Genomic DNA, 144,179 nt, shown 5'->3' on the forward strand with positions numbered 1-144,179 from the left:
TTCTATGATTCTATGATTCTATCTCTTGCAAATACATGTGAGAGCAGTAGTCACTGGGTAGAATTACCATTATGATCTGTTAGAAAGAGCCTCCAGATTATTCATACAAATGGTGCTTGTCAAGGCCAGCCTTGTAAGGCTAGGTCTCTGGTTGACCAAATGATATTGTGTTAATGGAAACAGTTGTCTTTGAAGAAATTGCATCTTTTTGCCTTTTAGTGAAGCTCTCACACTGGCTAGCTTTCTTGGTGACTTTGTCTCCTTAACTTATTCTCTTGTTTTTGGTAGATTCCCAGCATTTTCCTAAAATGCCCTTCTTAATATAGTATGTCACTGCTTTCCTTCACGTGAATCCATACTCTCAGGTCTAATGTGCCACATGTCAAAGCCCTCTTACCTCTCTGTGTTTGTTGCAGTTGAAGCTGAGCAATGTGTTTGCCATAGGCTTTAATCCTCTTGCTCTTATAGGGCAGAAATTTTATCTGGCATAGACCACCTCACATTAAGGAGCTATTTCCAGTGATGGCCTACATAGAGAATCTCACACAGAGTTTGAAAAAGCACATGACAGGGCAAAGTGGGAATGTTTCATGCTCTTTTGTACAACATGTTGGACTATAGGTCTTTTTTCTATATATCTTCAGGTATTTGCATTGAGAAGCAGTCCAAAAAATTACTTCTCTCTTAAAAAAAATTCACTTTGAATTTGAAAAACCATTTAAAATCCCATTTTTTCCTTGCTTTTTTCCTGCTCACTCCTCTTTATACATACATATATATATATGTATATGAAAATGAGAAATGGAAAAATAAGCCTGAACCTTTTTTTTCAATTTGAAGGAATAATGCCTATTTGAAAGGATCTCTATTAAAACAGGAACTGGTAAGTAAAGGGAGTATTTCACTTTATTAGTTCAAGTTTTGCTCATAAAAACATGAAAGGAAATATTTTTACTCTGAAAATTTTTGCGAAACCTTGTTTTTACTCATTCTAAAGAACTGGGTAGCGCTAATTTGGCAATATTTCTGGGAAATTGAACAGTTGAAGGGACAAAAATGGGTTTAGGTTATCTTTGGGTTTTTACTGTTACTTTGCTTAGAGATTAACACATAAAATTCAGTTACCTTCAAAAGGCCCCACAATCACTATAAATTGCTCAACTATTGTTATATTAACTATTTATTTTGGAAAAAGTTATTTATTATCGAGTATCTTATCTAAATAATACCTGGTCATATTAGAAAACAAAGCAAAACAGAGATCCAAAACTTAAAGTCTGGGCTTCTTAGGAACTGAAATATAAATTCACAGAATCACAGAATTTTTCAGAGTTGGAAGGGACCTCTAGAGATCATCTAGTCCAACTCCCCTGCTAAAGCAGGATTGCCCAGAGCACATTACTCAGGACTGCATCCAGGCGGGTCTTGAAAGTCTCCAGAGAAGGGGACTGCACAACCTCCCTGGGCAGCCTGTTCCAGTGCTCTCTCACCCTCAATGTAAAGAAGTTTTTTCTCATATTTGATCGGAACTTCCTATGTTCCAGCTTGTGCCCGTTACCCCTCGTCCCGTTACTGGGAACCACTGAAAAGAGTCTGTCTCCATCCTCCTTAAACCCACCCTTTAGATACTTGTAAACATTAATAAGGTCTCTCCTCAGCCTTCTCTTCTCCAGGCTAGAGATTCCCAGCTCTCTCAGCCTTTCCTCATAAGGGAAATTCTCCAATCCCTCAATCATCTTTGTTGCCCTACGCTGGACTCTCTCCAGTAGTTCCCTGTCTCTCTTGAGCTGGGGAGCCCAGAACTGGACACAGTATTCCAGTTGTGGCCTCACCAGTGCAGAGTAGAGGGGGAGAATGACCTGCCTTGATCTCCTGGCCACACTCGTCCCTGTGCAGCCCAGAATTCCGTTGGCCTTCTTGGAGACAAGGGCATGTTGCTTGCTCATGGATAATTTACTGTCTACCAAGACCCCCAGATCCTTTTCCTCAGAGCTGCTTTCCAGCAGGTCCACCCCTAACCTATACTGGTGCCTGACATTCTTCCTCCCCAGGTGCAGGACCCTACACTTGTCCTTACTGAACCTCAGTAGGTTCTTCTCTGCCCAGCTCTCTAGCCTGTCTAGGTCACGCTGGATGGCAGCACAGCCCTCTGGGGTGTCAGCCACCCCACCCAGTTTGGTATCATCAGCAAACTTGCTGAGCGTACACTCTGTCCTCTCGTCCAGGTCGTTGATGAATACGTTAAACTATACTGGTCCAAGTGTTGACCCCTGGGGGACACCACTGGTTACAGGCCCCCAACTCAACCCTCCATGGGGGTCTGCTCCATTAATCACAACCCTCTGAGTCCTGTCACACAGCTAGCTCTCAATCCACCTCACTGTCCCCTCGTCTAGTCCACGCTTCCTCAGTTTCCAAAGGAGGATGTTATGAGAGACAGTGTCAAAAGCCTTGCTGAAGTCAAGGTAGATGAAATCTGCTGCTCTGCTCTCATCTAGCCAACAAGTTATAACATCATAGAAGGCTATGAGAGCAGTCAAGCATGATTTACCCTTGGTAAATCCACGTTGACCACTTCCAATAACTTCCTGCTCTTGAACGTGCTTGGATATGACATCCAGAATGAGTTGCTCCATTACCTTCCCAGGGACAGAGGTGAGACTAACCGGTCTGTAGTTCCCTGGGTCCTCCTTCCTGCCCTTTTTGAAGACTGGAGTGATATTGGCCTTCCTCCAGTCCTCAGGCACCTCTCCTGTTCTCCATGACCTTTCAAAGATGATGGAGAGTGGCCAAGCAATAACATCTGCCAGCTCTCTCAGCACTTGCGGGTGCATCTTGTCAGGGCCCATGGACTTACGGGTGTCCAGTTTGGCCAAGTGGTCTCTAACCTGATCTTCCTCTACTGGGGAAAACTCTTCCTCTCTCCAGACCTTCCCCCTTGCCTCCAGGGCCTGGTATTCACGAGGGACAGCTTTAACAGTGAAGACTGAAGCAAAGAAGGCATTCAGTAGCTCTGCCTTCTCTGTGTCTTCCACCACTAGGGCGCCCATCTCATTCGTTAGTGGGCCTACATTTTCCCTAGTCTTCCTTTTTCTATTGATATCCTGAAAGAACCTCTTCTTGTTATCTTTAACCGTGGTGGCCAAGATGAGTTCTGCTTGAGCTTTGGCCCTTCTAATTTTCACCCTGCATAGCTTCACTACATCTTGGTATTTTTCATAAGTAGCCAACCCCCTTTTCCAAAGATCATAAACTTTCTTTTTTTTCCTGAGGTCCAGCCAAAGCTCTCTATTTAGCCAGGCTGGTCATCTTCCCTGTCTGCTCATTTTTTGGGACTTGGGGATGGCCTTCTCCTGAGCTTTTAAGAGTTCTTCCTTGAAGTAAGATCAGCAATTCCACAGAGAATTCTTAAAAAAAAAAAAAAAGATAGATATTGTGTATTTCTTGGGAAAGCAAAAATTACTTGGTTGCCAAGTAAGGGATATGAAAGTATTTGGATATGACAGTGCGAAACACATCCTTTGTTTTTTTTTTCAGTGGTTTTATTCCTTCTGTATGCATTTACTTTTAAAGTATAGCAAGATATCAATAACATGAGATATGTATGGCAATGGAATGTCCTAAATTAAGCTCTTTAAAATCAAAACTGTGTACTCATTTCCCCAGTGCACTTTTTTTCAGGATGAGGGGCTTCAGAAACAGCCTGGTTTGGGACTTGATCTCACCGGCATCAGGGGTGGAAAAAGTGTCTTCCGCAGGCTAATGACATCTGGGAAAAATCTGTGGCTTGTAGCAGAGCGGCGAGCAGATAGCCACAGCCCTGGAGATCAGGAAGGAATTTATGACCTACACATGGACTCATAATATGGTATTTAAAATGACATGTTCATCTTGAAGTAAAAGAGAGACATTTCAGTAGTGTGCTAAAGAAATACTCCCACTTTTCCTGCTGTAGAGTAGCTGTAAATCAGCTCTTTCTTATTTCTATGTGTCTTTTGAAATGTCTCTGTTCAGAACATCCTGCAGTTGGAAAATCACAGGCGTGCCTGCAACCCTCCAGAGGAGACAGGGTGATTCAAAAGCCCTTCTTAGACTGTGATGGGAAACAGAGAACCAGACTTCAGGTGCAAACTGGAGAGGACTTTGCTGCCAGCAAGACATCCTTTGAGGTAGTTGCAGCTCAAAAGATTGCTGAAATGAGCAGAGCCAGAGTTTGACTAGAAGCCAAGAAAAAGAGTAGCTCGGGTCAGTTAATCTACCACGTTGCATGTGGGGGATCTATGATACGACACTGTCTCTGCCTGCTCTAAAGTCGTGTAATTGAAGGGATTCAGTCTTCAAATGTATCCTTGCCTGAACGGTAGCTGTTAGGCCTCGCTAGACACCACTGATGTAGGACTCAGGAAACTACTCCAGAAAATCTATAGAACCGGTGGGAGAAATACTCATGTAGCAGCTTGTAGAGCTCACTGGAGGAGTCTCTGGGGCGGGATGGGAAAAGTATGGAGATGGAGACCAAAGCTGTTCAAAGGTATGAAACAACTTCCGTACAAGCAGCAGCTGAATAGAGTTGGACTCTTCATCCAGTGATGGAGTGCCATGACAGAGACTGATAACATCGTGAGTCTGAGCTGCTTGGTGACTTGGAGGTGACTTCTGATTTTGTTATTATTCTTTGTCGACTCTTGACATGTCTCAGACACAGCTGAGGATACTTATTTTGCAGAGACCTGTAAAATCATGTTAGGAGAGGATGCAGGAAGCAGAAATATTAAAAACTAAGTAGATGATGGAGCTTGGAATAAGAAACATTCTAAGGGGTGAACTAAAATCATGGGCAACACATTCACCATCACCTCTCCGTTCTGAAGACAATTTCACTGCCAAAGTGGTAATATTTCAGTACTCCATTGATATGACTAAAACAAGCACAGAGAACTGTAATTATTGGAAGAAGAAATATTACGTGAGTTGAAAAAAAAAACCCACAACATCTCTTGCTTTCTTGGAAATGATCTCCTTTGTCTTTTCCCCCCTTTCATCACACAAGCACACTCACACCTACCCAAATTCTAAAAGGCAAAGCCGTCAACGGGTGATGAAGAAATTAAGAAGTCTTAGCCCAGCTGCACATGAGGATATTAGCTGATGTCAAAATTCTTGTTTGGCATCCCAGAGAGGGTACAGGGTTGATGTATTTCTGGAAGATACCTCTGTGTTTTTCCTTTAACCTCCTTTGACTTCTGAGAACTCTTGCGTAATTGCTCATTTCACAAATCTCTAGCTGTACCACAAAAATTTGTTGCCCTGAGGTCAAGATTCAGTTGTGTTGTGTCATCATTGAAGCGTGTTTTCTTTTCTGGTTCTGGCAGGCTGGCTACCCGGCTTCAATGAAGGTGATCTACGTGAACTCCAGTGCAGACCTGAAGACATCAGCAGAAGATTCACAATGGTGAAACTGGATCGTTTGAATGCAAATCTGAACATCATAAATACGTGCTTGAAGTTTCTTCCCCAGATTTTGAAAATGCGATAGAAATTTCCACTGAAAATTTCAGCTGATTCATAATCGTTACTGCTGTGGCTAACGAGGTTTGGAGTGGGTCTGCTGACTGGATTTGTTGATCCCTTGAGCAATAAGCCTTACAGTAGAAACATGCAGAAAGCAGAAGGATTCTAATGGAATTTTCACCTAGAAAATTTCATTTGAGCATAACCCAGGGAGACATGCACAGCTATGGAGAGCCTGATCTCACAAACAGCCTACTCCCTGATTTCTTCCATTGTATTTGATGGCACACAACACTTTGTGTGATTAGGTAGTCATGGATTTTCCCGTGTCAGTAAGAGACAGCACCAGCCAAAATTTTCCTCTAGAAGCAGTCATGTAGCTCAGAGGCCAAAATTAATCCTTTAATAGCTGATGATCCAAATGAAGTAACTCTTTCAGTACTCCTGTTACTGGCCCCATGTTGGTGAAACAAGCATTTGCTGTGAACAAAATAACTCAGCTCCTTCCAGACAAAAAATATGGAAGCTGATCTCTGCCTAGCCCTGACATGCTAGGGTTGTCATGCTGTCTCAAAGGACCCAGGGAGAAGGCAGAGAGAACTCCTAAATAATTTGGCAGTAAGGAAACTGTCCTCTTATCATAAAGTTTTCCTTAGCCCTCTAGAACAAGCTTCATTTGTCTGACAAATTGTCAACTTCTAGTTTAAGAGTTAAAGGCAGGTTCATATTTATTTTATTAAACTTATTTTAAATACAAAGCAATTTATATTTCCAGTGCAGAGACAGCTGGAGAAGGTGTGTTGCTTATGAGACATATTTGTCCCAAGTCCCACCCTTGGGGCATGTTAACCACATGTGGATTGACTTCACATGGACTTTTCTCTTCTGGGAGTACTGGACCACATCATGCTGAAATGATAACAGCTGGAATTATATTTGATTTTCATCAAGTATGTTTGAATGATCTTTCTTACCTTGGCAATAGTATCAATGCTCCTTGTCAATCCTTCCAAAAGCAGTTTCTCCTATTGTGGTTTCATGGCTCTTTTAGTTGCAAATTCGGCTAGGCCAAATTCTTACTCAGCTTTCATTTGGGGAAAAGTGCCACAGAAATGTGTTTGAGAACTTGTATAAGTGAGGGCTTAGAAAAAAATATCAGGCAAAATATTTGGTCTACTTTAAGAGCTATAGAAAACTGCATCTCTCGATTGTCCCATTCCTGTGCTATCACTGGTTTCCCCAAATTGCTAGTGTTGAGCTTTATTTTGCTGTTTAAATTCTGCCACCTTCCCTGAATTCCTTTGTAGGCTGAGTATCAGGCTGATGCTTCTCCCATTCAATACTCTCTACTACTACACTGCTACTGATATTACTGACCCTGTGTCTCACTAAATACCCTGTGTTGGGCAGCACTTCCATCCTCTTCTTGGGTGCTGTATTTGTAGATCTTTTCTGGGCATTACAGTCCTGTTGAAGGGCTGTGTGAGAAGTTGCTGAAGACTGCCTCTTCATGACCTTGTGTCCCTGAAGTCCTCTGTTTTTTTACCTTGATGGCTACAATTAAGGTACGTGACAGCTCCTTTTTTCATGTGTGCAGCAAGGCATTGTGGAATAGGTGGCACCCGTTGGGATAGAAAAGTGTCTGGCCCTCTTTAGGTGCTCCATTCAGGGTGCCTTGAGCTCCTGAGGTACCCTGAGCACCATCACATGGGCATTTCTCAGGAGGGGTCCGAAAGAGAAGCCAAGCTGTGGCCACTGTGAGTTAGTCACCAGCCATGCATTCATACGTGGTCTGTATGGAAAGAGTATCGATGGTGGAGTACTTTTGTCCTGTGGGTGCGTGTGCATGCAAACATGCTCAGTCACTCAGGGACTGCATGGTCCTGTGGTTGGTGTAGGATTATATGTATTATTTGAGCTGTAGCTTTGCCAGTTGTACAGCTTATAAACTGTGTGGATTTTCCTAGAACATAACTCAGTAGAAGTAATCAAGAACTATTTTAGACAGATTTGGAAAATATGTTGCAACTGCTTTTATCTGTTCATAAATACAAATGCTTATTTAGAAGTTCTGATTTTTAGAGTTAAAAGGTGACCATAATATCCCAGAAAAAATTAAATAACCTTATGATACTAAATGGAAGCCTCAGGACTTTCCAGGACTTCCATTAAGTCCTTTCTGTTCCCTGGAAATACTGAAAATTCCCCATATCCTTTGCCATACAACTTTTATTTTGGCGTTGCTTGGATGGGAAAAGAGGAAACTATGAAAAAGTCCTAATTCTTGAACCGGAGGGTGGGCAGCTCATTTGAAGCAAGGAGGACAGAAGCTTTAGCTTCTCTTACCTATGTTGATTTATAAACTGCTGCTATGTGGAGTTACCTGTAGGACTGGGATGTGTTATTCTATAAATCGTAGAGAGGTAGATGACTAGACAGAGGACAGGGAAGGCACAGGAGAGATTCACTTATTAAAAATCTCTACAATGTATTGTGTTGTGATCCCAGCTTACCCAATGGACATCACCTTCACATGGTAAGAAGGGTCATGTAACGTACAACTAAAAAGCTCTTACAAATCTGCAAGGGACTGTTACTAGCCATTTTCCTCACTGATTTACAAACATTTGCCCAAGAAAAGGAAGTGAAGCTCTTTAAGTGAAACCCTTTTATCTGTGGCAAAATATTTTCAGAAAACATGTTTGGGGCAAATGCTATTCTAAATCGCCCTGGGCTATTTTCTCTCTTGTTTTGTGAGATGACTTTGTTATCTTCATGGGTTTTTTATCAGTATAATGGTTGTGGTTGGTGTGAAGGAAGGGTCTTATCGTTAATATTTTATTCTGGCAAAGCTCAGATCAATATGTTGTGCTCTCTCCTTTTTAAATGTAATTTCATATAGGCTGCATCTTTTCCAGGGTTGGCAATTTCCTTTGCAACCTTTCTGTCTGTAGGTCTTTGAAACTGATGTGAATTTGTCTCTCGCAACTTCTGACTTAATTTTGATGCTGTGACTTGTAACGAGAGGGGAAGACGAGGTGTCCAGGCTTTATTTGCTGTGCAGCCTTTTTGGCCTGTGAGTCTCAGCTCTCATAAGCTGCCCGGTCTCAGGCTTGAACCCAGCTGGCTTGACCCCAGTCAGGACAGCCGTAACCTTCCTGCACCTCCTCATCCCCTCAAAGAACACTCAGGAGGAGACACAAGTAGGGAAAGAGAGTATGGAATTTCTTTTAAAAGGCACAAACTTGTGACCTAGTTTTCGCTACCTTTTGGGGGAAAGTGTGTGTCTGACTGCTATTTCTAAGTTGATAATACTTTTTTCCCATGAAATAATGGTCCAAATTGTGTTACAGATAATCCCATCTCCTGATGCCTGCTTGTACATCTACCTGGTGGAAAACTTTATGTTGCAGTGTTCAGCTGACAAATTGAAATGTTCCACAGAAACATGTATTGGCTCCATTGACATTTTCATTTCAGGTATATTATATTCCATTCATTTATGTAAAAGTCAAAAAGATAATGATTTTATCCACACAGTCCTTTTAGGCTTTCTGAAAAGCATTCAAATGAAATATTTATAGAGGATTTTGTTTCATGAAACATTTGGAAGTTTTGAATTTGAAAAGTTGTTTGTAAAGTTTGTTTCTTTTTTTTTTTAATCTTGAATTAAATCTAGCTGTTGGTATCTTGAAATTGATTGCATGATGGAAAATTCATCTTTTAATGAGCTGTATTTGTAATGAAGAAATTTCCTGTCTCTTTTTCATAAGAATAATAGTGCTTCCTTCAGCGAAGTGACTAAATTCCACTCTGCAGCTTTCAGGGTGTAAGAAGCATTAATTGGATGTGATATTCTTCTTCACTTCTTGACCTACGATTACACGTAGTCAAACAGCAGTGTTGTTTTGTCATGGAGTTGAATGCATTTTAATTCCATATTAAATGAGTCCTTCTACATGGTGACACAGAAATGTTTGTGTTCTATAGGTGTTAATAAATATTGATATACTAAAATGCAGAGTTGTGAAATTATGTTCACTTATCTTGCACCATTAAATACCTAATATCTACTCAGTCTGAAACCTGCTAGGTCTCTTAAGAATCCCTGAATATCCAGAGCAAGAGCTAGAAATGAGAGTGTAATACTGCTTAAAAGCAGAGATTATCAACATTACAACATGCTGTACAGCTTTTGTATCACAAGAGAAGACTCTGAAATGAAAACCTGTTTTAGCTCATTTTTTGGTAGTCTTTCTTTGATTATGTCCCTCTTTCCCTTTCTAAGATCTGTAGGGTTGGTAAGACAAGCAGCATGTTACAGAAATCATCCTAGTAAAACAGAAGTGATGCTCTGAAAAACTTGCTTAGATTAGTTCTTCTGGAATATATAAATTGGGTGGCAGCTCAAAAGCTTTGTTGGCAATTGTTTGGGGTGCCCTTCCTGCTGAGAAACAGGATCAGACATCATAAATTGATTGCCAAAAATTGTTTTCTGAGGTTCTTGGTCTCAGGGACCGCTAGTGGCCTGAGGCAATGATCATCAGGCCAGGAGTGGTCCCTCTGCACTGTGCTACAAGTAGGAGGGATGCAGTGGGGCTCCCTTTTGCTGGTAAGGTACTACTGGGAAGAATACCACTGTGAAAAAAATGGAGGACTGATGCTTTCTAAAACCCCAAGCAGTGTGGCTGAGGGATTGGAAATCTCTCAGGAATGTAAGTCTTGACACTTTTTGGTTTTTTCATCATGAAGGACAGGTTTGTAATTTTCAGAGGATGACCTGCATGCAAGCAGATGTCATGAACTGGCAAATGTTTGCCTGTGACCTTCCTAGCTAAACCTCTGGCTGGGCTTCTGCCTGTGCTTCTGAAATGGACTCTAGTGGGAAAAGAACCAAAGGACTCTGTTTCTCTTCCTGATTTTTATCTCTCTTTGCTGGTTCTGTCATTATGAAGACTTTTCAGGCAGATTGTACCGCCTTGGTGTAGCAGGAAGACCAGGACAGGCTCTCAGACCGAGATTGTCACTCATCTTGTGCCTTGCTCTCCTCAGAGCTCTGAGGAGCAGCCCAAGGATATCAAAAAGCGTCATGGCTTCATCCATTTGAGAACCTGTGTTGTATAGACAAACTGATGAGATTTTAAATAAATGAAGTGAGTGCAGCTAATGATTGTTATATTTTAGCTTCTGAAGACCACAAAGGTAAGAGCAAGATGCAAGGATCAACAGTTTTAAAATATTTATACTCTAAAAGAACGCGGGTATTTGTGCTAAAAGGAACTGGGAACTTGTATGTTTGCTGATATTCCAAATATCCCTTGTAAGGATATAAAATACTTAACTGGAATGGACCCTGATCCTTGGCTGTCACTGAATTCCCTGGAAGCAGGTTTGGGCTTGTGATCTGGAGCAATATGCAAGGTGGGCTTCTAAGCCAGGAATAAACTGCAAATTTACCAATTTCTTAGTTTCTCTTCTTTTTCTCCCTCCCCTTCTCCTGACAGACTCATCGTGGATAGACTCTCGCACCCACCACTGGCAACTTTAGGAGCGCACTGAAGGCTGCTCCTTTTTCCAGCCTTCTGGTAAACACAGGGATCACTCACTAGAAATCCTCTCCCCGTTTGTCCTTCCCAGTGGATCACATGCAGCAGTCCAGGAGGAAATATCTCACTCTTATAGGTCAAGTGGGATCCCATCGTCTTCATGCACGTGGCTAGGCTCTGCCCTTTGCTTTACTGTTGCCTTCCACAGCACATCAGTGAGGTACATGAGGGTGGCCTTTCTTTTATTCACTTTATGAGTGATAACATGATTTTATTAACAACGATGTATGGTAACTCAACCTGGCGTTGTTTCATTTTTTTCAGTACTTACTTTTTCCCTGCCAGTATGGATAGTGTGACAACATATTTTGGTGGTCTGTCATACAGACTCTTTTTCGTGCTTGCTCAGCAGGCTAGGCGTTTATTAGTTTGTTTGGGGTTTGTCTCAACAACTGGGGAAAAATATTTTGAACAGTATTTTGGACAATGTCTGCCTGAAAAGCTGTACAACTTGGCAAGGGGAATTAAGACACCTGAAATAACTTTCCACTCTATTATCAGGGTATATCCTGAAGTGAAGGAATATCGTTTTAGGCAGACTTGTGAAATCAGGAGGGGAGATTGAATTCGTTTGCGTTTATAAGTAGGACTCACTCTCAATGAAGATATGCGGTCTCTGACTTGACTGTGCATTGCTTAGGTTGGATTCAGAAGGAAGGACATAAAGGAAAAATGAGACTGTAGATGTGGACATCAGTAAAGTTTTCAAGATTCCCATTTACATGCCTGGTAAGAATAGGACTCCTAATGATAATGAGCAGAGAGAGAAGAATTGAGGTGAGGAGGAAAGTATATACAAGACTATTAAGGAGAAGCAGGCTTGAGAAAAGGTGAATTTGTTGATTTATGAAGGAGGCAATCTTTTCACTGAATGAAGACAATATATAAATTTTGTTTTGTTGTTTTGAAGATTGGAGTGGGGAAATTGAGGACCAATATAGATTTATCTCTTTTATTAATGTTGTGTTTTTGTAAGAATATACAGAGATTTCTTTCTTGTAATAGGCATTCTGTATTACTTGGAAAATGATCAAGAAAGGATTCCCTGCATGCAGAAAACATTTACTTTCCAAACTCAAGGTTCACTTGGCAAGGAGAGAGAATCAACTGGTGCTGTAATGACTTCCTGATTCTGAAAAAGAATTGGAAGGGCATGGTGAACAAAGAAAGAAATGTTCATAAATCCAAGGTGTCCTTGAGGAAAACAAGGCTTCTAAAGCTTAGAAGATAAAGAAGCAAGCTCTGAGGCTCACAGGGGCAGAAATTAATGGCAAACAGGAAAAGAATTAAAAGGCTTCAATCGTTAGTAGTTTCAAAGGAACAGTTTCCTTTGTTTTCCTTGCCTTAAATGGAGGCTGATGTGGATCCTGGAGAACTAGGCTTAACCTTGATGCAGAGTCTGAAAAGAAGTTTGAAAGAAACATTTGTGGCTGTTGACCCAAATGATAACCTAACACTGAGCATGGTGTTGCACAGAACTGACGTCAGCCCCACAGACCAGTGCTGAACATGCCCTTAGGGTCTTCACAACCTCCTGGGGACACCAGAAATCACCATCCCCACCCCTCAACTTGAAAGTGATAATGGAAAGGAGAGGACTTCTGGGCTTCCAGAGGAGTGAAGCTCTTATCGGTTGGTCACTGTCTTTCAAATCTTTATTATTCATGCTGTAAGGGTGGCACTGCCAAACTGTGATCATCTGAATATTCAGCTTCTCTTCTTAGACCTTGCTGCCTGACCTCTTGCTCTCTATAAGATGATGCATTCCCCCCTCTCTGGTGTACCTCAATACAGTGGGATAAATAGCCCTCTGGAACTGTCTCCAATTACTGCAGAGAAAGCACATGCAACTTAGGCTATGTCAAGCTCCTAGCTGGCTGTGATGAGAGAAGTATCCAGCCCTCGCTCACTGGGTCTAGGTCTGAGTATGGCAAAGAAATAAAAAAAGGAGTGAGGTTACAGTGGAAGCGGGTGAGAAAAAGCTAAGTGGAAATAAAGACGACAAATCCTTACTGCAGGCTCTGTAAGGTAAAATGTGACATGTAGATGTGACTGGGTTAATGGTACTCACCATGGTACCATTGCCTGCTGAAGCCTGGCTATCCCAGAGGGTAGGGATACAACTGGTGCAAGAGTTACTCAAGGGGCTCCCAGAGGATAATATGAATGGCCACCACATCTCATTCCCTGGTGTCACTGGCTGTGGTGAACTCCAGGGTGGGCCTCTGAGAGAAAAGAGCATTGTGGGCAAAGAGGAGACCGAGGTCTGTGCTGACAAGGAGGATAGACAGGATGAGAAATAGCAGACAGAGGAAGTGTCCAGTGAAGTCAGGGAAGCAAAAGAGTCCAGCCTTCCTGAAGAAGCCTTCTTCCAGTAGGGAAGTTTAGGTATGTTCAGCTGAGGGGAACCATGTTTGTGTCATGTATCAGGCCCACAAGGTGACTTCATGAAAGAGAAAGACAATGTATCAAAGATATTTTCACAATGATGTGGTGTTGAGATCTGGGTCATTCGGCTGAGGTCTAAAGAGCTGAGGAACCCCGGGAGAAAGCAGGTCGTCTCTGGCTTCAAGTTCCTGCCCTCTTCACAAGGGTTGCAAATGAAGGGAGGACTGTACTTCTTCTTGGGAGAAGCAAAATTTGGCTCACCAAATACTTTGATGTCCTGTTGAGTTCTGTCTTTTTTTTTTTTTTTTTTTTTTGCCTGTGACCTCTTCAGACAGTTACCAACTGGAACATGTTGTGTTGCTGTTTCATTCACTTTCTTTCTGCAGAGGTGAAAGATGTGCCAAATCCTGTTGAAGAATACATGCATTCCAGAGGTTTAGGTAATGCTTGTGAGTTCTTTGATCATTTTTTTGAATTTCTGAACGTATCTACTTTTGTAACCATTCTACAAACTGAGAGGAGTGTCTATAATTCTCAACCAGGGAGGTGGGGTAGCCACAAGATTTTCACAGAGTTCACACCATACTGAAATAGGCCAGTGGGAGGCTATGTTGAGGACATCTAGCAGTTTCCATTCTAATTTGAAAAGCCTCTCAGTATATCTTCTTGCTCTGGTCCTAAGCTATTACCTTGGACCAGAACCGAGGTAGCTGGTGATCCAGCATCAGCTGCATCTATGTGGGTGGAAAAAGTAGATGAGAGTGGTTCCGACATAGTGATCCCTGAATGCTAATGAAAAGAGAAACACATTTGGCACCATTACAAGCCAGGCACTCTGAGGATTTCAAAATTGTGTCCTTTTTTATAACAATAATAAATTTGTCAGTTATATGGGGAAACATTGTGAAAAATGAATGTCTTTTACTGTGTTCAGAGCTGTTGCTCCAAATCCAGCGAGATAATATCCAATAAAACTTTGAGCTGGGAGGTTGAGTTCTGCATTGCTAAAGCCTTCATTATGTGTGGTTATAGAAAACGTACACATGTGCCAGTGTGTCTCATTGTTCTTTTTCTGTTTTATTATTTTGTCAGAATGAAGTGGCTCTGATTCCAGCTATGAAATGCAAGTTTATCTTATATTGATCCTGTGTCCGTGTATAGGTCCTTAGCAGCTTTGCAGGGTGCTGTTAAGACCAGTTAGGTTTTATTTGCAGCCGAACCATACTGTAGTCTGTTCCCTATCAAAACAAATTGCATCTCAGTCCAAATGTACTTTTTTTTTTTTTTTTTAAATTGTAGAGGGTTGTCATTGACATCACCCAATTTTTTTTTGAATGCTTAGGGGGAGTTAAGAGCCAACCTTGGGCACCCCAAGGCAGGGAATGTGGCTCTGAGGTTCCCAGAAATGCATTGTTAAATGGCTGTCTCTGCCGTAGGCCCATAGCATAGCACCCATAGTCTGACCCAGACTACTCTTGACTTTATAGTGTAGGCCAGGTTCTTCATTCGGTGTCAGTCTGAAACTTATCATTAGGTTATCTGTTGCGGTTTCTACGATAACACACATTTCCTTTATGTCTTTGACAAATCCAGTAACTCCTTGTTTGACAAAGGTTTATGTTTGGTCCAGCTGGAATAAACTTAGGAGGTCTTCTATAACCAGGTTCAGTTTTCAGCACTCAATGAAAGTACTCCATCTCATGAGCAGTTAGCATCTGAATCTGAATAAGGTACGTCACATTACCAATCCACTTGTCGGTTCTTTAAATGTTATAAATCTAATTCACAACAATACCATCTCCCATGCGGTGTCATTTTTTTCCTAACTGGTGTACAATTTAAAAAATTATGTGTACATTAGCACCCTTCATCAGATCCTTGGAGGGATGGCATTACAGACACAATGACTTCAAACAGCATTGAAATACTGCAGCCTTTGAGGTGAGGTCTTTTTGTAGTGTGACCAATGCTATGCTAGGAAAAACGTAACACCTCAGGCTGGAACAAAGCCAATAGGTAAGGGCATGTGCTTGCCTAAATACCCTACCCAGACAAATCACAGAATATTTTAAAATAGAAGAATGATGTTGTACCTAAGAAATGAATGAAGAGATTTTTGGTTTAGCATAAACCAGGCAATGTTCTGGCGACACCAAAGGTCTTGGGAAAGACTATGAGGACTGTGTATTAGTGCAGCATCATTGGTATATCTCGTCAGATCCAAACTGAACTCCTTGAGGGACTGTGCCATGTGTTTTCTCAGCGTAAATAGAAAAGTTCTTGATGAAATCATATTTGTAGACAGCATTGAGCCTTTGCAGGGGAGACTGGGCACAAAGCAGACTAACAGTAAGACCTTACCATTTAAAACACTATGCTGGCAGGAGGGTGGCAGGAGGGTTGGGAATGGGCTGGCCTCCACCATGCTAAAGGACACCTTTCTGGGAGGGCGGCAATGTATTGGTTGTGGGTCCCCTCCTTGGGTAAGGAAAGCTCAGTGCTGACAGTGCATCTACCTGAGGATCAGACAATGGAAATTGTTATTCTCCACTGCTTCTTTCCTATCTCTGACACGTTGTCTGTAGTACATAGTTTTAGGACAGTATTACCACATGCATCTGTCTGGGGCTGTGTAATGGATGTGCTGTACCAAAAGAGAGATTTGCTGTTCCCCCTAGCAGATTAGAGCACAGACGTACCACTAAGAAAACTCTTCCTGAATTCACCCGACCGGATTTTGTTGGTGGTCATATACATTTAGAGAAATGCCATAGTCTTCAGTACTGTCCCTTAGATTGTGTACAGGCAATGGTTGGGTATCAGACCCTTTTTTTAATCTAAGGAGTCAGAGGCAATTGCAGTCAGAGAAATTTAAAGGAGAGAACCGAAATCAAAGGACTGTTTTTGTTTTGTTTTATTTTAGAGACAGACGTTAAGGTTTTGAATTTGTTATATCAGACCATCAAACGCAGTCAGTTTCCCCTGGTTAATTTTAGAGAACTAAAATATAAAACAAAATCACTTAAAACCAGAACCAGCTTTCATCCTTTCCCATACAGTGTGTCTGTAAACAACACAGTATTACAAAATATGCTTCTAATTGTATGTTACAGTTTCCCCTGTAAGGATGAGCAAACATTTGCACCCATGGGGAGCAGCGTTTCATGAAATGCTTGGAGTTCAGCTGCAAACTGGTGGTCCAGATGATTCCCTGATGTCCACGCACTTTTAATAACTCAGTGCTCTTCCTCCTCCGCGGCCTGGGAACTCCTTCCTTAGTCTTCTGCTCCTTCTCCTAGTGCTGGATGGCAGGCTACAAACCAAGCGTCCCCTTCCCAGTTCACCTTGTTTGCTGGAACACTGGTAAGTCCACCCAGGCCAAGTGCTGCCAGAAGTCATCTCCTGTCTTCTCACCCCTGCAGCACTCCTTTCTGGGGACAAACACAGGCACTTAAAAGGCTTCAGTTGCTTGCTGCTGCTATGGCTTGCCCCATTGTACAGACCCAGCTCTGTAAACAGCATCTGTAGAAGAGTCCAACTGAAGTCCTGTCAGGTGTTTTTGGCAAAGAAGCAAAGGGGAAGGCTTGGTTTGAGTGTGGGAGGTTTAAAGCTTCTGTGCTGGTCTCCAAAGTCTCTCCAGAGCCAGAGCACTTGAACGGGAGTCCTACGTGGAGTGGATAGGCTTGGGTCTGCGCCAAGTCACAGCAGTGAGCGGTGGGAAGATGGAGAGGGCTTCAGCTGGGGGCATGTGTCCTCCGTAGCTCACTGTGGGTTCATTATTGGGTGATGGGAGGTGAAATGTTCAGCCCCTCTCCTTTTCTCTTTTTGCGGTTGCTCTGCCCACTGCTAATTTACATCTTAGGCATAAAAGAAATCTTTGTGTTCAAATGAAAAACATAAAGCTTCACTCTAGGGGCGATTAAAAATGAACAGAAAAAAGATTATAATATACTGAACAATATTCAAATGTGTTTTAACTTTTCCAGAAAAATATGTCTGCAGATCTGCGTGCCATTGCAGAGATTAGTCTAGAGGGAATTGATACGTCAAACAGAACAATATAATGACTTCTGATCTTTACTGAAGTGGTGAGAGAAAGGAAATTTTAAGAAAGGAAGAAAAGCAGCACAGAAGGTAGAAATTGTGGAGAATACACCAGGAATTTCTGGAACATTTTACACTTCAAAAATATGCACGTGTGGGTTGCGAACCGCTTCATAATTGTAGGACCTGCCTCAAAAAGTCTGTCAGAAATGCCAAGGCACTCATGCCTTTTTAGACCAGACTCTGACAGTAGAGCAAACCCATCAGAGAGGTCCCCAGTGTTTTATACGCATAGTGGTCACACAACGCAGAGCACTGTTGCCATAGCTATCATTCAAGTATCTCCAGATATGGTTCAAATGTCCAAAGACTGCCTGAGGTTGGAAATGGCAATGACAGATTTTGTGCTGGAGCGGCTATTACCTGTATCGCAGGTACCAGGACTAACTTGATAGAAATGCAATCTTCCGCCCAGATCTGGTCCAGATCAAATTTGTACTGCTGAGTGCTCTGCTGGTGGAGAGACCTGGAGCCTGTGTCTGCGAAAGCCTGGTGAGAGATTCTGTTCTACCACTCTCCTTCCGGTATTGAATATCCTAGTTTTATGTCACGTACAATAGATGGTAGAATAGAAAGACAGAGCTTATGGTTCCCTATCTGTCACGTGAAAGTTGTCTATCTGGCATAGGGGAAGTTTCTCAAAGATATTCTTCCTGCTTTTCTTATGGCCAAACTGCACTACATAGAACAGATGTACTAAAACACGAACAAAAGTGAAGTGGGGAGTGGAGGGGAGCCACTGGCATGGGGTAACTTTCTCTTGAAATATCGCAATTAGGTTGTGTTATGATTGGACTCTGTCATGGAAAATGAGCCCTGAAGAGGACCTTAAGAGGTCATTAAACTACCTTTCCTTCTGAAGGCAAGTGCAACTATATCAACTTCATCCTTGACAGATGTGTGCCTAACTCCTTCTTAAAGGTATCCAGAGATGAAGGCTTTAAGTTGGGGCCTCAAAGATTAAATAAGCATTAACAAGCTATAGCAGTGAGCAGCTGTGATTACTAGAATTAAGCCTGTATTCTAAGGTGCTGGAAGAATTAATCATCATTTAAAAATATCAGTGTGTAGGCTAATTAGCCAAGGCACAAAGCTAATTTAAAATTAAGCTCTGGAGAAAGGTGAAACAGTATGAGACAGTAAATATCCTGGTCTTGCTTTTTTTTTTTTTTCTTTCTTTCAAAATTGTGCTCCCTGTTTTTGTGACACTGATTTGACTAAAGATGCATAAACATCTTAATACGTTTTAGTAGTGGGGAAGGAGGGAGGAATGCAGTCAGAAGTGAAGACACCCAGTGTGGTTTTATCCGTGAATTACCTTCTGCCTTTGTTTCACATGGGGTGGAGGTGGGCAGATGGTGTGTGGTAAGGCAGTAACTTAGTAAAGACTATCCAACTTCTTACCTGCCTTGACTTAGGAGCCACTAAACTCCCCTCTATCGGTTTGCAGAAACTGCTGCTGAAAATCTGTATTTATTACTAATTTGAGTTCATCTGGTTTAAATATCTGGCCAACTAGTTTTGTGTCTTTTATGCTTACTGTGGCCTTCTTTTAGCATCCTTTCTCTCCAAAATTGCTGAGGTATGTATGGGGACAATTATTTGTGAACTGTAGTCTTGACTTCAGAACTGGGTCATGAGTTATTGTCTGAGAATTTGGTCCTTAAAACTAAACTGTCAGCAGGAATCATTACAATTGCCTGGAAATATGCTGTTAAAAAATTCAGTTTGTTTTTACCTGGACAGCTTTTTACCAGGCTCTGCAGGGATTTGATTCCAAGCCCAGTGCAGCCGAAGGAGACCACTGTTTGTTCTGCAGCAAGGCTGGGATTTGGACATAGGTTAGGCTTGCTTTATAGCACAGACTTAATTCTGTCACACACCTTCATATCTCTCTGGCATTTCGCTCCAAAGCCAACGTAGTAAAGACTACAAGGTTTTGATATGAGTGCATCCTTTACAGGTATAATCCCTTTTCTAAAACGGGAAAAAGAGAAGTATATTGTGACTGACAGCTCAATCTAAGCTTTGCATCTAAGCAAAACCCCAGCCCATGCAGGAAGTGAATTGCAGAGCTTCAGAAATAGCACAGAAACCTACATTCTACTTGCAAATACACCGTTCATAGCTCCCACAGGGGCTGTAGCTCAGCCCCCTGCAACAAACACAGCAATCCGGGTGTGGAATAACACATAAAAATCTATGTTATGATATACACTCACAATAAGGCTGCCTTACAGCAGGTAGGAAATCTTCTAATTGCTCGGAGTATGTGTTGGAAGGTTGCCTTAATGCGGGGAGTTTGCATGGAAATGGAGCTGAGCGTGGCAGAGCGGGACTTTGAAGGTTCAATCTGGTCCCATGAAGCTGCAGTTAGACAGATCAGGCTTGGTGCACGCTAAAAGGAGGTGAGACAAAATCCAGCACCTTTGGCTGAGCATGTGAAGCGAGACCTGACATTTACGGCTAATGAGAGGTGTCAAAGTAGCTCTAGGCAGCTGGGCTCCATCCAACAGGGTCTGCTTTGCTTTGGTTTTGTTTCTCGCACAATGTGACGGGGTTTAAATTACAGTGGGTTTGTGGAGTGAAATCTGACTCTCTTAAAAAGTCTCAGAAAAGGGGTTCAGCTGACCCTGGATGCTTTTTCCCAGCTCCCGGAGTTGTCATTTCCTTTCTTTGCAGAATTCTATCATTTCTAAGGCATGGTGCATGCAAGAATACCCACATACAGAAGGTGTGTAAATAAATGCCTGCCTGCAGACTGCTCCGGTAGCAGTGGCATCGCAGTATGGGACGGGGCATGGAAAGGGTCAAGGTGAAAGCAAACCAGCTGTCAAATCCTGCCCTCCCCACGCCAGGTCATGATTAAGATCAGGAGCTGGCTTGTGCCCTGCATGGTGAGGGAATTAACATGGAGCGGCGGCATGCCGGCGGCAGCTGTGGGAGGCCGGCTGGCATCGTGCGGATGAACACAAGCACAACATCCCCTTTCAGCTGCTGCACAGGGTCCAGGGTGTCCCCAGAATATCATGCAGGGTGCAGTCTAGCCACACAAAAGTGTCGTCCCGGTCCAAGGCGTTGCCTTTAGGGATCAGTGGGAAGGCAGAAGCCAAGTGCCCTCCCTGGGCTCTTGGCGGTGGGAAAGGATTGAAGGAAACCATGTCCTAATTCCATCTGTGCGGCATAGGTTGTTTTTTTGCACCTCTGACGTAGTTTGCTGCATCAACAGGCTGCTGAATCTACCAGCGTCTATCCAGAGAGTGTTAATACCACGGAGGATTGAGTTGTTTTTTTGGATGGCATGAGTTTCTAGCACTTACTGAAAACTTGCAGATGAAATCTTAAAAATCTTGAAATTTCTAGAGAAGCAGTGAGAAACAAAAGACACAGGAATATTCGTGCTGTGGCATTCTGTCATTATGTTTAATGCAGTTCATAGTAAATGTTTGTGTGTCTGCGTGTGAATAAACATATACATGTCTGTCTGTTGAGTAGTTTCTCTCCCTTCTTGGGGTTTTTCTTATTAAAACGAAGAAAATATGTAGTTTCATATCACCTATATTTGCAATCACATTGTAAAAGAAAAGTTTTGTTGTAGCTTCTGCTAGTGCATCTCAAGAACAAATATCTGAATCGGGTTTATTCAGATACACCAAACATATTTGGTTGCAATGATGGAAATTATAAAACCTTTTGAAATGCTATATTTTATTTGCCTGAATGGAAAATAAACAAGCCTTTGTTCAGTCCCACCTCAAACAATAATGATCTGGAGATTGTTTTAAATGCTGGAAAACACCCATAGGAGATACAAAATAGAGAAACAGAATTGTCAACTTTCCCGACTGATTAATCCTGGATTTTAAACTAGACAAACAAGATTTCATCTCAAACAATAATTTTCAGAAAATCACGACTAAATGAGAGGACAGCTTTCCATTGGCCCAGTTGAGTTTATTTTCATCTCTACTGCATGGTATCCTTTTCCGTGATTAATCCCACGGGAGAATTCAATGTGAAGCAGGTTATGGGAAAGCAGTCTAATGAAAGTAGTTTTGCAACTTTAAAAACACAGCCATTCCCAGGATGCTTGGGTTTGCCATTCGGAGTGAAGGGAAGGAGACAAGCACAAGGTGCTTGAGGGCTGAACCTCTACCTCCCATCAGCACCTCCCTGCGTGCTGTGCGCTGCTGGCATGCAATGGCAGAGCTATAGGTTTGGGGGTGGGGGTGGTGCCGCTACCACCCTTTCTTTGGTAAAGCCCTGCAAGGATGTTTCTACAGCTCAGGCTACAAATGGGAATGACTTGCCATCAGCTGTTTCCATCAGTAGGAGAAGTTTTGTACTACTTTTCTTACCGTGCATAACAGTTTTCCCTGCCAACAGCTTCATTGATCAAGGTGTAAAAGAAGGCAGGGAGCTGACATTTGCTGTCCTCTCCGCAGAGAGAGGAATGCTGGCTCTGCAGCCTCATGAATGAAGGAAAAAAAAAAATGAAATCGCCTTGCTCCCCTTCTGCAGAGTAGTCATTAACCTCGCTAATGGGGAAGGAGGTAGCTTTTTAAAGCCCCGTGCCTGAGGGATTACATATGCAATGACTCTTAATGTCAGCATTGATGTTTCTGAGTAAGTTTGTACCCTCCTGAAAACATAACCCAGGCAGGCAGAGGTACCGACGGTCCAGATTTATCCTGAAGGGATGGATGAGAACAGGGGTCACAAAATAAAGGCCAAAACCAGTCCTGTTTATGATAAAGGAGCATCTATGTGTTTTTGTTTGTAAATGTGAATTTCAAGGAATAGATATATATACACTATTCAGTGTGCAAAATAAAAGGCTATTCACCAATGTTTTAGTATTATGCCTTAATAAAATGACACTTTCCAGAGCTAGTTGTGACTTTAAGCCAGATCATGGCTAAAAATATTAAGGGAAGGATCACCACAGCAACAATCACATTGCTCCTCTTCTGCAGAGGAAGTGGAAAAACACTCAAACTTTTGCCAACCTGAATAAATTATCCAGATTATCAGAACTGTAAGGAAAGCTGTATGTAATCTGCTCTGTGTGCGTGCCTGTGAGCGTGCGCATATGTGTTAACTGGATTGCAGCCTGTTAAATACCTATGTCAAAGGGGACAGCTCTGAATGTATGCTCAAGAGAAAAAAAATTACCACGGTTGTACCTTAATTGGCCAGCAGATACCACGTGCAGTACGGTGCTCACAGCAGCACTGGGGGACTCCAGTCCAGCGGCTGGGATGGGCTGGGCTGTCCTGCTCGTGGTGCTGGGAGATGGGATGGGGGACACCGGTGCTCTCTTGGTCTCGTTCCAGCGTGAAGCTGGGAAATGGCTAGGTTATTCACCTGGATTTGGGAGCACAGGCACACTCTTGCTCTGGTCTGGCAGTTGGTTTTACGTGTTGCGTGCGGTTTGCTTTGCCAAAGAAAACCACCTTGTTATCTGGGGAGGGAAGGGCATGGATGGAAGGGTTGGGGGCAGAAGCAGTATTGTCACTGCTTGACTTTAAGCACCTTGTGCAGGAATTTGCACTGGAAGCCTTCTCCTACCAGGCTGCCCACATGGTCAGTGGAGAGAGGCTGGCTTTTTTAGAGGCGGCCCAAGGGAAGGACGTGACTTAGAATAGTGGTAATCATGTCAAGATCTTTGGTAAATTCAGGGTGCATCAAAGACCCTGAAATCATGTTAAGGAAGTCCAAAAGCATGTGGCTTTTGAGCACAGGAAGACAACGTTAGGGTTGGAGTGCCAAGGGTGTGCATTTCTATTCCTGCTTCTCCTGCCATTAGGAAGAGCTCCTGTTTAGCCGTTTGCTGGTTCCATACTAAACCCTGGATTGTTCCTGCCTGCCATCGTTTTCTGACTTGGGTTTATAGCTAGAAATGTCCCTCGGTTTTTCTGAGATCACACATTTTAAATAAACAGTGCCTGATTGTTTTGTGTCTTTAGCATTTTATACCTTTCAGGCTCATAGATGCTTTACAAAGGAACATTTTGCTCCTGTTGAACAAAATAAGCCAACTGATGACAGACTTGCTTTTCTTCATTTTCTTTCATGCAGGCCAGTGCAGACTTGGGCTTGGCTAGATGACCTGTATCCTGGCCCCATTTGGGGTATCTGCCAAGTGTTGTTGCATATACTGTAATGTTGATGCAGACTGAATTCCAGTAATCACCCGTACCTGATGGTAACGTGGCTGGAAAAGGGTTAAGACAGCTGCTGTCAGAAGTGTAGGGGGCTTTCTACTTGTTCAGGGCCCTTGTGTGCCAGTGGCGGGGGTGGGGGAGGTACATGAGCAAGCAGGTTTAAGTTTGATCACAGCTGAAGAGCCTCCAGCTTGCTGTAAAGAGAAGTTTATGGCAAAATTGGTTACTCTGCAATATTCTGCTGTTCATTTTTTCAAATGTAAATTTTAAAATTTGCTTGCCCATTCATTTCAAGAACGCTACGGGCCCGTCCACTCCTTGCTCTCTTTTCTGTCGTTTGCTGTCTGCCACCTTGCTGTGCCCACTGTGGCTCCAAGGCTGGCAGCCTGCTGAACTGCAGAGCCTTGCCACATGGCATGTGCTTTTGGGCAGGATTTTGTGCTGGCTGGCAGTGACACTCAGCCATTGCAGTGGGGAAAATCTAACAGCGGCAGCTGGAGTTAATGAATCCGACATCACCCTGGAACAGGGATGGGAATCCCAGAGCTCAGGGGGTTTTCGTGGAGGTCTGCTGCAATCTTGATGCGTGAGTGACTGGAGGAGATGAAAGCACATCTGGATAGGCTAAGGAATACATATACACTAGATTTTTTTTGCATTATATTTAATTTAGTGCTTGTGCATTAGGTGTCCTGTCCCCCCCCCATCTCTTTTTAAGGTTCACTTGTTTTAATGTGTAAGGAAAAATACGAGTGATGCATATGGTTAGATGAATGTCTACTATGATTCTGTTATTGTGTGCTGGACCTTTAAAAATAAAGTGTTCCCCAGGCTGTAGTCTAGAAGGGATTGCTATGCATCAATGCAAGATGGCCCTTACAGTGAGTTACACGCTTGTTTTTCTCTCACGCGGTTGTTATTTCTCTCCTTGCTTGTTTGATTTAATTTGAAACAAAAGCCATTCTGGTTGTAGGAAATTTTGATTTAGGTGTTCAGGAAATGGAACAGGATTAAGTCTGTGGAAAAGGGCACTGCGGAAATCCTACAATAGCAGCATGTTACTTCACCCACCATTCTGTCAAAGCCAGGTCTGGTCAGGACATCTCCTCTGTACAGTCCCGACCTATCTGTCAGGAGGACGGACTCTGAACTAGATGATAATACAGGTTGATTTTCTTTCCCCTTCAAACTCCCTTCCTCCAAACTAAGGTGCATATATTATAACCAACACCCTAGTCGACAAAGCTGAACGGATTGCTAGCTGCGAAACTCCTGTCTGGGTTCCCGATAATGAGATAATATCTAAGAAGTCACCAGTTTCTATCATGCAGATCTACTAGATGAAAGTCTCAAATATCAAGGGTATATCCAGACCAGCTATGGGTCAGATGCTTCTACCGCGTATGTATTTTTGTCACAGAATCAGCTTGTTTGTGTTATAGTTTGGGAATAAGAGACTCAGCAGCCTCTAAGCTGAACACAGCCTCACAGAGTGCCTTCCTGGGGGGCTCTCTGTTGTACCTTCCTGTCAAATGTGATGGGAAATCAATGATGAATAGGAGATCCCTAATTGCCATGCATACTTGTCCCTGCGTGGTGTCAAAATCTGAGTTGGCTGTTTATTTTCTCATATTTTACATATGACTTATTTACTTAGGAAGGGGAGGGGAAAGGAGGAGGCTATTTGGGGTTGAAGTGAAAAATGAGAGAAAGGAAATTTGGCAGTGATTCTCTGCTGGAGCTGCTAGGAGGCCTGCAGAAACTTGTCCCATATCTGCATCCCCTGCGCTTGTCGTCAGCTCATGCTTTGTTCTGTGCTCGCAGCAGGGTCTCAGGGGAACACAGCTGCTGCAGCTGCTTGTAGACCAAAAGGTGACCTTTTGAGTAGCCAAAGAATGATGCATTATTTAGTGCATTCCCAGCTGAAATGGAAATGAAATGATTTCATGAGCAGAATGATTTGTTTGTCCTTTCACTTGGATGCATCCTCTTTGGACCACACAATAGTGTGGTGCACACGCCACTCCTCGTGGTTTCTTCTGGGTAAAGCTCTTGATAAGACAAGCATTGCACTTTGAAAAACACTGACTGTTAAGTAGAAAGACCCTACTAGCCAAATGTAATAAGCCTCAGTTTAGAGGTATTGAGTTTGCAAAAACCAACTTCTATTTAAATAATGTGTAGGAGTGAAAGCTTCCTGGTGAAGTGTACGTCTCTAGACTACCAGCTGATACTGCTAAGTATCGTAACCAGCTGTTATTTCAACATGAAGTATTCTACATCTTTCAATTAATCAAGAGTCTCTTGGAAGGTGCCATAGCAGGACGTTCATTACAGGGACGTTAAACGAATGGAGTATTTGTCATTCTCATAGACAGAGTCTTCAGCAGCTGCCTCCCAGTGATCTCTGATAGCCAGATACTTAGGCACTCTGCTTATCCTTTGGGCAAAGGAGGGGAGGCAGATGGGAACAATTTTTCACAATGTCTAACTTTAAATTTCCTATGTGGTCTTCCAGACAGTGATTCAAAGAACCTGAAGCTGGAGCCTACCTCTCCTGCTGGCTGTGAATGAAGACGGCAGTATACTTTGCTGCAAGTCCATCTGCTCTTGAACATTATAAATACCTTTAAAAAGATCTATCTAATAGTGTCTTTCCTTTGAAGTTTCCAAAACCATTTACGAAGGCTTGAAAGCGGTATTATTCATGTGTTTCAGATGAAGAGAGCTGAAGTGTCAAGGTAACAACTGTCTTGAGAATGACTGTCTTTCTCCAAGCCATGAGCGTGTGGAGGGACCTGGGGGAAGATCCAGTGTTTACCAGGGATTTCACTGAGCTCAACGAGCCCTGAAATGTAGGAAGAAGAAATCTGCACGAATGAAGAGGCGCCCAGCAGACCATGCTATCTCATTGGAGAACCCAGTGGTAAAAATTGTCCATGAAATGATAGACATCTGCTTTTGTGGGATTATTTTTATTAGTAAAGTATTAGACGGGGTAAGGCAAGTAAACAGGGATTCTGTAAATGACTACAAGTGCAGTTGCCTGTTTGACACTGTCTTAATTGTTACCACAAACAGCACAAGATGATGAAGAATGACCACCTTTCTACTCAGAAGATAACTGCCTTTAAAAAGAAAGGAATGAAACCCAGCTCTATGATTTCTAGGATCCCAATTAATTAAAATGGATATGACTAAAGAAGCATAAACAGCTGAGCAGCTTTCAGCCACTTCCCTGGCATGTTCTTACTGACTCTGAGTCCTTATTTCCAACCACAGTGTCTGCTCATCCTTTTGCAGCACCCTTCAAACCAGCCTCCCCCAAAGGATCCAGCAGACGTGGTCTGAGACAAGAGCTGAGCACAAGCTGGTAAGCATTCACTGCAGGGAGTTCCAAGTGCCGTGAGATTTAGTCAAACAGCAAAGTACAAGCTTCTACTATGACTCATCTGGTGTAAAACTAGTGCTAAGTATTGTACATAATTAAGACAACATTATTACAGTGAGATAGCACTTCTTTTTTTGGCATGGTTAAAGTCTTGAAAAGGTGTAATGTTTTCAGCCTTTAGAGCTGTGAAGAAGATGAAGACTTATGATGGGAGTTCATACTAAAAGATATCATGGCTACAGTGAATTTAGATCATAATTTGCGTTATTCCTGAAGCTTTGCGTGTGTATTTCAGTCACCTTCATGAAAGGCTGTGTTTTTTGTGAGAATAAACACAACCTTAAAGTAGTAATCATTAGATAAGACTTGCATCAATGGCCTCTGTAGACACTCCAAGGGTTTGCTGATTTTTATGCCACAAATCATGTATTTTATTTTGAGCCACATTTCTTAAAGAGATGCTACTGGTATTTCAAGTAACAGACGTGAAAAATTATATTTACCGTTGAATGCAATAGAAATGTTGGCAACAGTGGTGTCAGAAAGCTATAGATTCAACATTTGAAGACCGACTGTCAGCAGTTACGGAACAGAAGTGTTAGTCAGCCAATGGCCCGAACGATGGGAAAAGTTAAACAAGTAGGTCATTACAATTTGCCTACTTGCCCCAGCTTTTTCCTTCAGAGGTCCACAAATCAGCTTTGCTTTTTATGAATGCATGTTCTTGGTTAAAATTTGTTGTGGTATAACGCAAATAAATTCTGCGTATTCGTTGCTCAAAAGCCATTTTTCCAGGCTACTTGCTTCTCATTATACTTAACTAGTAACTGCTCTTTATGGTGTTATGATATTGTTTCTGTTCATTGATTAGCTGTCTGACTTGCAAGCAAGAGGTGGGAAATCAGACTGCAAGATGGTGACACGAATCATTTTAAGGGACAGGACTTTGAATGAACCTATTTCCATCTGTGTATTCCAGTGGATGCCTTTGAAGCATGTTTATGCTCTTACTTGAGAATACATTGGCTACTTCTTCAACCTAATGTTACCACCACTTTTCTTATCATTTCCTAACATGCTACTTGTACCCCATTTTCATGCACATCTCCAAGGAATTAACCAAGAAAGTTACAGGGACCACAGAGTTTCAGGAGGAATCGCGGGCAAACAAGGCGCTGGGGTCAAGACATCTGAGCCACAGCCAGTGAGCCCCTTCTTTTTGTACGAGTTGAACAAACTATAATATTTTACAAGTCTGAAGATGAAGAATTCCAAGGGCCTTTCTGAGAAAATGATCATTTAATATAAAAGATAGATCAGTTCCCATTTTGTTTGCACTGCTGTTTTCCAGATGAGTTTCCAATCTATTAGAGAAGTAGTAAATGCTCCCCCAGCAACCAACCATTGATGTTTTGAAAGGAAATCAAAAAGCAGTGTAAGGTTGTTGAAGAAAATGGCTTTAAAGGAAAAGAGTAAAAGATCATACCATTCCTGTGATAGCTGCAAAAGTTTGTGAAGATTACAGCTGAGAGAGAGATGGGCCAGAGAGAGATCAAGGAGTCAAGGAGAAGATACCTGCCTGCAGAGCTTTGTCCTAGCATGTTTTCTTGGAGGCTCCCAGCCTAAAACTTTGTAGAGGTTGATCTGTTAGGGGCGCACAACCAGAGGTGGAATTGCGGAAGAGATGGATAAGCCTCAAATGGAGAGGGCGCCTGTTCACCGTGGTTATTATCTTGTACTTTGTATGGCTTTGACAGGATTTAAACAGCTTCTTGACGCTTGAGAGAAATACTGTGCAGGCCTATTGTTCCTAAAGCAGGGTTTCACCATCAGCTGAGCATCCAGGGACCTTGCTGTGGGTGCATGCTGGAGTTGCCCATCTGATGCAGTGTCTCTCAGCTGATCTGACTTTTATCTTTACTCCAACCATGAGCTCACTACGAGCACAAAGGGAAAAGTATTTGTATTCCACTGTGCACATTGACAGTAATTTTGTGGATGCAGGACAGCGCTATAGAAAGAGACAGCTATGTGGAGTGTTTAGAAGGCATTAATTTCTTACATTCTCCTTTTTCGAACCAGACTGCAAAAGGTTATAGCAGGAATAGCAAAGGAAAGAACTTGCAGACTTCACAAAAATCAAAGCCTACAGCTTGTGTTGGATGGGTGTATTTGGCACACATCTGTGATTATGAAATTACTTTTAAATTGCTTTTAAACTTCATCTGGATAATGATTCATCCTTTCAATTTCCTTTGTCCCTCCAGAACATCCGCCATTAACAAACCAACCAGTTGTGGTGTTTTACAATCCATGTTTGAACCTACTTCTCAAAGCATTGCACACTTCCTTAAATAAGCAATTACTCATTTGCACAAAGATAAGGTCAGCCTTGGGAATGAAAGATGGATGAACAAAGCACTTTGGCAACCATCTTTGAAACGAGTCAAGAAGCAGTTGCACCAGAGACTTATTAAACTGCAACATCAACAGGCGGCTTAAGTGTTTCCGTACAAACAGATATTGTACAGCCTTGATTTGGTTGAGCTGAGCCCATTACAGGATTTAGGCATATGCCTAAAGATGGAGTTACTTACATGACTGAAGTAAAGATGTGCCTAAGTGTTTTGTTGTGTATGGGCCTACACACTACATCTGTGTTTGTATTAAGAGGAAAAGCTGTTCTACAAGACATTCATGCACTTCGAAATGTATTTTTGTTCTGAACTGGAACAGGAAGTTTTACCCTGAAGTGAAATTTAGGAAATCTTTAATTCCAGAAATCTTTAATTCCAGAAATCTTGTAATTGAGCGTACATGAAACATTGTGTGTCAGTAATGTTGAAATGCTTTGTGACATTAAGATTGAAACATTACGTGTCCACATATGTTACTAAATTAATTAGAACCAACTGTCAACTAAGCATGCTGGGATTGCCTGGGTTGTGTATTACCCTCCCTCTGGATGCAGGAAGAGCTCTGATCTGATCTAGCATCTTGGCTGAGGTGCAGTGCTCCATGAACACTGCTGTTCAACCTGTGCATGATGTAGAGCTGGACCTACTGAACCCTCCTCAGCCCAAATGGCTTCATGTAGGGACATCAGTTTAGGCTTTGTTCTTGGAGGCCAAGGGAGCTGACAGAAGTATTCTGGTCTACAGTATGATGCCATGAAAACCTTAATTTGTCTTTCCGTAGAGCACTGAAATGTATGCTCAGCCCATATGAAGCTATTGCTTTCATGACTAAACAAAACAAGTTTTGATTGCAGACATCGATTTGCACACATGAAAGATGAAACAATTTGTTCTAGTTTTTCAAACATATTTCTGGATTGCCTCCCTTGGGTGTTAAACTGCTGTGTTTAACATGTTGGTTTAAAATCCGAACCTGAAGATTTGTGCTTTAATCTGTAAGGATTGCTGTCAGTGGAATTTTATTTTCTGTGGTTTTATTTTTGACTATAACTATATAGTATTTGGGGGAAAGACACTGAAGTGACTGAATTGTGAATACAATTCTGGCACTTCATTCTCTGATATCCCCACTAGTCTATTAGGTGAATTTCTTCTCTTGTATTTATACGTAAATGGTAGCAACTAAAAGTTCAGATAATTACCCTTAATGATGCCAAAGAAGTATTAGAATGTTACTGGAGTGTATTTAGAATGGCAAAGGAATGCAAGTTTATAGATCATCTACCTCACCAAAAGCATTTGGGAAGCATTTCAGGGAGTTGGAATTGATGATCCTTATGGGTCCCTTCCAACTTGAGATATGATTCTATGATTCTGTCTCAAGTGTCTTGTACCAGGTCTTTGACATGAGTGCTTTAGGGGCGCAGGGCACAGACCCTGTGCTTGTGCTTGTAGGTGGTTTGGGTCTTCCTTGGCTTGTCGGTTCCAGCCCAGATGTATCCAAAATTTTGACTGAAAATATTAGACTGAAAAAAATTTAGACTGAATATATTTTTTGCTCTGCCTGCCTCTAGACACAATGGAGGTTCAAAAGGGAGTAGGTATCTGTCAACAGTCTCTGAAAGGGGACCATACAAATAATCTGTTTCCCCTGCTTTTCAAGTTGCAGTCCCTCTTCTCAGTCTCCTTGCCTGATGGACCAAGTAGGATTGATCCCTAGGCCAAGAGCTTCTCTTTGGGTATATGGGGTTAAGAGGACAAAGTGGTACTGAACCTATTGCTTTAGAAAAGTCTCTTTGTTTGGCCCAAGCATGCAGCACATGTGGTGAAATTTATTTAGACAAATATTATATCTAAAATGGCTTTTCCTGCTTAAGCCTCTGGGTAGTTATGGCTTTGCTTTGATGTCCTGTCCTTTTGTTTCAGGGTTGAAATAAAAATCTACGGTCCACAGCCTTTGTGTCTCTGTCAGCTTCTGGGTCGGCTGCCCACAGCGGAATTACCCAATCCCATTTTTTGAGAGATGTTCTTTCATCCTTTAAGGCCTCAACTCCAGCAAAACATAAACCACTAACCTTAGCTGGAGCCTGTGAATATCGTCTCTTATGAAAGACCCTCTTGCCCAAGCTTGGCCGCTCTCTTACACTTTCTGTAAGAAACTAGGGTAGCCCCTAGTACCCAACCAACTGAATGCTTTGGCTTCAGATGTCAGCAAGAATAGGAGTGGAAACCTGGGTTATATGTTCATAACAGACAATACAATTGCTTTCTTATTTTGCTGCAGTTACTACATGTTATATTTCTGTCTGAGGAAGTTAAACGCCTTCACAGACAAGTATAAAAAGATGCATGTGTTTTCCCAAGCCTGAACTCATGAGCTTGTATGTACTTTACCATAATCTGACGCTTGTTTTAAGAAATGTATTTTACATAATTGGCCGTGGCAGACATGTATTCTGAAAGAAAAAAGTGTATTGAACTGTATACTGTGTACCACTAATAATAATTTGCAGCAGTATCTTCCATAAAAGTAAAGGATAATTTAGCACTAGAACACCAGGCCTCAAAACCAAAATAAAATCCTTTTTTTTTTTTCCGTGGCTAGACTTAGGATTCATCTCACCTCACTGTAGACACATATGGTAGGACCCATCACCCCAAGCTCCCTTTGCAGTCAGTACAGGGAACAGGCACTTTTAGGCCATGATTCATCTGACCTATTTACATGTCTGCTGTAGGAGGAGATGAATCACTGCCGAGACTAGATCTGTGCGGAGGATAAAGGGAGCCGAAGATGGCCAGCTCAGATGTAGATGCTTATACAAATCTACAGTTTGAATTTAGACTTGTGGTTTGGAACAACAATTTTTCAGAGAAGAGTTAAATTTTCTAAGCCACGTATTCCCAGCAGAATGTGTGTACGAATATATATATATATATATATGTTTTTTTTCTTCCCACAACAGAAACATTTGCAACAATATCTTTTGAAAACTGCCCTACATCCCCTTCTCCAAATGTTCTGCCATCTGAAGAGCTGCCATTTTATCTACTGCCTCTGCCCCTCTTTCACACATACAGACGTGTGTACACATGCCATGTTTCAGAGCTGGGCCTTCTGAATTTTCAGCATTAACTCAAAATATACTCCTCTGTACGTGGTAGCCAGAGCTGTTACACACAGGCAGATATATTAGCTGGTTTTGTTTTTTAAAAAAACGCGAAGCAAAATATGCAAACAAAACCACCAAATGAACATTTCTGAAATTTGCTTCTGTTTAAAAATATAATTTTTTATTCATCTTTTCTGCTAGAATCTGCTCTACTCTGCCTGCAGCCTTCACGAGGCAGGGCATCGTAGGAAGAGCAACGTTGGTTTCTGGGAGACGAGTAATGATGCAGAAAGAGGGGGAAGACAAACTTGATCATCTAAGAAAGGGTGCACGTTCCCAAGTGAAGCTCTGAGAAGACAAGAGAGAGGTAATGTTGTGTGGTTATGTATAGAAGATCAGAGTTGAAAGAGTCTGGTTTATGGGGAGTGAGGAGGATGTCCTCGCAGGTACACTTCTGCACATGCTGTAGTATAATGTCCCAGTGCGTCTGAACACCCATCTAGGCTGCAAATGGCACGAGGGTCATCTATTCAAAAAGGAAGAAAAAAAGCCACCCTGTTGTAGAGCTTTACAATGCTCAGCTGCTGCCGAGGAGTGCTTGGTGTAGCTACAGTAGTGGTAGACAAAATATCCCTCCCATCCAGTCGCTGGCACACAGCAGAGCAACCCATTTATGTGAGCACCTGGTCGATCAGTTCGCTTGTGACAGATCTTGGCACGCCCTCTCCTCTGGCTGTAAAGCTTTACTGACTCGTGTTTTGCAGGAATTTCCCCCCCCCCCCCCCCCAAACTCTTGTCTGGCATGGGAGGACTTGGAACAGAGTGATACTGGCTCTGGCGACAACAGGAAACTGCATTTTGGATAACCCTTTATGGTGCAAGCTTTCCAGCTATTTCAGGGCTTTTCTGTGGGGGTGGGAAGGCTGTCCATCATTCAAAGTCCATTGCAGTCAGTGGGAAGAGTGCCCGTGACTGCAAAGGTCTTTGGCAAAGGCCACAAGTATCTGAAGGCTGCCTCTGAGAAATGGGCACGGGCTCGCAGCTCCCCGCGGGGCACAGTGCGGAAGCGGCTTCAGGAAGAGAGAGTGCTCTTTTACTGGTCATCCCAGTGCATCATTCATTAAATATAAGGCCCTACAGGAAAACCAGGGCTTTGTGTTCTCCATGCCCCCCCTGCATCAGCCCTGACGTCAGTCGTTTCGAACCATGGAAGTTAAATTAAGGTCAGAGCAGTCTAATAGGCAAGGGAGAGCAAATGCTAAGAAGCCAGGGTAATGAGAAAATACCTGCCATCTGGAGCTGTCATAAGCACAAATTTACATCACTCCCACAAAATAAATAAATTACAGCCTGCGGAACATTACTCTCCCTGGGTGCAAAGCCCTGCTCCTGCCACGACCGCCAAAAATTTTGGCCTGCCCGCTTTCTGCGTGATGGTGGGCTTCTGCCGAAAGCCCCGGAGAAATGTGCACGGGCGCAGGGAGACATCTGCAACCCCTGGCTGATGGAGCACAACGGCTGGAGCGGGATCTGTTCGGCTGCATCCGCTTGCTCCCTTCCTCCCTCTGACGGAAAGTTTTCCTCCCGGCTCTGACAGCACCGCAGCCACTTGGGGAAGCACATGACTTCCTCGAGAGACGGCATTTCTTATTTGTGTTGCAGGCCTCCAGCAGGCATGGCACCGAGGCAATATTTATATCAGTTTTTGTAACGTCGTCGCGGCAGCTGCAATTTTGGGAACTGAAGTGCTGGCTGGAAGTGGAGAGAGAGGCACAAAGCACACCACGCCACATAGAAATGAGGGTGGAGGGAAGAAAAAAAAAAAAAAAGAAAAAAAAGGAAATAAAAAAAGAAAATCGGTAACCAGCCTCCTCCCCCAGAAAGCTCGTTGTGTTCCCGTGTGCCAGGGGTGCCGCTTGCCCTCCAGATGGTTACCGCAGGGCCCATCTGCCTAAAAGTGAGTCAATGGAAATCACAGCTCAGGATGCCAGCGATGGGACCAGATCTGTCCCTGCAGGGTGCCTGCCTCCTGGGGAAGCAGGGCAGGGGAAGGGGAGTCCCCCGGCTAGGTGGCTTTCCATGCTCCATGCCTAACAGCCTGCTGGGGAGGTGGGGGAGAGCCCAAGCCCTTTGGCTGTGAGGCAGGCAGTGTAGATAGCAAGGCTGCCGCCAAAACCGCTGCAGCCTGGTGCTGTGCCTTGGCAATCAGCCCTAGCAGGCTCGTTAACCCGGCCACAATGCCGTGCTAGTGCAGCCATTCTGCTCCCAGATCCCTGCTGTGCAAGTGTCCTGGCTTGTGTGGAGCAACCTCGCTATGGCCTCTACTGGGAAATCCCCAGGGAACCGGCATGGGGGTCCTGTCTTCCAAATGATTTACCTGCTGCTTCCCATTACAAAAGTATGACCCGATTCATATTCCTGTTCATATTCCTATTCGTATTCAATGATTTCAATGGTGTTAAGCCAGAAGAGGTTTGAGGCTTCACTGATGCGATGGGTCTGGAAAGCCATAGCTGGCTGAAAGAGAGAGGAGTCCTCTTCATTCTGTCTTCTCACTCCATCAACCCTGCAACTGAGGCAACTAAGTGCCCATGGCTTTCCCATGTGTATAAGAGGGGCTCTCCACTGCCCAGACGTGCTCTTAGTAGGTGACTTGTACCTCTGCTGCCGAACAGCAGTGGCTGGCAGGACAGTGGGCCTGAGTTCTTCCCTGTACACTGCTTTTTCTCCATGTAACTCCACAGGTCTGTGGAGTTATGTCTGACAGAGGAGGTGTCACACCATCCCCAGTTATGTTCGAGCTTGGTGGAACTGAACAGAGTTGACATGGAGCTGAAATCCTTCTACCAGGTACTGCCCAGACCCTGGTTGTTAGGTGATGCACGTATTATCATGGGCAAGAGCTGAAGATACCTTCTCTCTCCTGAACTGCACAGGGTCTCAAGAAAAAGATCCTCTCTGCTGGGCCACCAATGAGCTCTCCGTGTCCATGTGCCCCGCAGTCCTCCAAAAGGATTGCCGTGAGGCACCAGGTAGGGAAACCATCACTGTGTCTCCCTGGGAGCGCTCTGAAAACTAGCACCCTGAGGCAGAGACACCTTTAAAGACTGGCAACATGGTGAGCATGGCTTCTTGGGCTGTGTTCCTCAGAAATCCCCTCCAGTCTCCCACTTCGTATACCCTTGTGCCATGAGGAGCTCTACTCTGTCTCACTAAGAACTGAAACTTTGGTGCCCGCGTGCCTTGAAATGCTCCTGGTGAGCAGGGTTGGGGTCAGACAGGCAGGGAGAGGGAGTGAATAAGCAAAGACGTGCCAGCAGTGGTGGCAGATCCTCCGAGCTGATGTGGGGAGGGCTTGGCAACTCTTTCAGCACTGTCCTATTGCAACAGGAAGGAGGAGGATATACAGAGATTACTTAAAAGCCCTCAACTTTTTCCAGGCTTCTATTGCACTTCAGAAATTCTGCAAGAAAAGGAAAAAAAAAAAAGACTATCTGAAACAAAGGTACCCTTGCTAACTGAAAAACTTCCTTTAAGCGCTTACTGCTATCAAATAATTGCTACATTTTGAATTGCTGTTTTCAGGAGCTTTGGGAAAAAGTTGTGTTCTCAGCCATGAATATTTTCTTAGAAGGATGGCATGGCTCTTTCATTGCTACATGCTTACGCTGAAATAGTTGTGAAAGCAGTTTTGAGTAGCTCAAAGTCTCTGATCAGCCTACATCTGAGATTTCCCTTAAGGTCATTAGTGGGAGAGAAAGAAGCGAATATGTGCTTTTTTCTTTCCCTTTTTCCTCCCCCCCCCCCCTTCTCCCTTTCTCTCTTTCTCTCTCAAAAGTGGCTTTTCTGAGGGCAGGAGTTACCCCTTTAGATATTGGGTGTTTGTGTGCATAGGGACAAAAATACAATTCTCCAGAGTGTTGTAGGCTGTAGTATTTGGGATGATTGCAGTATAACTTAGAATGTCATTTTATTAGGGGGAGGTATGTGTGTGATGCACTTTCTGGAAATATAATTTGCTATTTTGGATTCAGTAATGCTGTTTTGGAGGGTGGAAGAGTGAATGGTATTCCAGTTCTTTTACCTGAAACTCCCTAATGTTTTTAATGCCCTGCTTCTCCTAGGCAAATACTTCTGTGTTAGGCTTCCCTCTCCTTCTCCCGCCCCCCTTCTTCTCTTATTCATGTGTTTTGACAAACGCAAAATGCCTTCCAATCCTTAGAGAGCTGTATTCCATCATTAGACTGATGTTTTCTGCCTCTCAGTTTTTATTTATGTGAGTCTGAAAATGTGTAGCTCACTGGCACCCCACACTGTTTTTGGTTTCTCCCATCTTACGTGTGCCACACTGGCTGACGTTTGCTTTTTCTTTGCATTCTTTCTTTCTTTCATGGTATTACAACATTTTATATACAGGATGTCTGAAACAACAGACAAGGAGAAGAAACCTCCTCTGAATGGGAGAAGAGCCCTCCCGTCAAACAACTCCAATGATGAAGAAAATGAGGTCCCTGAGATGGAGGCTTTTGGATTGATACCTAGAGGATTTAATCCAACAGGTACAGTGTACAATTAAGACATAAGTCTATTTCTACATCTTCTGTACTCACCTCTACCCAGGTCTGTGAATTAAAACCAAATCACTTTTTGCTTAGTATTGCCATTTGTGTCCTACATACTTCTAGAGCTCCTTACATTTTTGATCTCAGACAGCTTTTATTGCTGCTTATGGACAAAACTTACTAAAAACACCCATGTGCGTGGAAGTGTTACCTCAGGTTATGGGTAGGGAAAGTGAAGAGCGGAGAGGTTGAGTGACCAGTTTTCAGCTTGAACTGTGGAAGTGGTTAAAAAAAAGGCAAGAATAGGTTTTCCAAGTTTGATCACCATCACAGAGTCACGTTAGAAACAGCTGCTTTCAGGCATGGCTGCGGCAGCACTGGGGTGAAGGGGGCAGGAGGACCCTCCCCTCTTAATGGCCCTTCTGGTTTGTACAGCCTTAAACTGACTGTGAAACCACTGCAAAATGCTGGCTGGTGGGGAAAACTTTTGCTAGATGTTCAACTTTCTCATAAAAATGACCACAAAACTAAAAGGCATCCCCATAATTTTAATTATTCTGTGAATAGCGTTTCAACCATTTGGCTGGGGAGTCAAAGCAATATCACGTAGGGGATGGGGATATCAAACGACATTCTCAGTGACAACCTTTTGGAGTGACCCTGAAAAAAAAATAGATAAGATTTGGTTTAAAAGAAATTAGGATTGGCTCATGAATAAGTCACCAACCAAACGATGGTAATTTTTTGGCCTGTTTGAAACAAACAGCAGAACTTGTTGAATGTGGCAGCTCAGGGTAGCCAGGAGTAATAATACTTAATGCTCATATGGGACTTTTCATCCAGGGTTGAAAAAGTGCTTAATAAATCTGGACAAGCATTAATTACTGTATTTTACACGTTGGGAAACAGGCAAAGAGTTTTTAAGTGATGAGTTCAAACTTTTATTGCAAAGCATTATTTCTGTAATCCTAATCATGTGCCTCATCCACACATCCCCCCCATTTTAATACACACACATTTCTTTAAAACGCATTTCTTTTGAACAATATCTGAGCAAAACCAACTGGCATGTTAAGACTGTAGAAACTTTGCTTGTAGAACCTTTTCAAACCACCCTGTAGCTCTGGGGCAAGTATGTGTGTTTAAATTGTCAAATGTAATGCAATACAGGTCCTGACTAGATATTGTTTCAAAACCAGTACGCTCACAGAAGCTGGAGATGTGTAAGGGTGTAGCTAAAGCCCACCAGTACCAGGAGAAAGATTCCTATGGCTTTTTGATGTGCTTCACATCAGGCTCTGAATGAAGTGTGGTGCTGGTGGGTGGGAGCCCCTTGCTTTTCAGAAATGCAATGGAAACTTAGGAGTGTCAGGTCAAGTGAGTTGAGGCAGGAACCCAACATGTGCTTAAGGTGATGCCGCTGGTGAGAAAAACAGCCCTTCTCCAAAGCAAGAGTTCATGTGGCCATAGGATAAACCTGGCTATGGGACTGGTATGGCTGAAAAAGAAATTTGTGCATAACAGCAAAACTCTTTCTGTACAGCTGGATCAGCTGTGCTGTGCAGTTCAGCTCTGCGATGCTTGTAGCAATGACATGCAAGGGGTAACCTGAAGGGAAGGGACTGCAGCAGCGTTCCTGTTTCACTGCACGTCAGCTGTGATCTAAGCCTGTGCTGCCAGTGTGGTCCCTGGACACACTGCTTTGGGGTAGGATGCTTAAGTCACCTGTCAGACCACATTTAAAGTTTATAGTCCAATGCAGCTCAGACTGAAACTTACATTCGGGAGCTGAGCCTGCCCGGAGCACTCACAGTGTTGTGCTTGGGGGATAAAGTGAGCGTCTGCAGGCAGAGCAGGAGCAGCAGAGCACGACAGGGCTTAGCACCACGAGCACATCCTTGCAGAGGGCTGCTTGTGCCACCTCCTTCCCCTTCTCCTGCGCACCTCTGCACTTCTGGGCCGTCCAAATCTTTTGTAGTGGTTCCCACAGTTTCATTGCCATAACACACTGAAAAAAACCATGCAAATTCTTTTATCCTTGCTGTTACAACTAAGGTGTTTTCTAGCCTTTGGACACCTGCTATAAACATCCAAACGTCAGTGTCTTCACCTGTGTCAGATCATAGTCAGCACAGAGCTGTGCAGTGAGTGGAGGTGAGGGCACAGGCTCTCCGGGGAGGCAGCGGTTGTCACTTCCCAGCTCCACCGGCTGCAGCAACCAGCCACCAACTGGCCATAATAAGAGGTTACATACCAGGCTCACATCATTTAGATGCCTAAATTTAACTGAATCTTGCCCTTGATCTGTGCAGTGTAGGTGTCTACAGCTGAGCTAGTCACCCTTGTTTCCCTTCGCAGCCAACAGAGAGAAACAGGCATTTTTAGGGTGTGATTCACTTGACCTATTTTAGCTACTACTCTAGGATGAGGTAAAAACCCTGTGCTCAACTAGCTCTCTGCTGACACCCACTTCTACACTGCTGAATCACAGCCAGAGCGAGCGGCGGAGGCTGCCGGGGATGGCTGCCTTGCCAGCCCGGTCAGTGGGATGCCTGCTGCAGGATCCTGGCTTGCTTGCCGGGGGAGATGCTCAGCATGGAGGATGAGCAGCGCCCGAGCGCTTCTTCTGCGAGAAGCCCGTGTCTCTGTGAACACGCCTGTGCTGTGTCCTCCCCCTGGTTCTTCCTAGCCAGCTCATCTCGCCACAATTTGTCACGAGTGGGCCTGGCGCTTACAGCCGCTGGGTGGGAGGACACAGCCCTGCAGCCCCCACGGTCTGCAAGCTCCCCCCACGCACCCTCCTGTGCAAAGTTCTGTGACTCGCCGGGGAATCGTGCTTGCCCTGTTAGCACACTGATGGGCACCTCCTCTGGAAACTCACACTATTAGGTTTGTAGTCCAGAGCCCTTTCTCTCTGGTCCTCCAAGAACGCCCGATGTTTGAAGGCTATTCTTGTTATTCAGAAAACAGCTGAAGCTTGTGCTTATTTATTTCCATGCAAGCTTAACGTTGCAAAAGCTTTATGAAAGCATTAGATTGCTGCTGCTTCTGCAGCACACCAGGCTACGGGCAAATTGTCAAATGGACCTGACTTCAAAGGAGCCCTCGATGGCCACCTGTCCCCCACGAACAGACGAGCAGTGACGTGCAAAGCGTCTGGACCCTTCCTTTTGATCGTACTCTGGTGGCGGCGTTAGCACATTCTGTTGCTCTGCTCATGTTTTATCCTCTGTAATTACCATTGCTGTAATTAACAGAGGCTCAGTTGCAGGTTATCTTCATCGGGCAAGCTCAACGTGCATTGTAACACTGAGAGTGAAATTGAAATGTGTTTTCTTCAGATGTGTTTGGCTATGTTTTGACAGGAGCCATGTAAAGTCCTGAGATAAAATGAAGCAAATACTGAAGTGATGGCCCAGGGTGGCTTAGCTTTGCAGTTCCTTGAAGGAGCTAACATGCAAACGAAGGGCAGGGGCACTGATGCCTTTTATTTCAGAACATGAGATGAAAATGCAACAAACTCACAACTCCATTTCTATGCCTCCTTAGAAGGAGGGAGAATCTGAGCCAAACTTACTAATAGCTTCACCCCTTGCAGAGCCCCAAGATATGCAGCTTTTTCATGCAGTGCTTTCAGCCTGGGAGGCATTGGGAGAGAAAACGGGAGAGACTCTCCCCTGCCCTTGCTTTACCCCTCTCTGGGAAATTCCTGCCTCACGTGATTTAATTGTGAGCTTTCTCTACACTATTGTGAGTGAGAGTTGGTAAGTTTTGCAGGGAGGGAGGCAAAGACGTGCCCCACTTCACAGAAGGGCAACGAGAATGATTTCTGAGCGAAACCGCATTTAATGTTTCACACAAAAAAACATCTCTGTAACTTCAGTCAGTGCTAAAGCCAGCGAGGATCTACAGAAGTTACTTCAGAAGCCTGGTGAAATGAGCAGAGAATATCAATAATATTGCCATGGGACTTTAAGCCTACCTCAGGTTTCAACACGGTATTCCAGCCTTTCTGCAGATTAGGGTTAGCAGGAGGCGGATGGTTTTGGGTTCCGTTCTAAAGGGCTTTTCCTTGAAAGTATCATCATCTTGCCCTGTCCTCAGGCAGTTTCCTCTCCTTCTGCTTCCCACAGGGCAGGGCTAGGCAGCTGATGGTGGCAACCCACGAGTACGACCTGCTCCTGCTGCCCTTATTTCCCCCTCATTAGCTGTGACCCAGAGCCCAGGCTGGGTGACTTGGCCAGGGTGGCAGAAGGACCTTGCTGGCGTCCAGGGGAGTTGCTGCCTGCGGGGCTCTACTGATGTCTAGAAGACATCCCTGCAGAAAGGCAGGGCTAATGCCCAGGCTGCTGTAGCCTGGGGGCTACACAGCTGAGACAGAGCCGGTCTCTAGGCAGCGTCTCCCTGCCTTCAAGGAAGAACAGAGTGCAAAGCTGTTGTCTGAGCTTCTGTGAAATGGGCCGTATTCAGCCCTCAGTGACTTGAATATCCGACTCACTGGCTGAGCGCATCATTCCTGCTCACAGTGTACTCAGTGGCAGGCCAAATTAGCCACCATCACAAGTACACACAGCTCCACCAGCTGCTGTAAATGTGCACCTCTCTTTGCCAGGCATGAGTTTGGCTCTGTAATTGTCAGTATAAAATGCAGAAATTAGCTAGTTTCTAACTGTCAGCACCTGGAAAGACAAGCTGAGAGCTGCAAATCAAGCTTTACTCTTCTGTCTCTCACTTGGTGGTGAGCAGTAATAGTCCTGCTGGCAGAGGTTTCATGATTATCTGCCCGAGCATGTAGGCAAAAGAAAGATGTCCAGTTTGTTTTCATGTGGTTGCTTGTTGTGTGAGAAGACTCCCCTTACGAAGATTCCCGGTATGGTATGGTCATGTAGCTCATGGTGACTGCAAGTGCCTTTGGCTATCCGAACGTCACCCCACACTGGCCATTAGCTGAGCAGATTAACTTCTAGCAGTGGTAGGCTATAACCCTTTAGAAAGCCCTAATTTGAAGAAAGCAAAGCTTTGCCCATGCATGTTATAGATACCTACCGCTGTTTGCCTGTAACTCTATGCTGTAATTATATACTGCAATGTTATATTTAGTTTTCATAAGAAGACACTAACAGCAGTGGAGGTGTACTGAGAAGCTGAGTCTAGACACATACAGTACACCAAAACCTTATTTAATACAGACAATCCAAGCTCTCAGCTGAATGCAAGATCATTAACTGCCTCTCAGGCTCTTCAGCACTCGATAGTAGTAGTGCTTTGCAAACATTACTGTATTTAAGCACCACAAAACCCCTGTGAATTTGCACTTTACAAATGAAGGTCTGCAAGAAGGGAGACATGAAGCCACAGCTGCTGAAGGCCCACTGGTTGCACTGATAAACTTGTGATAGCGAGACCCAGACTTGCAGAAAGCCGATGCCAAAGAAAATAGGGAGCCCAGCTCTCCTTGGGGACATTCAGCTTTCCACCTGAAGCAACCTGCCCTTTCTGCAATTGCTTTCACCACTCACTAGAAGCCTTGCAGCCCCTGTGAAGATGGCAGGTGGACAGAGGAGTGTCAGTCCTTAAGTCCCCGCTCAGCCAGAAGGACATAAGCCCCAAACAGATCCAGCATGCTCCAGCATTGCACAGCGCTTCTCGACGAGGCAACACTGGGGAAGGGGAGCACAGGGCCTCTAATGATGTTAATATGGATATTGAGATTCCAACATACTGACTCCTTCCTTCTCTGTTCATTTATGTGTCTCTGCAGATTACCTGCGTGTTGTGGACATTCACATGTTCAAGGAGCCCCATGAGATTAACAAGCAGCAGCACCACACTGACAAGTACTACAACCCCAAGCTGATAGTGCGTCGAGGACAGTCTTTCCAAATCCAGGTTGACTTCAATCGACCCTACAATCCAGAGACGGACCAATTCTGGCTGGAGTATTTGATAGGTAAGTGCCTGGCAAAGGCTGTGTCATATCAGCAAAGTAAGGTTGAAGAGTCCCTCATAAACAGGAGCAAAGCAGTACTTAATGGCTGTGTCTTTTCCTGTTACAATTGATAAACCATAAAAACAGGCTTAACCATAGGCAAGGAAGTGCTTTTCTAAACAGGGTCTAAATCCTTACTCAAGAAAGTCAGCAGACTTGCTTGTGAGAGAAGGAGCAGTATTTGGGCTTTCTGTTTAACAATCAGTTGTACTTTATTGAGCTTTCAAAGTTATCTCTGGTTAATGCTGTATGGCAATGCTGAAAGGTAGGTGTAACGGGAAACATCTTTTATAATAAAAGGAGATGCAGGGAGGAGGAGTCTGTTGTTTGAGGTGGGAGAGATGACTATGTATGAACTGTGATAACAAAATGTTGAGTCTGCAAGGGGGGAAAATTATGCAGGATGGAAGAATAGGAGGCCTTGCAACTTCGCAGCCTGCATTTACAGACAACTTGGTAACAAGGGAGAAGGTTCAGAGACTGTAGCTTCAGACCAGAGACTTACTCAGGGCCACATCGGAGACTTTCTGGATTTTCTGCAAAAGGAGCAAGAAAGCATTTTTCCTCTCACTGAGAGACCTTTATCAGAGACCCAGGTCCTAATGTGCGTGTTGGCTTTTTGAAAGTACAGGACTAGAGAAGGGCACGACCTTGCTAGAGAAGGGGAAAAGCAAGTGACAGAGTGGGGCTTCCTACTGTGCTCCAAAGATGGCCCCACCGAACACTGGTCCCTACATCACAGTCTGGGAAAGCCCCAGCTTCATCTAGAGTGATCTGGGAGTTTCTGTGTTAAGATGTCAATGTTCCCCTTATAAACTCTTTAAAGTAGGTTTGAATTGATGTTTTAATTTACTTTCCTCAGAGATGCAGTTCCGAAATTTGTAACATTGATTTTTTTCCACTGTTGAATTATGATGATGTGGCCGTTTATTAGATTTGTTGCCTTTTAAACCTAGATGGGCGTTTATCTCTTAAACGTATGTGCAGTGAAAAGGTTACTGTCTGCACATTTTTTTTCATGGGTCTCTTCTTTCTAATTTAAATTAGGGTTGGGAGGCATGTTATGACAGTCCAGTGAATGATTGGCTGAACAGCCACAAGTGCCTTTAAAAATTTAATATGCATAAATATCATTAGTTCTTTTGGGATTTAATTAAATTCAAGACTGTTCCCTTAATCTTTATATGTTTAAAACAAACAGCTGTAGCAAGAAGAAGAGGAAAATGGAACATTTGGTTTTTATTGAATTGTGTGCAGTTTGCATTTGTTTTAATCAGATATTCTATATTGGAAGAAGAAATTTAACACTTCTTTTGACATTGCACAGTCCACTTAAGAGAATATATTCACTTATTTTCCTGTTGCTCTTTCCTAACACATCTATCCATGTTCTGTACCATGAATCTCTAAGCATGGATCAAAATCCCTTCATCCTCAGATGTGGTAGGAATGGGGTTAACTGCAGCCTGAGACAGGGGAGACTTTGCAACAAACTCAGGTCTGAATGATGACTTGGACTCAGCTCTGAGTCTGTGGTTGACTCTCCCTCCTGGTTCTTTACTGTTACTGTCCTTTCTGTGAAATGGGAACGATGATGCTGATGTCCCATGTGTGGTGGCTGGCAATCAGCTGAGGGAACGTGCTGTGTGTACAGGATAGCATACAGATGTTGCCCTCCCCTGCTTTTTAAGTGTCTGTTTCTGTGAGCACCATTGCCCTCTCGATACAAGTAATTTAGCTCACAGAAATTCAACTGGGGGTTGTTCAAGCTCCTCTTCTAGGAATTGGTTGATACTCAGTGCTCCACAAATGTTTCTCTTTACGCACTCGTGGTGAAAATGCAGTACATTTGTTCTCAGAGGCTAGCAACAGAAAGCAAAACAAAAACAGCCCACAAAGGAGAAGGAAAGTATCTGGAGATGATCTGCTTGACTCTTACTACTTCTTTTAGTGGCAAGTCCAATGTTTAATGCCCTGAAAGGGAGAAAGAGGAGATTTCTTGTACTTGGGAAAGGGCACTGAGTGCTCAAGGTTTCAGTGCTGTGCTCTCAAACCTTTTGTGATGGGAGACGTGGCCTTTTACATCCAGGTTTGTTCTGTTTGTCTGTCTGAAGAGCAGGCATTCCCCTCTCATCATGCCAGCCACCCGAAAACCAGAGCCCAGTGCAAAACCTGTTGCCTTGGCTGCCTCTGTGGGCAGAGGAGGTAGGCAGGCACCTCCAGGTGGCAGCTTAGCCTTGCTGTCTTAAAATGGGATGAACTCTCTTCTGGATATTTTTTTCTTCTTCCATTGACTCTCTCCTGTAGACCAGGCTCTGACTTTAGGATCACCAAAGACAGGGGAGGTGAATCCCTCCCTCGGGTACTGTCAGGCCAGAGCTACGCCTGGGGACTGGCTCAGGCAACAGCCCTACAGCAGAGGCAGCTTGAGCTCAGAGAGTCTTTTTGCACTGAAACAAGGGGGATATCTCATAGGAAAGTGCTGAGTATGAGAGATTAAAGTGACGGACACACAGAAATATTGGCAGGTTGTTGTAAAATTACTTTTTCAAGGACTGCTGTCTGTGCCTGAGCAGTAGATTTCAAACGGTGCAGCAGAACTGTAGAATAACCTAGGTTGGAGGGACGTCTGGAGGTGTCATGTCCAAGCTCTTACTCAAAGCAGGTCCAGCTCACTTTGGCTTCTCAGGGCCTTGCGCTAGGGACAGGTTTTGAGTATCTCCAAGAGTGGGGAGGTTACCCCAAGCAATGTGGACCAGGCTGTCCACGAACTGTAGAAACTTTTTTGTGTTTCAAGGTGTTATTCTCCTAAGGTACAAAGGTACTTTTAGTAGAGACGGCTGGCCTTGGCACCCAGGGAATTCAGCTGGAACTGGGAAAACTCAGTCTCTCTTTTGCAGGGCTGTACCTACAGTGAGGACTGTTTATTCAACAGCACTGTATAAAGCTATTCAGAAATTATTAGTTCCCAGCACTGGAAATTTCCCAGCCTTGACATTAATCCATCACAGAATTTTTATCTATTAAAGACTAATTTTCCTCCTGAAAAATGTGACAATGGTAATGGCTTGATCTTGTGTGTGTGCAGAACTATTCTATTTATTTCCTTCGTTCCCTAAAATTTAGTTTTACTTCTCTTTTTTTGCTCCTATTTTTGCTTCTTTTACATCATTAAAAAGATGATTAATGAAGCAAGTAAAGCAAGTAGAGACTGCTTAATCCTTCTAATTGATAATGAATCAATGTTACCTGGGACAAATGCTTCTTGCGTCATGTGAAACTACGTCTGAAACACTCACAGAATGATCTTTAGTAACAACCCTTTTTAATCCAGAGTCCATTTAAAGACCATTCACACTGAGTCTAGAATTCATGGGCTAAGTTGTATAACCAAATATATATAAGTAAATATAAATATAAAAAGATGTAATTCACACCAATCTCTTGAAAGTCACTTTTACTGATACTCTTCTGTGACGGTTCCTTATGGCTAAGGTCCTTTTTGCTTTAACAGACTGCTTTCCATAGAGTCATCATTGGTGAAACTGGCTGAAGTGCTAACATGTGAATTATTATAATTCAGTTTTCCACATAATGCTTCATTAAATTAGGACGATACTTGTCTGCCAAAGTATGGAAAACAACCAATGTGCCAAAAAATCCACATGGAAAAATATCCACTTATAAAGAGTAATGGGATGTTATTCCAGTTCTCGTGCTGGACTGCAGCCCTGCCTCAGTACCTGTGGTTTGGGAGCTGCTCCATCACCACAGATTTCCTTCCTTGCAGCCCACTTCCTGGCTTTAATGAGAGGAAAGGTGAGCATCACCCCTTGGGAAATGCTCATTTTATTGGTCTGGGGTTGAGATGAAAGAGCCACAAGAGAACTGTAGATGCTGTGCTTACATTCAGTTCCCCACAGCAGAAACAATCTCAGTTTGCTTGGAGCCCCAGGGAGCCCAATGACTTCTTCACCCATCTTGATCTCTCCTGGCTACTGCCTTTGTGGTGACGGGGACGCTTTGTGCTGCTCTTGGCTTTCCACAGTGTGGGGTTCAGCCTGTCCGAGCACAGCTCCTGCGCCTGCGGCAGCCAGTTTGGCATGAGTGCCGCAAAGTTTCCACAGTCACTGCTGCACTGGCAGTGATTTCTCTGAAAAGCAGATGTATGATTAGATGGGCTTATACGGCTTCAATCTTGCTTTTAGTAGTAGTTTTCTGTACATGGCTGTAAATCCTAGAGTGGTTGATGAGTTTATGTGGTGCATCCTTACTCTAATGATATATTTCCCCACATCCTCATAAATTGTTGTCTATTTGTATTTTCCTTAAATGGCTTCATAAATCCATATATATTGGTCTAGCCCTAAATATTATTATGAACACTTTATTCATTGGCATACCTCTGGAATGATCATAAATCCCAGTCCTCCAGGCTGCTATCACCTTTCCACACATGTGCATACATGGACACCCACCCACCCGTCCATATGCACTCCTCAGGCTTCTATAAATCACTGGCTTTTGGCCTGAGATGAGAGCAGAGACTTACTGCTCCTTTTTCTACAGTCTTCCCAAGCCTGCTCCAGAGGAACAGTTATAAAAACATGAAAGCAACTAAGAACATAAAGATGTGAGAGCTGATCCCATATGGCTTATTTAGGTGGCACCAAATTCCCACTTATAGTCAGAGGGGCATCTGAGCACAACTAAATAACCAGGGGTCTGATTTAGGACACCCACACCAGAATCAATGGAGTTCTTTATACTATCCTACAGTGTCCACAGCCTTTCCCTAATTTCACAGCAGTGTTGGGACACAGGTTATTCCAGGAGGGTTGAGGTTTTGTTCTTTTTGTCAGACAGTAAATCTGTCTTAGTGGGAAGTATTGCTACCCCTGCTGTCACCTGTCCTCCTCAGCAGCTTGGGGGCATGGTAGTTGGTAGCTAAAGAAGTGTTTGGAACATAAGGTGTCCCCCAGCACTGTGGATGGGATGTTGAGCAGAGTTCTGCCTCTGAGAAAAAGTCGCTCATTGGAAAAACCTGAATCTTGATTTTTTTAGGAATCTTCTTGGCGTTATACAAGAGCAACTATGGTGCTGGGGGCAAACTCTGTTGGTGCTGGTACATATCCCAGCATTGAGAGTTTATTAGATCACTATATCCCTGTTTAACAAAGAATTATAAAAATTGAACAAAGATACAGAAACACCTGATAGTCTGAACATGGAATCCCATTTTGGGGAAGAAAGAATAGTGTATTAGCAGTAGAACACATTTCCTAGAAATTGACTCCGGACAGAGAAGAGACCTGTTTGACAGCTCTTAGCAAAGAACAACAAAATTCCCTTTCTAGATTAAGGTCTTGGGGTATTTTTTTTCCTCCCCTCTGGAATTCCCAGCCAGGATCCAGAGGAGCAGAGAGGAGAGAGTCCCTGAAGGTGCTCTGTGAATCAATCACAGAATGGTTTGGGTTGGAAGGGACCTTAAAGATCATCTAGTTCCAACCCCCCTGCCCTGGGCAGGGACATCTCCCACTAGACCAGGCTGCTCAAAGCCCCATCCAGCCTGGCCTTGAACACTTCCAGGGATGGGGCATCCACAGCTTCCCTGGGATGCAGTATTTCATGCAAAGGAATCTTTATCATACTCTCCTTTTGCACTGCTGCAGCAGCATCAATTGGCACATAAAATCTAGCTGTATTTTTTAATGGTTTTAATAGCTAGGGTGCGTGACTCCGACAGTGTTTTACAAGTGTAAAGTACTAGAAACGTTCACTCCTGGGGCTGAGTGGTCAGATGTTAAGGATTCCTAACTGGAGCCATAAGCAAAAATTATTTCAAGATATTTGGGTTTCCTACATTTCTAAGTTTGTATGCAGCACTTCTGAAGGCAAATGGGATTTGAGGGTGGGAGGAACCCAGATGTGATATTAAAGCAGTGCCTTAAAGACACTACTGGTTTTTTTTACAAAAATTGGTTTCTCCTTCTTGCTTGTTTTGATTGTTTGGGATTTTATTAGAGCATCTCTCTTTTTTCTTTTTTCCTACTTTTTCTCTCCTCTCCTCCTTCCCTCCTTCCCTCCTTCCTTCCTTCCTTCCTTCCTTCCTTCCTTCCTTCCTTCCTTCCTTCCTTCCTTCCTTCCTTCCTTCCTTCCTTCCTTCCTTCCTTCCTTCCTTCCTTCCTTCCTTCCTTCCTTCCTTCCTTCCTTCCTTCCTTCCTTCCTTCTCTTGTTCTTTCTCTTCTTCTTTCTCTTCTTCCCTTTTGCCTTTTCTGACATTTGTTGTAGTTATTCATAGTGATTAATAAGGCATGGTTCCATTATGCTAACACCCATCCCCAGGCTGCTCACTACAATAAGGCTTACCTCTGCTGCACGGCTGCTCTACTTGTGGCTCCCAGCTCAGATTTATTTATCAGCCTGTCACAATTGTTATACTTCCAGGGCTGGCATTGAAATATATTCTTTACCCTTTCTATGAGAGATTGTATCTAGGTAAAACAAATGGACCTAACAGGAAAATTGTTAACTTTATTGTGTGTAATCTATGTCCCAAAAGGAGACAAATTCCTCAACTCCTTTATAAAACAATCTTCTAAGGAGGGTTGCTAAATAAGACTATTGAGAAACAGCTTTGTTCGCCTCCCTCTCTTATGAGGTATCCTACTTCCATCAGGGAGGAAATGTCCTCCGAAGCTCACTATATTTCTAATCTCTGTGCTACAAAATTTTGCCCTCCTCCCTGCTGAAAGTAAAACATCTACTCGCTTGTGTAGGGCCTTATCCAAGAGGACCCGTCGGTCCCTCCGCTGGCTGTGCCAACTCAGCAGTGGCATTTAGGAGCTGTTTAATCCACGTACACATACAGCAACGTGTATGTGCTCTGGGGATCAAAGGAAAAACTAAACTAGATGGAGATAGGGGCTTCCAAGGACTGGGCAGGGGAGGAGGAGGAGCGTGGTTTGATCAAGGCCTGGTCCCTGTTAATCACTTGGAAGGAACAGCAGCAGACTTGGATAGCTGGAGGAGGAGCGTTCGTGTTTTGCTGACTGAACTTGCTGTACCTCTCTCTCGCTCTCCCTCTGTTGCTGTAAATCCCTCTCTGGTGTGGCAGTTTTACCCAGAATTAAACACAGCTTGCCTCCGTGCCTGACGGGCCCAGAGCTGACATGCTAAGGATCTGAGGCATATGTTAAAAATAACTCACTTTGAATGCATATGTGTGTGGCTACAGTTATGTGTTTTAGACGCCTCATCCTTTTGCTACTGCATAAATAAGACTTTGGCAAACTTTAGCAAACACTGCACTCTGCTTTTTGCCCCTGTGAAGTGTGTGTGTGTGTGGCAGGGGGCATCCATACATGCCCACATCCACATATGCTTCAGTCATGACGCATTTCGCCATGTAGACCTTCACTCATGCTTGCTTACTTTCAAAGCCTTGTGATGCGGGACTGAGGGAGAGCTGATCTCCCTTAATAGAACAGCAACTGTTTTTCTTCTCTTTTTCTGGGTGCCTGGAAAGCCCAGGAGGTGTAGAGAAGAGCTGAGCTGAACAAAAGTGAGCAGGATCTTTAGGAGCCCAGCTTGGATAGCTACAGAAACCAAGGTGGGATAAGAAAGAAGTACCAAAGGGTTGCAGGCCTGTGTGTTGTGAAGCACGGGAAACAGATGTGTTTGAGCCATTAAACTTTCTGTATAAGGGAGGTTTCTGTGTGAATACTGTCTTCTGGCAGTATCGTGGCTCAGTACCTAGGATTGAAATGCAAAGAGTTGGAGGCCCATGAAGAGGGCCACCGTGAATTCTCTCCTGTCTGGAAGGCAAGACAGTCAGCAGACCCCATTCAGTGCCTGACATCCTCTGAACTGCAGATGGAACCTATAAAAAATTCACCCTGTGCCTGGTGGTAACAGGGCAGCAACATCCACCTCTCTGAATCCTCAGGCTGGATTTTCCCATGTCCATGTGCTGTTAGAGAGAGCAGATGGGGACATCCCAACAGCGTGATGTCATGCAATGACTTTGTATTTCACAGAGCAATTGGCTGTGAAATGTCCTCGATGGAGGGCCAGGGCCTCCTTCCCCCAAAGCACACGTGAGCATCGGGAAGTGAGGCAACCACAAAGAACTGGCTGTGGAGCATGGTTCAGGCTGCCAGCTCCTGGAGCAAATCGGAGTGAGAGGGATCCTGAGCCAGCTGATGCTGCTGGCAGAAGCACCCTCCTGTCAGCATAAAAAGAGTTTATCTTCTCCACATGGCTCCTGGTCCTGACATGCACCCAAACACCCTCCTGCCTCTCCGCAGGTTGGGTTAGCACCAGATATCCTGCAGAGAGTGCTCTGCCAGCCATTCACAGGCTTTTGGTAATGAGTCTTTGGATAACATTGAATCTTCTTCCTTAGAGACTCTAACCCAGGGAATGAAATCACCATTGCACATTATCCCTTCTGAGAAAGGGCTGACATTACAGATATCCCAACTATGAGCCAAAGCTGTCCCTGCTTTTCCACTGCAGCCACAAATGCGTGCTCAAGATGTGGAAAAAAGTCAAATAGCCAAGCCATTCTGAGAGGACTTCCCTATAATGTTGATAAACATAGGACTGAACCTACATAAGGATTCTTTTGCCAGCAACCTTAGCATGTAATGCCAAAGTTATTCAGCTTTATATTGCTCTAGTATCAAGACAACAGATGTGTGTATATGAGACTAGCATGGCTGGTGCTCTCAGGTGTCTAGATGTGTGATTACAATTCAGCTCCACAAGCTCCTGTCAGAAGTAACAATTCCCTTGCTCTCCCATTTACATTTTGGTCTTTGTTTCAGAAGATGAGGGAACCTGTCCTCTCTTCAAAGAAAATGTTGGAAAATGCTCACAGTGCTCTTGAGGGCTCTGCCCATCTTACCAGGCTTCCTCATGGGTTCAGGATTTATGCAACTGTAAGAGAACACCAAACCCTGCTCATCTGTCAGAAGCAAACAATTTCTCTTGTATTTACTGTTTCTAACACCTATAAATTATCCTGACTTCTAGGATATCCCCTCCCTGGCATCCTTGCTATGTCTGCAGGGATGCAGGCAATACCCCAGAGCATCTTCTCATGGGTAAGCAAGATACTGCAGTGGCTTCTCTCTCTTACCTGCGTGGGAGCAGCTGTGTGGGGCATACACGGGCTACAGGTGCTCTCTTGTCAAGCGACATTTCTATTAGGTAGCTTTGCATGCAAGAGATACCTTCGTTTTGAAGGGCAAATGGAGTTTTGTGTGTTGAGGTTTCAGAAAAGTGAGAGAGGCTTGGTACTTTGCTGAACCTGCTATGAGGTGCCAGCGACAAGGTTTCCATAAAGATGTCTTGCAAAGACCTCATGCCCTCTTTGAGATCTTATCTGGTTCCTATGGGCAAATTTACCAGGAAGTGATTCTTCAGTACAAGGTGCACATGGACATGGTGGTGCAAAGCCCCTGCCACAGCACCGGTTCTTATGTCCCCTATAGACTCCTACACCAACATGCAGCTTCCAGCAAAGACGACAATGTCAGTTCCTAACCACGTTAAAATAGTAATCTCTCCCCACTTCCACCTTTCTGAAGGAGGTAAGGGAGGTATTTTAAAAAGTAGCACTTGTTAACAGTTTTCAAGGATGTCAGTACAATTACTTGGTTTGCTCTGCTGCTTTGTTTGCGTGGTCTGCTTTTTTAAAAAACCAGTTATGTCAAAACTAGAAGGAAAATATCAACTGCAGAGGCAAGCTGGGTCTTACCCAGTTGCACTACAAAGAACAAGAACATGTTCATCTCTCAGATCACAATTGTTAGCAGGCACAAGACTCTCATCTCTGTTACCTCTATAGGCTTTTCTCTCTAAACTGGCTTCCCTTTGATGGCTTATATTTGAAGTGTCCAGTGCTTTATCTTCTAGTGTTTTCTATTGATTTTGCTCTCTTATTCTAGTCCTTTTTCCTTCTCTTGGTCTTTTCCTTCTGTTGTGTCCCTCACTGATCTCAACGGGTTTCATGGGTTACAGCATCTCTGGCTGATGAGGCAAAGTGGGCTATTTATGTGCACTGAACATCTGCAAAATGGAAATTCACGTGCACTGAATAATCTTTTGGATGAAACACAGTAGCCCCAGATTTCTTAGAAACACTGATGTTGTGGCAGCTCGCAAGCTTCACAGTCAAAGCTGGAGTTGTCCTTTCCCAGAATGTAGTTCAGATCTGGGATTATCTTTACATCAGCTGTATAAAAATAAGCAAGCAGGGAAATCAACGCCCTTGTGAGTTTAATTTTGAAGTTCTTAAATAGTAGGAATGAAAAATATAGAAGTCTGTCTCTCTGTCTGCCATCGTTGCTTTTCATTACCCTATTTTTGAATAAGAGACTCTAACTTTCAGCCTAAAATATGAAATAAAGAATAGACTTGAGAATGAGATAAGGAATTCAGCCTTCTCGCAAGTGTCTTTTCTGTCTATGCTGCTGGTTGGTTTTCAGATATAGTTTGGCTCTACCTCAGGCTCAAAGGGTAGATCCTCACACAACTTTGAATCCTGGCAGTACACATGTTTACACGTAGCCTATCTGTCTAGATGCTTTTTATAGTTGGCAGAATAAAATAGGCTTCTCTGCAGTGTGATTTGGCTTACTAAGAGGTAGACTATCATATGCGGTACTTTGGAGGTATGTCATATTTTGGGACTTATCGCTTGCAGAGAAAGTTTGGTTATCCAGCCCAGATGTGCTCACCTATACTCCGGGTGTCCGGAGTTGGTTCCTGCTCCGTCCGTGAAGAGTAGATGCTGAGGAGGAACTGAGTGTTGGATATCTGCTGGTTTCCTCCATCAGTGTGGATTTGTGTGAAAGAGCGCTCGGTCTCTGCTTGTCGGCGCAGTAGCGCAGTGAGAAGAACGAGGCTCTGCTCTGCTAAAGAGCCCCAAAACCGAGGTCCATGCCCCAGTGGGCACCTGCATGCTAGCGACGAGGGTGGTGGGTGCATCTGAGCTGGGGAAGGGGCTCTTACCCACACTTACCAACAGCACAGCCGACACCAAGGCAAGGAGTAAGCTGTAGCGGAGCTTGCTGCACTAGGATAAACAGTGGTGAGCAAGGAAATCCTGGGACAGCCCCTGTTCACGCTGCCAGGGCTCCACTCTGAGCCAGCAAGACTGAAGCCTGCTGGAGTGAGATGGGTGGGATGTCTGCACAGGCTGCCGGCTGGGAGGTGTTGCATGTATTCATGTGGCTGTACTGCCAAGTGACCAGGCACAGTGTGAAGCAATGAGGAGAGTAGGTGGTTTCCGCCCACTAAAACTTGCCACCTCCGTTGGAAGAGGACAAAAGGGATAGAGGACTGCAAGGAAATGAAGACACTGTCAAAACACAGTGAACCTCTTCATGGAATTACGCCCCCCTCTCTCTCTGCAGGTCGCTACCCACAGCAAAACAAAGGTACCTACATCCCGATCCTAGTGCGTGATGTGCTGAAACCTGGCGAGTGGGGAGCCAAGATTACCCATAAGGAGAACAACTCCATTCGCCTGTCCATCATGTCCTCTGCCACCTGCATTGTTGGGAAGTTTCGCCTGTACGTTGCCGTCCTGACTCCCTTTGGCATCCTCCGGACACACAGAAACTCGGCAACCGACACTTACATCCTGTTCAATCCCTGGTGCCAGCGTAAGTACCTTATCAGAGTCAGAGGTTTGCACTTTCTGCTGCTGGGCTCATCATTTTTTGGGAGAGGGTGGTCCAGGAAGGGGAGTTTGGTACCAAGGTGACTGGAGACAAGCCAGTTTCAGTCCCAAAATTATATGGTAACTCTGCCAAGAGGGAAGTCTTTCAGGCTGGGGAATAGCCCTGCGTGAGGCCCTGCAGGGCTCCATGCTGCAGAGCTGTGCCTGTGCTGTAGCTGCACCCTGCAGGTTTATGAGGCCAAGCCTGTGTTTACCAGCTCGAGCAGCGCAATGATGCTCTGTTTCTCGTAGTAAATATACTCCAAGACTTTCCTCTGACTTTAATAGGCATCAGCATGAGCCTCCTGCCTGCCCGTGTGTGCCTTAAACTGGCAAGTCAATACAGGCATGTTTTTTCCCAGGATTTGGCGTGGGGCAGGATGTGTCAGTGTCCCATACTGTGCGGAGTTACATTGATGATTGACACCTTTAGGATCTAGCATCTGCAGCTGAAAGCCTGCAGGATTTCAGTGGGAGCTGCTTCTCCTGCACAGGCTGGATGCAGCCAACCTGCTGCAGCATCGCTGGTGGTGCCTTCCCACTGCTTCACGATATTTGCCCTTATAACTTCCCCTTTAGTGGTGACTAATTACCAGCAACCCTGTCCTCTGTGAGGAACAGAACATTTTGCAAATGAGCCTTTTTTTTATACTCCAGTGGGTTGAAGAACAATTTATTTTTTTTTCAGTCTCCCCAGATCCCGGGTAAAATCAGCCCTTACACTGACAGAATTATATTTTACCCAACGAACTCCAAGTGCAGCTTTAAGGAGAGGGCAAGGAGGACTGCAGAGGTTTGGCTCAGCCTTTCGACAGGCTGTAGCACTGTGTTTCGGCCTCCAACACTTGTAAGACTCCCAGTCTGGCATACACGTTGCTATATATTTAGGTCACCAGGTAACTTTAATATTCTCCCGCCACCCTTCCTTCGTCTTGCAATGTTTTGAACGGAGTATTTGCATCAAATAATCCCATACCAAACAAGGGCCATCCTACCGGTTGACGAGTAAGTTTAGCATTATTAATAGAGTCCATTATTCAGCTGCACTACTGTCAGTACATGGAATGATTTGTGCTGATTTCATTACTTGCCCCTGGTCCAAGGGAATATAAGCAATGATTAGGTTATGCATTATTTAGGAAGATATATGTTAATGCTGAGTAAAGCGGAGTTAGTTAAGTGGGAACAGGAGGGAAGGGCAGGGCCCAGGGCCCCGCGACACCATGAGATACTTTTGAAAGCAGCGTAGAGGTAGATCCCTCTTAGCAGCATGCCAAGAGTTTATTCTGGGAGAGGAGGGAGAGCGTTTAACAGAAAGAGAGGAATCATTGCCAAAGTTATGACCCACTGTGAGCAGACAAAACTGCTCAAGGTTTGTGAAGGCATCATCAGCCTGTCACAGCTCCAGCTAGGGAGGTGCAATTCTTCACCCCAAGATAGAGCATTCCTTGGCTTTAGTCGTGAGTGTCATAACAAACAGTTTGTTAGCCAGCGCGGTGACTAGGCAGTAGCTCAGCACCTCCTTAACGGGGATAAACCCCAAAGAAATAGCTTCTTAAATTACTTTAGATTGCTAGTATACAATGACTAGCAATACAACCAGCTAGGGCTACATGCAGCCATAACATGGAGAAAAAAAATGATATGAGGGGCTTGGCTGGCCCACTGTGGTGCGACTGGGACCACACAGGCTGATTCAAGGTGCTGGTCAGGGAGTGGAAGGGGAAAATCAATCCCTTCTTCTCACCTCCTTCCCCATCAGCTCCGTGCGCTGACTGGTCCACATCTGTTCATGGCACACGGGTCCTTTGCTCTCCTGTGCACTCCCTCCCTCACACCTGAGCTGAAGGGAGCCCAAACCCAGCAAGATTAAAACCACAGCATGGGAGCAAACCCATAGGGAGCAAGACATGCCGCAGACGCTTCCAGCAGCAGCCATTGGCAAGGCCAATGGAAAAGTTCTGCTTTAGGAAAGCAGAAGAGAGTCTCCAGGCAGCAAGGACGTGCTATGTGCCCACAGGCCCAGGGGAGGCAACGCGGGGTCACGCCTGGAGGACCGCGTTTTTGTCTCCAGCTTACACGTTCAGGTGTGTCTTGATGACTTTGGGTATTGGCCCTTGCTGACTATTGTAGGTTTCATTTTCTGTATTTTTCATTTGGATTTAGATTTATTCTCATTTCTTACCCTTACTCTTCCTCCTAGGTAGTTTGGGCTAATTGGCTCCTCTATCTGCCTTTTCCCTCTTTCCTTGTGTTAGAAAACCAGGGAGCGTTTCTCCACGCTTTATCCCCTGGCTGGAAAGATTGTTCAGTGGAGTGACAAAAGGGTATAAAAACTCAGGCAGTTAAAGTGCAGAGAAAACAATAGTTTGAAAATCTCCTAGACTTGTTTGCTGGGTTAATAGCTAAGCAGAAAAGTCTGAGTGAAAAGCCTCATTAAAGAGAGAAGGCTGATGCCAGGAGTGAATGGGGATTGTTATAGCAGGGAGCAGAGCATGGGCTCTGTCAGTGTCTATCACAGCTTTCCGACTCATCATTTTGGAGGAACATCAATGTGTCGGTATAAGCTTTTCTTTAAGACAGAGGCATTTGTGCCCTTTCTTATTACTCCTTTTCTTACTGTAGTTCAGTTTTGACATATCTTCCCAGTCAGGGATGTGGCATTTTTTCTGCTGTTTCAGAACAAGTTTGAGTACTTTACCAGTCAAGCTACCGAGTACTTTGCTTCCAAAATCATCAGATGCTTATATACGTTTTAATCCCCTTAGCTACATTTAAGGCTGATCAGCAAGTATACTTTAAAGACGCAGATGCAGGGCTTCATCCTGCAAAATTATATACACCAGACCCAAACACCTGGGAGTTCAACAAGCTAGTGGATTGAGACTTCAGATACTCAGGTGAAATTTGCATTACTTAATAAGCAAAGTAAAGCCTGTGAGGAGAGGCAGCATCCTTTCTTCAGCCAGCTGACACAGTTGGGAAAAACAGGTGTGCTTTTGGGCATGCAGAGCCCTTTTCGGCTGTGAAACAGAAGATACAAATGGCAAGTAATTAAGGATAACTTCTTGGAGTTTAAGTTAACCCTTAGCAGTATCAGACTACATAAAAGCAGAGAAGGGCTCCTTTGATCTGGGTGCTGTCAGCACTTTCCAAGGAGGTGCCGAACCCCAGCAACGCTCTGCTGGGGAACATTCAGTTCTTCTTGGGAAGAGACCTTGCATTGACTTGTGTGTCTCTCTCACAGGGGTAGATGCACAGAGTATCTGAGTAAGTTGCAGACTCTGTGGACTGAGGCACGTGTTTCATTCACCCAAGCCTTCTGCAAGGTGCATCGCTTTTAAGCAATTATATATATATTGCAACTTTATTGAGTCAATTGCATATTTCTTCAGCTTATGTGCCTCAAATGTCCCAGTAATTTGAAGTTTAGTAACATGTGGTTGACTTTGGACTCCTTTTATTTATTATCAGTTGTCCAAATTTGTCCCAATAACATTTTCTGGCTTTCTGTAGCTAAAACTTAAATTTGATGTCTTGTCTCATAGATTCCATATGGGTAAAATTCATGCAGAGCTTCGTCCTTCTGCTACATTAATGTAGGCAAGCTCTAGCAGTTGTAGGGCAGCATACTGATCCTGGTCCTGGGTTTTGTAGGTAACTGTATTTAGCTCTCGCCTCCCCGTGTTTGCCACAGCGCTGTTGTCTTCCCTGCAAGAGCCCTGGGAGCTCTGTGGCTCCAGCGAAGCCCAGCCTCGCATTCCTGGCTTCCCAAGGGAGCGTGTTGAAGGAAGGCTGGGTGCTCAGGTCAAGGCTGCTGCCTCCACCTCCCCTCGTCTGCTGGTGCTGGTGCTGTGCTCAGCAGTCACTGTCTGCACGAAGAAATAGCATTTCCCACTCCAGCCAGTTGCTGTGCTGGGGATGGGGTCCCCCCATACTGGGTAGGGTCTTCTCATGCTCATTCACCTTCCCCAATTGAAAGGGTGTTTCTGCACTCCTCATCTCTTACAAGGAGCCCATGTTCAGTGGGAATTCCTCGCTTGCAGTATTGTCTTCAAGTGAAGTGTGTTTTTACCTTATTCATCTTCAAACACAGAAGCACAGAGGCTAATTTGCTTCTTTGTAGCATTGCGAGTGCCTTAGTAATTTCCCAGGATAAAAGAAGAGAGTAAAAGAACCCCTAAACTGCTAGAGAAAAAGAACAAACACACCCAGCACATTTCTATGGAATTCTTCTGTTTGTCAGACGTGAGCCTCCACTTGCACAAAATAATGAGGAGTTGTACTATGTAGAGCACGCTTAGCATCAAAGTCGTCACAAATGCCTCGTATTTTTTTCTAAACGGTCTCAAGGGTAGTGAAAGCTGTCAAAAATCAAAGCAGCTGGCTTCTCTGTGAAACACAGAAGCCCTTTTTACTTTGTCAAAAAACACAAATATTTTAAAATAATTGACAGAGAAGTTAATCAATTTTCATCTGATTTAGCAAAGAATACGCAGTCTCAAAATAACATAAGCATCTCTATTGATACCAACCAGATCAATATTGATATTTTTAATCCCTGAAAGAAAACAACAGCTGTCAAGAAGGCATATGCACACATTCCACTGAATACGTAACTGTGCAGGAGAAGGTGTGAGTCCTCCTTTGAATGTGTTCTCTGTACCATTTGTACAGATGTGCTTTAACGCAATCCGAAGCTCAGTGAGTGAATGCATATAGTTGTTCAACCAGCAAATCAGGCAGATCCGGCCTAATGAAACAGAGCCTACGTGATGTGTAACATCTGCAACATTTTTGGTGGGAGATTATGCAGAACTTGTCTAGAGCTGGGCGCAGGACCTCAAAAAAGTCATATAATACAGTTTCATAAGTGTGAGAGTCCCTGCTGGGATAAATGACGACAGCTTTTTGATTCTCTGTCAAGTTTTAATGTTCTCTTTCACCTGGTAGCCTCTGAATATAAACAACACGTAATCTTCCACTTTGTGCCTGTGTGCAGTTTGGCTAGGTCATGGGTCGTGACAGCCCTAGGAAGATAATTCTTGATGATCCAACCCTTAGAAGCCGAGTGAATACCACCATCCCGCCAAATGCAAATGCAGGTCTCAGAGCTGCCCACCTTAGGGAAACCCCGATAAAACCTGCCGCTTCTCCGCTTGCTCGGATTCAGATGTAGTCTGCAGAGGCTGTACAGCAACCCTGTCAAAAGCGTAATGGCAAGCGCTGGTCTCCTCAAATGAGATAACGGTTTCTTACATCTGACACCTGCTTCCCTATCATTCCTTGCACACCAGTGTGGAGGTCGTTATGTTACATACCTATGGGTAATTCCTTCTGCATGTGTAGACATAGAGATTTAAATATCTCTTCAGAGAAAACAAAACCTCCAGCAGGGTCAGGTGTGTAGACTAGCAAAACCCTTCACCTACCTGAAACCAGTGTGAGTTTTGCCACCATTTTTTTTTTCAGAGGGCTCAGATTTTAGCTTATTTTCATCCAAACTGCAGTTTTATGGGCAAAGAAGCTTTTGAGGATGAGGTTTACAAGGAAGTACAAATCTGATTTGCATTTCAACAAAATACAACAAATCTTTAAAAGCTTTTAAAAGTGAAATGAGCCTCTAGTAATTTGTAGTGGGATGCTGAAGAAATCCACTATGGCAGTGCTGAGTGGTAGTTTTGCAGTCGCCCATATCAAGCTATCAGAGGTTATTGCTTCCCTTTAATTTGCTATCTGGTACCACATTACTGATTTCCTCAAATTGATTAATTCCCACACCATTAATTGTTAAGCTGTATCTCTTTGTCTGAAAATACAAACTTTGGCACAGGAAAGAAATCCTCAACTGTTCTAGCATCACAGAATCATAACGTGCTTCGTACTTACCTGTGAACTTCTGAATAGTTTCACATCATTCAGGTTTATTTATGAATATTAATGATGGGTTATTTACATATGTGAATCATGCTTGCAGGGTGAGGGGCCACACATATGCTGGTATAAGACCAATCTGGATATACCCTTTGAATTTCTCCTCATATCAGCTGGGCAGTCAAGTTACATGGGGAAGGGGGACTCCAGTCTATAACTTACGTACAGAAAAAGCAATCAAACCCTGCTGTTAATACACTATAAAAATTGTATTCCAGTTTTTTTAATGCGCTACAGATTTTTCTTTAGATCTCTTGACTTGAGCTGTTTTCCATTAACATTAATAGGTTTGAAATTGTTCTTTGATCTGTTTGTACGGATGCGAGTTGCGTCATGGTGCTCCAACTTTTAAATTTGTGGTACACAGTAACCATAAAATTCTTGATAAGATGTGACATTTTAATCATACTTTACAGATCCTGAGAAAACAGGCAGGAGTTGTCAGCATTTTTGCATCTTGCATGCTTTTGTGTACCATATTCCTAACTGGGGTCACTACCTCCTTATTCTTGTGCTCTGTTGAAGCAAGTAATGCCTTGTTTGATGGGAGAGGGGTACTTTTCATCAAAGATGACTGTATTACATGCTAAGATTTTTTATCTGTCCTATATAAAAACTTAAGTGACCGTGTTAACATTTATTTTCGGTAAACTGGTGCAGAGGATGCTGTGTATCTGGATGACGAGAAGGAAAGGGAAGAATACGTCCTGAATGATGTTGGTATTGTTTTCCATGGAAACATCAACGACATAAAATTAAGAAGCTGGAGTTACGGTCAGGTGAGCTATTTAGACCTTCTCTGGCTGCTCCCAGCAGGACAGCAAATGAGTTTAATTGGCACCAGGCTGTGGTTGAGACTGTGGGCTGTGGAGTGCATTATTGGTCTCTCCTTCAGAAAAAACAAGGGGCATAATTTTAAAATTGTATGAAGTGGGTATATGCCTAATCCAGAAAAGCAATGTTATAATAGCTAATATTTAAAGATCTTGTTTTCGGGGCATATTTCAGATACTAAGACGCTGCCCGTTGAAAGTTACAATCATTAGCTGAGATTACCACAGTGCAGTGGTATTTTTGCTGCTATGTTATTGCTGCTTCAGGATCAAGTCGATTTGGTGAAAGAGTAGAGAGATTATTTTTTTCATTTTTTTCAGCAATAAATTGTATTGTGTTTTGACTCTTTTTTGTCCTAGCAACTCGGTGCAAATTATTCTCATCTGCTCAGGGGTATGGGGTGTGGGGTGGTCAGCTTGCCACAGGGTTCCTATGGCAAACTGTGATTTAATCCCAGAGTTTTCAATTTCCTTGCCACAGTGACAAAGGGGGGAACCTCTCCCTTTGCTGCCTGGAGACTTTCCGACACCAATCTCCGGTGGCCTCTTGCAGCCTGGGGAAAGCCCCCCCTTCCAGCCTGATGCGTGCAATTGGTGTGCCTTCAGTAACAACAGACTCTTAGTGCTTGCTTGTCTATTTTACCTAAATCTTTTTGTAAACACTAACGAGCCTGAAAATCCCTACGGGAGGAAAGAGTTAAATTGTCATGTGAGAAGGGGGGGAAAGGCATTAATGAGCAGAATTAAAACGAGCAAAACTAACCCTAAGGTGTCACTCAGAGGGGCTCCAATGGACAGTTATTGGACATGGTGAACTCTGCTCATCTCACCTCCTGGATTTTCACAACAGCATAATTAAGAAAGTATTGAAGTATTCCCCTAATGCTATGATGACAGATCCATTCAGTTTTCGTGGCACCACCCCAGCGCAGCCTTGCAGAAGAGGCCTTCTTGCTTTGCTTTCTTTCCCTCAGCTAAAGACAATCTCCAAGCTTGAGCGGGATGTGTTGCCAGTGTGCCTGCCCTGGAGAGCTCTTTGAACTCACCTCTCTCTTGTTTCTTTATTTAAGGGTACAATTTCATCTTTTTTCCTGCAGCAGCACTGCCTTAGGGAGTTCCTGCCTCTGCACCATTCCTTTGGTTGTGCCATCACTGTTGTTTGCGGGGTCTGACTGTCATCCTGATTGAGCTAAATATAACCTTTAAACAAGGTGGAGGGGGGGAGGAATTCCATAAACCGATGGTGCCTCTGATAGAAGAGATGTGGAACCAGATCCTGAGGCCAAAGCTGGGTGTGCATTTAAGTTGACCAAAAATGCCCCCTCCTGGCCCTTCTTTCCCCCTGCAAGTGCTTGTGCAGCTGTGCAGCGAATCAGACTGGAGAGCTGATCTAGCTGAATAAGCATCTCCTTGATTTTTTATTTTCCTTTTTTTTCTTCCCCTGGGTTATTTTTCGCGCTTGTTCTGTTCCCACATTTGGGATACACTCCTTGACAGATGTGAGGGGGAGGGAGAAAGGGGAATGAGTGGCTGGAGGTGGACGGTGCTGCTTAAACCAGCTGCTGGATTTATGTCCTAAGATGCTAAATTTATGGCCTATGGTGGCTTGGCCTGAGGTGCTTATATTCTGCAAATCTGGCATCTTCCTGACACAAACACCAACCTCCCTTGAGAAACTGCATTATTTATTTGGTTTTGCTAGGAGGTAGTTCTGGCTGGGAGGTTAGGGCTGTTCCATCTCCCTTTGTCATGTACTTTCATTCCTGTGTTGTGTGAAATTGGAGGACATGATTTCCACACTGTGCTGTGGTGCACCTTTTGCTGTCACTTGCCTGTGTGAAAACTGAGTGTGGCAGCTGCACCTAAGGGGGCCCAAGCCAACAGTTTTAAAGGAATCGATCATTTTATATGGGTGTAACAGATATCTCAAACTGCACAGCAATGGAGAAATATTCTTCTGGTTCCCTCGCTTTCAGTAAGATGGAGGACTTGATGTTCTTGATCTTACCCTGACAATTTCCAAGCATTAAGACAAGCATCTCCCTCATTTTCAGCAATCCTGGATGTTAAGAAGAGCATTTCTGTGAGCAAGTAAAAGTAGGAGCAGCAAGGCCTATATTATGCATATATCATAGAAGTATGCATCGTGTATTTATGACATATAGCCCTGTACAACAGTGTAAGTGAAAAGCATAAGGCCACATACAGTCATAGAAGTGAAAGGTATATGGTCATATACAAAAATACAGATAGACTTATGCATGGTAATATTCTTAGGCTAAAAAATTGCTTTGAACAATAGCAGCTGGAAGCTTTAACTCAGGTTGCAAATTTAAAAAAAACATACAGTTCAAAACTGGGTTACTAGTGGGAGACGATTCTCGCAGTTGTTCTCTTTAATAAGCAACGTCAACATGAGAGGAGGAAAGGCAAGAAAAATGGACCGAGGAAGAAAAAACAACAGACCGGTTGAAACATGGCTGTAATGAATGAGGATGGAGGTGTTCTTTGTAACGTGACTGTGATTCTTTTCTTCTAAGAAAGTGTAAATAGCCAGTCACTCAGAAAAGCCCACAGGGGATTCAGGGGAAATTTGGCTTTGGAAGAAATGTAGGTGCATAGGAATTCTCTATCTGAGAAATGTCAGAAGCTGGATGCTGTATTGAACATTTAACGTTGCTTTTTTTCTGAGAAAAATAAAATAAAACAGGTGGGCATAGAGTTCTTGTTGCCACTGTGAGTTGTCTGCTGTCCGCGCATCGAGCTGCATTAGCTTTGCAGCCCACTGTGCAAATGTAATTTTACAGCACGTGCATTTGGTCAGATCAGGCAACGTGAGATCAGATCTGCCTGCAACTGACTGTAAGAAATACAGTCCTCATTCAACCAGTGCAAAAGGTGATACAGGCCCTCTTACTTTGATTTAACTGGAAGGTCATCTACTAGAAACAGGTTAGCATGAAAAGAGAATGCCCATGAAGGCCAGCCTGACTAAATGTGTTGCTCTGTAACACAATACACGTCTGTGTGTAGGAAGAACCCCTTTGCCTCTATGTGTTTTCATGCCTTGTTTTCCGTCTGTAGTCTTTACCAGGTGGGTCTGCCAAGGTTCCTTTGTTCTGCTTTTGGTTTATTTCCATTTCCGCTTGTGTTGAGTAGACAACCTGCTCCTGTCCCAAGTTCACTCTCCCGCCCTGGCTGCCCGCTGCTGCTCCAGTTCCTCTGACATTTCAGGGCTGTCCAGCCTTACAAGTGCTATGTTTCTATTCCACTTCCCTCCACGTAGTATTTTCATGCCAAGATTGAGAGCAGGGAACTGATTTAGTTTGATTTAATGTTTTTAAACCTCTGGATATTGAAGAAGGGCAAAACCGGCTTTAGAGTTAAGGCTACTCTGCATCCTACACTACTGCAGTAGTGTAAGGCAGTCAGACTTTACAGCTTGTCCTATATCTCTTCTCCTGTTAATCCAGTTATTCCACAGGCATTCATATCATTTCATAAATGCTAAGGTGGAAGGCAACAACCCTGATAGCAATTTCTTTCCTCTTTATTCTTCCAGTATCTGCTGGCAAGATTGACAGTGTCTCATAAACCATAGATGAGAAAGACTTAATTTGCAGGGTAAACTTCTTATTGATTTAACTCAGGTCTTAGGCACTGCAGATGACTTGAAGTGCAGAAAGCAGATTTTGATCCTGTTGGAAGTGATAAATCATTGGACCAGACCAGAAGAAAAGGGAACTTGAAGCAGGAAGGACAGCTATGAGGGCCCAGAGTTTACATTGTCTGTTGTGAGGATTCTCCCTGGGAGGGAAGGTCTCCATAGCATGGTCATTCACCTGAGGTTATTTGCATCACATACGAGTGGAGTGGACTGGAGAGACTGGACCATATTGGAAGTAGGTCCCTGGGAACACTGACCCCCTCTTTCCCTTCTTGCCCAAACACCATTAATTCAGTTTTGCTCAGACTGTAAAGTGGTACTTCGTAGTGAACATCTGCTCCAGATGTTCACTCAGGAAATAGTTCAGTGCAAGTGTGGGTGATGATGAGAGAGGTGTTTGCTGAAGAGGATTCATACTGCGGGGGTACCCTGAGCGATGAGAGCCAGGCAGGCTCGAGGCAGGGGCAAAGAGAGGACTTTCCTTGGGAAAGAAATGTCTGAGGGTGGTGAAAAACGGTGGTGCCTCTGCTTTCTTGGCTTATGCCAGAGCTCAGCTGCTGCCTGTAAGGGAGAGGCCAAAGGGTACGTGGGCTCCCTGGGATTTCACCGCCATCCCTCCCATCTTCCCTGTGGCATCGGCAGCAGTCTTGGCTGTTCAGGGCTTCCTTTTCAGCTCTCTGGTCTCACCCTTGTCTCTCCGCTGCCGCTCCCTGAGCTGCTGAAGCAGCAGCTTGTTCTGGGATCTTGCTCACTTTCTTCAGGAGGCAAAACTCAGATTACCTTCATCTGCCAAGGAGCCCTAAGCCAAGCTCGGGACAGCTGCAAAACCAATCCATCTCTAGTAGCAACATGAGAGCAAAAATCCTGTTAGCCTGAATCATACCTTTAATGATGCAAACGTAGAACATAAAGCATAACATGACAAGGGGATGATCTCTGTGGAGTTTCTGTCATAGCCTTGAATATTAATATGAGATTGTGTTTTCAGTGCATCTAGAAGATATTTGTTTCATTAGCCTGCGTGTCCCTGTCTCCTGCTCTTTTCCAGGGGACAGAGGTATTTTCCTTTGCTATGCAGTTTCTCCTAAGGAAAATGAAATACATCACAGGGCAAGTTCTGTGACAAATGGTTTCTGGTCTATTTAGGCACCTCTGCCCTCAATTCATTCTTGTGCTTGTTCATGCTGGATCGAAGAAACTGTACCTTTTCACTCTATTTTTGAAGAAGACTACTTTAGGTCACTTGGTATTTTTGATGTCTAAGTTTCATAGACTAGGACTAATCCATATAATCAGCTTTTGTCTTGTCAATTTTAAACATATTTAAAAAATAATTTTAAAATGTAAGTGTCTTCAAATTAACTTTAGCAAACCATTTATTGTTCAACTTCCCAGCATTGCACTGGCTGTGTCAGAGAAGTCCTGAAATTAACAGGTCTGGAATCTGTGAAGGACATGAAGTCCTTCGCAAGCAGACTAGCTTCTTGTAGTTATTATTACAATATCTTCCTATTATATACTTGTTAGCACTTAAAATTTTATGTCCTGTCAGAAAGGTTGTGTTGTCATTTTAACCTTCTGGAAACTGGAATGAGATAGAATTGAAAATGACACTCTCTTTTCCCTCACAGCCTCTCACATTTTTTTGCTATATGTGGGCAAACATTCTAGAATAAAACTTGTATTTTTAAACTCACAACTTTGACTTGACCAGCTAATTTTGATGCTGATTGGTTATTACAACAACAATGAAAAATAACTTTTCCTTTGCTTTCCAGATTAAAAAGTGACTCAATTTTCCCTCTGTTTCCATTTTTTTTTTTTTTTATCTAGTTTGAAGAAAACATTCTGGATGCTTGCCTGTTCCTCATGGACAAGGCAGAACTGGAACTCTCTGGGCGTGGAAACCCAATCAAAATCTGCCGTGTTGCCTCTGCAGTGGTATGTAATAGATGCCTAATATGTATCAGAAGCGACTCGTAAATCAAAGACAGTATCATTTAACTGGCCCTCATTCCCTGATGTGCTCACTCCAACAGGTGCCAGATCAATTGTCCATTCTGACCTCTTGGGTCTGGCATTTTGTTTCACTCCGGTAAAGGTGAAATACTTATGTCGGCTCATTGCCTTTTCCTGAGAATGGTACCTCACTGGTAGGAAAACCACTCTTAGATGTTGCACTCCAGGCATGATAAAATTTCTTTTGACACTGTGCTCACTTTCTGGTAGCTGAGACAATTGAGAAAGGTATTTCTGCCATGTCCATGTAAGGCAGCATGATGGATGGAATTTGGGGTGGAGAACTGAGAGACTTTATGTGGACTCCAGCACTAACCTCAACACGGTCTTAAGACACTGCAATGGTGGGTGTTACTGTGTCTGATTTTTAATCCCTGAATGGCCTAGTCGGGCTGAGAACACTTACGTGTGCTACCTTGGCCCCAGAAGGAAACACCACGAGAGCTGTTCTCTTAAACACGGGGTCCACAAAACTTATCATGTTCAGAATGGAAGTACCTAAAATAACCAGAAGCAAAGAGTAAGGAGAAAACTTTCCACATTTCCATTCTTTCCATCTGCTAGGCACCAGGAGTCATGCTGTGGGTGAAAAAGCAGCCCCATCTCTAATATTCAAGGTGGGAGATTCATGCAGGATGTGGAATGCAGAGGCCGAGTCCTCTCATCTGCCTTATAGAGGTCTGAACTGATGCCTTCTGCTTTCCAGAATAATATTCTAGTTATCGAGCTAGTGTCATTAGATGTTCTACCAAGTCATCTACTAAAATAGACTGTCCACAAAACATGGCTGCTGGACATGGATGATCTTTTAGCCCACTTGTTACAGCATTTGCCCAGGCTTTAAGAGAATGAGCTCTTTGTCTTAGATGACATTGAAATGGGATCTCCAGCATCAGTGTCACACGCTGAATCTTGCATAGCATCGTGTTAAATAGAATAGCTTCAGCAAGAAGTATTGAGAACACCCCCACTTTTCTTTCTCTTTTAACCTTTTGGTTAGTGCTTTCACTGCAGACATTAGAAATATGGCTTGAGACCTTCAGATAGAAGTAAGGATTGAATGTGGTTCCCTCTTCACTGGGCTAGTAGATGTAAAGGATCCCTCGTGCAGGTACCACGGTAGCCCTAAGGCCAGGATAGTGCAAAGTTTATGAATGCAAAGAGGGGTTGGATATTACTTAGGGTTTGAGCCACTCAGTCATTTTAGGGAGATGAAATTCACCACTGGAAATCCAGAAGTCAATGGACTTTAGGTCTAATCTGCAGGATTAGGCCATAGCTGGGTGGGAGTTTTGGCCATCTGAAATCTGGACCTCTGTAAGAAGTGTCCAAGAAGTGTTGATATCCCACCTGTGTTCCTTACCCTCAATCTTCCTCAAGTTGAAACGTGGTAGAGCTGAGCACATCTGAGGAGGTGCCCCCATGCTGGGATCCTTCTGAGGCTTCCTGACATTGCAGAGCAGGTAGAGTCGCCGCTTTTTTCCTCTCTTTACAGCCAGAGGAGAGCCTGAAGATCAACACACTGCCCTGTCCTTGAAATGCCTCTTTTCTTGGCATGTTTCCCACAACAGGGAGACAGGCACAACCCCTTAACCCTTAGGTTATGACTTTAAATACTTATCTTTATTCAGTCCTAGAGTTCACAGAAAGTCGATTTTCTAATTATAAAACAGTAGTTAATGCAGCCAAAAGCTTTTAAATGAGAATTGTGATTTATTTGGCTGGCATGTGGCTGTTCCACATTAGCATAATTAAAAGGTACAAAGAGAATGAGCGTTTTGCAGAGCCTCAACTGGTTTGGTTCAAATTGCAGCTAGGAGCTGTATTGCTCGTTAATGTCTATCAGTATAGCCATTAGTCAGCAAAACTTCTTGCTTTGTATAATCTTACCAGGGGAAAACTTACACAGCAAATTCCTTCTCGTTTTCATGTGTGCTGGACCGAAGAAATTAGTTTCTACTCTAAAAATAACAGTGGACTCATTCTCCTCTCAATCCACTGTAAATCAGGAGTGATTTTATTAAAATCTCTGGACCGATACAGACAGAAAAAAAGACACGTTAAGAAAGAATCCAGCTTAATATTTCTGAGGGTTGCTTCTCAGTGTATAACTGACCATGTTTAGTAAAAATACATAGCAGTAAGAATGTTTAATGTTACTAAAACTTTCTAAATTAGCATCATGGATACTCAGTGTGGTGATTTAATTTCACCATTATTTTTAAGTGTCTGACATTCATTCAAAATTGTTCAGCGATGGAGAATCCATGGCCCTTAGCAAGATTGTTCTATTCATCTCCTACCTTCATAATTAAACATTTCTGTCTTACTTCTAGCCTAAACTTAGCTATATTCAGTCTCTCCCATCCTATCTTTATCTGCTGGGTTAAAGAGCACTGTATTATTCTGTCTCTAACATTCCTAATGCTCATTTCCTTTGTCTTTAGATCAACTCCAGGGATGATAATGGTGTGATTGCTGGATCCTGGGACAATACGTACACTAACGGGGTCCCACCTTCTGCCTGGACGGGAAGTGTGGACATTCTTTTGGAGTATTACAGTTCTAAGCAACCCGTGCGATACGGCCAGTGCTGGGTCTTTGCTGGTGTCTTCAACACATGTAGGTATCCATGAGAAAAGCTCCACATTGCTATGTGGTTCTTGCATAACAGAGAGAGCTTTCAGGTTAAACTAACTAAAATACTTCCTGGCTCTATGGTGTTCAGGAGTAAATGGTAGGGATACTTAAAAATACATGGCTAAAATAGATGCTCTTTAAATAAACCTTTGGCGTCTCCTTCAGCTCGACTGCTCTTCCACACAATTCTGTTAACTATTTATTGGTTCAGTAAAATCTGTTCAGTCACTCAGGAGGGTATGTTTGAGAGAGAGAAAGTTAGTCTTTTGGCACGTTCCACATTTCTGTTAGGAAATCTGAGATGAACAGGGGGCTTGTTATCTAGACCTACAACATGAAACTATTACCCAGTATGGGATATGTGATGGTGTTTCTGCTCCAGAAAGGCCAAATCTCACCTACCAAGGATTGTTCCTAGCAAAATTGACATGCATTGTCTCAGTGTTGGATTGCTCCCATTTTTTTTACTGTCTAGCACTTGCTAACAGCAGCATCCCAGAGGAACTAATACACTGGAACACACTGCAGCATATTATGAGTCAAGGAGGGCTCTGTGAGTATAAAAAATGTGCATTATACAGATGATGGGGACCAGACATTTGGAAACAATGCCCTTGTCAAGTGCCAATGTAGAGCCAGTAAAGCCATTCCTATGCTTATGGCACTGGCCAATAGAAGAAGCAGAACAGAAACTAAAAATGTCTTTCTTAAACCCAGATGATCTTCCTTAGAGGCACTTGCAACACATGCATTTAAGTATCAAACTAGGGGGGACCAGATCAACTTAGGACTAGGGAGATACAATGAGTATTTCTGCAGGCTTGGAGCCTACTTTTTATCAAGTACTTTTCAGCCACAGCTGAAGGTCTAATTTTTGGTCCTTGTATTTAAGACATTGAAAGGAAATTACAGAAAAACTCTCTGTGAAACCTTTTGCTTTTTCACCTGATTCAATACTGTCACACGTTGCTGTCGCAAGGAATAGCATTATACTTCTCTTTACATTATACTTCTATCAAAAATGAAGGATATTAGTCACCTGTCTTCTGCAGCAAATATGGAAATTGAATAATTAATGACAAGTTACAAGACTAGTTCTTCACCCCCAGGCAGCCCTGGACATCTCTCTGTTTTCACTTTATTTTTTCCTGTTCTGTATGTTTATGTTTCATTTTGTACATAACTTTTCTCCAGTCTAGATAATTGAATTTCATAACTCATTTTGGTTACCTGAGGTAGTTCAAAAGCTATTCAAAACAGTAAGGACCTCAGAAATAAAGCTGTCTTGTGACCACCTAGCCTACTGCTGGCACGTGTTTCTCACAGCTGCATCGGGGAATGCAGCTTCTCTTTCATGTATCTGGAGAGGTTCCTGTTTTGATTTGGAGAGATGCTAGCAAGTGCTCTGTCCTTTGACACATGAAGTGGTTCATTTTATTCCTGGCGCAGTGGGATAATGAACAATCACTCACATCCAAAGAACCTGAGAGGTTCCTTCACTTCACTGCCTGAGGTCGCATGGTCTGTACTTGATGATCCTCAGCCTTTGCACAACGCAATGGGTTCAAAAAGGCTCTAGCAAATGTTTCCTATGGTTGCAATTCCTCGCAGCAGCTTCCACGGACCACCTTGTCTCCTCTGACTGTTGCTTCATCTCACCAGCTCTCCTACGTTCCCCCTGCACTGGCCCCGAATCACTGCTTCGCCGTATTTTGCCTGCAGGCCACTGCGAAACTGGGGCAACGCAGCAGAGGCCCAGAGCCTGCTGAGTTAAACGGAGAGGCGTATTTATCTGGGGCAAAACTAGACTCGGTTTGCTGACTAAGGTAGTGAAGTCAGAGACCTGCCACTTTGTACTGCAAGGATTGCTGAAGTATAAAGTTTGTTGAGCATTATGAAATGAAAATGTTGTCCAGTGGCTGATCTGGCATGTAGCCACTGACACATACAGCTGCTGACCACTGCACAGAGAGGACAGCAAAGGTCCAAACAGCCGCACACAGATAAAAAGCTTGTTTTGAGCTGATTTTGAGTCTTTCTCAGTTGACAATATTTTACCATTGTGACCAGTCCAGCTTTCCAAGGTTACTATGTTGTACACTCTGGATAGTCATCTGTTAAAAATGCTAAAACATTCTGAAAAATGGTCATTAATCTTGAAATTGTCAGACAAATTATTTTCAATGAGCCCTGATGGCTCATGTGCTGGAAGCCTGGGAGGGCACTTGAATTAAGTTTAATCAATAGGTACATATGGTATTGGATGCATCCAGGTAATTTGTCATCCAGGAACTTGAAATGAATGTGCAGTCTTACACTTTATTGGGAATCACAGTAGTGACACTAATGAATATACAAAACCCAGCAGTAGAAGCAAGGGCTGTTCAACATTGCAGCATCGGTACTATTTTTAAATAAAAACATTTTTTCAATAAAAAAGTTTTCCCTTTCCAAAAATGCCCCTCTGTTTTATGCAGAACATTGTTGGCTCCTGAATGGGAAAACAGGAACTTTTTTTGGCTAAGACACAAATTATTTCAGCTGGAGAAGCTGAGACGATGGTCACCCTGCAGCCCCACTCTCCCCTCAGGCTCCATGCCTATTTATCAGCCAGGGTGCACCACAAACACAGAAGCTTAATGAGCCACTACTGTACTTCAGATGTAGCTATAGCATTTCCACATTTCCCAAATTTACCATTTGTCAAATGGGAAGGAGAGCCATCAGTGCTACATTGTGATGATCTGAGATTTAGGGGTAGGAGCTATCTTTTTTTTTTTATCCTCCTTTTAAGATCCTTTATGGGAAGTCACTATTGACTCCAGAATACTATTACTTAGCAATCAATACAAATTATGTAATGCATTTTGTTCAGGCTCTCTAACTCTGACATTTCACTTGCAAATAATGCAGCTTTTCCCCTTGTTAACAATAATTTTCTGCTTTATTCTTTGTGTTCTCCAAATCCCTTCTGACGGCAGATGTCAAACAGGAAAGCTCCAAATCAAACAGAAGGAGATACTTTCTATTAATTTTCTTTTTAGCACAGACTCATGATTCTCCTGGGTTACTGATACTAGGAGACTTAATATACTTTGCATTTCTTGCAAGCTCAAACTTATTTTTCTTTATACCACATTTGGTCATGCAGTTGACCCATTGCACCCAGATTTGCCCTGAAAAGCTACAGTTTGTTCACTTTGCAAGACTATTCTAAAAGTATTGGTAATCAGCTGCTTAGGTTATAACCATTGTACCCTTACACATCTTGAATGCTCATCATTTTAGGACCAAATAAAATATTTAACATATTCTATATAAAGACAGATAGGAGGAATTATTTGGGTTGATTTGACTGAATTTTCCCATTTTATTCTAGTTATTAATAGTTTCTCTCTACTCATCCTGTCATCCACAGTCTTCATATTTGTCATTCTCATCGCACTTGTCTCTTTGCCACAGTTCTGAGATGCTTGGGGATACCTGCAAGACTCATTACCAACTATTCTTCTGCCCATGACAACAATGCCAATTTACAGTTGGACTTCTTTCTGGATGATGAAGGGAAAGTGGACACCACCACCACAAAAGACTCTGTCTGGTGAGTTCTCCTAGCAACTGCCTTTAATATGTCAACCATATAAGTAGAAAAAACATAACAGCAATGCCTGTGGTTTATTTATTTCTCTGTGCATTAAACACTGCTAGTGGATGTAAAACAGAATTAATGGGTTGTTACTAGGCTGACCAATATGAAGTCCTTGTCACGTAAGGAGACAAAGCCTAGGGGAGCCCATTACTAATGTTACCATACAGTGCACATTTAAGCACACTGGAGGAGAGCTGGAATACGTTTGTGGTCCTCAAGGCCAGGTCATTTCTCAAATGGAAAGGGGTGGGACGGGCACTTTCATCAGTCTGGATCCGGGCTCAACAGGATACCTCAATATCTATAGAAAAACACCCTCCTTGTTCTGCTTCTGCCAAGTTCCTGTATTTGTAGGCTGGTTTTACATTGTGTACATGCAGTCATTGTCGCAAGTAGGTACTTTCCAAAACAAATCCAGTTCAGCTGAAAAAGAAACAAGTTACTGAAATGCTCTTGCCAGATTTGTAAAAAGAAAACTCCCTAGGAACAAGAAATGGAGTCTACATATTCTTTTGGAGAAGGCAGATCTCTAACTCGCTCTTTGAACTCTTCCTGTCTCCTGTCTGACAGGAGAAGTGTAGCATATATTGATTATATGCTCTGTTCCGCAGAAATTATGTGAGGGTTATTTGGCCTCAAGCTTCTCCTCCTTAGAGCGAAGCAGGGAATGTGACCTCTGTATTCCTATATTCAGGAGATACTTGTCCTATTCAGTGTTAATATACCTGATTTGTGTCAATGGCATCGTCAACTCATCAGCATAGCTGCTCATCAGCATGTTTCATTAACAGTAGAATCTCTGGAAGTCTTTGTATTAAAACTGTAACAAACCCATTCTGTGGTGGAGGAAACGACTGAACCTGATGCTGTAACCTCTTTTATGTGACTTTCATCATCTGCTACCAAGAGGGAATCTAAGGAAAACAACTAGGTTCATTTACATCGGAAGCTTGTAACACAACATCACAGAATGGTTGAGACTGGAAGTAAAAATCTGTTTCCTGATGTTCAGAGAGAGTTTACTGTGTTACAATTTGTGCCCGTTGCTTCTTGTCCTGTCATGGGGGGCTGCTGAGAAGAGTCTTGCCTTATTTTCTTTCCCCCAACTCCCTAACCAGGCGTTTACACACATGGATAAGATCCTGTTGAGCATTCCTATCTCCAGGCTGAATGGTGCCAGTTGTCTCAGCCTCTCCTCATGTACAGCTTCTCGTCCATCAGCCATTCCTTCCAGTTTTCTGTATCAGGAAACTTGCTGAGGGCATAATAGTTATCATCATCCAGGTGATTAATGAAAATGTTAAACAGTATTGGACCCAGTGTCAACCCCTGGGGTACACACCTAGTGACTAGGCTCCAGCTGGAGTTCACGCCACTGATCACAGTCCTTTGATCCCACCAGTTCAGTCAGTTTTCAGTACATCTTACTGTCCACTTATCTCGTCTATACTTCAATGGTTTATCTATGAGGATGTGCTGGGAGATGGTGCTAAAGTCAAATGAGAAAACAAGCCCCATGCACTGATCTCCCCTTGCCCATTCAGTCATTCGTCTCATCAGAGAAAGCTTGTCAGATTGGTCAGGCATGGCTGGCCCCTTGTAAATCCATGCTGTCTACTGCCAATCACCTTGTCCTTAATATGCTTGGAAATGTTGGCAAGAAGAAATGTCCCCAGGGATCAAGGTGAGGCTGATAAGTTTGTAGTTCTCTGGGTACTCCTTCTCTTTCTTGAAGAAAGGAGCGATACTTGCTTTCTTCCAGTCCTCAGGAACTTTACCCAGTCTCCACGACCTTTCCAAGATAGATATGAGTGATCTTAAAATGACGTCAGCCAGATCCCTCAGCACTTTTGGGTCTATCCCATCAGATCCATTGGACTTCTTTGTGTCCAGTTTGTTTATATATTCCTCCTCTTGTTCTGACTCTACAGATGATAAATTGTCATTACTCCAAACTTCTACACTGGTCTCAGGGGCTGTGATTTCTGAGGACAAAACTTAGCAGTAAAAAACAAGGCAAAGAAGACACTGAATACTTTGGCCTTTTCTTAGTCCTTGGTCACCAGGTCTTCCGCTCCATTCAGCATGAGACCCGTGTTTTCCATAGTCTTCCTTCTGATACCGATGTACTTACCTTTCTTATTGCTCTTCACATCCCTTGACATACCCCATTTGATCTGAGTTTTGGCTCTCCTAAACCTGTCCCTGCATGCTCAGACAGTGTCTCTGTATTCCTCCTGGTTACCTGTCCCTGCTTCCACTGCTTGTGTACTTTTTTTTATGTTTGAGTTTAGTTGGGACCACCTTGTTTACCATACGGCCTTGTTCCACTGTCGGTTGATTTCCTGCACATAGGGATGGACCATTCTTAGGCTTGGAGAAGGTGACCCTTGAAAAACAACCAGCTCTCCTAGACCTATCTTTCTGTCCAGTGCTGCCTCCCATGGGATTCTTCCAAGCAGAACGTTAAACAGGGCAAAGCCTACTCTCCTGAAGTCCAGGGTTGTAGTCCTGCTATTTGCTTTGTTCAATCCTGTTAGAATCCTTGGGGCTTCCCAGTTTTCTAAGCTGCATCTAGTGTATGTGGCAGCAGGACCTCAGTACATCTTATGGCATTGCTCCTTCTACAGCTCACAGAGATGTGAAGGAACAGTCACTCTTCTGAAACTCCTCTGCCTATAAATCATGTGAAACAAGACCCAGTGACTGGCTGCCCCACTGCTCAGTCCATATATACCCAGTAATGGATTATTGTTGTGCTTCAGACTTGTCACCATCTCATCTCTTCTTCTTCTCCCCTTTTTCTAACCTGATCCGTGAAACAGCTCTCACCCACTTTTGATATTTCCGTTTATTTCCTTACCTCTCCACTTCCCAGCTGTTTCCCAAGACTTCTTAATTCAGTCCTGTTTTTTTTTTTATTCTTTTGGAGCAGGGCCAGACCACCAGCTCCACTGAGATCCATATGCAACTTCACACCAGCATCTCATCCTCCCATCTTACATTTGCTATTCTTTGGCTTGATTACTTTTCAAACTGCCATGTTCATCCTTTTATTCTGCTGGTGCATTTATTAGTACATGGTGCACATAACCCTTTGGGCATGACTTAATATATTACACACCTCTTTTCATTTCTCCTTTGTGTCCTTTCTCTTCATTACTCTGTAACACTCCATGGTAGCCCACATGCCGACTTTAAATGGCTTATGTCTTAACCTTGATTTTATTTTTAATGTCTCTTTTATTCTTTCTTTTTTTTTTTAAGAGGACAAGATCAAGGTATTTATAATGATTTTTTAAATGTATTTCTCACTTTTATTTATAATGTCCTAAAAACTGGAAGCAAAGCTCTTTTTCTTTATTAATATATTATTTCTATTGCCTTGTACTGCTGGAGCTGATCTGTCTAGATTTTAAATTCTCTCAGACTTCAGGGATACTTGGAGCCAGAATTTTTAGTCCAATCAATCTCTGAGTGTGGGGCTCCCCCTGAATGTTATCTGACATTTACTTATTTTTATTAAAGATCATCTTCTCCCTCAGGATAGGAAACAACAACAACAAAAAAACACATATACAGAATTACACAGACTTTGCAAAAAGTTATTTTTATAAAGCTGGCCGGATTTGGGCCCATCAGTACTGCCTCCGTCCCCTCACTTTGTTCTCCTTGTCTTTCTTAATGATGATATAAAGACACTTAAAGAATATTTCTCTTGGATGGGAATCAAGACTCACTCCTACTGTGAGGTCCAAGCAGACCGATGTCAGTACCTCAGCAGAAACTTGCTCGAAGTCCCACAGCCCCACGAGGGTTCATCCATGGCCAGGCCCATGGAGAAAGCCCTTCTGAGACCTCTGCTCTCACATTCACTTCCAGCTCACTTTTCTCTAATTTCTCACTAAGGTTATCAGTGCCTCTCTCAACCCCAATGCCTGAGCTTATTAGCTAATGAAAGGGCAGCAGCTGGTTCCAGCATGTGCCTGTCTCATAAGCAATATGAAGTACCCTTCTTAAATTGTCTTCCAGGCATAAAACCCACCTGGTCATCTTTTATTTATTTCCCCATTGCTTTGTTTAGTCTATTCGTAATTATCTCTGTAAATATTTAATGGTCACAACATTGATCTGTGTAGCCATTCTTGCTTTCTTTAATGTCTTGGACTTGCTGTAGAATACAAAAACTACAGAATCAGTTTAACAAATTATGGCTGCGGAGCCAGCTCCTCAGCTCTGCTCACTTCTACCGGAGAGAAGTTTCTGCTACATTTTGAAGAGGCAAATGTTCCCCTCGTCCTCCTTTCCTTAATGCTCATGTGCTTTATAAGCAATGTCTTTCTGTCCATTCACATTCAATATCCTTAAGTGTATTTGATATTTGCATGGCAGCTAACCTAAAGAAATTGCCATCCTGGTGTGCCCAACACTACACCAATAGAAACCAGTAAGAAAGGTCCTGTCCCTTAGGATGAATGGAGAAAAAATGTAGAAGAAACGCATTACCTAGTTACAGAATTGAAGCAGAGCTGCCATTTTCCACACTGTTATCCCCCCTTTGGTTTTATCATCCTTCCCTCCTGCCTGCTCTTCGGGTTCTTTCACAGAACACAAAGCCAATGACACATCTGAGTTTGATTCAAAGTGAACCAGTGAAGGTTTCAGGGCAGGGATTGTCTCTCTCACATGTTGACATAACAGTTTTCAAAATCTCAGCTACCACAAATTACGTCCCCAATCTTTGGTAGCCCTCAACAAAGCTCTGCGAGCATGATTCAGCATTGACTACTCTCAGCAGCATCAAAAATTCTCTGAGTGTGCGTCATTTTCCTTGAATAATTCCTTTTTCTGTAGTGCTGCTTCATTAACTCTCCTAACTGACAAGTTTTACCCTGATCCAAGCTTTCATTTCCACTTTGAAATGTCTTGTTAGACAAGCCTCAGATCCTCCCGACTCTGCTCCATGGCTGGTTTTCACCTATTATTAATGAAATGGTCAGAGTTTAACAATCCCCATTTTGGTTGCTAATATCATTGCATGTACTAGGGGCTGTATCAGCAGCTACGCAGATGTAATTTTATTCATATCTGCTGGAGGATATGTATAATTTGTGAGCAAAATTGCCCCTTTCTCTACTTCTTTCTTCTTTTATTTTTTTGCAGTAAAGAAATTAAAACACTTTGCTGGCTTTACTGCAAGACCTTCTTCCTAGATTGTCTTTTTTTTCTTGGTTGTGCTCTCCCTTGAGCGCCGGTAGCATTGCGGGAAGTTACAAGATTTGTCTGTCTTTTCTGTTCATCGTTGAAACATCCTGGGCAGACTGTGACGGTGCTGTAGCGTTTTTTGCTTTTCCTGAGCATCCAGCCAAGTGAGGGCATTACAATGCTGAGCGCCTAGATGAACCGCTCTCAGAAATTCACCTTTCAGCATACTCTCCCAGTGGCTGGGGTGGGTTCTAGGACATCTGACCTCCCTGATTGGCATGATAGACTGGGAAGACCTTATAAGGAATCCAGAATGAGGACAGTCTTATAAGGATAGTCTTATAAAGCATATACAGGGTCTTTTTCTCAACAAACTTGGAAAACAGCTAAGCATGTTTGTTTTGAGCCATGAAAACAAAGCTACATGCTGTACGTTATGGAGTTGATCCTGAAATCTCTTCAGAAGAGGCGCCAAAGCTTCAGTCTTAATAGTTACAAAGCAGACCAAGTTCAGTGGCTTGAAGAAGATTCAAAGCTTGCTTTAGCAGACAGACTGAAGTGAAGGTGTCTGCCTGGAAAGGGATTGTAGTTTGTGTAGCTCTTCAAAAGCAACCCCAACAATCTCCAAGCACTGGAAAGTGTTCTCAAAGACATTTACATTCAGAACACAGTAGACAAATCCAAAAGCTTCTTCAACTTGCAGTCAATAAACTACAATGAAAGATTGTGGCCTTCAGGTTTTAATAGATAGGTACCAAACTTTTAGACCAAAAAATCTATTCTCTAAAAAGAACCAACTTTTTGACCCCTAAATTGGCAAATGTTGTTATTGAAGCAATGGCAGGACATAAATACACAGGTTTGTTTTGGTCTGTATGTTTCTTTCCAAGAATTTAATATTCTGGTCTCATCTCTTGTCTAAGGAACTATCATTGCTGGAATGAAGCCTGGATGACCAGACCTGATCTTCCTGTTGGTTTTGGAGGGTGGCAGGTTGTTGATGGGACACCCCAAGAGACCAGTGATGGTAATATTCCTTGAAGTCCTCCTTAGCTCTTTTTCCAATTCTTGGGTTCTGTGTGGCAAACAATGAGCTGAGCCAATGCCACCATATGGCCAGCGACAAGTTCTTGCACCAGATTACCACACTCACCTGTGCTGAAGGCCTTCTCCTGATTTGTTTTGAGCTCTAAAATAAATCTGTCCTTATTATAACACTGCTCATGATGCAAGTGCACCAAATCCTGCATGAGAAGTGCCCTGCTTGGTACAGAAGAGATGTAGTGATGTTGCCAATAGATGGCTTCTAAAATTTAACAGAACCTACAGAGGAGCCTGATCAAATTAATTCTTTTTCATTATACATCAGCCAGTTTCTGCAGCCCTTAGTAAACTTCCTGAGCAGGCGGTAGGCAAGAAAGAAAAAGTGAAAAGCCACTGCTATTTCTTCCCAGTCCTTAATTTTACAGTTCTTAAAAGACATTCTTAGCAAATTTGCAGTGAGATCTTTCTCAGCCTGTGATATAACTGAGCCCTTCAAAAATTATCTGCTTTGAGCAAAACCAGCTTTAACCACATTTCAAGCACTTGAGACGTACAGAGATGGAGACTAAAGGTACTGAACCATTAAGTAGTTCCAGACTTGAGTCTGTGTTGTTTAGAGGGCTGGCAACGTAACTTAAGCTTTTCACTTCTTCATCAGGAGTTCCTGTAAACTATTAAAAGGGTTCACCAAACCCCAACAATTCTTTTTCTTTGAGAAAATATAACATTTTGACATGGTTTTTAATTAATTTAATCTCTCATTGTATCTGTCTTCTCCCTACAGGTATGTACAGGTGTGGCCCAGCCTCGGTTCAAGCCATTAAACACGGTCACGTTTGCTTCCAATTTGATGCTCCTTTTGTCTATGCTGAGGTACGTACTTGAAAATTTTTAGTGTGTTGAGTGATATCAGTGGGACCATAGGTGAGATAGAAGATAGGGCTCCACTGCAGTTTATGGACTTAGAAGTTACTTCACATGTACTCCACGTCAAAGAAAAATCTCATAATTATATTTTGACATGCAGGCTAGTAGATGTGATACAGCTGTAATGAATGACAGAGATTTCTCTAATCTCTGCTCACCAGTGTAATAAGCAGAAAAAGCTGCTCTGGGTCAGATGAAACTTCAGGCTGTGGTCGTTTATCCATCCCAGATTCCAGCTGTGCTGGCAAATGAGTCACTAGCTCTAGCTGCTCATCTTCACCCCTTGTTAGCTGTTACCGCCTTCTTAGGCTTGCCAGCAAAGCTGCTTATGTTAAAGTTCCCTTGCTTATTTCAGTCAAAATGGTTGCATTGATTTTAAAGAGGTTCTTGCTTACCGTGTTCATTTTGGCTGCAGTGGGTCAAGGAGAGCTCACATGGGTGGTTTGACTGGCAGATCTGAGAGGGAAATATCTCCATGAGGAGCGGGAGGGCCTGGTCTGGAGTTTTAACCTCTTGCACCACCAGAGCTGGTGTGCCCAGAATTGCAGTAGCTGTAGAGCAAGTCTCTCTCTCTAATTGAATTGTATTAGGACAGAAGGAATTGAATTGCTTAGGACAGAAGAGAATAAAGATATTTTATCTACGAAGAATTCCCCTCTCTGTGGTCTAAAGCTTTTTGGTGCAAGGAATGTGTAATCGTGCTCCCCAAATCTGAACGGTATCTCCGTAGCCTACTCAAGTTTACGCTGTCTGTCATTCTGGAGCTGCGAATAGTAAAATGCCTCTAGTCGTTATTGTAGCATATGACTAATTTTACGCATGGGACTTCAACACGAGTAATTAATGGGACTTCCAGTCAGCATGTCATTGTTTTGAGGGGAGTTAGGCTGGCTTCCCTTGCTTTCTACTTCCACGTATCTTGATTCTTTTTCATTTAATTTTATAGGTGAATAGTGATATTGTTTACTTAAGAAGGGCAAAGAATGGAACCCAAGTGATAGAAAATATTGACACAACCCATGTTGGGCAGTTAATTGTGACCAAGGAAGTTGGGCGTGATGGAATGATGGAGATTACTGAGGAGTACAAGTTCCAAGAAGGTAACCTGAAATGGGGTGGGACCATGCCAAAGTAGTTTTACCTCAGTCAGATCTTGGATGGTGGATTTACAAAACTCTGACAATGAGGGAGCTTCATGAAAAGCTGCCAAAGTGCCCTCTGGAACTCTTTATTTGTAATTCCATTGCAGAAACACTGCAGATGCCTTGAGAGCACAGACTTTGCTACTCAGAAATGCTTTGGACTGAGTAAGCTGCAGTGAAAATAAAAGGTAGTCATGGAGTAAATGAAAGCATTCAAAACCATTCAAGGCTTTCTGTACAGCTGTTTAGACGTTTCTTACTCAGGCCAGATGTTTGCACAGGGTAAATCAGTGTAGCTCCATTAATATCAATTCTACCTCAATTTATCTGATATGACTTGAATCTTTAACACCAGCTCACTTGGAAGCTGTGAAGTTCTAATTACCACAGGAAGGTTCACTGTCCTCATCTATTCATTTCAGCTACCACAAACTATGGAAGATGCACCCTTGGGATCAGTGAGAGGGCTAATGCAGTACCCCTGTTTCTTTTCTAAATTTGATTGTCATTCATTTCTAGGCTCAGAGGAAGAGAGACTGGCTCTTGAAACTGCTGTGATGTACGGCGTTAAAAAGCAAACTACCCAAGGCACCTCGTATCAGCCACAAACGGATGTTGACATGGAGTTCCAAGCGCAAAAGGCAGTCCTTGGCAGTGACTTTAAAGTCACTATAACTTTCAGGAACAAAAGTCGCAACACCTACACTGCTACTACCTACCTTTCAGGCAACATAGTGTTTTATACAGGAGTCACAAAAAATGAATTCAAGAAGCACTCTTTCAGTGCAAAACTGGAACCCTATTCATGTAAGACTTGCATAGTTGTTTTCAAACCTGCTAGCATTTTTTCTCTGTGTCATTAACTGTCCAGTGCCTCTACTTACAGGTAGAGACAAAGCTAGTAAGGGTAGGATACTCTATTGGGTATCAGGAGATTCCACTCCTAATTCTGGACCTGCTACCAGTGTCGGTTAGAGCTAAGGCTGTTTTCTTCAGTGTATTGGTCCCTGCATAATGCTCTCTTACACTGAGCTGCATGTCTGGGAATGGAATTTTTCTTACTTAGTACAAAAGAAAGCAAAGGAGTGCAGGTATTAAGCTGCAAGGTATTGTTTTTCATGCCTATGGCCTCTTAGCAGTATCTCAGCAAGCAAAGGAAAAGTTCTGGTTCCCCAGGGTGTCATTTACAGGGACAAAGAGGTGAGTATCTTGTCTTACCCCGTAGAAGCTGACAAGCTCTGAGTGGGTTCAAGGGCACATCTGGCTTTGGAGGACTGGGTGGTTCAGGACTTTGTGTTTACAGTGATCTAAAATGTTTGTGTGTTAACTAGAATGTGCCGCTATAAAGCAGGGGAATTTGTCAGCTGGCAGGCACCCCAAAGGCGAGTTATCTTTACAGATGCAGCATTTGCTTTTCCTAGTGTCCTCTGGAATGCAGTGGGGAGACCCTGCCTCCCTCTTCTTATGAAAAAAGCAGTTCCTGGCAGCCTAGCTCACACGTCTGAGGGCAGGATTTTGCACTGCTCAAAGTAAGGAAGAGGGATGTTCTCCTTTTTTATTTTGGACATAACCAATCTACTTCATGGCAGCCATGTCATCCCCCTTTGGAACTCAGTCAGCAAGTGTTGAGGACCTGCTGTACTCCTAAGTGCTAGGGAGCAGGCTGGTTGTAGTTCCCTGGCTTCTCTAGTGACAAGTGACTGCCAATCACTTGTTCTCCTGACAGGCCTGTGCTCCTGGGTCAGTGCCTCCAGCTTACAAAAGTGAAGAGAACGTGCCCTTGTGGAGGCTAAGTCAGAGGATCCTCCACTTGAGTTCCCTACTGAGAGAGTCAGGAGCAATGATTTTGCCTTCTTGACACTGCTACTGGCAAAAGCAACCTCTGCTGAGTACAGTGGCAGTAGCAAGACTTTGGGAGGCTGAAGGATGGGCCTCTTGATCTAGGTCTGGTGCTGGATCACTGCAACCCTGGCTGACCTCTGAGATTTCTCATCCATCTTGCCTATCTCATCCCAGCTCAAGAGACACTGTAAGCCCTCTCTCCTCAAAGAAGACAGATTTTCACAGAATCACAGAATGACAGGGGTTGGAAGGGACCTCTGGAGATCATCTCGTCCATCCCCCCTGCCACAGCAGGGTCACCTAGAGCAGGTTGCACAGGAACGCATCCAGGCGGGTTTGGAATGTCTCCAGAGATGGAGACTCCACCACCTCTCTGGGCAGCCTGTTCCAGTGCTCTGCCACCCTCAAAGTATGGAAGTTCCTCCTCATGTTTAGATGGAACTTCCTATGCTCAAGTTTGTGCCTGTTACCTCTTGTCCTGTCCCCGAGCACCACTGAAAAGATCCTGGCCCCATCCTCCTGACACCCACCCTTTAAGTATTTATAAGCATTGATAAGATCCCTCCTCAGCCATCTTTTTTCCAGACTGAAAAGACCCAAGTCCCTCAGCCTTTCTTCATAAGAGAGGTGTTCCAGTCCTCTAATCACCTTGGTAGCCTTTTGCTGTACCCTCTCCAGCAGTTCCCTGTCCTTCTTGAGCCAGGGAGCCCAGAACTGGACACAGTACTCCAGCTGCGGCCTCACCAAGGCAGAGTAGAGGGGGAGGATGACCTCCCTCGACCTGCTGGCCACACTCTTCTTGATGCACCCCAGGATGCCATTGGCCTTCTTGGCCACAAGGGCACATTGCTGGCTCATGGTCATCCTGTTGTCCACCAGGACTCCCAGGTCTCTTTCCACTGAGCTGCCCTCCAGCAGGTCAGCCCCCAACCTGTACTGGTGCATGGGGTTATTCCTCCCCAGGTGCAGCACCCTACACTTGCCCTTGTTGAATTTCATAAGGCTTCTCTCATGAGGTTTCATAACCTTCATAGCCCTCATTTCATAAAGTTTTTTCTCAGTGAGAAGCCCCCATGGAACCACAGTTCCTGCTGTGCCATGAAAAAAAGTCCTCTGGTTTCTTCCTCACTTTGAGCATCATCTAAAATTGCACATTTTTATTTGGAGCTGATTAATCTCTGTAAAGTAGAAGTCCACTTACAGGAACCTACAGGTGAAGCTTCTACCTCTGGTCTATAACAAAGCCCTGACAGCTGCTTGCTGGTTCTTTCTAACTCCCCAACTCATTTGCGGGGAGGCTGGAAATGGGCATTGAGTTGTTCCAACGCAGCCTATCAAAACACATTGTGGGCGTTTACAGTGGCTTTCATCAGTTACAAAATATTTGATCTGAAATACTGCAAAACTTTTTGAGACTTGGCTAGGTACATTAGAAAAATTAATTTCAACTGCCTGGTCTAAATTCTGTGCAACTTCTTCGATGGGGGAAAATTCAGTCATCTTGTAGGTGATGTGCAAATGCCTGCTACACTTTCCGGTTGTAATTTGTGCTTGGTTCCAGGACATAGGTCTGCTCTTGCATCAAAGGTCTGTGTAAGGTATTACTACCTAAAACACAGCTTCTGCAATGCTTTGAGGCTCATCTAGCTCCTCTCTGCAATAAATGAAATGAATAGATGTTTAAGCATCACTGAGCCTCATAATTCACTTTTTCTAAGTTAAGTAAATGGTTTGTAAAAAAGCTTCTTGAAGCTGTGCTGAAACTCTGAATTTACTGATGGTGAGTGAACATAGACTAGAGAGAGACACCTGACAGAACAGAACATGGATTTTTTTTTGCATGTGTGCCAAACTTAGGTGCCCATCACTGCTTCTGGCCAAGGAGACATGTTTTAAGGTATTACCATCTTTCAAGGCGGAAATTATTACCTTACGTCTGAGCTGCAGTCATCGACTCGTGGAGCTTTTTGTCCCACAAGAGGACAAAAACCCCTCAGAAGTTACTACATCTCTGAGGGTGATTCATAAAACTTGAGCATGAATTCTTTCGCCTTTGCCTTGGAAAGGAGTACACTACACACGTGATCAGGAACAGTGTCTGAGCAGATGGGCAGTGTGAAGGGAGGCAGCATGATCATTTGCAACTGTGTGAGAATGCTCTGTAAGGGGCGTGATGGTTGGATACCTTCTGAGACACTCAGGCAGAATTTGTAGGCTTCGTTGATGGTAAGGAGTGTATATATATCTGGAGGTAACAAAAAATTACAATATAATAAAGATGTGTAAGAGGCATTCTTCCAGCTCATGCTACTGAAAGAATGAAGCAAACTAAGTTTTCGAACAGGAAGTGAATGCATGATTTTCAGAATAATGATTAAAGGAATTGTGTGGGTTGAAAACATCTTTGAGGATTTGAATAGCTTAAACTTTCCAGTGCCTTCAAAGGTGCTCTTACATCTACTCGGTTATATTTAGTTTTCTTTTTTTTTTTTTTTTTTGCAAGGCTGTAAGGCAGCTTGGTGTTGTGTCTCCCTTGACTTTCTGAAGGGCAGTAAGTGGTACTGGTAACTTACCAGCACAGCCAGTGCTAAAGAAATGGAAGTCTATTTTCCTTTTTTTTCCCTGTGGTGATTAAATTTAAACAGAAAAGTTCATCTTTCCTTCCACTGTAAAGTAAATTTCTCTTTGACTGTAACTATTTATTTATTTACTTGCTTTACACAGATGAGAAATACCTTGCCTGATTTATAAATTACAGTTTGGGGCATTATGGGAAATTCTTTTACAAGAGATACAGAGGGAGAGGGAGGGAGGGGGAACACATCAAGTAAGTTTAAGGCTGGCCTGGTAAATCCAGGTCAGGTGGTCACCAAGGGAATAGCTTTGAAACCAAATCAAGGAACTGGTTTTGATGTGAGCGGATCAAAAGAGTGAAAAGGGGTGAATGTCATTTACCCAACTGAGTTCAGTTATCTCAGTGTGTACAGTGTATGTCACAAATACAGTACAAATAATGGACAACAGTAATAATCATAGTTAACGGATGGGAGGTCTTGATATGTTTATTAGGGTTATAATGAATGTTTATAGAGGCAAGAACTCCAGATCTGTATATTCTGCCCAGTCACTTAGTTAGCAGGTCTGCTTCTCTGTATCACGTTCTCACACCATTGTTGGCCTGGGAATTGCAGTTCAATATGGTTAAAATTAATGATTCCCTGCATCTCAACCATCTAGCTCAGGGGGACTTGTTCTTTCCAATAAATATCGTCAGGGAGCACATGAAAGTTCTCTGAAGGGCGTGCCGGTGGCAGGATGACCTTCTTGCTAAATTTTGCAGGCAAGTTCAGTGTAGGACAAAGGCAGATATCCAGACATGTCCTGGAGAGCTGGTGGTCTCCTAGGTAGCCTGCATGGACTTGCAACCCCCAGTGGCTGCTCTGGTGGCATCCCTGGTGGCAAACCTCTGCCAGGAAGAGGGGCAGAGAAAGAGCAGGAATAAAGTGAAAGAGCAAATGTTTACAGGGCTGACACTCAATAGCTGGTTTGGACCTTTGTGCCCAGTAGCTATTTCTTGCCGGTCTTGCTTCTCACTTATTTTGTGGTAGTGCCTAGAAACCTTTAACAGTGACCTGGGCCCTGGGCAGAGGCTGTGCACAAACCCAGCCCTTGCCCTAGGGAGCTCACAGGCTAAAAGAAAAGAGGGCAAGACAAGACAGGGAACAGTGAGGTAAAGAAATTAAGATGGTTTGGGCAAAAAATTCGAAGTAATTCTTTGGTGGTGGGCCACCTTTTTTCCAAGGCACTTAGGTACCTGGCAGTGGCCATGATGGGAGGTGCAATTATCCATTAGATTGCTTCAGATGCCTTTTTTCTTTCCTTTTTCTCTCTTCAGCTAGTGCTTTCGATGTTGTGATCAAATCGAGCGAGTACCTGAGTGACCTGCTGGACCAAGCCTCCTTTCATTTCTTTGTGACGGCGCGGATCAATGAAACAGGGAAGATTCTGTCCATACAGAAGGCAACAGTCCTGGAAATTCCCTCCCTGAGGATCAAGGTAGCTCAGGGCTAGGGTGGAGGGGAGCGACCACAATGCTGCACATGGGCTATTCTCTACAGGGCTGTCCTATTGACTTCTGGGATGGGCGTGTGTGCTGTGTGTGTGTGTGCATGTTAGACCTTCAGGCTAACATGGGCCTTATAAAGCAGCAGCTGGCTGGAGCGTACAAGGGTGTATAGGTATGTTGTAGATTGTACCGAGTATTCCTACATTGAAGTCTGAGGCTGACAGCATCACTGGTAGTAGAGAGCTGAAGCCATCACAGTGGAGGAAGGAAGGAAGGAAAAAGATCTGAGAAAAGCTGAAGGAACTCAAAGGGTAAGAGAGACTACTCACTCAAGTCACTCAAGTCTTTAAACTACTTCAGAAGTCTATTACATTTAAAGCAAAACAGCACAGAGGCCTCTTGCTTAAGAAGGAAGGACACTGCTGTGAATTTGCTTGGAAAGCTCCTGCAGGTGTTGTGGAAAGTTCCTCCTAACTTGGATGGGCAGCATCCATTTGGGACGATGCTTTCAGGATTTCAGTGCTTTACTGCCACTCTGTGAATGCACCGTCAGTGGAGTTTCCTGAAAGTTCAAGGATTTCTGCAGATAGTGGCATGGTACCTATGAAAATGTAGAAGTGTAATGTTTGTGTAGGACAAGGATCCTATGTCATATGGCAAAGGCAGGGCTGAGATTTAGAGATCTCAATTCATAACTGGGCATCCAAATAAATTGCCTCATTTTCAAGTGCTGAGCCTTCATCTGCTTTGCATGATGTCATTTGGATCTGCTTTTTTCCTAATACTAAAAAAAAAATATATCAGAACACCTGTTCAGGAAGCTTTACATGAACATGAATGCAGTTCCCTAAAATTCAGGACCTTGAAAGAAATCTAAGTTTATAGACATTTTCCTCCCTGAATATTTATTTGAACAAATGTTCATGTTTCCATTTAATAATATATGTAGTAATCTTAAGCAGCAGCCTTCTGCAGAAAAAGCTTTTTAAAATATGTAGATCAAAACTACAGTGAAGTTTGCAAAATATTTCATGGTCTGCAGAAATGTCACTATGATCTGATCAGACTATTGGTATTTTCAAGTGAAAGTTTTTTGGTTTACTGAGCATTCTAGAGAGGAGGTAAACAAGACAGATAAAACCTACTTCAAATACCTGTCTTCAATAACCAAATTTTGAAAGTAGAGAGTTCTTTCAATTCGATACTTAAACAGAACATCTTATATAGGATCCCAAATCTCAGCTTCAAAATAATTTATCCTCCCTGCTCTATGAAGAAAGGATGTTTAGTATATGAGAAAGGCGGTTTTCCAATAACCATGTCTTCTAGCAAAACTGAGTTTGCCTCGTCACTGCTTCTTTGTGATGTGTAAAAATAAGGTGAATTTTTAATAGCTGGATTTTTTTAAGAGTATGTGTGTGTGCGCGTATGTATATACCTATGTATTTATATAGGAAACTTTACGTTATTGTTTTTTTAAGAAATCTGAAGAAGCTTATCTCCCTAGATTTCTTGTCAGATTTCTCCATTGAATTTGACTGGCAGACTGGAGTACTTAATGTGAGAGTAAGGGAGAAAAATTAAAAACCGTACTTCCTCTCATGTCTTCAGATACACCTTTGATCTTTCTCTGTTGGTCTAAGGAGACTGTCAGAGTTAACAATGTCAGAAATTACACCATATTCTAATTTAGCTTGAGACCAAGTATACAAAAATAAACTCAGCAAATACAGATCATGGTCTCAGTCACATGTGTGTGAGTTCAGGATGATTTTGTATCCCCCCGTGGAACAGTGGGCAATTGGCAATAAGGGCAATTGAAATAAGGAGGACATTAGACCTTTAATTGGGCTAGGACTTGTGAAAATGTCACCAATAACTTTTTGCAAATGCAGGTGGACAAATACTGTTGAAAGCTTAGCTGTGAGTATCTCATTCTTTACTCCAGTCAATATATTGGCATTTGGTCCAGAGTGATTCCTTAGACCAGAGTCTTTCACCTTTTTGCAACTGTCATATTCCTTAAAAAATTTGCAGTAGGGCTGCAGACCCCAGCATAGCACTTTAAATTTATTGTCAAGATATTTGTTTTTCTTAGCTACCATTCTCAAGGCCCTTTAAAGTAGTCCGTGGACCAGCTGGGATCTGTCAGCCATAAGTGGAAACCCCTTGCCTGAGCCTTTTATATTCTGCGAGAAATGTTGTGTTTCTAGGGGGGCGGGGGGAAGAAAAAAAAAATCCCCATGCACGTAGTCTTTCTTTAAAAACATGTTCGTTTGGAGGTGTTTTCCTGGCAGCTGTACTACCAGCACTGATCTGAAGGGACAGACAGATTCCTTCGGCTGTGTACTGTAATACACGTGGAAATCAATGTGACTGCTGGTCATTAGTCTCACAGTTTTATATTTTCCAGTGTAAAATTTATTGCTTTTTTTGCTATGTGAGTGTTTTGGAGAACAGCTGTCTCTCAGCTCTACATCGAGAGCAGGGCTTGAAACCCTTCAGAGCACGGGAGACGGTTGCAAGGCAGGGGGAAGACGGGCACAACACTTTTGGGGAGTGCAAGCAACGTGAGCCGGTGTTCCTACTGTAGTGTAATAAGACCTGCCCTTCTCCTCTGGAGCTTACGTCCTGAGCAGGCCATGCACTTCAGTGCTGGTGGGGAGCCTGGGGAGGGGGGAATCACCTGGGAGAGAGGCCCCCTCAGTTGGGCACTGAGTTCCAGGACTGCGCGGGCAGATTTCTGGTTTCTCTATGGAAATGAGGGCCTGCCTCTTCACCTGCCACGTGGCCTGAGGGAAAATTGCAACAGGTAGGAAAATCTGCAGTGGTGCCCATGGGCTCATCCAACAATTTTCTTCTGACTAGGCTTCCTCTGCCCTACGGTGTTTTGCTGTGTGCTCCATTCCCCCTCCTCTCCTTCCTTGCAACTACTGTGCGTTTAGCCCTACAGATTTCACCACGGGGCATTTTATTATTATCAGCTTGCGGAGAATTGCTCTTTCCTTGTCTTGCAGACGCAAGGTGCGATGGTAGCTGGTAAAGAAATGTCCGTGACTGTGGAATTCACCAATCCTCTGAAACAAACCCTGGAGAACGTCACGCTCCGCCTCGAGGGACCCGGCGTGCTGAGAACGATGAAAAAGGAGTTCAGGTAGGGAAGAAAGCATGACTAGCTGGGAGTTCGTCCTCTGCTTGCTCACAGGAGGAAGCTCGCAAGAGACACTTAAGTAATCCAGTGCTGAGTAATTCAATTCAGATGCTCTCTCCTTGCTTTGAAATTCAATACACAGAGGAGATATAGGTCTCAATAGTCAAAAGTCAGGCTGTCCAGAGAGACTGTGAGAGCATTTCATCTGTTCTGGACCAGTGCTGGAGGAAGGGGTAGTGTTTGTGGGTAGGTGCTAATGCAGCCTGGGTTTACTTTTTCACTGTATTACATTATTTTTTGCGCTTGAGAATAGCACCTATGAGCCGCTGTCACAGAAAGACAGATTTATCCTACACATGAAGCGTTTACTGCCACTTGCTCAGTATGTGCAAACCAAGTCCTGTGCTGTTTTTCAAAAGGGGCTTTTCTCCACTCACGTTAATTATGATTATATAAGTTGTTCAGGTACTTCAGATGATCTTTGCAAGCTTATGTCAAGACCCAAATGATGGCTGCAGCTGGTGTGTGAGCACACAGCTCCCCTGGTAGCACCACTGCACAGGGCAGCCCTCGCATGGAGGTGTGTAGGGATTAGGGTGCTCCCCAGCCTGAGGAAAAGGAAAGTCCTTCAGCCACCTTCATTATATTCAGAGTTGCACCTCATGCTGACATGGTGGTACCTGTATGCTAAGCAAGTTGTTTCCTAAACCCTCTTTCCATTTGGGTTCAGTGATATAAGCTCAGCGTTAGCGAGTTCCAGGATATATAACTGGGATTCTTGGAAAATTTTGCAGCCATAGCTTAGTCTTGGGCAGCCAAAGCAATGTTATCTATCATTACCTGAGCTGATGGTCCCCAGGTGTGTGTGCAAAAGGAGTTTGAAAAATTGCCTGTGCTTCAGCAGCTGCATAAATTGTCAGCATTATCTGCAGCCAGTAGGGGAGGTCTGAGCCCAATTGCACCTGGGCCAGGGATAAAAAGATCAAAACCAGTCTCCAGAGTAGAGCTGGATAGAAAAATGACTGTGAAAGGGCATCATACTGTGTTGCTTTGTGCACGTGGTATGTCACAGATGCTGCTGAACATGACTCAGCGTGGTCCACAGGAGTTAGACAAGTTGCAGCAGGTAGCCCTCATTGCCGCCCAGCCGTGCCAGCCTCCCCTGCTGTTCTGCATCCTTCTCCACCCAAAAGCTGCCCTGGGCTGCTCTCACCTTCAGCGATGCAGAAGTTGTCAGGTGCATCAAAGGCACAGAAGTTAGGGAGACAAATGACTCACGGAACAAACGTCATTTTCCTTCAAGTCACCATGTTTTCCCCTTTTCAGTAGTGCCCCTGGCATCGTTTAAAATGGAAATGGATCAGCTTAGTCATTTTAAGATTTAACTTCTCTGAGATGAATGAAGGCCACGGGTTATACACACAGAGGACAGCGCAGGGGGCAGTTGTAGTTTATTTAAATAATAATCACATTTGCCTCCATGCATTCAGAGTGATAAATGGCTCCGGTGTGGTGATGGCTCAGCATACTACGCAGAACCATTCATCACTGAATTCTCTCCCAAGAAAATCAGATTAGGGTGGCTTTACTCCATTTGCAAAGAGAATTAAATCTATTCTAGGCTTTCCCCACCCTTCCACTGCTTCCCTGTCCATCAAGGACTGTCACATATGGAATGTGGCTTTTGCAATTCTTTGTGGGGATGAGACTTTTGACCTCTCTGTATTTTTAAAGTAGCTTTTCTGTGTCACTTGGGTGATTCCATGAAACAGATATATGTGATCCAGCTGATTCAACATTATTCTGGTAAGGAAGTGGCTTGGGGGCTTCAGTCTTGACCATTCATGAAGACTGTATCTATATGTATAATGATATGTAGCTATTAGGCTCAGACAGATGAGGATCATGACTTATGGAAAAGCCTTTGGCAGCAGAATTCCTACATAGGGCACAGTCTTTGCATGACAAATGAGAATTAACCAGGCAGTGATGGATAGTGTTAAAAGGATTTCAGCCAAGCATGCATTCACACTAGCAGGTAGGTCACTTGGGTGTTTCTACATGTCAAAGCTCAGCTAGTATTAGCATTTGTAGAGAGAAGCAAGTTGTTCTAGAAGTAGGACAGTAGAGAAACAAGAAAAGATGTGTCTGGTTTGCTGGCGTAGCACATTTCTTGCACATAGACACATATATAAATGTATATATATGCAGAGATAATAGTACTATAAATCAGAGATGGTGGTGCTACCCTCTCTCACTGGGGCACTGTGAAGACATGGTCTGGAAACCTCCATTCTTAGAGAATCTGGCCCCCAAGTGCTCAAGAAAGTAGACCGAACCTTGCTGCACAGCAGACTTTTATAATATCTTCTTCACTTTGCATACAGATAAACCCTTGCAGATTATTCCCATAAACTCTAAATTTAAAAAGGTATTTAACCTTGTGCAGCAACTGAAGTCATTGTTTTATCATGCTACCATTTTAGTCGCTATTTAGTGGAGCAGGCAGGCCAGCTGAGGGGAACAGTATATCTTTCATTAAGAGAAAAGATAAAAAGAGGGAAAACACTTGCTGGAAGCGGTCTACACATGCTCACACCAAAAATATGATCTTTCTCTGTTTTTCCTTTTCTAAAACTGGGTACATGCCCCAGGGTACCTATGACTGTATATGCAAAATGCAGTGCAGCACCATGTGGAGATACCTAAGGTAACCTCTATGGAGCTAGAATACCTTTCATTTTAGCAGGGTCAGACTTGGACTGAAACAAAGATTCAGGTGTGAGGATGCCAGGCTTGCTCATTTAGAGCTAATTAATGTTTCTTGTCTTGTCGCAACTTACACTAAGACTGGGCAGTTATTCCTGTCCTGACCCTGGCATAGGACATGGCATCTGAGAGCCAAATCCTACCAGATGAGAATTTGAAACAGTAAAGTTTAGGCTTACTTTACTCTTACTTTATTCAGTTGTTTGCAGAATACCATAGCCATGTCAGATAAGAACATTGGCTAGATTCATAATCCTCTTACTTAATGCTGAGGAAAAAAACATTCACATACCTCCTGACATCCTCCAATCAATCAATCAATCAATCAATCAATATTAGCCTTCAAAATCTGCACACAGAACATAGTGAAAGCACTGAGAAAACAGAGAAACCTGATACTCAAGGCTCTCTGTGCATCCGAATTGCAGGAAAAATTGGAAATCAAGAGCAGCACAGAATACAGTTTCTTTGTAGTATGAGTTATCAAGAGTTATGCATAATGTAAAACAGTAACTGCTAACAGCAGGACTCGCAAGAACACTTTGACTTATTTGTATGGACGTGAAAAAGTTAACCGAAGTGCCCATTGAGGAGGTCTGCTAATGTTACCACCGTGGGGGGGTGGTACAGAGTAGCAGCTGGCGATGGGCTCAGCAACTCATCAGTACTGCATCGGGTTTGCATGGGAATGCCCTGGACACTTCGTAACAAGGACTTATTTAACCATTTAAGGAATCACCAACAGGCTAGAGGGTATAATAAACAGGTAAAATGGAATTACAAAGTAGAAAAAAACGTTAGCTATAAAGAAGATCTTTCTGAAAGTGATTGTGAAAGGAAGTGACAGGAGGCACAGAAAAACCGATTCATTTTTGAAATTTAAAATTAGCCTGGAGGAAAGGCAAGAAAAGGCTTTGACAGTGTCAGTTCTGCAAGGAATAGAAGATGGAGGGAATAATTTATAGGACATTTATGAGAATGAGTGAAACATAAAAAATTTGAGACCTGTTATATTGTCCACTTTCAGTTTCTCCAGTTGTGGGTGAGGTTGGGAGCATTGGATGACTGATCACAATATTGTTACTTTCCTTTTTCCCTACAGGCAAATCCCAATGAACTCTACCTTGATCTGGGAAGTAAAATGCATCCCAAATCGACCAGGGTTACGAAAGCTGATTGCAAGCCTGAATTGTGATGCTTTGAGGCATGTCTACGGTGAGCTGAACGTCCAGATTCAGAAACCATGAACAAAGGTGCTGCCTTTGTCTCTCATTTAGCTATATTTCAAAATATCACATTAGAAGGGGAAAATATAGAGGTAGAAATCTACTTATTGTTAATTTGGTCATCCTTGTGCTGAACAAAATTTGATAAAGTAATCAGTAACACTGGAGGGAATTTGAAAAAGCACCTGGCTAGCGAATGATTTAAAATTAGACACATGTAATTAAAGGCAATTCTAGGCCATATTATTCCTATAGTTCACTTGTATTTATGATCTTTTGCATTAGTGCTGCAAGGGAATCTGGAAAGCTCCATTCACCAAGTAGCCTGAACTTTAGTTTTAATTAAGGCCTGATATTTCACTGAAAAGGAGAAAAAAAAGAACGCACTGTTATAAATTCTTAGACTGAATTACTCAACCTTGTGGTAGATCATTCAGGCTGCAATAAAAACAGGTATTTCTAGCTAAAGGGACTGCTTTATCTTATGGTATTATAATTTTCCATTTCATGGAGAGCTCACTTTGCTGGAAGCATCTCTCAGGTTGTGTTATCTTCAGAATATTCCCAGCTCCTTGTTCTCTCTTGCCACTTCCCTACACTTTTTTCATTTACTCTTCCACGTGTACAGGCACCCACACATACACTCCTTTATTTCTTGCCCTTATTCCACCCCATATACTGTTGATATGCTGTTCTTCTCCTCTGCATGATGAAAATCCAGAGTTTTTCAAGGCCCTGCTCAGAGTTCGTCATAGCAAACTTGCATTTCCTGGTCACATCTCTCTTGTACGGTGTGGTCTCTCTTCATCCTTTTCTGCCTTTTCTTCTCTCCTGAGCTGACCCTGTAGCCCATTTCCCGTGTGTGTGTTGGGGTGTTCCCTGCCCCAGAACAGGGAAGAGAATCCAGGCTCTGCCAGCTGGTAAACAGGGTGAAGGAGAGAGGAGTAGAGGGGGCAGCATGAGGGTCTTCTCCTGCCAGCCTCACAAGCCTAGCAAATATCCTGCACTGGAGCTGCCACCTGGGGATGAGTCTAGACTAAGCCATGCCTGAAAGTTTCCTGGGAATCACAGCTACTGCAGAATGAAGTCCTGTTACACGAGCAACCCCAGGAAGTTACATGGACAGAAACTCACCTGCAAAAGGAATAAAGATGTATCCTGAGAGTCAAAAACTCCACAAGCTGGATCTGCTTCCTGCCTTTCTTGCGGCATATTCCTCTGCTAGGGGCAGTGGGGCCTCCTGAGGCATTGCTCCTCCCCTGAGGACCTTCTGACCCAGAATCTGCTCTGAATCTGTGGTTTCCATGAGTCTTTCATGCAGCGTGCCGCTGTATCCTAAGCCATGTACCCCATCATCCTAGGGCAGTAGGACAGTGTGTGTGTGTGTGCGCATTCATCTCTCATCTCCCCTGAAATCCGTCTTGGGATCTTTTTCCCTGAAGCAAAGATGCACGTGCCACAATCCGCGGCAACTCCTCTCTGCTGGCCACGGTGTGTAAGAGCATATCCCGTACTAACAGGACAGGTGAGATAACTTAGCTTCCAAAGAAGTTAAAAGAAGCCTCATGCTCATTAAATTCTGGGGCTTTATTTTGCTGTGTATGGCTGTGTCATTCTGTGGTCTCATTAGTGAGAAAGCAACGGAGATGACTTGCCTTCTGATCCTCTTCTTGCCATACATTGCCTCCTGCAAAACATGTGACCAGCTGTTAAAAATAAGCAAGTCCAGGCAGGGGAGAAATGCAGGCTGCTCTTTTGCTGAAGTATGTGGAACAAAGCAAAGATTCACACCACCTCGTATGCTCAATGAGTACCCCTGGATCCTGGAACACTGGGCTTTTGGGGGCTTTCAATTCAGGCATGGGCACACACTCATTTGGTACAGCTTGTGTGACTACATTAGAAACTCTGCAATTAAAAGTTTCCCAAGTAAGTCCTCTGGGGTGCTAGGGACTGAACAGTGTGTTGTAAATGCAAGGTGACAATCTCTGTTTAGTAATTAAGCAGTCCTACTGGAGTATACATCATCTAATAAAATTATCAATTTTTTGCTCTTGCATATAAACCTGCTTTCCATTTTTATAACCACAGTATAATAAGAATTTGAAATAAAGCATGTGTGATTGCACTTGTGTCTTGTTTTCTGTATTTTGGTCAATCACTTCTACATAGCAGCACTATAACCACTTGCTGCATCTTAATTGTAAAAGTGAAAAAATTTACTTCTAAGCCATGCTAATAAAGGTGCCGTTTCTGGTGCTAAGGAGAAAACCCTATCTTTATTTAAAAAAATAAAAAAAAAAACCACAAAAAAATAACCCCAAACAACAAACCAAACAACTATTTACAGGCTCAGTTTAACTACTTGCCTTTCATTTTCTTTCTGTTCTAACAACTGACTACCTAATTCATTGGAGAAGATGAAAATTTCCAGAGCACGTCGCAGTACCAGCAAAGAGAATCCCCAGATTCCCCTGGAAATTGTTTTAACATGTCAGAGCCCATTAAGTGGCCAGTATGCTCCTAGTGAAACCCACTGCTAAAGTGTGTTTCTCTTAGCTAAATATTTCAAGGCATTTTACTAACAGTCATTAAGCTGAATATCGTTCACCAGGAGACAGGAAGTATTTTTATTGATAGTTTATAAAGGAGTATATTGAAGCAAAGAGAAGTGACAACTGGGAATAGAGGCCAGGGATGTCAACAGCCCTTGGCATCACCAGCCCACTCACTCTGTACAGTGTTTCTCACAAAAACCTAAGGACAAAACAAGGATGGCTTCTAGGATTTCAGCCACTCGTCACCCTGTGGATGGGCTGTTGCATGAATAATGGGTAAAAAGTGAGTGCTGTGATAGCACTATATGCACACATAGGAAATAATCAGTAATAAGGTTAGATTGGCAACCTTAGATCTAGAGGATCTTTGAACGTGAAAAAAGACGGAGGTCAAACTCTTCATCTGAGGGTCTCTCTTCAGTGGGGTCAGCTTGTGTCCTCAACGCAGCCATCGCATCTCAGACATGGGCTGGGGAGGAAAAAGTCTAAAACCAAACTCCTGTCTCCACAGATCCCGCACTCCAGCAGCTCAGAGCAGACAAGTACAAACAGCAGTCTGTGCACTCCTGAAAGCACGCCTCCTTTGTTATCAATGTGTTACATCCAAGCTACAGAGCGGGTTTCTTCAATTCCCATAAATTTGTCAGATTCAAAATCCTGTTATGGGCAAAAGGAAACACATCTTACATGTAAACCTAGGAAGAATATATTGTTAGTCTTATTAAAAATAGTCTAACAAAAAAATTAATATTAGCTGAGATAATTAGGTGATGAAATTATATTCATGCATTTTTCTTACATTGGTACTGACACTTATAGTCCAAATTATATCAAGGAAAACTGATACACTTGAACTTTCTAGCATATTCCCTTTTCTCAGCTGTTATATGCACTACTACGCTACCCCTCTTAGTCTTCAGTCTGGGGTGAGGGCATGAGTAACAGCAAGTCATCGGCGTCCTCCAGCAAGCAGAGTCTGACATTAGTGTGGAGAGTTTCTTTTCCTCTTTGCTGGGATAAGCACAACTGAAAATTTCATCTTTCTTACCGTATGATCCACCAGAGGTCATTTTTACATGCTTACTAGTACATTCCACATCTTGTTCTTTCTTCATTGGTTCACAACTCCACAGGAGATCCAAATTTGCTATATGTGATGCATTTTACAGATGTTGTGCACTTGTTTGTTCTTCTTTGTTACATCTGAATCTTTTCTTACCCACCTGCTAAGGTTGCACCATTTGATGTAAGTAATTAACTACTGATGAGCTCTTTGTAGCCTGAGGCCTCCAAGGTCATCCTACACCTGTACCGCCAGGGCCCTTGTTATCATCCCAAGCTACTGATTCTTTACATTGCATTTTATTTTAGGGTCATAAATAGTTCATTCTACACAGAATAACTACCTGCTATTACTGTCTATTAGTTACAAAAAGTACATATAATAGGAAACATTTCACCATGCGATTGGATAAAGCAAAGCAAAAGCAAAAACATAGCCAGTGGTAGACATCAGGTCATTAGATAATTGCTTTTATAGCTAAACAAGGCACAGAAAAAGCTTGACAAGCCCTGATGCCTGTGCTGCTAGCTTATCACCAAGCTGTGACCTTTCACAAGCAATGGCAGCATCTTATTTGTGAACCAGAATCAGAGAGTGTGCCAAAGCATTGGCTTTTTCTAATGGCTGGTGCCGCCAGTGATAATTTGTTTGAGCTGAAACTAATCAATAAATGCCCTGTCAAGTGGATGACACCCCTGGCCCCCCACCCTTTTTTCCTGATGGGGAGTTATATACTTGTCGTGGTTTTGGCCGTATTGGCCAATCAGAAAGACAGATGCCCCCTCCCCCCCACCTCAGAGAGGAGAGGAAGAGATAAGGAGATTTACGAGTTTAGAATAAAAACTAAACTATTTTAATGAAAATAATAATAAATAAGAAAACAGTAAATAATAATAGAATAAAATAAATTTTTTAAAAAGTATACAATATATACAAAACCATATCCAACTCCCAGGATGATGATTGCATCACCAGCAGACACAGGGAAAGTCCCAGACTGGAGTCAGCGATGGACAGGAGCAGAATTCCGGAACTAGAGTCAGGAGTGCTCGGATCGGTATCAAAGGCAGACGAACAGACAAGATCCTCCTCAGACGTCAGGCATTGAAGAAAATGCGAGCCAGAGCAGCCTTGCCCCTTTGATCCCTCAGCTTTTATACTGAGTGTGATGCATATGGGATGGAATACCCTGTTGGTCAGTTTTGGGTCACCTATCCCATCCGCTCCTCCCTGCAGGTGGGACCCCTCTACGCTTCTCCACTTCCGACTCTCTAACGGGGCAAACAGCAAAGTTAGCTGACCTTGGTTGTTATAGCAATAAGTATAAGCAAGAGCCTCTGTGCATACCGTTCCTTGGTATAATCAGGTCTTATCACTCTGAGAGTGAACAGTTTCTGAACAATATGCTGTTAATTTCAGACTTTAGTCAGTTAGAAGAGGCCCAGCTAAAAAGTAAAATTGCAGATCAGAAAACTGGTTCTGTTTTACCTCAAACCAGGACAATGCTACCCTTTGCTCAGCATGTTGCTTTCATGTTTGTCCTTGTTTTCCATCAGGAGGAGGCTGCTGGTGCTGGCTTCTGAACTTGAGTGATGGTGCAATGGAAGAAGATGAGCAGGCCTGAGGGGGTGGGAAAAGTGTCTGAGCTTGTGCAAACCAAAATTAATAACCCCATTATGAAAGAGGAAAGTCAAAGTATACTGTGAGTGCTGGGGGAAGGAGAGGGATTGTCCTGTCTAGTGGAGCTGGTGTGGTAGCTGGTACCGAGTGGGGGTGTTACACATACGTTGGAGTAGCATCTGTAATGGAAGACAGTGCCTGAGAGAAGTTAGGAGGTTTTGACATGTAGGTGAGAGGAATTTATTCGCTGCTAAAAGGCGAAGTTGAAAAGGCTGAGTTGAATAATGAGGAAAGAAAACAAGGACTGCATGATAAAGAGGGGAAAACATGGCCAAAATGAGGCAAAGGGAAGATTCCTGGTGGGGAGGTCTGGGGGGGTGAAGAGAAAGCTATAAGAGAGGAAACCCCCAAGGCTGTGTTGACTAATGCAGGGAATCAACAGGAGATACTGGCAGTGGTGGCAGAGGCAGGCCTCCTGTCTGTCACCGGAGCTGGACATGGGCTGGCAGCAGAGGGGTTCTCCCCCTGCGCAGGTGGGTCTGTGAGCCTGTGCTGAGGGCTGCGGCCAGGCTCAGGAGCAAGCTTTGTCTGCAAGGCTGGCAAACCTTGGGGAAGGGAAAGTCAAAAGGTGGGCTGGGTGCTGGAAACCTGCGCACTGTGAGGCAGTCAGCAGCTACAAACCAACGGCATGGCTGAGTGTGCTCTATGAGGAGATCCAGGCTGGGCTCAGCATTTTCCTTAAGTCACCTGCAGCCCAGCCCAAATGTGGTTGTGTTTATCTATCTGGCCTCCTCAGTATCAATCTGGGAATAAAAGTGATCCCTCACGACTGCTTAGTCAACTCCTGCTCAGGTTTTGGCTCACACGCAGCTCACGCAAGGGCCCGAGGTATGCTGTGAGCTGCAATGCTTGAAGCAGATACAACAGCAGGCAGAGAGCTGAGGCTTTTGTGCTTCCATGTGTGATATGGGGGACACCCACAAGGTGATGGAGGAGGAAGAATGAGTGCTCGCACCGTCAACGAGGTAACGATTTTGCTCACAGGTGCATGAATTGCGAGTTATGAACTGAAGAACTTGTGAGTTAGAAATATCATGAATTAAGGCATGAATCAGTGAATTCACAAGTTAGGCTACTCTGCACAAAATAGCCCTTGTTTGAAGTGTTTATTTTCTTTCCTAGTGTGCTCATAAAATAAAGTTTAATTTACAGAGTATGAGGACCTGTAAATTTGAGGGATTCAAATGGATCATAACACCTCTGACAATGACAAATAGGAAACGTCTAATGAAAACTCTAATAGCAATAAGTGGTATTGCAGATGCAGGTAATTTTTTTATGCTACAGTAGCCTCCTTATTGGGCACAAATAGAATGTGGTCTCTCTGGTAGCTTTGGAGGCCTTTTCTTTTGTGAGCCTTTGCAGCTTTGTTAGCTTTTAGCATCTACCACATGTTTGGGAAAGGAGTTCCACAGGTGTGCTGCCAATAGATGTGAAGAACTATCTCATATTTACTTTGAATCTCATTCTCCTACTAACCTCCTTTTACACCATATATCGTTGGTACTGGAAGGGTCAGGGAAAAACTTCCCTCTCCAACATGTGGTCTATAATTTCATAGACTTCTGTATTGTATTTCTTCCAAATCATTTCATTTTCAGACTTAGGAGTCCTACCTTAGTCACTTCCAGCATGGAAACCGTTTCACACCTGTGATCATTCTTGTTTCTCTCCTCTGAGCTTCTCCTAATATTATGTCATTTTAAGTACCATTTAAAAACAAGACAGCTGTTTTAAGTATCTATATTTTGAAAGGACACTGCTAATGAGTAAATGGCCTACCTGTGCAGGAAGAATGTGGGTCTGTTGGAATCCAGGTTCATTAGGTTAAACCTGGACCCAGCTGTGGCTGAAACAAATAGATTCAAAACCTGCCCTCGTTGCAAGCTCTGTACAGTCAAGGTTGAACACATTATATGCTTTTGCATGGGGTATTTCATGAAATGACCTGTTTCATGAGACTAGCAGTCTCATGCAACTGCTATTGTGACTGCACTTCAAAAGACCATGGATCATCTTTCTACAACAATTTACTGATGAGGAGGGCATTAACATTTGAAAACCAGCTGATTTTTCATCATTACAAAGATTCATAAGGTCCCGAGATACTTTTAAATGTTATCTGCATTCAGGTCTTCGAAGTAAATATGTCTGTGTATCTCAGTGGTTATGTGGTGCCCTTCAGGTTGTTTTATCTGATTACAAAAATCCTCTGTGTGGAAATAGCCTGTAGAATAACAGTGAAATGCTGCTGTGAACTTCAGACAACTGAACAGATAAAACCTTGTGGAGTAAGGGGTAAATCTAGTGAACCGTAGCTCAATTTTAGCATTCTTCAGCTATATTTGCAATAGTAAGTTGAATAAGAGCAGATCTGTAGAGTGAAGCAGCTGGTGTCAAGTACCCAATAGCTACACTATATTTTGGAGGGTTCATATTGGACTTGCCCCTCTCTGGTCTGAATGGCTATGAGCACTTGAAGAGCCTTTGGCATGCTCTTCAGTTGTCTCTCACAGACAAAACTGAGCTGAAAAGAATCTGTGCTCCAAGACCGTCCCAATGCAAACCAAAGCACTGTAAGCTGTTGGTTCAAAAACATGTTCCTGGTCAGGAGATGTGAGGGACAGTCAAGAGCTCAGCATCTGCGACGGCTGAGTGGCAAAGATGTGCCTGGGCAGCACGATCCGAGAGCACCGAAGCATTCGGTATTTCCCTGTGTAGGTATGCTGGTACTCACACCATTACTGCTCACTCCTATAGGAGGCACAAATGGACCGTACGCTGTAAGCAACAGTTAAAGTGCACCTTCAGAAGTAATGGTATGAACTCTTAATAGATCAACTTCAAGGAAAAAAAATCTCTAGTTTCCCACATGTCCAGTTTCTTATCAGCAGGAATTCCTGGCACTCTCTACAGAGCAGCACACTCTGATCTGGTTTGATCATTGAAGATATCTTTACACTAATCTAGCTGTATCGGTGCTTGTGATTGTACCAAGATGCATATTTTGGCAACTTGTCTCCTTTTAAGCAAATGCAATGTACATCATTAGTGATGTACACTGGCTCCAAATCCCCTTTGCAGATGTAAAACTTTACCCTGATGTTTTCTTAAAAGTTTGTTGGGTTTGTTGTCCTTTATAAAGCAAACAACTTAAGCTAATTTAGGGACTGTTATAAAGTTGATGTTCCAAAGCCTCTGCTGCCTAAACAGTTTAGTTTATAGGAACACATTTTCATGTACTAAGATAAGCTTTACACAGGGCCATTATAAACCCCACTGCGACATGTTAGTGAGTTATTTTCTGCCTTTCAACTGGTTAAGTAAGGTAGCCACAGTTTTTGCGTTATAAAACAACACTGTGTGCTCCAATCAGCTAGCTCTGGAAGAGCTTTTAACTAATAAAACCTATTCCCAAAGCTCTGTTGGCCTTGTCAGTGTTACTGGTGCCCAAGAAAAAAATGCCTTTGTGTTCAGAGGCACTTAGCATTGGGGAAGTGTCTTCATCAAACTGCAAATTAACTTGCACCCAACTGTGGTTACAGCTGAAGGTGGGAGGTTAGGCAAATGGGAAAAGTCATCATTTGGGGAGGGGGGAAGATGGCTTCAGACTGTGGGGGGTCAGGAACGTAAGAAAGTAAAATAAATATTAAGCACCTTATAGCTGTCTTTCTAGTGAAGCTGTGTAACGTCACAATGTTCTCGTAAAGCATTCGTTTTTTTCTGGGAAAAAGAATTTAGTTTGTTCAGCCTTTTGTTAGTCGGATTTCTAAAACCCCATTGAGCTAATGGACCAGGTAAAGACACTGCACTCCTCTTTGCAGTACTTCAGCTCCTTACTGGTGCAGGCAAAGATACCACCTCCTTCTCTGTCCATCATCATGTTTTCCACAGCTTATGCCATCCCTAGTTTGCCTCTGCAGTGTGGCCCTGAGGCCACTCCAGTGTTATCACCCTGTGCCGTGTTTGCCCTGGAGGACGGTGGGCTGTGTGTGCTGGGGGTGTCCTGGTTGCTAGCACACCTACAAACCTTGTGCCAGTTGAAATATATTACAGCTCTTCTTAAAGAAGCGTGACATCAATGCTTTGTAGAAGGTGGAGACATTTCTCTTTGTCTTTTTGCTGGTAATAAATTTCTGACTGTCACCATACGCTAACCTGTAGTCCCAACCAGATCCCACCATGAACGGTCAATTTTTAAAGTCCCAACAAAATAGTTGGTGTTGTAGGCTAGTTGTTGAAACGTGTATTTCTTATATTCAGCAGTTTGTCTGTTACATCCTATAGGGCACAGGATGCTGAAAATCCCTGCATGTGATTTTTTTAAGTAGTAGGTATTGATTGCCAGAGAAAAAATAAGACAACTAGGGACAATAATGAGGGAGAGAGGCAGAAGAAACTGTATTGAGAATAACACAGAAAGCATGTTATAAGCAGGCAAACTGGTTATGCATTTTTCTTTCTGATGTCTCTAATTGCTGTCACCAAGTGAGTCTTGGTTCCTTTATGTCACTGCTCAAACAGTGGTTGAATACCTCTCCCCCTGGAGCAGGAAAGGGACTTTATGGCTCACACCCTATTTTGTGTAGTGAGAACTTCTCTATTGCCTTCTGCTCCATTCATTCTCTCGTTTCTCCAAAATGCTGTAATAAGTGCTTTAGACGGATGACCTTATGGGTTTGGACTGGAAATGATGAGAAATTCTGTCTTTCCCTCCAGCCTTCTGGAAATGCCTAGGAAGTTATTCACCCTGGCACTATTATTTTTCTCCTTGGTCAGAGCTGGAGCTCCCGTCTAAGGAGAGGTACCAGGCAGCTGCCAAGCCAAAAGTTCTGATATTTAGAATTTATTGGATCAGTATTTCTGGAGATCAGCGTGGAGATTAATGTCAATGGCTCTACAGTCATTGGAGCTGCCCAGACTCTCTACAGAGATATTTTTCTCTCCTGGGAAGGGCTGGTTTATATTCACTGCAGCCAGAAGTGAGCTATGCTTTGGGAAGTCCCAACTCAGGCATCCAAGTTGCCAGCCATGCAATGTTTGGGACAGATGCAGAAATTCCATTTCACCCATTTCAGAAGATGCAACTTCTGGCCATCCTAAATTAAATGCAAGTCTTTTAAGAACCGTTTTCTCTAGGTGACTTGTATGGGGACAAATTGTATTAAGGTGAATGCTGTTTCATTTTATTTCATGTTTCTTGTACTCTGCAGAGAACCAATGTCATAACAGTGACAATATACACCAGAGTACAGCATGGAATGGGCTTGCTTTGCTTCCAAGCAGATCAGCTGAAAGCTCTTGGCCAGATACCATTACCAATAGCTTGAGTATTTTAGCATGTTAGAGCAGTGTGAATTTGTTCTATCACATCTTCTGTATTGAAAACAGAATGGGTATTACCCAGCCTCTAAGTAAAAACCACCAAGAGAGGCCAACCTGGCTTTTTAGGGCAAATGCAGCACTATAAAATTAGTGAGAAGCACACATAGCAGTACCTATGATACCAATCATCTCAGATCTCCCGAATCCCAATCTGGATTGAAAAGAAAGTGGAGTTTGTTTTTCTTTTTCTGTCTATGTGAACGCCTTTTCTTGACAACAATAATTTTACATAGCTTTTCTTCAGCTACTTTTCATGTTTGCAGCTCTGGATGACTGATTGCAGGCACAAGGCTCCTGTGTGCAGAGGTAGCGTAGTCATTGCTGTGGGAGAGGTTGATGAGGGTCACACGCTGAATCCATAAAATGCTTCGGGAAGTCTAACTTCTCTCAAAAATCATCTGTTAATTGAGCATCCCAGTTTTCCAGGTAGCTTTTGGCTTGTCACCACTCTGTGCGTTATGGGGCTTATTGGGGAAATGCAGTCATGGTGTACAACAGAAACCCCATGAAGAAAGAGTAACTGCTTTCTGAGCAGTGCTTGAATGGTAGGGAGGAAAAGCAGGGCAAGATGGGGCTTGTGGTGCTCCTTGACCCCTTCCCCCGCACTCGCTAAGGCTCCCTCTTTCCTTCCCTGGCCTTACGGAACTTAGGGCGGAAACTTCAGACACGTTGCAGTGCCCACAAAAACCGAAAGGAGGGGGTGTCATAGAGATGAAGGGCAGAAGGCAAAATTCTTGGCCAAGGTGCAGGGTATCTATGGACATCGTATGGGTGGTGGGAATCCCCCCTTTCAGCCCTGAACATCTATGGCGACGTGTTTGGGATAGGCTGTCTGCGGTAGCAGTTGAGAGTGGGAGTATCCCACGCTACTTTCAGTGGGATGTCAGTGGTTGAAACAATGGGCCACTGCAGTAATTAACTTCACAAGGACCTCATTGTCCAGTTCTTATAACTTTTTATTTTGATTATTTATTATATTAATTGATGTTACGTATCCACACAGTTGAACATTTTTATTTTCCAGTAGGATCAGGGCTTTCAGGCAAATCCCAGCCTGGCAAGCTTCCCTAGGGAAAGTCACCACCACCAAGGCTGCTGGACTTGCGCAGTCTGAATGAGTGCGTGTGACGCAGTCCAGAGGCTTTCAGTCCTTCAACCCCACAGTAAGCCTACCAGCTTGGGGACAGGGTGCAACACAAACCTAGGGTGATGGACTTGAAGTCTGGCCCTAATGGTTGATGTGGCTGGGAGGTAACTGAGATTAGTATGGCAAGTGCCTGTGGCAGTAGAGATCAGAAATTCCATTCGTGTCCCCATTTCTTGGCCATTAAGACTCATCAGGGTGATTGGTGAGGCGAGAGAGAGATTTGACTTTGCACTTCACTGTCTGTCCCTTGAAAATAAAATAAGAAACATGTGAGAACACCAAATAATTAAAAGACAAGAGTGTTTTTCCTCTTCCTTTTTTGTTTCTTCTGCTTTCTGAATTTTGAGGTGTATTGTTGGTGTCTGGCTGGGTCACAGTAGATCCATTCACTCTTGCAACCCATGCCACTAGGCTCCTAGTAAAAGATACGGGGCAATGAAGTCAGCTCCAGGAGCAGCACTAGTCTTCCCAGTGCACACCAAAAAAGATAAACCACAACATAAAGAAGAGCTGGTAAATCTTTTTCTTCAAAAGTCTGGTTGCGTCTTCTCTTGTTGTCGCGTATACTGACTTTAGGGGATTTCCAATAATTTACAGGGAAATTAAGGGGATTAATGGGAATGAAATTGGAGAATCTGAACTGGAACTGTAGCTCTGTACTGTAGGAAGGAACTGACGCCACTGCTGAAACCAGGGAAAGGGGGAAATATTTCTGCTGATAAATCATTTGCCAAGAAAGTCAGTAAGGCCATCATCTTCCAGCTGATGATTCAGGATAAATAAGCACTGATTTTTTTGACATCTTTGTGCAAGTCAGTTCTCTATTTTGTATCCCGGTTTTACAGCTGGGAAGGGGTCATACTGCTCGCAAGCACTGCCTGGAGCCAAGGGCCAATGCTGAGCCACAGACTCCAGAAAGTGATCCTCAGAACCACCTCTGCTGTTTTTTTACAAAAACTTTACACTTGCAGGGAAACAATAAATGGGGAGTAATAATGATAATAAAAAAACTTTCAAAGCATGGGCTAATTCTTACCTAGCTTCAAATGAATAACTGTGTGATGGTCAGAAGGTGTTTTTTCCCCCCAAAGATTTATGTGGGCTGTGGATTAAAAAAAAAAAATAATAGAAATGTGTTATTATTACGGCAGATTATTATAAGTTCTGTATATAATGTAGAGGTAGATAGAGGAGTTAAAGTTATCCTGTAGGTAACAGCTCCAGCAAGAAATGCCCCAGATGGTTGCTTTTGGTGAGTTTTGATTTGCAGAGAGGTTTTTGAAAGGTAATGAGTAAAAAGGGCTTGTCTCCAATTGACTTGAGTGAAAGCACATGGCTCCTCTCAGGAAGAGATGTGTCTTACCAGAACACATACACCGATAATGTGCCAGCTTTTAAAAGAATCAATATTAACTATGTTTTGTTGGGTTGTAAAGACAGGTAGGAGTAATACCAAAAGCAGCCGTTGTGTCAGAGTTGGACGGGCTTACATCAGGTCTTCGTTTGGCCTTGTGCTCTTTATCGACTGAGAGGTAGTATTTGATTGCAACAGACCGATGTGCTTGTAATTAGCTCGGGTTGGATGCTTGTATCCTGAGCCTTTGATAAATTTAATTTGATGCTAGTGCAAACACTGAACTCGACATGGCTGTGTCATCTTTGACTCAGACATTTCTCTTGAGAAGTACATCAATTGAGCATTGCTGTGTGACAAGCACAGTGAAACAACATCCCCATACTCCAACCAGGTTATCTTTTTTCATCAGAGATCAAAATTTTTGCTACTGCTTCAGCCTTGGAAACACTCTTCACCTGTGTTTCCTCCCTCAATGCATTTGTAAGTCGTCTTAAGTGTCTCACTACACTGGAGGCTGGTCCAGAGGGGCTCAGAGTGATATGGAGCAACACAGTGATGCAATTTTTTTTGGCACCTGGAAGAACATTCAGTGATGTTTTGATGTCTTTCATTCAAAATTAGCCATGGCTATATCTCCGTAAAAGCTTGTTTCATTCTGTTGCTACAGCCTTGATGGTTTTGTACTGCCTTTGAGTCAGTCACTTCAGCTGGTATTGATTCTAAAGCATTACCGATTGTTTTCCCTTTAAACTGACCTACTGATTTTTGAAATATTAACACGTATACAGACTGTTGATGTGAAAGTGAATCAACTTTGTGGTAAAGTACATTATATACCCTGTAGCTTGAATGTTAGCCTAGTCCCCTGGAGGTTTGACACGAAGATTTGTAATACCTGTTAGCTCTGAGCCTGGCTCTGTTTGACTCAGTAGCCTTCAGTACCTTATTGAGTTCCCAGACAACTCAGAAATCAGGCGCTGAGATGTGAGGACAAGAGCACCAGAAGCCCAAGGGTCAGTGCTTCTTGCTTGACATCTGCCCATTGCCAAAACTGTTTCCCTGGATTCATTCTGGTGAAGTGTTTGGACACCATCTACCAAAATGCCCTCAAGGTCTCCACACACATGCATTGCACACGCTTACATGCACGCTCGTCTTCAGACATCTCCAAGTTGATAAGAAAGCAGCTTATGGGGTTTTTTATGTCTCTTACTGAACATCTAAAGGGCTATTCAAGAGCTACTGCTAAGAAATAGTCTAATTTAACACGTGGCGATAATCAGACTAGGTGCTCATAGAAGCAGTACCGGGATCTGACCACTTACCACAGGGTTAAATTTATTCTATTAACTCCAGTCTATACCACGGGCTTTGCTGATCATTCTTCCTCTTTCTCTGCAGTGTAATTGTCACAGAGGTCCCCGTCCAATCTCACCATGCAGCCCCAGGGGTACACTTAAATAACCCTTGCATGAGAATTATCATCTGGGATGGAGCCCTCTGGGTTTGGTGCTCATTTGCCGGATTCCCTGTGCTAGTGAATGTAATATGCAGAATGCTTGCCTGTGTTTTAAAGACCTGCTTACATCTTAAAAATAACTTTTTAGAAAACAATTCTCTTTTACCTTCTCCCCTAAGCAAGACAATTCACTCGTGTCTGGAGTTATATATACCACTTTTCCTCATGCTTTCCTAATGATGGCGATGGTATTTTTCTGGGAAAAACTCCTTGCTTATTTGCCATTCTTCTTCTCCTGCAACTTATTTCCTCATTGGGACCATAATTCTCTGCAATATCTTCATTGATTTCTTCTGGAAATGTTAATAAAACTTAGTTCTTTATACATAGTGATCTGTAAATGTAAACTGTCAGGATTTTTGAAAGTGACTAGTGATTTTTGCAAGTTCAAACTGAGATGCTGCAAGAAAACTTGCTTTTCCAGAGAATGCCTTCTGAAAATAAGTCTTGCCCGCCTAATGTGGTTCGGGTTGGATGCCCATAATAAGTGACCAAGAAAATGGATGCCTTCTGCCAAGTAACTGCGACTCACTGGCCTACAGGCCTGAGCGTGGAGCCTCCTGTCCAACTCAGCATGCTGGAAATGCCCACAGTGGTCTCTACCAAGGCTTCGCCCCCAGTCCCCTCTGCTGCTGGCACAATCGCTGCATGAGTCTTTGCAAGGCTACCACCCCAACCTGCCCTCCCACACACACACGTACACAATCTCATAGTCCCATACAAAGCCTTTAACACTTAAATTTCAGCCGGTGAACCTACCAGCAAGGTTCCCAAACAGATGGCAAGTCTCGCACATGAGAAAAATTTCTATTTCTAGCCCCATTTTGCAGAACACAAGAGCTCTGGAAGAGACTTGCTCACGGCCTCGCAACAAAATCACAGAGCTGCAATAAGCAGCCAGATGCTCAGACCTCCCAAACACCTTCCTCCAGCCTTGAGGCCAAGGTGAGGCTTGCCTCCTTGCCAAGAGCCTGCTGCTCTTTCAACTACAGCTAGGTGGCCACCCCAGGAGCGCAGGGCTTTGGGCAAGCCAATGGTCATGCCTTAAAAAATCGACTGGCCTCAGGCCATGAGAGATAAATTTTCAGGCTGTCTGACTTTCAGCCCTGGGTTTCATATCCCTGCATTAGACCACAAACATGCAGCATAAAGGAATAAAGAGTGACCAAATTGTACAACCGAGTATGTGTTGTCTGAAGTGGAGACCTGGGCTATCCTCAGATTTTCAGGTTTTTCTTTTGTTTTTATCTGTCTCTCTGACACATTGAGAGGGTCTTGCTGTCAGGAGCAGTGGTCTCCTTCCCTCTTGGAAAGCAAAAGGTTATGAGCATTGCACAGCAGAGTGACAGTTTCATGCTGTCTCCATTGCTTGGAAAGTTGTTTTGTGTGTGGGGTTGGGCATGTGATGGTCAAGTCTGACAGACAGGTCAGAAAACACTGAGAGGAGGTCCTCAACCCAAGGTACCACTGAGACCCTCAGAAGATAAGTGGATGTTCTGTGCAGCCTCAGTGGGGTGAGAGACAGGGCAATGCCACACCAGAGCTAGGAGAGACTGTCCTACAGACCATCTGAGACATCTCCCATTTCTTCAAGTAGAAAGCACAGCAATGCAGGTCTGGAAAGGAGAGTGGATTTAGAGTTACAAGTGCAAGAAGCAGCCATAGGCTGCTGGGAGAGCCTAGAACTGACCTGTTAAAGATCTCCTGAACAGGAAAGACACACACACTGTTGATTGCTTTGGTGACCACAGGTGAGTGGATCTCCTGGCTGGACATTCCTAGCGTGGGAACTATTCCCATGCATGCAAAGCAACATACCTGTACCTGTGGTTTTGAAGCAGGTGTCTCGTGGGAGTGAATCCTTCACAGACGAGTTTTTCCTAGGCTGTTCTAATAAATCAAGAAAGAAAGCATATTCTGACCAGCAATTCCTTGTTATTATTTCAGCTAACTGCGAACTCTGCTACTATTTTGGCTCAGCCACCTGCTCACTAAAGCTTAGTTTGTTGCTAAGTGTCAAAATACCCTAAATCAGAACTGGTGTCTCAGCTAGCAACCAAGCAGCAGTAACACTAATGAGTCTGCAACATGATTTACATACAGGATCTCAGTGTCTGCTACTATAAGAAGAGCAACTATAGAGACTAGTAGGTCTGCATGAGCGCAGACATAAAAATCTATCACGATTCTGGTCACTTTTTTTTTTTTTTTTAATACATATTCAGGGGATTTAGAATGTTTTAGCATCATATATCCCCTCCTGAATTACTGAAACTTTATATTCTTGCTACATAGGAAGTCCTAACTCAAGTCAGCTATATTTCAGCTATATTACAGAGGTAGCTTTTGGACTTTGTAGGGTTTTTTGGTTTTCTGTTTTTGACTAGAAATTAGTATTTTGACACAGGATAAAGCAAAGGTGCAGGTGGTTTTGGAAGTATTTGACTCTAGAAGTGTTATGGTCAGCAGGTCAGATTTTGGCTATCAGGATGTTTGGATAGCAAGCGTGATACTTTGCTCCTGCCTGGTTTACACTGCTTGGCTCTGGGTTGCTCTTCACAATTGGTTGTGAAGCTCATTAACATTGATGGAAAATGTTCGTGTGTGCAAGGGGATGAGGCTCCAAACATCCGAATACTCATCAGCAGTGACTCAGAGACCAGAAGACATTAACTCATAACAACGCAAACCATGAGGCTGATGCTCCCAAATGCAATTTGAAGCCTGGCGTGGCTGGGGGAATTCATGACATAAACTAACCACAGCAGGCCAGCACCACTGAGAGTTGAGTAGTGGGACCTACAGGGTGCATGGGACATCCACAGACTCTCACCTGGTGTTCTTTTCCCTGGTGACACTTGATAAATCACACAGGAAATGCCGGCATTCAGGTTTGACCTTCACTGTTTGAAAGCACAGAGGGAGAACTGGGGAAAAAAAAAAAAAAGATAATAATCCCTTTCCCTCTCTTTTCCTTTTTAAAACCAACAGGCTTGACCCAGCAGGCTGCTAAACAGCACAGGCCTGCTTTTCCTCTTCTCTCTCCGCCCCAGTGGGAACCGTCAATACCTCAAACTGCGCCGTGGTGGGAGCCCTGTCTGGCAAGTCAGCTGCTCAGCAGCTGGGAAGTTGCAAGCATTTGCAACCAAAGGGTCTGATTCAGAGAGGCTGGAAGAGCTGCCGGAGACTGGCAGGATCAGGGCAGAAGGGGCAGAGTGTCTCAGTCTCAGAAGGAGGGATGACGGATCAGAGCAGGGTAGAGCAATTTGCAGCACCCAGAATCTGCAGGAAAATAACTACATCTCACAGGGACACTTGATGCTTCAGTTGTAAAACTGCACTCGGTTCTGGTTCAGCAAAGCAAAGCATGAGAGCACTTGATGATATCTACATAGGAGGTAATCACATGCATGCCCACAGGGTGAAGCATGTTCATCATGCCGGGTGTATATTGAAGAAACAAGGTCTTCTAGGAGGAAAACTTGACATCTCCAATAATGACTCTGCTATTTGCCTACTGGATGGGAAGAAAAAGAAGAAGAGAAAGAAAGGAAGAGAGGGAGGGAGGGAGCAAGGGACGGAAGAAAAGAAAGAAAAGAAGAGAATCCTTTGGGGTGGAAAAGCAGTTTCAAGAACTGAAAACAGTGTGACTTTCATCTGAGTATGGCTTTTGTGGAGGTTCTTCCATTCTGAGATTATTTCCCAAAAAGGAATCAAAAGATGGCCAACAAATTGTTTAAATGCATTAAAGGTGGTGGAAGTAAGCCACACATCAGTATTGTACTTACACTCTGCACCAAAGAAGGGAGGAATGCATAGCCTGGCAAATTCAAGCCTAGGTACAGCAAGCAAAACACCCAAAACAATTAAACAAAAAAAGTCCCAGATCCTAAAGGTGGAAAAGAAGGAAGGAGGAGAGAAATCTAGAGTCACTATCCTGGGAAAGCTGCTCCTTTCCATACGGTTTGCAGAAGGTTTAGCTCCTCTAAGCAGTACTGATCAACATAAGGAGATACTCAAGGAGAAATCCTCTTCCCACTGAAGTCAACTTCACTGTTGCTTTGGACTTCAATGATGCCGCAATTTCTTGTGTTCTGTTGCAAATGAAGTGCATGAAAATTCAGTATATAAATCCTACCACAAAAGAATGGGCCAAGAGTATGGAGGGCCTGTTCCTCATCCCTCTTTAGAACTGGACACTCTGCACTGCAGAAACACAAATAAGTACATTTTTGGCATGGTGCTCAGAAAGATAGTCTCAGATATAGCCATCAGTGAAATAAAGAGTATTAATAATGCCAAATCTGTTATCCATAAATGTCTTGCTGTAAGAACAGGAAGCTGTATAAAATACATTTATTACCTCCTTTCTCCAGCACCACGTGATGTACAGTACAAAGGTATTTAAAACAGCTATAATTGGATATAGTGTAGCTTGAAAAAGTCCTGAAAGGGCATAATTACAATAATCAATGCAATAATGTGGGATGAGACCATGTATTATAACTAGAGCTGCACCTTGATTCAAAGGATTTTCTCTCTAAAGCAGAGCCCTGAAATCCATGTTGGTTTGCTTTCTGACTAATAAGCATGAGAAGCAGCAGTTCCTCCATCACAGCTCTATTTGAGATGTTGAAGTCTGGCCCCCTGTCAGACCCACAGGCAGCCTCACGTGTTCTGGTGAGGAGCTGGAGAAAGAGCAGGGACTTCCTCAACAGAGCACTGTTCATTCATAACAAAGTCACCTGTGCTACCCACATCCATTAGACAGAGTTTGTAACACCAGGCAGAAAAGCAACTGCCTAAAATTTTCATGAACTGAGATATTGGTCCTTGAGACATGAATGGAAAGAGAATCAGAAATACCCTTGTGATGATGAGTCATGGGTTTAAAAGGATGCTGCTGGGTAAATATTTCTTTCCAGCCTTCCTCATTCTATTACCAGCACAACAGCTTGTCTTACTACACCTGTGAAAATCTGCAGGGCTAGATCCCTTAGCTGGCAAATGCCAGCTGGGCACCCCAAGCCACCGGTCCCTCTTCCACTGTTTTAAACAGACAGGAGAGACTCCCTGTTGGCCTCGGTCAGGTCCCGGTCCAGCCACATTGGTCAGCCATAGCACATCACCAGTCAGTCAACAGTAAGAACTTCCTGAAGGTGAGGTGATGTTGGATCCCCCAACCTGGGCACAATGAGAGTGCCAACAAGAAAGCTGCAGCTAACATTTCCTTTGTGGCCTGCAACTGCCAGAGGGACCGTCCTCCCAGAGCAAGTGCAGAGATCTTTAGAATTATCTCACCCCTCCCCTCATTGTGGCATTCATGCAAGCCTTGATAACAAACAAGTTTCATTATTTTGGAGTTCCGTGACAATTCAATGGAAAAGATTTTGTCACACCCTTTGCATGAGTCCCAGTACCACTGTATTTTCCAAAACATCGTACATAGCTGTGTGAATGTCCAGCTATGTCCAGTTCAACAAACAATCCACTGAACATCATCTACACACTGGGAACAGCCAACATTGTGTAGCATAAAGGCCTGTTGTCTGAGTGTTGTTGGACCATGGCACGATCAAGGGACCCCGGTGCACTTCACATCAGTCAGGCTGCGGCCAGCACGGGGACATGAGATTTACAAGGCTGCTACTTGAGTTAAGCTGTGAAGACTCTGCTACAACTCACACCTGTCCCCAGATGACACACAGAAGACGGTAGAAAGTAGAAAAGCACATTAACTAGGGCTGGTGAGCAGGCCTTCAAATCTAGCAGGTGAGGCAAGAATTTATATTCTGTTGTATCACATTCAGCCTTGACTGAGCAAAATGTTCAGTTATAACTTGATTATACTAGCTTGAGGTAGAAGGTCAGATCACATTTGATTATGTTTGGATGATTCAAGCAGATTCTGCCCCTCTTGACATGGATCTTTCTGTAGCATGAAAACACATCCAGATCATGGTGAAGTGTCATGCGTGTCCTCCAGGTTGGATACCATGAAGCCTTTTTTGAGGGCGTATGGGGGAGGGGAGGGCAGCTAGTCCTCGCAGCATGGAGCTACTCCTCCTGGTTCAGTCAATGAAGTGTCTGAAAGAGAATTAACATTTTTTCTCATAGAGACAGATTTCAGTGAGGGAGGCTGGCAAATACAGACAGGTTGGTGGGGCAGGGACAGGAGAGTCTGTCATGTGAAAAGTGAGGGGGTAGAGAAACGAAAACTATTAGAAGGGATGGAGTTGGAAGTGATAGAGAGAGGGGCATGTCAGAAGTAGGCAGTAGCACAGGTGTCACTAATCATGGTGCAGAGTGATAGAGAAGGTTATGGAGACAGAGAGCTCTGCCGATGAATGCACAGATAGTGTCATGTGCTGCTTGTCCCTTGTGGGAATCACATTCACCAAGAGCAAGGTCCTGCTGGCTCCTGCTCTTTGGGTTGTCAGGCTCCCTACTACCTTGGTACAGACTGCATGAAGGACATACTACTGGCCTCCTCCAATCTAGCGTCAAGCCCACCATCAAGGTAGGTAGCACTGGGATACACCAAAGGTACCATGTGCATAGCCAGTATGGCCAAAATGTGTGGATAAATTTCCTGCACCCATCAGTGGTGTCCCCCTGTGCGAAGGAGCAGTGATCACCACTGGAGAGGAAAGTTTGTCTCACTGGTGGTCCCAACACAGTGGGTACATCATACCTGCTGCATGCTATAGTGACACTCTAGATATCTTTAACAGCCACAACTTGTGACGTGACCAGCCATTGCATGTCTTTGCAGATCTCTGCAAAGTTCACCTGCCCTTCGACCCAGAAGAGGACATGAACACGCATACTTACTTCCCAAAGTGGAGACCACAAGAACCTCCAAAGGCAACCTTTCATATCCAGACATCAGTGGGCCACTGTTAGGACACATGCTCCAGCACACGGAAGGTGCTCATTACTGAACATCGGGACAGTGTAGCAGGTTATATAACAAAGGTCTAGATGCCCCCACATCCTATCTCCAGCAGTGACGCAGAGATGCATAAGGAATGCATATGTCCAGGGCAGATGTATATGATATTTTCTACTGACACCTCCCCAGGATTCAACTATTTTTTGCTCATGGCCTTTCTGAGTTGGAGGTTTCTATGTATATTTAGTAACCTCCAACAGTTATTAAATGGTTACCTCAGTCTTTCATGAACTCATGTAAATCATCAAGAGCTTCAGCTTCCTATGGCAAAGAGTCCCTCAGGTCTAGTCGCTGCTGCATGAAGAACTGCCCCTGCTGCTTGATTTGACTCTGTTTCCCACCTGCTTCATTGGTGCCTCCTCACATCTCCCAGGGTGACAGTAGGTCCTGGGATTGATGCATGCAAAAAGCTGTCAAGGCACGATGGGTATCAGCCACCTAATGCCAAGCAGACACCATCCAGATGCTGCGTGTTAATGCAGTGGTAGCAGCGGGCGTGCTGAGGGGCAGCATCCAGGCCTGGCCCTATAGGGAGCTTTCCAGAGGGGGTGTAACATCGAGCAGGGGCTTCCTCAGCAGGTGCATCTTGTGATGTGCAGTGTGGCTGCACTTGCAGCAGGTGGCTCATGAGGGGTGAGGACACAGGCAGAGCGGTGTCAGTGGGCAGCCCTGTGTGGAGCAGTGCCGAGACAGTTACCTTGACCTCTGTAGCCATTTAGTTCACTGTTCCCTGCCTGCCGACCACCGTGCATTATGTCTCATCCTTTATTGAGACAGCAGGTTCCTGGGGTTGGGGCTCCCTCCATGAGCTGTGTTTTATTCGATATCCAGCACTGCCATGTAGTGGTCCTTGACTTCTTGCTGGGGGATGAGTGGAGTGGCAAGGCTCCATCACTGAATGTTGACTCAGCATAGATTAAGGGGCAGGGAGGAGGGAGAAGCATTTGAAAATACCAAAGTCACAGCCCTCCCTTTTTCCTCAGGCTCTGTTTTCAACTCTCGATCCCTAAGAAAAACATTAATCTAAAAATAATCTAATAAAGAAGCCTTCCACATTGACATGTGAAACAATCTTTGTTCAAAAGCTGCAAGATATCATCAGCTTGTGGAGCCTGTCAGCAGGTCAGCACTGTGACTGAAGTTTATTAGCAGGGCTGACAAGGTTGTGCCGGTCTGCCTGTGCCAGCAGCAAATCACAAGGTTTCTAATTCAGAGTCTCTTATTAACAACAGTCCCTGTTCCTTGTTTTTATTTGTAGGACTGATTGAGGGCACTGTAAATCTGTAAGTGAGCAGTCCAAGGACTTGGGTTAGAGTCCAGGGGTCAGTCTCGGAGGAGAACAGCTTTATAGGTATGTGCGCTTCCTGTGACTCCCCTGGTTACTGAGATAGAAGCTCCGATAAAAAGAGCATGCGAGCTAATAGGCAAGAGAAGCAGGGCTGCCCACGAGTTACTGGTATTCTTAAGCTCTCTTGCCTCTAGAGAGTGGCACTCTTGGAAATACACAACTGCTGTCGTACAGACCTTATCAGATAAAAGGCAGTTTGCCTGCGAAAAAAAAAAAAAAATCTTTATTTATTGAATTCTAGTGCTTTGTACCAGATGACTCATTGTCACACTTCTTTTCCCTCTTCTCACTGAACTAGAATCGTGTAGCACGTTACTTTCATCCATTGTGGCTGGTTGATAAGATGAAAGGACAAATTTTAAACTTTAAGACTTTTCTCATGCTATCAGAGATCAGGAACATCACTAAATTTTTCCCTCTGGTCAGCTGGTCGGCATTTGGAGCTGAGGAGTGCCATTTAGTATTAGTAGCCCCAGACCTGAAATTAACATATTTTCTAGAGTTCTTTGCATTGGTTCTGGGACCCTCAAAGTGGGGAAACGAAGGTCATTTGAAGTCACCAGCTCTGCTTGTTGGATTTTAGCCAAGGACATTTGCATAAATATCTTCCTTGGGTATGATATTAAAAAATTACACAAATTACAGTTTTGCCCATTGTTTCTCAGAGTCTCATCTAATTCTCTAGGAAGCTGGCAAGAGTACTCTTTGATTTTAATGAGAATTGGATAAAGACTCAGAATACAATGGACCGTCTATTCATTTAGCAGGAAGTCAACAGAACACAACTGGCTTCAATAAAGACGTGCCAATTTACAGCATGTGAGGAACTGGAAAGATATTGTTCCTCAACTGCTAAAAAATACACTAACTCTACAATCACAGGTTGATATCAGGATTTTGGTGTCAAAACACTTGGATTTGAGCCGCTTGGAGCAGCAGGTGGGGTGAATAACAAAAACCAGCTGAATATTGTTTCTTAATAAACAGCGCCACCTCTGTTATTCTTTCATGTTAAGTGTCAAAATCCCAAATATTTGCATATGAAACATTTTGGTGTGCACTAATCTGAAAGGAACATACCCTAGCACAGGCCTTCTAGTAAAGCCTATCCCCCAGCTTTTAGACCAGAAGCAGTAATATAAGTGTATCTGGCAGATTATGAAAGCTAGACAGACAAGTAGACCAAGCCCTTAATTAGAGGTCTCCAGACCAAGCCTGGAGAATTTCTAGATCCTGTTAAATTGATTTATTCTATTTTTACTAAACGAGAAAAAGGTCCACGTGTGGGAGGCTGAATTTGTATAGAAATGAGATGGAAGACTAAGACAAGAGCAGTACTTTATTACGTATAGCTATTTTCCTTATGAAAAAAAGGTAATTAGTTAAATTAATTACTTTACTTATACAGACCCATTATAATAGCTTTTGATCACGTTAAATAACGACACGCTGCTTATGAGGTAAAGTTCACCTAAGAAGAGTCAACACAGGTAGACATTTGGGCTCAAAGGGGTGGCTGCAGTTAGTGCACAGCAGGATTTTATGTAGATAGAATTAGGATAAAGAAAATTGATTTTTAACCAACCATGAGGACCACAGAAAGAAATTACCACACTACTTGAGGGAACAGAAGTGCAGTCACCCCCATGGGAAGAGAGCTAGACTTCATTTCTCAACGAAGCTGAATTTCACCAAGATTCAGTAATTAAACTGCTTTCTTTAACAGTCAGGGTATTTGCAGCCAAATGAATGTTTCTTCCTGCTTAATTGATAGGAAGACGCATTTGCATTCAATGCCTGTCAAGGCTGAATTACAGACGCATCATGCCGTTGTCTACTTAGAGGCCAACGACTGTGGAGGCGAATCTGAGCGCTCGATAGAAGCCGCAGGTCAAACCCCACCACCTCCACTCGTGTTGAACCCTAGTGCCTGTTCCTGAAACAACGCCATTAATTGCAGCGAGCCCTACCTGACTCTAGCTCTTCTCATCAACTGAAGGGAAATTCTGAGTTAGAAATGGCAACTCCTTCAAGGTTATGTGTTTCACAGGCAGCTTATCTGTGTTAAGTTGCACCGGTGTATGTTGAAGAAAACATTTGCCTTGGGCTCTGGGTCCATTTGATCTGTTATTATTAGGGCCTGGAAAAGCCATCACAGGGAATGGACCACTGTCACACAATATCTGTGCGTCACAGGTTGTTATGAAGAACTACAAGGAGTGAGGGGATGGAGACATTTGAGATTGCTTGAGATTCACCCAGAATTTACATCATTCTTCAGGCAATGCAAAGGCAATCTCTGCCGTGCGCCTCTCCTCCAGGTTTTAGGAATTAAAAATGGAGCAGGTGATTTGCTCTGAGCTCTGCCCTGCCACCACCACCACCAAGCCTCTGAGCTGTCACCAGTTGGCTTCTTCTGGGATAGAAAGAAGGGGACACCGGCTGCGATGCCATCACTGCGATGCTGGTCGGGGCCCCTGGCTGCCACCTGCAGCACCCCAAGTTCCTGGCGCAGAGCGGAGCCACTGGTTGAAGCCCTGTACACACCACGCAGCAGGGCTGGTCATCCCACTGCTGACCACAAAGCAGACACAACAAGCCTTAAGGAGAGGAGGGAGGAGAGGTGAAACAGTAGAAGCTGCAAAAAGGAGTGAATCTGAGGAGAGAGAAAAATAAGAGGAAGGAAAGGAATAAGGAAGGACTTGAGCCAGTTATTACGGCATTGCAGTGGATCGGTAAGGAGGAGAATAACTGTGTCTGGGAAGAATTACATATGCTGTCTCCTTTCTAAATTAAGACTTGTAAACTAAAGTGAAGAAAATAATTGGGGGAAACAAGAGGCAGGTGCAAAGCAGGAGGCAAAGTGTGGCTGATAATGAGGAAGAGGATTCTCCTTCGGCTTGTGGAGGGAACGGCAGGGGAACCAGGGAAGCAGATGCTGCTTTCTGGCAGTTTGAGTGAAAGGTAATGTCAGGAAAGTCAGGAGGGGACAAGGCTTGCCACTTTTTATGGTTTTTCAGTCCTCATAATGGCCTTTTTTATCAGATTACAAGATCATTTGGACTGGAGAAAAGAGTGAAAATGGATGTCTTGCCGCTTGTGCACAGAGGACAGCAGGACAGCAGCCAAGTGGAGGGATTCTAATGGGTCCCAACTGGAGACAGAAACACATTGGTGTGAAGAAACATGCCAAATGATCTCCCACAGCTTGGGTACCAGCAAAATTTCTCCTCACCTTCTCAAGACCCCTTGAAAATTTGAAACACTGGAAAATTATTTTCTGTAGGTTAAACAAGGAGACTAGTTCCCAAATGGGAATCTTCATGGAAACAGACTTTAGACAGCTGCTTAAAAGAATGTTTCCTTTAAAACTTTAAGGTATTATAAAATTATACGAAGGAATTGTAAGTTTAATTATTCTTTCAGAACTGCCCTGAGCTGCAAAAGGGGACTTGCAGCTCCCCTAGGTCTTCCTGCCCTATGTTCACACCAAGTAAAACGGTGATTGAAAGATGTTAAGAAGGCTCTTTTGTAGCCCCTGAGGGAGCTGAAGACTAGATATTAGCCAAGCTGCAGTTGCAAAGCACCACCATGACACCTACTGGACCCATGACTGGAATAGCCACCAATTCGTCTTGCCAATGAGAGGTGAAGCAGCTAACTTGTAGCTGCAAATTCAGACTCTGATGATGTCCTGTTGGTCCAGCTGCATGAGCTTCCACACAGACTCGAGGCAGTGACACATATAGACATGGTCAGTACTTTTGCATGGAAGCTGTCCAAAGGTTTTTTGTAGCAAAGCTTGTACAGGAAAGCTTGCTGTGGAGCTGCCCATGGTCTCTCTCTGGGTTACTCAACATATCGCTGTGTTCAAGGGCAAACTCACTAACCTCCCTATCACCATAAACCACAAGGGAGATGGATGAGACCCTAGCTTCAGGAAAGAGCAACACTGACTGGTTGGACACAGATTGGGTAGATCCTCAGGTCATGGAGGACTGACATTCCCTGCACGCATCAAGATTCTCTGCAGAAAAGAAGAATGTTATTGCTGAAGTGTGGAGGCTGTGGAGGCAAACTCAACTTAAAATGCTGTGTCTTTGGTTTTAATCTGGGCCTTAACGTATGCCTGTGTCTAATGCTGTCTTCAGTGGAGCTCTCTGTGCCTCGGTACACGCTTATGAGATGCCAGTTCTCAAAGTATAGAAAGTTAAATTGAGTCTGACACATGACAGTGTTTTAAAAAAATCAGTGGAGATAAAATGCACCAGTGTAAAGTGGACTTTTAATGACACCACAGATCAAACAACACCCTCCTGGTCTTGCCAACGTCAGTGATTGGCATGAGTCAGGGACTCTGAACGTATGGATTGGTTACATTAATGGGATGAAGCTGCAACACTTCTTGGAAAAGAACTATTTATTTCAAGGCCACTGAAAGGTACAGTGCAGCCTTTTCCAAGAAGCAAATGTCACCACCCTGGCTGCACCTTCCCGCAGTCAGCAAGACATGATGGCATCAGGTTGGCAGCACCACCTGCAGCAGAAGCTAGAATATGGCTCAATGATTCCTGCAGCCGCTCTCTCCCTCCTACGTCACTTTCATTCACGGACTTACTCCTTTTATATATTGCTTTTTTGTGCTTGTTAGCTAATAACCAGCTAAGACACAGTCATCTTTTATGTGATTCAAAAAAACATCCTAAAAGTAATACCCAGAGCAGTGAAACATAGTTAGCAGCTTGACAGATCCTGGAGCAGTTGTTCTGAATCTGTGTTTCTCCAGACAGGTTGTTAGAAAAAAATCGGTGCTGAAGACAGTATCTTCCATACAGTATCTTGTATGTGGCTTGCATGTTATCTCTTTAAAGGAGTAATCAGAATGATGAGCCACTTCCATAGGCCAGGAAGGATTCCCAACTCTTTCTCTCCCCCAAAAGCAGGAAGCACAAGACCACACCTAAAATCATCAACAATATAATAAAAATAAAATTTTCACTCTAATGGATAAGGGAGCAGGAAAAAAGATGCTGATACAGTAAAATTTACTGCCTTATATTTCAAGTACTTTAACCACTTGGCCCTCCCTTCCTGTGTCTTTAATAAGAACCTGGAAAGTTCTTTAATGGTGGCTGTTACTATAAAAACAAGCCAACAATCACTTGCCATAAAACCCTGAATCAGAGTTGATTTTTTAATCTTGTAGCAGTAAACCCAAGCCTTTACATGAGATGTAAACCCAATAAGTTCTTTAGCCCAAGACACTGCTTTATCATCAACGCATATGCATCAAAAGGCAAAATTCAGCCTGGAGTAGATCTTCTTTTATGATCTTCCCAGCAAATATTACTTTTCTATCCCCTGAGGCCATCCAGATATCCTGAAGAAATTAGAGACAAAGTTAGAGTAATTCTCAGCTCGAGGGATTAAATCAGCTTGTTGGAAACCCAGGATCAAGGAAGAGCATTTCCTTCCTAACCCTGTGGGCTCCCGGTGGGCTCAGCTCTGGGGCAGGAATGAGCCACTACCCAAGTCCTTAATCACAGCTCCTGAGAGGCGGCGTATATGTTGTCTACTGCGTTGTACCGTGGTACAGCTCCTGGTTACAAAAGTCCGGACTAGTTTTCTCCTAAATTTATCAGGTTAATTTAGACTGTGCGAATTTAGATCTCACTTTAAAAAAATAAAAAAAAAAATATGCACCCCCCCGTGTGCCATGATTTTACACAATTTCCTTCCCTTTAAGAAAAAACAGTATGTTAACAATTCAGCCGGTGCAAATTTCACTTAGTGTCTGAAATATCCAGAATGTATTTCAAAATAAATTCTTTACTTCTGCCTAATTTTCTCCAGACCTGAAGAATAATGAACAGTTTTATGTCCCCAACCAGCTCTGTGGCTCCTCGGTGGAATTCTTCTCTCCAGCTTTCCAAGTTCAGTCACTTTCTCAGGATGCAATTTCAAGCTAATAGTACTAATAGTTCTGCGCCTGGCAGTCCTCTACAATCAAGGACCTGGAACAGGATACACAGGAGAGATGTTTGTTTTGGGTTTGTTCAGGTTTTTTTCGCCTCTTGTGGCAAATGCCATCATAGCCTCAGAATTTTTGGACGTTTGTGAAACTGTTTCTGGGGTTTGTTACATTGCTGTCTTCTAAGTCTGTGCATCTATGGTGTCTTCACCCTTGTACACTTTGCAGAGCTCATTACATTAATCGTTTGACCTTTCCTATAATGAAGTGAACGTTCTGCTACTCACACTACTGACCTTTCTGTACGACGCTTCCAGACCTACCGTGGGAAAACAGATCCTGATGGAAGAGCTATCAGGGGAGTTTTAAATCAAATGTAGTCCAAGGTGAAGAGAGATCCCGCATGGATCCCTGTGAATGGTAGCAGATACCTGGCTCTGGTCCTGTCAGCCCACTTGCGAAAGGACATGAGGGACGTCTGATAAGTAGCAGCTGCTGCCATAAGGAAGTGTGCTACAGTGAGTGAAGCTGAAGATGGTTCCTTAAAAACTTGTAACTGTTAAAAAGCAATGAATAAATCATAAACACAGTCACAATTTTCCACCCTGCTATTATTTTTAAAAATTCTGCTCTGATTGATGTGAGATTGGAACCTCTTGGCCTGAAAGTCACACTGGGTTTAGCAGAGGTTCAAGCTCCATCTTGGGGAGAGATGGCTGACCACCAACGCGGACCACCACCCAAAATGCATGCTGTGGCCGGTGAAAAGCCACACGGTGTGGCTGGCAATGCTTTATAAAATGCATTTTAATGAAGTACATGTCTGTGAACAGAAGCAGTAAGAAAACAGGAAGAGGAAAGGAAGAAAATATCCTAAATGTTGGAAGAAAAACACAGGAAAGAAAGCGGTATAAGTAAGAAAAACACATTATTTTGAAGTAAATATCTGAATGGGGAAAAAAAAAACAACCACAACATGGAGCAGAAAACCAGAAACATTATTGTTTTCTGTTGGTGGATTCTTACTGTTCAAGGAAAAACAAGATGTATTCCCACAGTGGATATCTGTGGGATCACATGAGAGAAACAACCAGCTCCATCAACCATTCTTCTAACAGGCGGAAATCTGGGATGAAGCAAGTAACAGAAAGAGCCAGGGTGATATCCTGAGAGATCTGTTTTTTAAAGCCCAGGAGCTGCAAGGGAAAGAAATACAAGGTTAAATGTAGGCCGGCTGCAGAGCCGGAGGAGTCACCAGTGAGCAGAGCATGGGCTAGGATTTGAGACATTTGATAGCACTTCAGATTTATCTTCCACTTCATTGTGCTGTGTTTTAGTCCCACCAATGTGAAATAGAGCTCTTTCCTACCTACCAGCATAAGCAATGAGAAATAAAGTAGTTTAGCACTCTGGTGGTACTGGTGTGGGTGACGAGTTATCACATAAGTGACTAATCTAAAGGAACTCTCTTTTTCCAAGTTCCTAAAAAAAATTAAAAGAAGAAGAAAAAATCCAACCCCAAAAACCAGTCTGAAATAATCTGCCGGTAGCTTTTGGAAGCTGCCGGTTAGACAATAGCTGAACGCCGAGAAGGAAAAGGCCTGCTAGATTTTCCTTTTATCTGGGACTTCTCTGCTTGGGTAGCACCTGCAAACGTCCTACCGCTTGCAGCTCTTGAGCCCGAACACGCTTGCGTTGCCAGACCTGAGTCACAGCAGAGCTGTTACGAGTGTGGTCACCTGGGCAGGCACCGAGATGAAACAAGCCATAAGGTAACATTGATGCAGTGCCATAAGCTGATGCTGCTGATAATAGTGCCAAGCTGTCTCCAGCCCAGCACTGCGCCTGCATCAAAGGCTTCTAGCGGCAGGTATGGCAATCAATGAAATTTATAACTAAATTATTTAGATAATATAAGTCATAGATAAACTATATAATTTATTATGTAAATTACATCATTAAATCTTATTTGTGAACTAGGAACTCCAGCGTGCATATGTATTGGACTGCCCAAAGGAGCAGGGAAAGTCAATTCCCCTTCTCAGCCGTGTCCCAGAAGCACCAAGATGCATCTCACGCTCCTCACAGGTTTGAGGAGAGGGAGAGTTTCCTTAGTCATCCGCAGAGAGGAGACAATGACATTTCCTCTGTGGTCTCTTCACGGGGGAGCTTGGCTGTGTCTGACACGGGACCTCACGAGAATCTGATGATAACAGCCCCAGCAGCCTTTGCTGGCTGGCACCGTCCCACCAGCAGCAGCACTGAACACACCAGCGTCCCCCCTGCGCCTCTCATCTGACACAGTCCTGGCATGGGGGACACCCCCTACCCAGGCACACACCACCGAGGCTCCCAGCCGTCGGTGGCTACCTGTGCCACCACATCTAGCAACGGCAGCCATACAAGCACATCTAGCAACCTGTTTAACTGGCGAAAAACTATGGAAAGTAGTAAAAGGAAGATACAAATATGGATCTTCTAGGAGGTTTCAAGCTGATTGCCCAGCTTTTCTTAAATTGACTAAGGTTTTCTTTTCATTCACAAAATTCTATTGCAGACAGAAGAGGGTTTCCCAGCCTGCTTCTCTTGTAAAGGCACAGCATGTTAGCAGGTAGGTAGACTTCTTGTTTAAATAAGAGTATAGGTTGTCTCTGACATGCAGCAGATTAAAAGCAGTGGGATATGTTAAAACGATTACACTGCAGAATTCTTCGGATTAAACAATGCCCTTGTTAAAATATTTATAGGATAATAATTTTTCAGGGAAGAAAGCTAAATAATCACATTAAAGTCTTCCACACCTAAATAGTTTTGTTATAGGATGCTTTAAAATAAAATTTTTAAAAAAAAGAAAATCCTGTACCAACAGGAAACCCTAGTCTCAGTTTTCAGGCTCATATCTCTAAGACTCCTTGTCAGATTAACCTCAGACTTTACGCACACAAAAATCCTCCCCTGGCTGGAGAAAATAATTGAAAAATTGCAAGGAGAAAGCAGCTTTTTTGCAGAAAGTCGGAAAAATTAGGTTTAGCATGTAAAGCCAGGCATAATCTTCACAGTGGAATCACTGGAGGCTTCTTAATATATGAAATATTTTTGGTTTTAAGCTCTATACCTCATAGTCTCACTGTATTGTATTTATAGACTATCAGACTGCTGGACTTCCTATTGTTTTTCCTGATACTTTTTTCCTGTTTTGAGACCTTCATTTGGCGAAGGGGGGAATCCAAAGCCATTCCGGCTGTAGTAAGTGAGCGGCTGTCTCACTTTTGAGGTGCACGGCGCGGCTCTGTCCTCTAACACACTCAGTGCTGACTGATGCAAGACGTTCCCCAGGTGTTCGCATCCGATCTCCAACCTCTGGGCAGCTTCACCGTTGGGGGACAAGTGCATTAGCTGTAGGACCAAGCTCGAGGGTCTGCATATAGCCTTCACCTGCTGGCCTGAAGGTTCTTGCTGGCAAAAGATACACCGAGCCACAACCAGTGCCATGACCTGTGGCAAATGCTTTTGTTTTTCACAGAGAGAAGCCTGCTCCCACCCAGTTCTTCCCAATAGTTTGTGAGTATTGCCCTGGTGCTGCTGGTCTTGGCTGGTTTCTTCAACCTGCTCAGCTGGCTAGAGGCTTCCCTTTATCAGAAGTGCAGAAATATCACCTGTTCCCTTCCAGCATCAAAACCAGCTTCTTGTTACTCCAGTGCAGGCTTGGCGGAGGTGAAATCCAGGGCCTTCCCTGCCAAGCTGGGAGGTGAGTTTGCAAAGTATGGATGCTTAGCAGGAGAGGTGTGCTGAAGGTTTGCCCAAGCAGGTCACAGGCATGCTGACCCAAAATATTGCCGTTTCGTTTCTTAAGCCACCCCGCTCAGCCCCTGTTTTCGGTAACAGCAATTCTTGGAAGCATTTTTCCCCATTAGACGGAGCGCTTGGATGCCAGTAACTTCGTTATGTGTATCCTATTGCAACACAACACACTGCTTTAGTTCTTGTGCGGCGCTTTCATGAATTATATCGATTCTAGAAGAGTCTGATCCTGCTCTTATTGAAGTCAATGACAGGACTTCCATGAAACCCGATACACGCTCACTATCCATTTAATCGCTCCTCGGGAAGCAATGAAAATATCAAGTGGCAGGAGGCAGGCGGGAGAAACGCGTCGCGCTGACTCTGCAGCGGGTCCGTTCTCGAGCTCAACCCCAGCGTTAAAGCCGATCACAGCCCTAAAATGCTGTTTTGGTAGCCGGGATCAGCAGCGTGGCGGGGCTGCTGTGGTTCCTGCCCCTGGGGACCCCTGGCAGCTTTCCACACCACCAGGGGGTTCAGCTAGGAGGTCAGCCGTGCCGTCCCCTCGCCCCGAGGTGCAGCTCAAATTGATCTGGCATCCAGTACCTGCTACCGGGGAGATGTGTTTGTTAAGGGTAGAAGCTGATCTCCCCATGGTATATACGGCACGCACTGCTCTAGCTAGTGCCCTGCACCTAAATTTCCCTTAGCCGTCCTCACCTTGCCTGCCCAGCCTGGCAATCTCAGCTGAAGAATTTCCCCCAAGAACAAAACAAGCTGTGCGTCGCAGGGAACCCAGTTATGATACTGGAGCGGGGATCTGGGCAGTAGGACTGCTGAATTTGCTAGAGAATTTCCAATAATTTATTCTTTCGATATTTTAGAGGAAATAGAGGGAGAGACACTGGAAAATGCACAGACGCCTCGTCGGTTCTAAGTAAGGGTAAACACCCGGGTATATTCACTGATATATTTATCAAGTTGTATAGGAAATCACGAGCTGTTCAAACATGTAATTATGTGTTAACACGCCTGCCTAACAGGGTGAAAACCCGCAATGAGTCAATAATTGGACTATGGAATGCTTTTCTTCCTTCTTTTCCTGCAGATTGGAGGCATCTTATACACCTTTATCTGTCGAAGTTAAAAAAAATAAATAATAAAATGACCTTTTAGGAGCCCTTGAGCAGCTTGGCAATTGTGTCCTTCCAGTTCTTTCAACAATCAGATAAACTCAAGCACAATGTTATTTCCTGGCCAGGGGAGTATAAAGCTACGGTTTCTCACATAACTTGCTTCCTTGTGCTCCTGAAACTCATACTGCACAGGCAATGCTTTTCCCTGATGACAATTCAAAGCCTAGAGAGCTTTGGTTTTTTACTCTATTTAAAAATAAATACATGCTAATTATAGGACAAAAATAAAAAATCTCCATTCTACTGCACTGTGCAATTCTGCTACTTGGCATGGGCAGAGGGTTCAGCGCACTGTTGCTGTGAGCAATGGGGAGGGCTGAAAAGGAAAAATCAATGCCATTTCTTGTTCAATTAAGTTCATTGTGATTCAGAACCACCTCCTCACACTGCAGAGCCTGCAAGAGATCAGTGCTGCAATCACTACCTTTTAGCAGCTTGCTTTCTCCGTCTGGACCTGCACAAGCCACTCACGGGCAGGGCATCACACTTTGCCCTGAGAAAAAGAAAGAATGGGAAAAAAAACACCCGTCCTTACGGGACCCTCTGAAATACATTGTCATAAATCATAGGTCTTCAGGTGGGCATGTCGCGGAGTGGGAAGAGAGGGCAGTTCCCTCAGTGAGTCATTTTATTTAGATGTCAGAACTACCGCTGTCTTTTTACCCTTCAGTAAAAAGTTTGCTCTCCTTGCTGCCTCGCCGAGAAATATCTGCAAGACATATCTGGCTGCTTGGTCTCGCTCAGCCTAAGCAGTGTGATGGCGTGACTCAAAGTCTTTTGGAAGTCAACAGAAAGATGCTGGCGGACCCTGCTGGACTACGGATCAGATCAGACACCCTTATGGCCAGCAATCAGGGGTTAGTAGTCACTGCTGTCAAGAGGTTATGACGAAGGATTTTTAGGGTCCCTCCCACCCCCTTGTCCACTTTAGCTACCCCATGGCAATTGTAAAACAAACAAACAAAAAAATAGATGTGTTTGGAGTAGAATGGGGTAACCTGGAGAGTTGCGGATCCCAAGGCTGATCCTACTGAGGATGCCAAGGTCTACGGTGGTGCACAGTGCCCCCTCAGTGCCAGCACCAGCACCCCACAGGCCTGCTCAGCACCTCCAGAAAGAGGAGCCCAGGATGCTTGTGAGCATGTCTCACTCTAGTGACAGGACAGACAAACTACAACACCCTGCCACGCTCCAGTTTGCCTTTAATGGCTACTGCCTGCTCCCCGGGTGGAGGGGGCTTGTCTAAGGCCCTTGGGGTTCAGTCCCAAATTACTAGGGTCTGGCAGTTAGTTACAAAACCCGAAGGAAAGAATGATCGGGGCAGCACAGGCAAAGAACTACATGAGAAAGAGACGTGACTTCTTAACATTACTAGGCAAAGGCCTTTGAGGCTCACAAAGGAGGCTTTAGATGCTGGATGTGTGTTAGCTAATGGCAATGGATAAGTGATGCATGCAACATCTTAGTTCACAGCTATCCACGTCACTTTCCAGCTTCTCTATTGCGCTGATAGATCATGGTGAGGAGCAAGACAAGTCCTCAAGGAGGCTGCCGGCTGTTTAGTTGCTCCATGCACCTATGAACAGCGGCCATGGAACTGCTCTTGACTTTTCCAGCTGCAATCATCTGCATGGCAGTTGACATGTGACAATTGTGTTTGAGTTAATTATGCCAATTGTGGCACCCAGAAGACAAATGTGGACTAAATGCAGGTTTCTGAAGAAGGATGTTTTTTGATTAATGTATACTTCTGCTCAAATCAAGCCTTTGTGAAACTAGTTCCCAGTTCACATCAAGGAGCAGCTTTCTACTCAGATTTATTCTACGATTGATGGGAATTACCTCTGACCCTTCCCTTTCCCACATAAATGTGTTCCTAAAGTGGAGAAGGACGGGGGTGAAGAAGTTATATGTCCTCAGCAACTCTGCAAATCAGACTGTAGGTGCATGTACAGATCCATCCTGCTTTTTGTTGTCACAGAGCCCTTTTCACCTTTGTATACATTCTTCCTCCCAGATTTCATCCTTCCTAGGAAAGTGAGATCTCACTTGAAGTTCTTGCAATGCACATGTGACTGGCAGAACATCTGTCCTGGCAATGTTCTCATCAGCCCACAATTAATTAACACATCATTTTCCTGCTCCCTAAATCCCTAAGTTCACCTGAAACTTCGGTTTTCATGACTAAGGATTGGTCAAGAAAAATTTAAAATGTAGAAGCAGTATCTCCCCATGACTGTTGGAAATCTGATATGGCTGGTTCTTTAAATATATATTCAAGTTTTTTTCTAGAACAAATCACATTGACTGTTACAAAGAAAACTCTGAGTGGTATTTCAGCTATTGAAGTCCTACTGTAACTGAAGGTTAATAGCTGCTGTGGCAGTAGATACTCTATAAATCAATGGAAGAAACACGTGAATCAGAATATCATCCCAATGAGAAACGTCCCAACTCACTGTGGTCAATAAAAGTCGTGGTGCCGACATCCATGGAAGCAGGAAACGTTCACATTCCAGCAACATTTAGGACTAGATATTGATACATACTGAGGATAAAGGTCTTGTGCAACCAGTTTGTGTTCTGACAATGGTGGTGGTGTTCCGCACTTGGAGCTTAGTTCTGAACCAAGATCCAGAACTTGGTTACTGGCATTTGCAGCCAGAGAAATGGAAATTATCTTAATACCACAGGTGTGCATTCAAGGTTACTCTCACGTACTCAGGATGACTAGTATCTGGACCAAGGTGTCTAGTAAGGATGTCAGAGAGTGATTAACACCTATGGCATGATACATACAGCTCATCACAAACCTTACGCGGTGTGGATGTCACCATAAGGAAGCAATCACTGGAACAACGTCCCCAGGGATGTAGTGGAGTCCCCAGCATGGGAGATTTCCAAGACACGACTGGACAGGGTGCTAGATAATCTCATCTAAGCTCCCTTGTCCACAAAAGGTTGGACCAGATGATCTCTGGAGGTTCCTTCCAACCTGTGCTATGGTCTTGTGTTCTATGACAATAATAAGCCAGGATGCCGGGAAATCCACCCATATCAGCCCTTTCACAGCCATTTTCCAGGTCTATATACTTCTCTTCAGCCTACAACGAGAAGCGCACAGACTGGCCTTGGGTTTATGTTTCCTGAAGGAAAAATTCAGTGGGAAGGATGCTAAGGATTGATACTGCTTTCTTCTGAGTCTGCTTTACTGAAACCATCCTACTCTTTGAAACATCCACGGGCACCTTAAGCAAATCACGTGTTCCAAACATAATTGTAGTGGGTGTGAACTCCATCTGGCTAGAGCAGCGCAGGCTCGCATGCCCCCCCCTCAGCTTGCCTGGGCTCAGCAGCAATGCCAGAGCCACAATCCCATGTAAAGGGGGCATGCTAATAAGATGCAGAATTTCGAGTGCACGCATAGGCACCCTCCTAAAAATATACCTCTGAGGAGGGCAGTTAAACGCAAACACTACCGCCTCTGTAATAGATAGTGCTTTCCTTACTGGATTGGCTGGCACGAGCTGATCATGGTCAAGTGACATCTTGGTTTTTTTAAGACTGCTTTTTAAAAGAGAAAATTACTGAAGAACAAACATAGACACTGAGCTTTTCAAGGGAACCTAGTGAAGCCTGGCATTCTACTTTTCCCCTTTGAAAAATCCCAGAAGCTGAGACTGAAGATTGCATTATTCTAGTCACTTTCTAAGTTTATATAAGATGGCTGTTTTCTGTGTCAAAGAGGTTACAAATACCTTACCCAGCATTTTCCATTTTTTAAAGATTCGGTATTGAGCAGTCACATTCCTTTTACATCCACCCAGCCGTATACTTTTCTCTTTCCCAGTTTTATATTTGGAACCACAGCAACAGTTTGTATTTTCAGAAATATGTTTTCACAGACATCAAATGACAATGATTTTCATGGTGAACAAACAGCACTATTTTAGTACTGATTTCTAGGCAGATGTGGGGCAAATTCTGGTCTCAGGTGCATAACTTCAATTTTTTCTGCTTAGCTAAAGTCAGACACATCCAGCCAGTAATGAAGGCAAGTGTCTAATGAACAAGGCCACCCAAAAAAGCTTTAGAAGTCTGGCCGCTAGCAAAAGGTATTTCTTTAATCCTACCTGTCACATTTGCAGTGTGTTCTCATTATTTTTCTACTTAAATAAATTCTTGGAGGATCATACTGTGAACAGTTATTCATGTATCAGCTGGGTTTGATATTTGCATGTATTTTTCCGGCTGGCCACCTTCCTCTAGGCAAAGTAGCAGCTGAGGGCTAGGAGGTGCAGCGCAAGCAAGGACAGCCACGTCTGCAGGACAGTAAAGCTGTCAGTCTGTCCCCCCCGTTCTCGGGGCGACCTGCGAGACAGGAGGGTACGCAGACACAAGTCACTGGCTCCTGTTTCATCTCAGCTTCGCCAGGGGCCGGATCCCAGGCTGATCGTGAGGGAGAGTAAAAGGAAACAGTCACCTCCTGGTAGAGGCGATGTTACTGCAGGATGAGCTAAGAGCAAATGCGTTTCTCACACACCCATAGGAGGGACTTTTAAATATCACCGTGATCACTGGACCCTCCCCTCCAGCCCAATGCTTAGAATAAATCAGTCTCTGAATGACAGCACCAAAGATTCAGTTTTTACCCCTATTACTGGCTTGCAACCGTGAACTGAGGAGCCCACAGTGGGAGCCGTTTGAAGAGATATTTTGCATTTAAAAAAAAAAAAGAAGGATGAAGGGAAAAAGAAATGCAGAGATGCAGCCAGCTTTGCTCGGGAAAGCAGCTCTCCCTGCTACCTCGAGCCGCCCGCCTCTCTTGCGGTTCAGCCATGACAGTCAGCCGCCGAAAGCTAAAGGAGAAGCGCATCGCTAAACGCGGTGGGTCCCCTTGTGGTAGATGGTTTAGATGGAGCTGGGCTGGCTTTAAACCAGCTGCCCAGACACGCTGCTCTCCGCCCGGCAGCCACAGCGCAGGGATGCCCACCCAAAGGCCGACCCGGCCACTCCGGCACACGGTGCAGCCCACGCTGCCCTCGCCGACGATGTCTCTGGCAGAGCTATATCTGGCCGGCAGCCGTGGGCTCCGTCCCCGTCCGTCTGCCTCCCCCACAGCAGCAGCGATCACACGCGCTGGCGGGGTGACACTGACGCCAGCCCTCACAAGCGGAGCATGAGGCTGCCGTGAGGACGGAGCCCTTTTTCTTAACAGCAAGGGCAAAATCGTGCTGATGAGCAAACTGTCCTAACAGGGGCTGGGCAAGACACCGTGAGAAGCGCCTCTTCTAAAACACACGGAGGTGTCTCTTAGAGACAGGCTGATATTCAAGCACCTTCTAATACCATGATGAAAAAAAGAAGAAGAAGAAAAAAAAAAAAAGATAGTTTGACAAACAACTGTCCCCGCTTCATCCTGCTCCCGGCTCCCAGCAGAGCTGAGAGTGCTGCTATTTGAGATGGGCTGAAACCGCTGGCTTTTGTTCAGAATCTATAGCGCGACAGGCCCCTTCCTGGGGCAAGGAAGGTGGTAAGGCTGGAGCCGGGCTTGAATTTCAGACGGAGCTGGACTGCCCCAACAGTCAAGAACATTTAGAGGAATTTGGCTGGCCCTTTTTGCTTCTGTAATTGATGCCTCTAGCTGTCAGATTTTTTGTTGTTGTTGTTTGGCCAGAAATACCCCAGAAATGCCTGTTCTTATGAGATTTGTGGCCAAATTGCCAGAGGCTCCGGTCATTTCAGCAGTGATGGACGTACCAAAATCCAGATATTAAACTCTTCCTGATTGTGCATGCATCAGAAACTGCCCTTAAGTTCATTCCAAAGCAGAATTACACAGTGTAATGTCAAAATCATGTTCAACGCAACTCTCTTGGAGCCAGCCCAACCTCTAACCTGAAGCTATGGCTTGTCTGCCCTCAGCAGACAAAACCGTAGCAGATATGAATGTTTAAATAAACCAATACAGTTATCAATAGGGCAGGGGAGTGAAATAAGAAATTCCTCTTGCTGCAGCCTCCTGTGAGGGTGTCTTGTCCTTAACAGCAAATGCAGCCACAAGTGGCCGAGCTGCCGAGAGCTGGCAGGTTCAATGCTTATATCCATGTACTTCAACCCACACTCCTTTCATCCTGTTTCTTTTTTATGCTGACAATGCACTGACTGTGAGATATAAAAGGCCTTTTGGGCTGTATCTAACCTATCCCTCCTGAGAAAAGGACAGGGCTCCACATTTTGATATCCACTTCAGTCAGTCTGTTGCGTTAGAAAAGCAGCCATTACCACAGCAGCAAAGAGCTGGGAAAAAGTGTTTTGCCTTAGCTCCAGCTTAAACTCAAACCTTCCGTTCCTTTGAAAGAGAAGATGGTGCCCAGTCCAAAGCTTAGCCTTAGCCTCCGTGCTGCCACCAATGTCTTCAGGGCTGTGTAAAAGGCAACTCTACCCTAGGCTGCAGCTTCATGACTGAGTGAACGGGAGGGCAAACTGCCAGGGGACGCGACACCCACTGCCTGTGCTTTGCACCGTGTTCACTACCATGTGTCCACATGCTGAGCTGGCTCTGGGAGCTCGCTGAAAATTAACTTTTTTTTTTTTTTTTTAATTCCTTGGGTTAGTTTTCAGACAACTCTGTCCCCTAATACGGCTCACCGTCCATAGTGGAGGTATATGAATAGGAAGAAAACGTGGAGCAAAAAGGAATAATGGGAAGGTGCAGAGGACACAAGCCAACATTTTTCATCTGCAGGCCCCAGCTGATTGCTAGCCTAGTTACCCAACATTATTCCTGCTTTCAGGGAGGAAACAGAGGTTGGGGTTTTGTCACGGCTGTAAGAGGATGCACATGCAGGCTGCCCCTGCACACATTAAGTAGACCTAAAGAGGCAATGGCATTTAGCAGCACTATTTTGTGAATGGTAGCAAGGAAGCTTTTAATCTTGCCCTCCAGTTTGCTTACTTTCAGTTGCACTGATTCATTTAACCCCATGCAATCCCTGTCTTTGCCTGGTGGGTTTCAGGCATTTACAGCCCATGGGGGTCATGAGGATCCAGCCTGGCACCTGCTGTCCCTCTGTCATTGAGATCTGAGGATTGTCACGGGCACTTTGTAAAAGACGGGGACCAACTGATAGCCCAGCTTGTCCAGGGCACCACAGCACTGCCAGCAGAGTGGCACTGCAAAGAGTGGGGGACATGGGACCAGGAAGAGCAAAGGTCAACAGTAGTTCATCCAACCAGTTCCCCTTTGGCTCCTGGAGATGCTACAGATGGCTGGTGAAGGTGAGGGGAATAACTTTGCAGTAGAAGAGCCCAGGGGGAAGGCTGTAGGGTGGGATTTTGGTTCGTTACTTTGCACCGGGAAAAGCCCACGCTGGCACCTTTAGGTTCCTCCTACACTGCTTTCCAGGCAGGGATGGCCTTCAGGAGGGTCCCAGGAGGGCGTCAGGCTGCAGGAGAACCCAAGACCAAGACCTGTCCTGGGCAGTGCTCCACGTACCCTCGGCCGGGGCCATCCCCACCACCCAGCCCTGCCACACATCCCCAGAGGACAGGTGCGGCGGCCCCACTGCGGCTCCCCAGGGCTATCCCACGCGTGGCACCTTTCCCCACGCCACCCTCTGCAGTCCCGCCACCGGGCTGTTGCCACCGGCATTGAGCACAGGCAGGCAGGACCGGGAGAGACCAGCTCCCCCCACCCCGCTCTCCCCCCCCCCCGCCCCCAAAACCTCAGCCTGGGGGTGACGTCATGGTGGGGGAGGGGCGGGCAGGGGGAGGGGACCCCCGCACCTCCCTTTCCCCTACTCCGCTCCGCAGCGCGGGGGCCGGGCCGGCCGGCCCCGACGGGGCGGCCCGGGGGCGGGGGGGGCGGGGGTGTTTCTGCCGTGCTATCCCCACCCCCGGGGGGGCGGTTCCTCCGTCTGCGTGTGTGTGTGTGTGTGCGCGTCCCCCCCCCCCCGCCCCCGCATCCCTCCCGCCCCGGGGGGACGGTCCCGGCTGCCGCCCCCCCCCACCGCCACACGGGGCAAGGAGAAGCGCCGGGGGAAGGGGGGTGGGAAGGGAGTGGGGAGTTTCTCGGCGATTAATGGGGCGGGGGGACACGGGGAGAGCGGATAAATCCAGCCTGTGATGCCTATAAATGGCGTTTCTCTTCCAGGGTGCACATTTTAAAAAAAAAAAAAAAAAAAAAAAAAAAAAAGAAGAAGAGGGAAAAAAAACCCGGTCCGTGTCATCCCCCCGCGTCAGGGCCCGTGGTGGGCGTGAGGCTGTACTTCCTCCGCCCCCTCCTAATGGAGCGAACCATTCCCAGCTAGTCCTCCTCGCCCTCTCCCTCTGCCTCCCTCTTTCTCTCCTTCTCCTCTTGTCTCCCCCCCTTGTCTGCAAAGTCCTCCGCTGCTCGGAACTTGTTGGCAATGCCTATTTTTCAGCTTTCCCCCACGTTCTCCAAAGTAACTATTTAAAGATCTGCAGCCGCAAATGGTTTTACTAAATGTAGGATGGGACTTAAGTTGAACGGCAGATATATTTCTCTGATCCTTGCTGTACAGATAGGTAAGTGGACTGCCAAATTCGGTATCAAGTTGTGTGGTGCACCAAAAGCCCGGCTGATGCATGCAGAAGCGGAATGTCGGAATAACCTGCGCCGACGGCCGCGGTCTGGGGCGGCCGAGGGACCCCCGCTCCCCGCTCCCTCTGCCTCCTTCCCGCTGGCATCTTCGCGGTTCTTCACGCTGGCAAGGCAGGGGGGTGGAGGGTCCGCAGGAAGGGGAGCCGATTCTTTGCTCCTCTTAAATCACTTTTTTTGTTCGTTTTCCTAAATCAGTGCATGCTTATTCCTACTTCGCTTTTTTCCCGTCCCCTTCTCTTGTTCTTCCTCCTTTTTTCCCCTCCTGTTCTCTCCGTCCTCACGAACGACTGCATTTGTATTTGCGTTTAGGATATCCCCTGTATTCCTTTCCACCGCCAATTTGGGGACTCCAGTGCTAAGAAATCCGCCCCCCCTCCCCGAGGGACAGAGAAATAAGAACCGGCACAAAATGGCTTGCGAGAGATGTAGCTACAAAGTTTTTTTGCAGAAAATCAGGGGGACAAGCAAAGGGCTCCCTTTGGGAACTTGGAGGCTTTCCCATTTGCAGAGCAGCCTAAAAACAAACAAAACCCATCGCTAACTTTAAAAAAAAAATCCACCCGAATGCGGGGATTAAACAAATAAAAATTATTTTTAAATCGCGAAGTCCCACCGTCCGATCGTTAATTTTGTGCTCGGAGAACCGCTGTCAAAAAACGAGCGGGTCCAGAAAAAATTCTATATATGTTAAGTTACTTAAAATAGAATAGGTTCCCCTCCACGACGGTATGTGTTTTTGTGTGCTCGTTGCTGATTTTGTTTAATATTTGGGGGTTTTCGATGGTTCTTTTTGGTTTGCTCTCAGGTTCATTTTATTCAACATTTCTTTGCTGAATTTTTTTTGAGTTACAGACGTTAAACAACCTCCAAGTTAATGTCCGCTTTGGTCCTGTACAGGCAAATTTTAAAGATTTATATGTTGAATATGTATATTCCCGAGCATGATCCAAAACCGGGCTTCAAGGCAAGGGCGATTAAAGCACGTCTTTTATTATCCAGCTTGGCAGGTGTGAAGAGACCTTTGAAAATATTTGCCTGCAAAGGAATTCTGCTACAATAAAAAAAAAATGTTCGGCATTGCTATTTAGAGATTCTTTCGCTCGGTCACCCCCCCTCTCCAGGCAATCTCTGCAGCATTTTGTGGGTACCAAAAGAAAAGAGGAAAAAAAAAAAAAAAAGAGGGGGGAGAACAAAAAAGGAGGGAGGAAAGAAGGAGGCAAAATGCTTTGAACATTTCCTCATCGAGAAAAGCAAAAAACCAGAAATATTGCAATGAAATGTTGACCTCTGGAAAATGTGGATATACGATGCAAACCCCTCCATTCGTATTACTATTTCATTTTAACTGGTGCTGAACTCTTCAGAAGGCCATTTTCTGTACTGTCAGAGAAAAAAAGGGGACGGCATTATTTGGATGTTATCCTTGATTTCAGTCTTTGCATTTTTTGTTTGCTTCCTTGTTTGTTTGTTCGTTTGGAGGAGGAGGATTTTCTCTTATTCGTGTTTATTCGATTCAACCGAGGGAGGATTTTATTCACGGTGCAATTTCAAAAGATAGCTAGAGTGGCTGGGAATCGCCGTCCCCGGGCTGGCGTGAGCATGAGCATTCATTTGGAAAGTTACCCCCAAATATTGCTGCACAACGCGGAGATGGTGGCGGTGCGGTCGCTTTGCGGTGCCCTGGGAGAGGACGGCTTTGAAGCTCGTGGAGGGCTTTTCTCCTCTCTGCTCCTCCTTCGGTATTTCGGGTAACCTCCCCCACCCCCCCACCACCCCCACACACACACACACACCCTCCCTCCCCTCCTTCCCCGAAATCAGTTTTCGGTTGTCGTTGTGGGGTTTGCAAAGGGCCATTTGCTTTTGCCCAGTTCCCGGTAACGGCGGGTGTAAAATGGATGTTCGGCTCGTCTCAAAAATGTCTATGCACTGGGGCTTAAAAAAAAAAAAAAGAAAAAAAAAGATTTGGTTATGTATTTGGGCAGAGGGGATTGGATCTGTCCGAAATCCCTGGCGTTTTGGGAGGTGACGGGGTCGGGGGAGGCGCGGGGATTGAGTCTCCGCGGAAGGCGCTCAGGGACAGGAGGAGGGGACCGGGCGCTGCTAAAGGGCAGGCGGGCTGAGGGGACGGAAAGCCGGGGAGCGGGTTTCGGGAAGGGGCCCGATCCGTTACGGATGGCTCCTGCGGTCCTGCTGCATCGCAAATCTTTGCACACTCCTGACTTTGAAGGACGGGGAGGAGCGGGAGGGGAGGTCGGGGCCACGGCAAGGCACAAGCGACCTACTTCAGGAGAAATCCCGCTGTCCTTTGGCTGGGCAGGACCCTCGTCTCTCCGCTTTTGCGTTTGAATTTTTTTGGTGGTGGTGGTGGTGGCGGTGATGGCAGTGGTGGGATTTGGGGCGACTTCGGAGCGGGGGTACCCTGTGCGGAGGGAGCGGGGCAGGCAGACAGGGCCAGGCCGCCCCTCGGAGGGGAGGGATGCTTTGAGCACCGCTGGTCCCAAACCTGTCCCTCCGGCACCCTCCCTCCCCGGCCCGGGGCACGGCTCCGCTTCGCACCCCGTATTTTCGGTACAGCCCGTCACGTTTTGGGGGAAATTCGTGGCAACTTCCCCTCCCCTCTCCCCCTGTAGCTGCCGGAGCGGGATGGCGCGGGTTTTATAAGACATGGTTTTACCCTCGGGATGGTCCTCAGTTCTTCTCTATTTGTTTGCCTGGCTTTTTTTCCTACCGTAGCCAATGTCTGTAGCCTGCTGGGGTTTTGATGTGACGGCTGGTGCTGGTGTGTGTGTAGAGGGGAGTGGCCACCAAGTCATGTTGGCGATGAATCAAACGGCAAGAGGGGGATCTGGGTTGAAACAGTCTCTTTTGGAGTCAGCCATTTAGCTTGTAATCGGTGCCCGGTAAGGAAACACGCACAACATCCTGCCACATCCATGTCCTGGGCAGACGGCTCGGGAGGGGACCCCCACACAACAACGCTCCTTCCCCGGCGGTGTGGGCGGCAGGGGGATCCTCCGAAAGAAGGGGGGCAACCCCTTCCCGCCCCCGCTGGCCGCAGCGACATCCCAGCTGCGAGCCCGGGCCCAGGGACACCACGTCGTCCCCAACCCCCGTCACTGGCAGCGGAGCGGTTAGGGATCAGCATCCTCCCCGTTCCCGGGTTCCCCCATCCCGCCGGCTGGGGCTGGGGCTGCGGGGCGGGCGGCTGCGGAGTGTGCGCGGTGCTGCGCGGCGGCACCGGCCCTGGCCGGACTCCTGCGGGCAGCTGCAGTGTCCCTGCGTCCCTCTGCAATGTCCCTGCGTCTCATCCCGTCCCGTCCCCCCGCGGGGCCTGGCCCGGCAGCCACCGACACCCGGGAGAAGCCATCTCACGCACGCCGTGATTCGTTTTCTTTCCCCCGTTTGCGGGCGGCTGTTCTTGGTTTTGTGACTATTTCTATTGGACCGAGCGCCCCTTCCTAGCGCAATCCCGAAGGGTGCCCGAGGCAGCAGGTTTCGGGGAGCGGGATTTATCCCTGCCCCTTCCCTCTCCGCTGCCCCGAGCCCGGGCAGCTCCGGGGCCGGCGCCCCCGCAGCAGCGTGCGTGGCTTTGGGACTCGCTTCTTTTCGTGCCTTTATCGCAGCTCTTTCTACTGATTTTTATTTTTAAATGATTTTTATTTTTATTTTCCCAATGCGTCTTGCACGATATTTGACAAGAGACCTGAGCAACAAGGAGCCATGTGTGCGCGCCAGCGTTTGTACGGAGAAACGCGCCTGCTGCTTCCAGGCGGAATTCTCTAACAAAGGAGCAAATAATCGGAGGAGAAGCAGGAGGAACAGGAGAAGCGGGAGGAGCAGGAGAAGCAGGCAGCGCATCTTCACCTGGCCTCCCCTCCTCCTCCCCCCTCAAAAAAAACCAAAAAAATACAAAAAAAGATTGAAATCAAGTCAACGCCCGTTAATCCACGGGCAGCGAAACCCCCGGTGCTAAAAAAGCAAAGGGCGAAAAGCCCCTAACTCGTGGACCCGAGTGCCCTATGGCGACCCTGGCTCGGTCCCGCCGCCCTCCTCCTGCCCCCAAATCGCCGCTCCTCAACCCTTTAGCCGGGGGGGGAGGGAGGGAAGAAGGGAAGGGGGGAGGTGGGGGTGGCGGGGCGGGGGCTGGGGGGGTGGCAGGGCCGACGGGGGCCCGGCGGAGCTGACCTGTGCCCCTGCCCCCCCCCAGCGTACCTGGTGCAGGCGGTGAGAGCGGCGGGGCGGTGCGATGCGGTCTTTAGGGGCTTCTCGGACTGTTTGCTGCGGCTGGGCGATAACATGGCCAACTACCCGCAGGACCTGGACGACAAGAGAAATCTCCAAACGATCTGCGCGTAGGTCTTTCCTCTCTCCTTCGGGGCTGGGGATGGAGGCGGGGGCGGCGGGACCGGGGGATGACCAGGGGCTGGGGAAGGGGGGGACGAGATTGGATGGTGGAGGTGGGAAGGAACAGAAGTAACGCGGGGTTTGGTGCTTTGGGGTTGGAGTCTTTGCTCCAGGGTCCCCTCCAAGCGCACTGGCATGGGGACCGGCCGGGCTTGGGGAACTGTGAAGTCTGGAGGGAGTTTTTACAATGTCCTTTTCCGTTTTTCCCTCCGTGAATCTGGGTGGGTTTGGGGTTTTTCTCTCTCTCTCTTTTTTTTTTTTTTTTTTTTTTTTTAAAAAAAATCTCTCTCCCCTCCTTAGCTCCTCGCTTATATACTTTCCTTTCTTCTGCTTTGCACTGGGCCGTTGACATTAGCTGCACGGGGGGTTGTTATCCCTTCTCTTATTGCTGCCTCTGGGACCCACGTCCGCTGGCAGGCCCCGGGGTCTCCCCCGGGCGCTGAAGGCAGAGGCAGGCCGAGGGGAGGCAGCTCACCCCAGCCGGGGCTGAGGAAGCGATTCCTCGGAAAATACAATTTAATAAAAAATGAAAATACCCCAGACACAATATTAATCTCCCAGCGGCAGCTGTCCTCTACCCCTACCCCGCCCCCGCGCCGCTCGGGCCCACCTTCCTCCCCCTCCACCTTCCTCCCCCCCCAAGCCCATTTCCCTCCCATTTTCTCCCCGCTCCTGGCACCGAGGGGAGGAGAAGGAAGAGGCAACGATAAAGGGGAAAAATAATAAAAGGGAAACAACAGAAAAAAATAATAAAGGGAGAAAAAGAGTCGCCTTGCAAAATTGGCTCCTTGCTCCTCCCCAGTTCCTCTGCGAAGCTGGAGGAACTGGGTCGGCTGGAGGAGCAGTAAATTTGGGGTAGTTTTCCCCAGAGCTCAGGGCAGCGGATCTTACCAGGGGGAGGGAAACCTGGGACGGCTGGCGGGGGCAGGGTAGCCGCCAGCTCCGGCCTCGCCCGCCCCGCTTCGGGGTCTCACGTCCCAGGCAGGGACACAGAAACGGGCATTTTCGTTACTTCTGGAAAAAAAAAATAATCTGGCTACACAGGGTACTCACCTGTCTCCCGGTTGCCGTTTTCCGGCACATACTCCTTCCGCCGAAAAAAAATTTAATAAATTAAGTAATATTTAGAAATTAGATGAGGTCCTTAGACATAAATATGTTTGGAATAGGGTTTTTTTCGGATTTTGCTCCCCGGAAATCAGAAAACGAAGGACGTGAAATGAGAAACGGAGAGGAGAGGAGAGGAGAGGGGGAAAAGGAAAAGGAGAAAAAGAAAATTCTGTAGTCCTCCTCTCTTCACTTCCTGCCTAGAGATTTCTGAGCCAAGCACGACTTTGCTACACCTACTAAGGCTGGCACCTCGCTGTAAATTCTAGGTTGCGGTTTATCTTGTGTCCTGCATGAGAAATAAATACCATGGGGCAGCAGCGTCTTAATATGATGTCCTTTGGCCCTGGAGTGCCAGACCAGAGATGGTCCCAACCTGTAAAAAGTACCTCTTTTCCAAGCAAGACCCTTTCCCCAAGCACCTCCCACCACCCGATTGCCTTCGCCCTGTGCAAGGATGTGTATTGAAAGAGGATGGGAAAAGATTTAATTTTCCTTTGGGAGATGCAATTACAGCAGAAATACTGCAGGAGAGGCACACTCTCAGACTCTGGCTTCTCAGTATCTCATTATTTATTACAAATGTAGCAAACATTGGGAGTCTACAACCAGCTTAGAGTGCTCATAAATTAGAGGCTGTAGGACTACTCTAAAAAATAAAAAATAAAAATCAAGATCCAAATTTGCAGGCGCCTGCTTTGAGGAAAGGGGAAAACAGGAGACGGAAAGGCAGATTCGGGGTGACTTTCGATAACCCAGGCGCGGAGAGCAAAGGTCCTCCCGCCCCCCCTCAGGTGGAGCAGTGGGACGGGTTCTGCCCGGTTGGCAGCCCCGGTCCAGACCCCGTGAAGACGAGAATTAAAAGGAAAAATGTGCCGAAACAGCTGGAAATTATCCTGGGGAAGAAGAAACACTTTGCTGCACATAGACCCCTGTCAATGGATGGGGAGTCCCCCGCGCCCAGGAAGGTCCAGGCGGCGAAGA

The 144,179-nt window shown here is 44.4% G+C and overlaps 2 protein-coding genes across 3 annotated transcripts in view; both read left to right on the top strand.

Moving 5' to 3' along the window:
- The first annotated feature begins 16,638 nt into the window (after positions 1-16,638).
- F13A1 (coagulation factor XIII A chain) lies at positions 16,639-97,212 on the top strand. 2 transcript variants are annotated; one of them, XM_063325958.1, is made up of 17 exons: positions 16,639-16,868; positions 26,295-27,149; positions 32,899-33,064; positions 37,114-37,256; positions 43,021-43,209; positions 54,675-54,926; positions 61,577-61,695; positions 67,250-67,357; positions 69,883-70,057; positions 73,538-73,676; positions 79,853-79,956; positions 80,758-80,846; positions 81,847-82,000; positions 82,562-82,849; positions 87,780-87,940; positions 90,968-91,104; positions 94,973-97,212. In XM_063325958.1, the coding sequence occupies exons 4-17, from the start codon at positions 37,115-37,117 to the stop codon at positions 95,115-95,117; spliced, it is 2,202 nt and encodes a 733-aa protein (XP_063182028.1). In that variant the 5' UTR covers positions 16,639-16,868; positions 26,295-27,149; positions 32,899-33,064; position 37,114; the 3' UTR covers positions 95,118-97,212. The 2 variants fall into 2 exon arrangements, with proteins under 2 accessions (XP_063182028.1, XP_063182027.1); XM_063325957.1 differs by lacking the exons at positions 16,639-16,868; positions 26,295-27,149; positions 32,899-33,064 and adding an exon at positions 36,061-36,202.
- A 40,052-nt stretch (positions 97,213-137,264) lies between these two features.
- NRN1 (neuritin 1) overlaps positions 137,265-144,179 on the top strand; it is an 8,968-nt gene continuing 2,053 nt past the window's right edge. The window contains exons 1-2 of the mRNA XM_063325960.1: positions 137,265-137,605; positions 141,892-142,036. Of these exons, the coding sequence (XP_063182030.1) occupies positions 137,551-137,605; positions 141,892-142,036 (200 nt within the window). The 5' untranslated portion in view covers positions 137,265-137,550. The remainder of the gene's footprint in view (positions 137,606-141,891; positions 142,037-144,179) is intronic.

This window comes from Chroicocephalus ridibundus, chromosome 2 (assembly GCF_963924245.1).
Source record: "Chroicocephalus ridibundus chromosome 2, bChrRid1.1, whole genome shotgun sequence".
Classification (NCBI taxonomy): Eukaryota; Metazoa; Chordata; class Aves; order Charadriiformes; family Laridae; genus Chroicocephalus; species Chroicocephalus ridibundus.

Bases quoted from the DNA above. Each gene is read 5' to 3' on its own strand.
- F13A1 (XM_063325958.1), top strand. From the start codon at position 37,115: ATGTCTGAAACAACAGACAAGGAGAAGAAACCTCCTCTGAATGGGAGA. The intron at 43,210-54,674 runs GTAAGTGCCTGG...CTCTCTCTGCAG, and splicing joins CTGGCTGGAGTATTTGATAG to GTCGCTACCCACAGCAAAAC. The intron at 73,677-79,852 runs GTGAGTTCTCCT...CTCTTGTCTAAG, and splicing joins ACCACAAAAGACTCTGTCTG to GAACTATCATTGCTGGAATG.